Source organism: Lactuca saligna, chromosome 7 (genome assembly GCF_052625555.1).
Source record: "Lactuca saligna cultivar CGN05327 chromosome 7, ASM5262555v1, whole genome shotgun sequence".
Taxonomy (NCBI): domain Eukaryota; kingdom Viridiplantae; phylum Streptophyta; class Magnoliopsida; order Asterales; family Asteraceae; genus Lactuca; species Lactuca saligna.
The window spans coordinates 55143786-55287964 of record NC_136423.1 but is presented as its reverse complement, the minus strand read 5'-3'; positions in this window follow the sequence as shown (position 1 = coordinate 55287964).

Genomic DNA, 144179 nt, shown 5'->3' with positions numbered 1-144179 from the left:
CAATTGGACTATCATGGGCTTAGAACTCTAATTGGGCTCTAATTGGACCCACATCTATTTATTTCAACATTGTGAGCCATGTTGGACCTAGAATGAAACAAATTAATGACTATGAACCATAATTAACCTAATTTGACCCTAACAAGTCATAAAAATCACATTTAAATTTATTTGGACCAAAAATCACTCAACTTAACCATGAAAATTGGGATTAAGTATTTAAGGCCCAAACACCCTCATTTCCTCCATTATTCTCGGCCCAAAAGCTCAAGCCCAAGAAGAGGGTTGACCTTAGTGTGCCACCTCCTTATTGTCTTGTGGATCTCCATGCAAATCCATTCCATGTATCCATGCACATCACTTCATGTCTATATCTCCCTCTCTCTTCTTGAACTCGGCCGAGAGCAACACCACACACACACAAAACACTCACAAACTCTCTCTAAAATTCACTCAAGGCTTCTTCTTCTTCTCCATCCAAAATCTCGAAATTTAGGAAGCATTCAAGGAAGTTCTTCCACAAAATCATCATCTAAGGTAAGGTTTTTGCTTGGATCTATGACTTGTATTCCTTATTCATCAAAAATCTCTTCCTAATCCATGCAAAAATCATGATCTTGCACTCTAGAAACCCCATAAACTCGAAAATTTCATCAAGGAGTGCAAAGGCCAAAAATCACTTCATTTCTTCCATTCTTTCTTCAAAAACCGAATCAACATCCAAGGTGAGTTTCATATCCCCTTATTTTCGGTTTTTATGAGTTTTTGTGGGGGAGAATACAAGAAAAAGTGTAGATCCATCATTATGTGTATGTTGTGGTTGATTTCTATGCTTATGTGTATGTTTTGTATGATTTTGATGATAGATTTAGTATGAAATGCTAAAAACCGAGACTTATATCCTATTATGGCATGAAATATACTACTTCATTGCAAAGTATACTAAGAAAATGGCTAAATAGCTTGACAACACTTAACTTGGGCTAAAAACTCATTTTTTTTGACATAAAATGTTGAAAATACAAAGTTAAAGGGCCTAAAGTGAAATATTTCGAAATCTGATGGGTAAGATGAGTCAAAACAGTTTACACAATGTATTTTCTGAAAATATACTATTTAGAGGGTTAAAAATATAAATTCCAAGCTTATTGGGCTAAATATGACATTTTCGGCCCCATAAGGCCCAATATGCGAAATTCTCTAAATTGGAGGACCAAAACTGCATTTTTCTATAAAACAGTGGACTATAAGTGTTCCATATGCTTTTCAAAGGTTTAAAATGCTTTTCAAATTTAAAAGGGACCAAAGTTGTAAAAATTTTCCAAATTGGGTCAAAAATGTAAAAGTTGCGAAAAAGAGGGGCTATAACCGAGAAAACTGAAGTTTCAAGGGCTTAAACTGTTTTCTATGATAAATATGCTTGAAAATACTTATTTCAATAATTTTTGGTATAAAAATGTCAAGAAAATTGATTTAAGGACCAAACCGGAAAGTTTTTAAATAAAAGGGGTGAAAAGGGTAAATTCTACAATTAAGGAGGGGCTGAAAACAGAAAATCTTCAAGGCTAGTTAATACATGCAATTTGACCAATTGATGGTACCATGCTTGTCGACGAAATACAATACACTACAATACCAAAAGTCGTTGTTAAACGAATTGGTTCGGTCTCGAGCCAATAAAAATCCAAAACCACTAACACGACGACGTTACGACATTTCGATTCATAACTAATAACGATGGAGAATTCACTATACATACGAGTGTGCGCAGACGTCTATGCACCATCTTTGGGCCCCAAAAGTGTAAAATCTTGTTCGTTGAGCCTAGCTAGCCCAATGACCTGATCTTAAGGCCCGAAGATCTCTCTCTCTTACGAAGTGTTGGGTTTTACCGATCCGACATAACGTAACAGGACTTTCAATGGAAAACGTGCTGCTGGTCCCCAAGGGTCCTTCAGTGCTGCTAGTAAAGTCGGTAACTCACGATTGCGGGTTGGGCTTCGGGCCCTTCGCAATTGCATTTGTCCTGAACGACGCGGGGAAATACCGAGGGTTTCGCACCTTCTCTCCTTCCCTCCGGTCGTGGGACTACACAAGTCCGGGAGGATCGAGTTGTGTGAAGAATTACGAGTGGCACCTAAGGGATCGCTTGTAAGGTTGTCGATTGGATGTTTTCATTAACGTACGTCACAACGCTTCACCACCCATTGTATTCTCAATGCCTCCGGAACTCAACGATTTCCCTCTAACGAAACGAAACAAGGGTATACAAACTAAGTAATACAAAGTGATAGGAAAACGTCGGGTTTTCCTAGGGTTTTCAACAATCACAAATTATGAATTACCGGTCGAATTTTTCACAACTCTTACGCTTACATCTATAGAATTCAAACATGCATACTCATGGATCAACACATATTTTTACACTATTCTATTATTAGAAAATATCGGATTTTCTGATGGGTTTCAAACATTACATTGGATTTCAAACACTACTTATGAACTCACCAACATTTCGTATGTTGACGTTTTTCAAAATACTTGTATTCTCAGGTAACAGATAAGGTGACAGATGATTTATACTCTATGATGTTTGCTGTGGTTTAAGTGATGTTGAACAGTTATTTTGAGAATGTAACGTTTGAACAATGTAACGAATGTAAACACTATCGGTTGTACTATTCCAAATGTTGGTGATGTTTTATGTTATGTTTCATGTATATGCATTGTGATGGTATTCAATGAGTCACGATAGCCCTCGGACGTTTCCGCCGTCTGGTTCGGGGGTGTGACAGGTTGGTATCAGAGCATTGTTTATAGTGAACTAGCATATCTAACCACACACGGATATGCAACTATAAACCAAAAAGAGGGACTAACATAACTCTGAACAAAACAAGTAAATAAAATACGCTTGCTTGTATTAGGAATAAGAACATAACGCCGAATCAAACACAATAATGCTGGTGTCTCGGTTAAATTGGGACTGTTCTTAGTAATACCAAGGAGTGAATATAGCCTGATCAACTACATTCTCTCCAAAGTAAAACTAATACACGTCTCGATGAGATCGGGATAGCTAGGGAACCTAAAACTATACCCATCTACCACAAAAACGAGAACGCCTACTTGATCTATGTGATAATTGTAGCACCCTAGGAATGACGTTAGCATAAATTACACACTCTCGCAGACCGCATGGCTGGTTTTCATCACCCCGGAGATCCCTACTTCCCTAACCAGGGGAACAACGGATGGTTAGAGGAGGAGCCCGAGGAAGAGCCTGAGGAGGAGCCTGAGGAAGACCTCGAAGAGGAATCTGACGGGGAACCAGAGGCCGAAGTTGAGGGCGAACCTGCCGAATCAGAGGAAGATGAAGGAAGCCTCGAGGAGGATGCTGATGATAGTGACAGGGGTGATTCGGATGCGGAGTCCGAAGTCATCAACCCCCCTTATCCGATCAGGGTGCCTGCCTATCGAGTAGGCCCCACTGGTCCTACACCTCCCTGGGGTATTGACCTTTGGAGATGGAGCAGACAGCAGGGACAGCGACCCCCGTACGGCATGTCACGCGAGTTCTTTGACCTGAGAGACGGAGGGCCGGCTGATCGAGCCCTTCCAGTCATGGTGAAACGGTTACGGAATACGGGCGATCTTGCCCAGGACACTGCGGATCAGGTGCACCAGTTGAGGACTAGGGTCGAGCGTGCGGAGCAGGAGACACGTGACGTCCTTTGAGAGTTTCACATGAGGCAGGTTCGGTGGGAGTCTCGACTCCGGGATGCGGAACGCTTGGTGGCTCGTCTTCAGGGAGCATCCACATCCTCAGCACCACCTTCGGACGCAGCTCATCGCAGTTAGGAATAGACTTATCATAGTAGTTCGTTAGGAAATATGCTATGTACTCCGACTCTATGTTTAAGTGACTACACTACTCATAGAGTCGTTATGCTGTCGAACTAGTATCACCCATGTATGCTCCTATGAGCAAAATTTTCATGTATCAAATTCGGATAATATTAGTAAATTTCTATGTGTTTTATTACGATATTATAAATTGCTATGTGTTGAGATATTATTGATTGGTAAATGGTAGTAGTGTTTGAGTTCGTACTATGCACCTAGTCAGTAGGATCACGACCTCACCGAAACCACATACCCTCAACATCTTTCCGTTTTGTCACAGAAAGATGCCTCTCCGACCTACTCGCGGAAACCCAGGACCAACCCCACCTGAAGTTGACTCAGCCGCCTTCCAGGCAGCTGTATCTGCAGCAGTCACTGCAGCGATTGCGCAAATTCAACAAGGGAACAATGGAGGAGTCAATGGGCAAGGAGCCGGAAGTTCAAACAATGGAATGAATCAAGGATCCACCAAGGCATGTACCTACAAGGACTTCACAAACGCCAAACCACGAACTTTTAATGGCACTGGGGGAGTGATCACTCTGAAGCGATGGATCGAAAAAGTGGAGTCGGTATTCGAGATATGCGACTGCCCTGAGCACATGAAGGTGAAGTTCGCAGCCTGCACTTTTGCGGATCAAGCACTCACCTGGTGGAACGGACATGTAGAATCCATGACACTCCCTGTAGCCAACTCTATGCCGTGGACGGAGATGAAAGAAATGTTAATGGCAGAGTACTGCCCACGAGGCAAAATACAGAAGATGGAACAAGAGCTATGGAACCTCACTGTGCAGAACGCGAATATCGATGCCTACATATCGAGATTTAGCGAACTATCTCTGCTGTGCCCGGGTATGATCACCTCGGAAGGAAAGAAGATTGAGCGATTCATCTGGGGACTCACATCACCAATTCAAGGGAATGTGATAGCTGCAAACCCCGAAACATTTGACAGTGCAAAGAGACTGGCAAAAAGGTTGTACGACCATAATAACAAAAAGGGAGAAAAGCCAGTGGAGGCTGAGAAGAAGAAGGAAGGAGATGACAAGAGGGGAAAGAACAATAAGAGGAAGGGGCGCCAGGGCCCCGACACCTCCAAGAAACAGCAGACAGTGGTGGTTAATGCCGTTACCACATCGGCTCCAGCCGCACCACATGCTCCAAACTCAACCACTTCAAATACTTCCAAACCTTATTCCGGTAATCTTCCCAAATGCAACAAGTGCGGTTTCCATCACTATGGAGAATGCAAGGATTTTCAGTGCACCAGCTGCAACCGAAGGGGTCACACTGCAAAGTACTGCAAGGCTTACCCTCCCCCTAACCAAAATCAGGGAATCAACAACAACAACCCTCGCAACAACAACAACGCCCATGCCAGCGGCAACAGCGCAGGGCCTAGCTACACCTGCTACGGATGCGGGAAGACTGGACACGTCCGCCGAGACTGTCCCAACAACAACAATTTAAGAAATGGAGGAACAGGAAGGATGCTGACCATGGGTCAGGGGGAAGCTATTCAGGATCCCTCTGTTGTTACCGGTACGTTTCTCTTAAACCACGCTTATGCATGCATCTTATTTGACTCTGGAGCGGAGCGAAGTTTCGTAAGCAATAAATTTAAGCACTTATTAAAACAACTTCCCCAAAAGCTAAATGAAGCCTATACGGTGGAAATGGCCAATGGGAGAACCAAATCCACTGGGGAAATCTACACCGGATGTACCCTAACTCTTAATCAACACGTCTTCCGAATAGACCTAATGCCAGTATCAATTAGGAGTTTTGACGTGATCATCGGTATGGACTGGTTAAGCCCCCACCATGCCGAAATTATGTGTCATGAGAAGGTCGTCCGTCTTCGTCTTCCAAATCACGAAACCCTAGTGGTCTACGGAGACAAACCTAGCATGAACCTTCGCCTCGTTTCGTGTGTCAAGGCACAAAAATATCTACAAAGGAACAATCTGGCGTTCCTGGCTCATGTGGTGGACAAAACCAAGGAGGAGATTAACGTTCGAGACATTCCCGTAGTATGTGAATTTCCGGATGTATTTCCTGAAGATCTTCCGGGAGTGCCCCCAGAGAGACAGGTTGAATTTCGAATTGACCTTATCCCAGGAGCAACTCCTCTTGCTAAATCACCCTATTGGTTGGCTCCTGCCGAGATGCAGGAATTATCCAGCCAACTCAGCAAACTTTTGGAAAAGGGATTTATTCGACCTAGTTACTCGCCATGGGGAGCTCCGGTACTCTTTGTCAAAAAGAAAGACAGATCTTTTAGAATGTGTATCGATTACAGGGAGTTAAACAAACTCACAATCAAGAACCGCTACCCACTCCCACGAATCGATGACCTATTTGACCAGCTCCAAGGGGCTAGTTATTTTTCTAAAATAGATTTACGGTCCGGGTACCACCAACTCAAAGTCCGGGAAGAGGATATTCCAAAAACCGCTTTCCGAACTCGTTACGGACATTATGAATTTGTCGTAATGCCCTTCGGTCTAACGAATGCCCCTGCCGCATTTATGGACCTAATGAATCGAATCTGCTGACCATTTCTTGACAACTTTGTCATTGTTTTTATCGATGACATCCTCGTCTATTCTCGAAGCAAGGAAGAGCATGACCAACATCTCCGACAAGTCTTAGAAACTCTACGGTCAGAAAAACTTTACGCCAAACTCTCCAAGTGTGAGTTCTGGCTGCGGAGCGTGAATTTCCTAGGTCATGTGGTCAGCCAAGATGGAATTCATGTGGATCCCTCTAAGGTTAAAGCTGTAGAAGGTTGGGCAATCCTGACAACGCCCACGGAAATTCGTCAATTCTTGGGATTAGCAGGCTACTATAGGAGATTCATTCAAAACTTCTCTAAGATCGCCAAGCCACTTACCTCGCTTACGCAAAAGGGCGTACCATTCAAATGGACAGACAAACAAGAAATCGCATTTCGAACCTTGAAGCAAGCTCTCTGTAGCGCACCTGTACTATCTCTGCCTGAAGGAACGGAAGACTTTGTAGTCTACTGCGACGCATCAAATCAGGGTTTAGGTTGCGTTCTCATGCAACGTGGGAGAGTGATAGCCTATGCATCCCACCAGCTAAAAACGCATGAAGTAAACTACACAACCCATGACCTAGAGTTGGGAGTTGTAGTCTTTGCCCTAAAAATTTGGAGGCATTACCTTTACGGTACAAAGTGCACCGTCTTCACAGATCACAAGGGCCACCAACACATCTTAAACCAGAAGGAGTTAAACATGAGGCAACGAAGATGGGTTGAGTTGTTAAACGATTATGAGTGCGAGATCAAGTACCACCCAGGCAAGGCCAACGTGGTAGCTGATGCATTAAGTCGGAAGGAGTACTCTAACCGCCGTACGAAAACTCTCTCGATAACCATTCAATCTCATCTGGCCACTCAAATCGCATCGGTCCAGACGGAGGCCATGAAAACGGAAAATAGAGCTAGCGAGGCGTTGCGCGGGATGGAAAAGAACCTAGAAACAAGGGAGAATGGGGTATACTACTTCAAGAACCGTATTTGGGTCCCTAAACTTGGAGGGTTTAGAGATGTTGTCATGAAGGAAGCCCACAAGACGCGATACTCCATTCACCCCGGTTCTGATAAGATGTATCTGGATATTAAACAACACTATTGGTGGCCTAACATGAAGGCGGAAATCGCGACCTACGTCAGCAAGTGCCTTACATGCGCCAAAGTAAAGGTGGAATACCAAAAACCTTCAGGATTGTTGCAGCAACCGGAAATTCCTGAGTGGAAATGGGAGGGGATTTCTATGGATTTCGTTACCAAGCTACCCAAGACGTCGGGCGGACTGGATACCATATGGGTAATAATCGATCGACTAACGAAATCTGCCTATTTCCTGCCAATCAAGGAATCTTACAAGATGGAGAGACTGACGCGATTGTACCTACGAGAAATCGTGAGACTCCATGGAGTGCCAAAATCTATTATCTCGGATAGGGATAGTAGGTTCATGTCCCGATTTTGGCAATCACTCCATAAGGCAATGGGAACAAACCTCGATATGAGCACCGCTTATCATCCACAAACGGATGGTCAAAGCGAGCGAACTATCCAAACGCTCGAAGATATGCTCCGTGCATGCGTGATAGACTTTGGAAAGTCTTGGGATACCCACCTACCCTTAATAGAGTTCTCATACAACAATAGTTACCATTCGAGCATCAAGGTGGCTCCTTTCGAAGCACTTTACGGGCGTAAATGTAGATCACCGTTATGTTGGGCTGAAGTAGGTGACACCCAGCTAGCAAAAATGCATGCGTCGGACAAAACACTAACGGGACCGGAGATCATCCGTGAAACCACGGAAAAGATCGTTCAAATCAGAGCTCGATTGCAAGCATTGCGTGACCGACAAAAGAGCTACGCTGAAAAACGACGAAAGCCCTTAGAATTTCAGGTCGGTGATCGAGTACTGTTAAAAGTCTCGCCCTGGAAGGGGGTTATACGTTTCGGAAAACGGGGAAAGCTGAACCCGCGATACATTGGACCTTTCGAAATCATCGCTCGAATTGGCCCAGTAGCATACAGACTGCAACTACCCGCAGAGCTAAACGGTGTACACCCCGTGTTTCACGTATCTAATCTGAAGAAGTGTCTCTCAGATGAAACACTCGTCACTCCTCTTGACGAAATCGAAATCAATGAGAAACTCCTGTTCGTTGAAGAACCAATCGAAATCATGGACAGGGAGGTAAAGCGTACTAAGCAGAGTCGCATCCCGATCGTGAAAGTACGGTGGAACGCAAAGCGTGGGCCAGAATTCACTTGGGAGCGCGAAGACCAAATGAAGCAAAAGTACCCTCACCTATTCTAGTTTTCTCAAATCTAGCATTCAAACAGAATTTCGGGACGAAATTCCCTCTAACGGGGGGATGATGTCACAACTAGAAATTCTATGTCTTGTAATCACTATATTCAATCAAATGTTGAAATCAAAAACTCAAAAACAAGTATGATGTTTACTCAATGGGAAGCTAAACCCCAATTCACTACAACAAACAATTGGAAAACCCTAGAAGTTCTTGTTAAGTCTATTTTGGACTAGAACTTCCTTATTGGATCCAAATGGACCAATAAGCTTCCAATTGGACTATCATGGGCTTAGAACTCTAATTGGGCTCTAATTGGACCCACATCTATTTATTTCAACATTGTGAGCCATGTTGGACCTAGAATGAAACAAATTAATGACTATGAACCATAATTAACCTAATTTGACCCTAACAAGTCATAAAAATCACATTTAAATTTATTTGGACCAAAAATCACTCAACTTAACCATGAAAATTGGGCTTAAGTATTTAAGGCCCAAACACCCTCATTTCCTCCATTATTCTCGGCCCAAAAGCTCAAGCCCAAGAAGAGGGTTGACCTTAGTGTGCCACCTCCTTATTGTCTTGTGGATCTCCATGCAAATCCATTCCATGTATCCATGCACATCACTTCATGTCTATATCTCCCTCTCTCTTCTTGAACTCGGCCGAGAGCAACACCACACACACACAAAACACTCACAAACTCTCTCTAAAATTCACTCAAGGCTTCTTCTTCTTCTCCATCCAAAATCTCGAAATTTAGGAAGCATTCAAGGAAGTTCTTCCACAAAATCATCATCTAAGGTAAGGTTTTTGCTTGGATCTATGACTTGTATTCCTTATTTATCAAAAATCTCTTCCTAATCCATGCAAAAATCATGATCTTGCACTCTAGAAACCCCATAAACTCGAAATTTCATCAAGGAGTGCAAAGGCCAAAAATACTTCATTTCTTCCATTCTTTCTTCAAAAACCGAATCAACATCCAAGGTGAGTTTCATATCCCCTTATTTTCGGTTTTTATGAGTTTTTGTGGGGGAGAATACAAGAAAAAGTGTAGATCCATCATTATGTGTATGTTGTGGTTGATTTCTATGCTTATGTGTATGTTTTGTATGATTTTGATGATAGATTTAGTATGAAATGCTAAAAACCGAGACTTATATCCTATTATGGCATGAAATATACTACTTCATTGCAAAATATACTAAGAAAATGGCTAAATAGCTTGACAACACTTAACTTGGGCTAAAAACTCATTTTTTTTGACATAAAATGTTGAAAATACAAAGTTAAAGGGCCTAAAGTGAAATATTTCGAAATCTGATGGGTAAGATGAGTCAAAACAGTTTACACAATGTATTTTCTGAAAATATACTATTTAGAGGGTTAAAAACATAAATTCCAAGCTTATTGGGCTAAATATGACATTTTCGGCCCCATAAGGCCCAATATGCGAAATTCTCTAAATTGGAGGACCAAAACTGCATTTTTCTGTAAAACAGTGGACTATAAGTGTTCCATATGCTTTTCAAAGGTTTAAAATGCTTTTCAAATTTAAAAGGGACCAAAGTTGTAAAATTTTTCCAAATTGGGTCAAAATGTAAAAGTTGCGAAAAAGAGGGGCTATAACCGAGAAAACTGAAGTTTCAAGGGCTTAAACTGTTTTCTATGATAAATATGCTGGAAAATACTTATTTCAATAATTTTTGGTATAAAAATGTCAAGAAAATTGATTTAAGGACCAAACCGGAAAGTTTTTAAATAAAAGGGGTGAAAAGGGTAAATTCTACAATTAAGGAGGGGCTGAAAACAGAAAATCTTCAAGGCTAGTTAATACATGCAATTTGACCAATTGATGGTACCACACTTGTCGACGAAATACAATACACTACAATACCAAAAGTCGTTGTTAAACGAATTGGTTCGGTCTCGAGCCAATAAAAATCCAAAACCACTAACACGACGACGTTACGACATTTCGATTCATAACTAATAACGATGGAGAATTCACTATACATACGAGTGTGCGCAGACGTCTATGCACCATCTTTGGGCCCCAAAAGTGTAAAATCTTGTTCGTTGAGCCTAGCTAGCCCAATGACCTGATCTTAAGGCCCGAAGATCTCTCTCTCTTACGAAGTGTTGGGTTTTACCGATCCGACATAACGTAACAGGACTTTCAATGGCAAACGTGTTGCTGGTCCCCAAGGGTCCTTCAGTGCTGCTAGTAAAGTCGGTAACTCACGATTGCGGGTTGGGCTTCGGGCCCTTCGCAATTGCATTTGTCCTGAACGACGCGGGGAAATACCGAGGGTTTCGCACCTTCTCTCCTTCCCTCCGGTCGTGGGACTACACAAGTCCGGGAGGATCGAGTTGTGTGAAGAATTACGAGTGGCACCTAAGGGATCGCTTGTAAGGTTGTCGATTGGATGTTTTCATTAACGTACGTCACAACGCTTCACCACCCATTGTATCCTCAATGCCTCCGGAACTCAACGATTTCCCTCTAACGAAACGAAACAAGGGTATACAAACTAAGTAATACAAAGTGATAGGAAAACGTCGGGTTTTCCTAGGGTTTTCAACAATCACAAATTATGAATTACTGGTCGAATTTTTCACAACTCTTACGCTTACATCTATAGAATTCAAACATGCATACTCATGGATCAACACATATTTTTACACTATTCTATTATTAGAAAATATCAGATTTTTTGATGGGTTTCAAACATTACATTGGATTTCAAACACTACTTATGAACTCACCAACATTTCGTATGTTGACGTTTTTCAAAATACTTGTATTCTCAGGTAACAGATAAGGTGACGGATAATTTATACTCTATGATGTTTGCTGTGGTTTAAGTGATGTTGAACAGTTATTTTGAGAATGTAACGTTTGAACAATGTAACGAATGTAAACACTATCGGTTGTACTATTCCAAATGTTGGTGATGTTTTATGTTATGTTTCATGTATATGCATTGTGATGGTATTCAATGAGTCACGATAGCCCTCGGACGTTTCCGCCGTCTGGTTCGGGGGTGTGACATCAACGCTGGTCAACAGTCAACGGTCAACTTTGACCGGACTCGGCGAGTACCCAGGCAACTCGGCGAGTCTGGGCGTGTACACCAATTTCCCTGGAATCCTCCCTTTACACGTCGAGCATTCCCTCAACTCGACGAGTTCCACCTGGCACGAGTTGTGGGGCCACCACGACTCAACTCGCCGAGTCTCAAGAACAACTCGGCGAGTCCAGTTAGACTCAGTCCACCTGTCCATTCTGACTCCCCCTTGACTCACTGAGTCCACCTTTCCCAACTCGGCGAGGCCACTCACAGTGTGGTCGGGCAACATTCATGCTACTCGCCGAGTCTGTTCTTCGGACTCGGCGAGTCCATGCCATGCACTGACTCAATCTTGCTCTAAAGGTCAGATCCAGTTCATTAATCCATAGATCCAGTCCCTCCAAGCTCATTTAGCACGTAAAGTTACAATCTTGATGCACATACAACCTCTATATGACCATATATGATGTTTATGACTCAAATACTACAACACAAGGTCAAAGACTCTATTGTCACTCATAAAGCTTGATGAGTGAGGCTCTCTGGACCTCTATGGATCCAGATCCATGGCCTCAACTCAAAGAGGGAACCAATGGGCATCAAATCATCCCATAAATGACCACCACAAGCCCTAAATTGCATCATGCTTCACTAAACAGAAAATGGTCCGAGATAATACCTCTAGAGTGATGATCTAAGCTCCAAATCCACGAAATAGCAACCTCCTTTGCTTCCTCTTGCCTAGGGTCTCCTTCTTCTTGCTAAATAACACACACAAGATCAAGAATGGCTCCTTTCTCTTCACAATTAGCTCAAGAACACAAGGGTCACTCACTGAGGGTTGGGTGAGCACAAATGACGGCCATAAGGCCCTTTAAATAGGCCTCAAACCCGGAGATTTAGGGTTTCATTACACAGCGCAGACTCGCTGAGTCCATATCCTGGACTCGCCGAGGCCAGGCGCGCACCAATGTTCAATTCCGCGTCTCTACTCGGCGAGTTTGAGCTCCAACTCGCCGAGTCCCTCTCACAATATGACAAAATTAGATTTACAAGATACCTGGTAAAATCCGGATGTTACAACTCTCCCCCACTAGAACTAGACTTCGCCCTCGAAGTCTCGCTCTAAAATAGCTCTGGATGATGCTCCCGCATCATACCCTCCGGCTCCCAGGTCATTTCTGATCCCTTCCAATGTTGCCACTGTACCAATACCAGAGGTACCTCCTTGTTCCTCAAAATCTTGATCTTCCGATCCCTAATAGCCACTGGTCTCTCAGCATAATTCAGGCTTGCATCTACCTGAATATCCTCTAATGGAACCACTGCCGACTCGTCGGCTATACATTTCCTCAACTGCGATACATGAAAAGTGTTGTGAACCTGCCCCAACTCTGCTGGTAACTCCAGCCGATAGGCTGCCCGGCCTACCCTTTCGATCACGCGAAACGGACCTATAAACCGGGGCCCCAATTTGCCCCTCTTCCTGAACCGGATCACTCCTTTCCAAGGAGAAACCTTCAGGAGAACAAAGTCGCCGACCTGAAATTCCAGCTCGGACCGGCGTCTATCCGCGTAACTCTTTTGTCGGCTCTGAGCGGTCAATAACCTCTGTCTGACCAGCTGTATCTGCTCTGTCGTCTGATTCACGATCTCTGTACTGCCCATTACCCTTTGCCCAACCTCTCCCCAACATATGGGAGTCCGACACCTCCTACCATACAACAGCTCAAAGGGCGGCATACCGATGCTCGAATGATGGCTGTTATTGTAGGAAAACTCCGCCAAAGGCAAATACGTATCCCAACTACCCCCAAAGTCCAATACACATGCCCGAAGCATGTCCTCAAGTGTCTGAATCGTCTGCTCACTCTGGCTGTCGGTCTGGGGGTGGTATGCGGTACTAAAATGCAGCTTAGTACCCAACTCCTCATGAAATTTCTTCCAGAAGCGGGAAGTGAAACGCACATCACGGTCTGAAACGATCGAGATCGGCACCCCATGCCGAGATACAACCTCCCTCACATAAATCTCCGCCAACTTCTCCGCCGAAGAACTCTCACTGATGGCAAGAAAGTGAGTGCTCTTCGTCAACCTATCCACAATCACCCAAATTGCATCGACTCCTCTGGCAGTCCTCGGCAATTTGGTGATGAAATCCCTAGTGATCTGTTCCCACTTCCATTCGGGAACCTCCAATGGCTGCAACTTGCCATGCGGTCTCTGGTGTTCGGCCTTTACCCTTCGACAGGTCAAACACCTCTCGACAAACCATGCGACATCCCTCTTCATACAAGGCTACCAATACTCCTTCCTTAGGTCCAAATACATCTTTGTAGCCCCGGGATGGATCGAAAATTTCGATCTATGAGCCTCCTCCATCAATGTAGTACGTGTACCGCCTACAAACGGTACCCAGATCCGGCCCTGATAAGTCATAAGGCCTCGACCATCCGATACGAACTCCGAAACCAACCCAACGACCCGCTCTCTCTTCTGCATCTCCGGACGCACAGCCTCGGCCTGTGCCCCACGAATGGCGTCCAGAACTGGAGCTATCACAGTCAGTCGCAAACATACATTTCGCAGCGGAGCACTCTCCGCCCTGCGACTCAATGCGTCGGCTACCACATTAGCCTTGCCCGGGTGGTACAAAATCTCGCAATCATAATCCTTGACCACATCTAACCACCTTCTTTGCCGCATGTTTAGGTTAGGCTGATCCATCAGGTACTTCAAGCTCTTATGGTCCGTGTAAATCGTACAACGAACCCCATACAAGTAGTGCCGCCAAATCTTGAGGGCGAACACCACTGCCCCCAACTCCAGATCATGTGTGGGGTACCTCATCTCGTGAGGCTTCAACTGCCTCGATGCATATGCTATCACATGTCCCTTCTGCATCAGTACCGCTCCCAGTCCTAAAATCGATGCATCACAGAATACCACAAAACCCTCCATCCCTTCCGGAAGAGCTAATATCGGAGCTTCACACAACCTCTGGCGAAGCGTCTCAAAGGAGGTCTGCTGCTCGGGACCCCATAGAAATGTAACACCCTTCCGGGTCAATCTGGTGAGTGGAACCGCAATCTTGGAGAAATCCCAACTAGGGTTGACCACACTATAACAAGTCAATCTAGGTCAACGCTGGTCAACGGTCAACTTTGACCGGACTCGGCGAGTACCCAGGCGACTCGGCGAGTCTGGGCGTGTACACCAATTTCCCTGGAATCCTCTCTTGACACGTCGAGCATTCCCTCAACTCGATGAGTTCCACCTGGCACGAGTTGTGGGGCCACCACGACTCAACTCGCCGAGTCTCAAGAACAACTCGGCGAGTCCAGTTAGACTCAGTCCACCTGTCCATTCTGACTCCCCCTTGACTCACTGAGTCCACCTTTCCCAACTCGGCGAGGCCACTCACAGTGTGGTCGGGCAACATTCATGCTACTCGCCGAGTCTGTTCTTCGGACTCGGCGAGTCCATGCCATGCACTGACTCAATCTTGCTCTAAAGGTCAGATCCAGTTCATTAATCCATAGATCCAGTCCCTCCAAGCTCATTTAGCACGTAAAGTTACAATCTTGATGCACATACAACCTCTATATGACCATATATGATGTTTATGACTCAAATACTACAACACAAGGTCAAAGACTCTATTGTCACTCATAAAGCTTGATGAGTGAGGCTCTCTGGACCTCTATGGATCCAGATCCATGGCCTCAACTCAAAGAGGGAACCAATGGGCATCAAATCATCCCATAAATGACCACCACAAGCCCTAAATTGCATCATGCTTCACTAAACAGAAAATGGTCCGAGATAATACCTCTAGAGTGATGATCTAAGCTCCAAATCCACGAAATAGCAACCTCCTTTGCTTCCTCTTGCCTAGGGTCTCCTTCTTCTTGCTAAATAACACACACAAGATCAAGAATGGCTCATTTCTCTTCACAATTAGCTCAAGAACACAAGGGTCACTCACTGAGGGTTGGGTGAGCACAAATGACGGCCATAAGGCCCTTTAAATAGGCCTCAAACCCGGAGATTTAGGGTTTCATTACACAGCGCAGACTCGCCGAGTCCATATCCTGGACTCGCCGAGTCCAGGCGCGCACCAATGTTCAATTCCGCATCTCTACTCGGCGAGTCTGAGCTCCAACTCGCCGAGTCCCTCTCACAATATGACAAAATTAGATTTACAAGATACCTGGTAAAATACGGATGTTACAGAAATAAAGGTGTATACAAAAACCTTATTGGTAGAGGTTCGAAAGGAGATCTGTAAAGGAGCACGATGATGTTCAATTGATTGGGTGGAAAGGATTAACGGGCGACTAGTATTTATGATCACTCAACTGGACAAAAAACAAACATTTGAAGACGAAATGCAAGGTTAGTAACTACTAATTTTTTCCTTTTTGTTGCAACAACAAAAGGCGACTACATGATATGGGAGTCATTATAAAGTTACACCTGTAAAACTATAAAAGTTACTTTTATTTGGTGAATGACATAGCTAATGATCACTGTTGATTAATAACATCTCCCTATCTAATAAACAAAACAACTCTACGTGTCCATAGAAAAGAGCTGAATTTTTACAAAGTTAAATACCTATTATACCCCTTCTTTGTTTCAGCTACATATCAAAACATATACTACGCCCTGTTTTTCTTCTAATTACTCGGTTATAACAGCTCTGCGTATTAACTCCAAAATTCATTACATTCCTGTTTCGTAGCATCTTATTATGGTATCCGATCTTTTATATAAAGTATGCTATCAATGCTATCAATTGCATTCAATGGAAATCGTATTCCAGTCAATATATATTTCAAACTATTATATCAATCGTTTCTTTGGTAAATTGTGTTTCCAACGTTTTCAATCATTGCGCTCAAGAATCATCAACTTAATCATAGATGAAAATCGTCCACTCAATCTCAGACGAAAATCGTCCACCACTCAATCGCATAAAAGAGTCGTTCGGTAAGTTTATTAAAAGCCTACTTTCAGATTGTTTGTTTATTATTTGAATTTTTTTTTTTTTTTTTGTTAATTTAATTTAATTTTAATTTCTGTGTTGTTTTTTACACATTAGTTTATGCTTCTCAATGTATATGCGTGTGATAATCATAATTGAAAATTGTTTCTGCTTCTTAATGACTTGTTTTTTACACATCGGTTTGAGATTGAGTTTATTCCATTTGACATCCATGATCATTGATCTATCGTATAAACAGAAAAAAAATATCCTCATTGTTACCCCTGAAGTGAATAATAAAAGAGTTTATGAATGGAATTTTTTTATTTTTTGTAGAATTTTCAAACCTCATAACAACTTAGGTATTTACTGTAAAGAAAGTAATTTAATCGTTGTTACTTCTGATTTTTCATGCATATCCATTCTATCCACTGGATCAACTGGTGGAGGGCATTTTTGTCCTTTGTTTTCTCTTTGTAGTGTATATACATGTACGCCCAAGAAGATGATATTAAGAACCTATCTAGCCCTTAAAAACCCATACATACTCTTTTAAAACTTCATTATTTTTTTTGGATGTTCTTCTGATACCAAAGAAGATAACAGTTAACATGGACAACTGCCATTTTCTGTCAATCTTATCCACTTTTGGAGTCTATGAGTATATACTCTTAATTTGTTATTTTTTTGAACTTAAATAAGTTGAGCAATCTTACATCTTCGGGTAACATTGTTTTCAATTTAATGAATGGATATTTAACTATCACCATCTGTATGGTTTAAACACAAAAAAATGCAAATCCAAACTGAAAAAAAAACCACAAAAAAACAAAAATAAATGTCCCAGCAGAACCCCCCCCCCCCCCCCCCAAAAAAAAAAAAGGAACCAAACAAAAGGAAAATTGTACTTTTCAATTTGGTGTTGCTTTTATTTAGAAACAAAAAAAAAAAAAAAACTCTGCCTGATTTTTATTAATTCAATGTTTATTTTGTGTTAACCCATGTCATGTACAATCATATTATACAGTTTTTTAATTCTAAATTCGATATATGTTTTTGTGGAACCAAACAGTATCAAACAGAAGGAAAATTGTACTTTTCAATTTGGTGTTGCTTTTATTTAGGAAAAAAAAAAAAAAAAACTCTACCTGATTTTTATTAATTCAATGTTTATTTTGTGTTAACCCATGTCATGTACAATCATACTATACAATTTTTTAATTCTAAATTCGATATATGTTTTTGTGGTTATATATTAGCATTTATGTACAATCAATATCAGCATACTTTCGTTTTCTGTGCTTGCTAAGTTTATAGGCGAAATCTATCATGCTGTTGCTACTTATTTTTATATTGGTAAAATACCTTTTTTACCCTTTATTTATATTTGATCAATATGAAATATACTCCAATATCGATTTTCTGCATTCTTTAACTATGAAGTAAATCAAATTGGACTAATATACCCCCACCCCTACATGCATTCTTTAACAAACGTTACAATTAATAGCAACATACTTTCATTTTCTCTTTTTAGACACTACATTACAAAAATAAATGGTATGTGCAAATGACGAAAACGCCCCCACCAAACTTATAGAAGATAACTTTACAAAGCTTGTGTTGTTTTTTCCAATCGGTTTCTGCTTCTCAATGTGTATGCGTGTGTTAATCATAATCAAATTTTATTTTTTCTTCTTAAAGTGTATGCGTGTTTGTGATCCTTCTCTAACTCCTCCAGTTAGCTGTTAAGTTGCTCATGTACAATGCTCTTGAAGTCATTGATAAGTCATCTCATACATTCATTTAGTTGCTTTACAAAAGGTGGATACCTAACTAATTATCAGATGTATGCATTCATAGCTCCACGAACTAGCAGAAACATATTGCAAGTACTCTTTCTCTAACACAAACTGATGCTGTAAGAAAATCATTTAACTACACATAAGGTTTGAAAAGGTTTTACACCCTGATCAATGGTTTGTGGGTGGTGATAAATCCCATCTTACTGTTGGGTTTTAGCCATAAGAACTTTCCTATGTGCGCATGCAAAACCCTATTGCTTGGATCTAGGCTTTCTAATAAACATGCTTTTGAATCCAAGACTTCTAATGGCTAATTAGGTTAAACAACAATATTAAAACAGATCTAGAATCATACCTTTGAATCCCTTGTTGATCTTGTTTGTCTTGGAGCTTCTAGAGTCACAATTGTCACTCCTCTAATGGCTTACAAACACCAATAGCAAGCAAGATGATTTAGGAGAGAGGAGAGGGGAGGAATTCGACCAGAGGTTCCTTGCTTTAGGTTGTGTGTCGAATTCCCTCACCCATAGGGTCTATTTATACTTGAAGACTCCTTAAGGGTTTCACCCTAAACCCTAATTGGATAATCTTCTCTTAAGGCTATCCAAATCCATTCCATAGATAACCCTATGGACGATTTTGAGCTATCCTAAAGCTCTTAGAATCCATCCAAGGTCCATCCTAATGGATTTACAGTCTAAAGTCTAACTATCAAACAATTGACAGTTTACACCCTCTTATTTAATTAATCTCTTTAAGTCACCAAATTAATACCAATTAATTTATGACTTATATTAATCAAATAGCTAAATATTATTCCTTATAATATTTACTCTCTCTTAATAAATCATCCTTCAAGTTGCTATGGTGAAGGCAACCCAAAAGGACCATGCACCACCGAATATAGTTATAGCCTTAGACACTATTCCAACAGTCTCCCACTTGGATAAGTCTAGTAACTATACAAGTACAATACGGTTTGCAATCGTAGCTCTCAAAGACGCTGTCAACTCTGATCTAATCAATCTTGTCCTTTAGATAAGGGATCGTACAGTCCTCTGTTAGATATCATGCTGACAATCCTATGGAATGGTTAGTCTAGCATTTAGATTTCTCGATCTTCGATTTATTTGACATAGAACTTAATCGAACACATCAATTCAGTTCTGACCGGGCCCGACACATAAGTCAAATCAAATCATCGAGTGGCCAAGATATCTCTTCTATCCTCTTAGGATAAAATTTACAGATAAACTTCGACTTATATGCATTTACTTATTCATTAACCAACTATACACAACAATGCGTTTTATAACATCAAGTTACTGATGCGTTTTCGCATTATCAATGCACAATCAATTAACAAATAATAAACCATATATCTAGGTTTTAAGACCATATGATATTATCGTCTTGCGATCACCTTTTATATCGTATTCCATAAAGTGATTCCAGCAAGCGCGGGTTTATTCCAATGCTCAAAACCAGTTCATAAGCACTCATGAACGTTGCAGCAACCCTTGCTATGTCTAACACCATTTAGACATTCTACACACCAATTCATGACAATCTTCATTCATATCTACTCCCAACATATGAACGATTGTGGACCATTTGAATAATTCGATTATTCCTAATAAACTCAATTATTCTGGAAGTCAAAACATGCAAAGTGAAACAATAGTTAAACAACTAACATGTGATAGTAACTTTACACATAAATAAAAATTCTTTATTTAATCATCAAATGTCAATTACATTTATCTATTATACGTTTCTAATACTATCTAATCTATGCTAATATCATCCTTCAGCCCAATACTCCTAGCATGCTGCAAGTGCTTAACCCTACTCAGTCCCTTCGTAAGCGGATCTGCTGGGTTATCTTCTGATGATATCCTCTTCACTACGAGTTGTCCTTCTTCTACACGATGTCTAATGAAGTGATATTTTCTGTCGATATGTCGAGATCTACCATGATCCCTCGGTTCCTTGGTCAAGGCAACCGCACCTTCGTTATCACAGAAAATCTCCATGGGCTCCTTTATGGCCGGCACAACTCCAAGATCACCGATGAAGTTCTTAAGCCATATTGCCTCCTTCGACGCTTCGCTCGCTGCGATGTACTCTGATTCATACGTTGAATCAGCTACGGTTTCTTGCTTGGAACTTTTCCATGTCACTGCTCCTCCATTTAGGGTAAAGACCCAGCCCGACTGCGAACGGTAGTTGTCCCTGTCGGTTTGAAAGCTGGCGTCACTATACCCTCGCACCTTTAAGTCATCACTCCCTCCAAGGACTAAGAACCATTCTTTCGTCCTCCGAAGGTACTTAAGGATGTTCTTCACCGCAATCCAATGTGCTTTGCCAGGGTTCCCTTGATATCTGCTAACCATGCTCAAAGCGAAGGCTACATCAGGACGAGTACAAGTCATAGCGTACATGATTTAGCCAACTACGGAAGCGTATGGTACTCGGCTCATTTCTGCTATCTCAGCTTCGGTACTCGAACTTTGAGTCTTACTCAACTTGGCATTTCCTTGTATCGGTAGTTCTCCCTTCTTTGAGTTTTCCATACTAAAACGTTTTAGTACCTTTTCCAAGTAAGTATTCTGACTAAGTCCAATTAGTCTCTTACTTCTTTCTCTTACTATCCTTATTCCCAAAATGAGCCTCTCTGAGGTCCTTCATAGCGAAGCACTTCCCGAGCCAGGACTTAACCTCCTGCAGAGTCGGGATGTCGTTTCCTATGAGTAATATGTCATCGACATATAGAACGAGGAAGCTTACTACACTCCCACTGGCTTTGACATATACACAAGATTCGTCTTCGCTTCGTACAAATCCAAACTCTTTGACTTTCTCATCGAAGCAAAGATTCCATCTGCGAGACGCTTGCTTAAGTCCATAAATAGACTTCTCAAGCTTACACACTCTATTCGGATGCTTCGGATCCACAAACCCCTCTGGCTGAGCCATGTAAACATCCTCAGCCAACTTTCCGTTAAGGAAAGCGGTCTTGACATCCATTTGCCAAATCTCATAATCATGAAATGCGGCAATTGCTAGCATCACTCTAATAGATTTAATCTTCGCAACTGGTGAGAAGGTCTTATCATAGTCAACTCCGGGAGTTTGAGTAAAGCCCTTCGCGACCAATCGCGCCTTATATGTGTGTACGTTCCCATCCACGTCGGTCTTCTTCTTGAAGATCCACTTGCACCCTACGGTCTTACGTTCGGGCACGTAATCAACCAAATTCCAAACTTGGTTATCGTACATGGATTGGATCTCGCTATCCATCGCCTCTTTCCATTTCGCAGACTCCGGGCCTGCCATGGCTTCCTTATAGCTATTAGGTTCATCAAGATTTACTAGTGTACCATCACTAATATACGTGTCCCCTTCGGTAGTAATATGAAAACCATAAAACTGGGGATGAACTCTAACTCTATCGGAACGTCTAAGAGGTAAGGATTCGTCAATCGGTTCAACCGGAGTTTCCTCCTCGGGTTGAATGCCAGCGGTAGAGGTTCCTTCATCTATCAATTCTTGAATCTCTTCAAGTTCGATTTGCCTCCCACTGTCTCCTTGGCTTATGAGTTCTCGCTCTCGGAAAACTCCTCTCCTCGCAACAAAGATAACATTATCTTTCGGTCTATAGAAGAGATATCCAAAGGAAGTTTGCGGGTAGCCGATGAAAATACATCGCTCACTTTGAGGTTCAAGCTTGTCGTGAGTATCTCGTCTTACGAAAGCCTCGCAACCCCAAACCTTGATATGTGCCAACGAGGGAGCTTTCCCCGTCCACATCTCGTGAGGTGTTTTGGCAACCTTCTTAGTAGGGACTCGGTTAAGGATATGGGCGGCAGTCTCTAAGGCATACCCCCAAAAGAAGATAGGTAGTGAAGCACGACTCATCATAGAGCGAACCATATCCAATAAGGTTCGATTACGCCTTTCTGCCACACCATGCAACTACGGTGTCCTAGGAGGCGTCAATTGCAAAACTATTCCACACTCCTTGAGATAATAGTGGAATTCAAGACTTAGGTACTCTCCTCCTCGATCGGATCGAAGCATCTTGATTTTCCTGCCCAATTGATTCTCCACTTCATTCTTGAACTCTTTGAACTTTTCAAAGGTTTCTGACTTTTGCTTGATTAAATAGATATACCCATATCTACTATAATCATCGGTAAAAGTCACATAGAAGCGGTTCCCATCCTTCGTGGTTGATCTAAAAGGTCCACATACATCGGTATGTATTAGGTCTAATAGTCCCTCACCCCTTTCACAAGTACTCGTGAAGGGTGACTTAGTCATCTTTCCAAGTAAACAAGACTCGCATGTGTCATCTTCCCTAAGGTCGAATGACTCCAACACTCCATCCTTTTGGAGTTGGGCTATGCGTTTCTTGTTGACATGTCCAAGACGACAATGCCACAAGGATGCTTTATCCATACTAGTGGAAGAATCAATATTCAAAACATCATTTCCTAAGTTATCAACAATCATAACAGTTTCATATATTCCATTACATGGTATAGCTTCAAAGTAAAAGACACCATTTAGATAAGCCAAAATAGAACCATTCTCATTATTAAAAGAAAATCTAAATCCTTGTCTATATAAACCATGAAATGAAATGATGTTTCTAGCCATTTCTGGCGAATAGCAACAATTGTTCAAATCTAAAACTAAACTATTCTTAAGCACTAAAGAATACACTCCAATCTTGGTCACAGGCGACGATCTTCTGTTCCCCATGATTAGATTGATCCTTCCTTGCTCCACATCCCTACTTCTTCTTAGTCCCTGCACATTAGAACAAATGTGATAACCACAACCGGTATCAAGAACCCAAGAAATAGCATGATTAGAATCGTTAGATTTGATTGCATATATACCTGCGAAAGATGGCTTTATCTTTCCTTCCTTGATGGCTTGCAGGTAATCCGGGCAGCTTCTCTTCCAATGTCCTATCTTATGGCAGTGGTGGCACTCTGCCTCCTTCGGGTTAGAGCAGGGCTTAGAGGGATCAACTTTGGTCCCACTAGAAGAGGAACCATCTCGGGCTTTCACCTTTCGATAGTTATTTGAAGAAGCTTTCCTCTTCTTTCCCTTCCCTTGACCAATAGCCAAGACAGGAGCAGCGGATGGATTGGGAGTTGGTGCAACAGACTTGTCCTTGAAATTGCTCTCAGCAACCCTCAAGAGACCTTGGAGTTTACTTAGAGTGACCTCCTCTTTGTTCATGTGGTAGGTCATCCTAAATTGATTGTACATCGGAGGCAAAGAGTGAAGCACCATGTCGATCGCCAAGTCTTCGCCGAAGTCAACATTTAACTTGCGAAGGCGGTCGACATACCTTTGCATCTTTTGCAAGTGCACGGTAAGAGATTCTCCATGACCCATCTTGGCGGAAATCATGTTAGTGAAGATCTCGTAACGCTCTTGTCTCGCGTTTTGGTGGTACCTCTCCAACAAGTCTTGATGCATCTCGTATGGATACATGTCCTCGTAGGACTTTTGGAATTCGGAGTTCATGGTGGCGATCATGATGCAATGTACTTTCGTTGCATCTCGCTCATGAGTTTCAAAGGCAGTGATTTCGGCGGGAGTAGCAACTTTGGGGTTGATTTTCTCGAGCTTCTCGTCGAGGACATACTCTTTATCCTCATAGCGAGCAATGGTGCGAATGTATCTTATCCATTCGCCAAAGTTCGTTCCATCGAAGGTGACCTTTTGGCAAAGGCTCATCAACGTGAAAGAACTAGCAGCAACGTTGTTTGCGTTTGACATCTATAGAAAGGACAAAGATTGATTAGAATACGAATCCCTAATTATCACCCAATAAGAAAAATTAGGGCCAGGATCCAACAATAACATTTACATACTAGAAAAGGGATGCTGTAATCCAACATGCAAATAAATTGAAGGTAAGTGAATGACGATTCACTAATTCTCCATCACAAAACTTAAACTTTTAGTCCTAAGTGTTTTTGAGAATTCCTAGGTTCGGATGAGATTCATTGAACTATTCAATGGCATGTTTAAATCTCGATATGCCCCTCTTGTTTGTGACTGGGATGCTGAGGATCACAAAGCGGGTGTGAATTACCATGCAAATTCACATGGTGCCTTCATTGTAACGATCACCTATTCGATGTGCCGGTAAACCACACACGCTCCATCGAACTATGATAAACAATGAATCACCCTTTGCCACCTTCGCTTAGAACCAATTAGTGTACCGGTAAACCACACACGCTCCACTAACTTCTTAGCAAGGTGCAAAGTGTAATTTCATGGGATTGCATCAATTCACTTTTCCTAAAGTAACTAAGATTGGGAAATTTTAAAAGGAAAGTTTAGTTACTTCGTATTTCTTATCATACTTTTAATGCGAGGATGAGGTTGCCCTATCCTACCCGTTCGGCTAACGACCCTCCACCAATCAAGCAAGCGGTGGGTGTGAGTGTACACCCATTAAGCGCCATTTTATAGGCCGCAACCTTATACCCACCTTATAGATCGGCTTCGTGAATGAGGCCTACTAGCGGTAAGACTAGCATTTAGTTATACATATATATATTATTCTAGTAATATCATATAAGTATAGGGTTGCATTTTAAACTTTTCAAAATCTAGGGTTTGAAATTTAAGTTGTCTAAATTAAAACTTTTAATCACAAATATAAATTTCAAAAATTTAGGGTAGGTTTTAAACATTTAAAACATGAAGGATCAAATAACAAATAATTCCAATTAACAATTAATATTCTAATTATCTTTATTTGATTTATCTTGATTTCTTTGAAGATAATTACCAAAATAATTAATTATTATCATATAAGGAAATTAAATATTTTATTGGATGATAAATATCTTTAATTAGATCAAGATAATAGTCATATTTATCAAAAAATCGGATTTACATTGATCTAATATGATTAAGGTAAGTTTCCATAAGATAATTATGAAAAAATCCCGAATCTGGCCATTCCTGACGCCTGGACTCGCCGAGTGCACAAGGGGACTCGCCGAGTCAGGCCTACTCGCCGAGTCCACCTTGGAACTCGACGAGTCAGTGACTCAAAACCCAAAAAATCGAATTTGGCAGGTTTGTTTCAGTTATTCAAGCAATAATTTAAAGAAAACCAATCTAAACTCTGATACCACTGTTGGGTTTTAGCCATAAGAACTTTCCTATGTGCGCATGCAAAACCCTATTGCTTGGATCTAGGCTTTCTAATAAACATGCTTTTGAATCCAAGACTTCTAATGGCTAATTAGGTTAAACAACAATATTAAAACAGATCTAGAATCATACCTTTGAATCCCTTGTTGATCTTGTTTGTCTTGGAGCTTCTAGAGTCACAATTGTCACTCCTCTAATGGCTTACAAACACCAATAGCAAGCAAGATGATTTAGGAGAGAGGAGAGGGGAGGAATTCGACCAGAGGTTCCTTGCTTTAGGTTGTGTGTCGAATTCCCTCACCCATAGGGTCTATTTATACTTGTAGACTCCTTAAGGGTTTCACCCTAAACCCTAATTGGATAATCTTCTCTTAAGGCTATCCAAATCCATTCCATAGATAACCCTATGGACGATTTTGAGCTATCCTAAAGCTCTTAGAATCCATCCAAGGTCCATCCTAATGGATTTACAGTCTAAAGTCTAACTATCAAACAATTGATAGTTTACAGCCTCTTATTTAATTAATCTCTTTAAGTCACCAAATTAATACCAATTAATTTATGACTTATATTAATCAAATAGCTAAATATTATTCCTTATAATATTTACTCTCTCTTAATAAATCATCCTTCAAGTTGCTATGGTGAAGGCAACCCAAAAGGACCATGCACCACCGAATATAGTTATAGCCTTAGACACTATTCCAACACTTACATGCAAGTGTCTATCTGGTGTGTTACAATATCTATCTCATATGATCTTTGTTCATGAAACTAATTTCTGTTTATAATTTTTGTGTGTACTTTTCTGTTATAATGACAATGGCAGATAGAAACATCACTTTGATTAAGGACTTGGACAAAATGAAGGATGATTACACACTAAAAGTGTCTATCATCCGGCTGTGGAGATCACTTTCAGATGGCAACCGCACTATTGTCAAATCAATTGAGATGATACTCATGGATGAAATGGTAAAATCTACTATTCCAATAGCATTAAAATATCACTTTTTAACAGTATATAATATTCTTACCCTATGTGAATAGTGTACAAAAATTCGAGCAAGTGTGTATCCAAGAGATTTTCAAAGTTTTGAGTCCAAACTGAAAGAAATGAGGTTGTTTACATCCGGTCCCCCACTATCGCTCCTAACAAATACACTTTTAAAATAAGTGATGTAACCTCGAAGTTAAATTTGCACTCAAGAACAACTGTTAATGAGTGTCTACATTTTCAATCCAAAACAACATATGGCTTCTCTTGTGTTTCTTTTGAAACAATAATCTCTGCAACAGCTACCTCTAATGACTCAATCGGTAATCTTTTCCCCTTCTAATGTAACGCCCCATTCTTAAAGTACTTATTTATGAGTCCCTGGGATTTAAGAGGAAGGGTATTCTGGTCCTTTTATGGGAAATGGGTTCCATCCAAGAATGTTTCGGACCAGGGTATGTATCTAGAAGCATAGGGCTTCTCGCCACCTCTTCGTGGATATAAAGTTCATCGAAAACGGAGCTAGAATGAGGGAGTTATGACACTTTGAAGATTTTGGCATTTATGGACCTTAATGGAAAGGGTTGTCAATGTGAGTCATGCATGCATGACACACGCGTGGGTACGCCCAGCGTAGGCTGGGTTACACCCAGCGTAATTAGTAAATGGATGCGAGTGCAAGGTTAAGTACGCCCAATGTACTCTCAAAATCCCAAAACCCTAATTTTAAGGGCAACCACTATATAAGGAACATAAAAGTTTCCTCCTCCGCCTCCATAGACTCTCTCTTACCCTCAGAAACCCTAGATATCCGTCTTACCTCCATTGTTGGGTGTGTTTGGCCTTGGAAAGCTTGTTTTGGCAAAAGAGAGGCTAGAAGAAGAAAGGGGAAGTTGTCAAAGAAGGAGTTGAGTGGCTAGAGCTTATAGATCTGGAAAGACATCATCCTTTGGAGCATATCTGAGGTATAAAGCTTCTTGCTTGACATTTATATTGAATAGATCTATGTGTTGTGAGGTATTGACACCATTCTTGTCCCAAAAGTCCTCATCTTGATGCATGTTTCGAGTTGATCGAGATTATCTTTCCTTCCAGACCTTAGGAGAGGTGTTGAGTGAGAAAAATGAGGTCCCAAGGGTTGTGGTTGTTCCATGTGTAAGATGAGTAGGTCTTAATGGATTGAGACCTTGGATTAAGAGCTTTATGGATGTCCCAAGTAATAATGTTTGAGACTTTATGAATCTTAGGCATATTTGGCCTAAGGATATGATGTTTGGGCTTAAGAGCTTAAGCTATTAAGAAGTTATGTGGACTTGTTGAGCAGCGAGGTTACGCCCCGCGTAACTAAGGAGTATGCCCCGCATAGCGGGTCAGTGCCCCGATCCCCAATTATGAATCAACGTTGTACACCTGGTGGTTGTCGAGGCCAACACAAATAATAACCCTAAATATTACACACTAAAATAGTGTATAGTGGTAAAGGGATCGAATCCACGGAGACTGGTTCAATTTGATAACTCTATGAAAAATCTCTTTGTAAAATACTTGGAATATGACAATAAATTAAAAATGGGGGTTTTGATGTTTTGAAATACTTGAAACAAACTAGAATTAACTATGATTTAAATAGACAATTGCAACAAAAATAAGAATTTGATGTAAAATTAATAAGGGAAAGATGGTTGACTTAAGGTTTCCTCACTTTGACTTTTGGTGAACATATCATTAGAATTCAATGGTGCAATACTTGTTTTAAATCCTCAATTTGGCTATAGTAATCCAAGGAGCTTGAGATTACCTAGACTTTTCTTAATTGTTGAAATGGCTAGAGAAGCTCATAACAATTTCCTTAGTCAAAGTCACTAATTCCAAATAGCATGTAATTAGTGAAAGTCAACTAGCATTAAGAACCAAAAAAGTCACCAAATCCAAGAGGGGTCAAATGCTTTCACCACCATGTTGGAGGAAATGTTTTTATGATTGTGTGAAGCAAAAACAACACAAAAATCATTTGTTGCTTGCTAATTTGAGGATCCTTTACTTAATCAAGAAATTAGCCAACTAATCACCACAAACACATTTAAACTCATGAACTAAAACATACAAGTAATGATAAGATGTTAAAACACAAAACATTCCCATAAAGATTCAAGAACATGTTCATGGATTCTTCAACATTCAACAAAAGTTCAAAGGATTAACCAAAAGTCAACCAAGATTTGCTTAGCCAAGCATGGCTAAACAAAGTTAGAGAATTTTGTACCAAACATTAGGCAAGAATCAAGAGGTAAAAATATGATGTTCTTCAAGGGTTCTTGGCCTTCAAAAGTCTTCAAAACTCCAGAGAGAATCTCCAAAAATCGGATGTCTAAAAGTATGCAAAAGATGGGCACCAACCTTCCTCAAATAGCTTCAAAGAAGAATTTCCGAAACTGCCCCTGCAGGAGGTTGCGCGACCCGCGTGCTCTTGCGCGGGTGGGTTGCGCGGGTGGTCCCTGGATGTAGCATCTTTGAGGTTTTGGGCCTCCATAGCTTAGCCCACTTGGCCCAGATCGAATCCAATCACCTCCTAGCCCATTTTCTTCAAGTTTTTCTTCATTTTAAGCCCAATTTGACCTCTCTAAATCCTCCAAAGCTCGTGAATTCGCCCGATTAATAATTTACGTACGCTTGAATATTCCCCTGCATCTTGCAAATTTAAAGTTTATTTCTCTCCAAGTCTTCAAATAATCATCAAGATCACTCCATGCATCATCGCCACTACCCATCAAGCCCAACGTCATTTTTGTCTACCAAATCTCATCGCCTCCTATACGTCCCGAACACTCCCGCTCCGCTAGACCCGAAAACCTACAATTATGCTCACAAGATTCGAGAGTACCCGAAATAGTCATAAAATAACAAAAAGGAAAATATGCATGGAAATTATCTAAATTATGAATGAAATATGCTAAAATAAACTATAAAAAGAAGTAATTAAAATGAAGCTATCAACACCGAACGTACCAAGGAGGGTACGCCCAACGTACTCCCTCTGTTGGGTTTTCATTTTGGGCCTAAGGAGTTTGGGCTATTATTGGGCTATTGGATTTTGGCATGTATTTGGACATTGTGGATGGAGTATTGTGGACTCACTAATTATTATGGACCTTGGATCTAGGCCCATTTGGTGAGGTGGACCCAATTTATTAAATTGGGCCAATATTGGGCTTTGCTTCGGACTTTTGGTCTTTGGGCCATTAGTGGGCTTGAGAGGTTATCCAATGTTGGGCCTTTCATATTTTGATTGTGGGCCTTAGTTGTGGGCCGGATTGAGTTAAGGGTAAATTGGTCAATTTACCCTTGGAAGGGTATTGTGTTTGACCTAATGATTATTTTTGCTATGTTGGCTACTTCGGGATTTTCGATGAGTCGGTGATTAGGGAATCTGCTTCTTCAGTTCAGAGTTTCGGTAGTGGCAAGGTGAGTTATCTTCACTATATCAACAGGGTCTAAGGCACCAAGGCCGGACCTTTATCGGATTGTGATTCGGGTATCGTTGTTATGTTATTGCTTTGCTATGTTTGCATCCTGGTAGTTAGGGTGATATTATGTTAGAGGCCGGTTAGGTCGGTATCCTGGTTAGGAAAAGGTTATGTTATGTGATCTGTTAGATCGGCTTGATTGAATGTGAATTGTTATATGATTGAATGTTTATGTGCGCATGGTTGTATGATTGGGGTTGGGTTGAGGCGGGTCCTGCTTTGTGCTGTAGGCCAACATACCCAGGGAGGACCAGTTGTCCCGAAGGCCCAGCGAGCGGTCCGGATAGGCTGAAGGCCCCAAGAGGGCAGACCAGACGTGCCGAGGCTCGGAGAGTGGACCAGGCCGACTGAAGGCCCGGTGCGGGCGGCCCAGTCATACTGTAGACTCGGAGAGTGGACCAGGTGGATTGAAGGCCCGGTGCGGGCGGACCAATCACACTGCAGACTCGATGTATTTGGCTAGACTCGGAGGGTGGACCAGGTGGACTGTTGGCCAGTGCGGTGGACCAGTCACACAGTAGACCCGAAGTGCATGGCTGTTCTGTGTTCTGATATGATATGGCATGTTTTGCGTGTATGGTATATGTGGTTGGTATTTTGGGGGTATCTCACTAAGCTTTCGGGCTTACAGTTGTGGTTTTATGTTTTTTAGGTTCTTCAGGAAACCGTGGCAAGGTAAACGCGTGATCGTAACGCTCCTCATGATTATGTTTGATGATGTGGTTCTGGGAAAACTCTGATAATAATTGTATTGAAAACCTTTTTGTAATAACATTATGAAAATGGGTTGTTTTTGAAAAGTAAAAATTTTGTTGAAATTTTGCGGTCGTTACAAGTTGGTATCAGAGCCTTGGTTTGAGTGAATTGGAGGAACATTCGTGTGAATCCAGTCTCAAATCAGGGAGAGTTTTTAAAAGAGAATATAAAATGGTTTTCAAAATGAGTAAAAGGAGTACGCGGAGGTACGATCAGCCGGAGCCAGTAAGTAACCCCAAAATACCATACATGATATTTGTTTTCGATCTTTGGTAGAACAGCATGCTAGTACTAGGCTAGGGATCTTTAGGATTTCATGATAATGTTGCCTGTTTTATGATGCCTGCTAGCCTAGGGATTTTTTTTTCTGTGGGAGATTTCCAGTGTTCCTCTAGGAGTGAGGGTTGAGTTCTTGTTATGTTTGTTTTTCGCTAGGGTGTTGTGGTGATAATTGATATAAATATGGGTAGGTGTGGAAGGTAGTATGGGCCCGTACTACTGAAAGCACAAGACCCATACGCGTATCAAATAAGCCACAACCTCTAGGGTTGGTTTGGGTGTTGGTTCCCGAGATAATGGCAAGTATCTGAGATCTTGTGGTGTTTTTCAGTATGGTGGTTACGTGACATGCTGGGAGCGGATCTGGGTCGGGATCGGGTGCAGGAGAGGGAGGTCAGGGCGGGTCAATACTGCCCGAGGTTATTGGACAGATGAGCACAGGCGAGTTTGACGCTAGGATCCGTGAGATCCTGCACGATGAGGTTGCTACATTGTTCCGGGATGAGTTGCCGGAACTGTTCGGGTCGATCAAGACCGCTATAATTGAGTATTTCAATGAGCGTTATGCAGCTCTCACAGAGACGGCTTCCGCGGCGGCTACATCGGCTGTATCAGCAGCAGGGGGAGGAGCCGGTCGAGGTTTTCAGTATCGAGACTTCGATAATACGAAGCCTCCTACCTTCGATGGGGTGTAGGACCCAATTGTTTCTATGAGATGGTTGTCGGACGTGGAGGGGTGTTTCTTCACGTATTCATGCCCTACCGATCAGAGGGTGAGGTGTGCTCTGAACCTGTTGAGGCTCGGGGCGAAGGATTGGTGGAGATTGATCACGGGGTCATATTCGGATGCACAGAGAGCTACGGTTTCATGGGATCAGTTCCGGGAGATGTTCAGCACTCGTTATGTTCTGCGGGTTGAGAAGGAGAGATTAGCTCAGGAGTTCCTGGAACTGAAGCAGGATTCGGAGTCGGTGACGGAGATCACCAGGATGTCCACTGAGAGGGCGATGTTTTACCCTGAGTTCGCTTCGAAGCAGGCTCAGATGTCCCGATATCTGAGTATGCTCAAGAGGGATATCAGGCAGTTTGTGTCTACGCAGAGGTGAGAGACCTTGTTGGAGTTGCAGGAGGCCGCCAAGCGGCGTGAGGTGGAGATTGAGTTGCAGTTGTGAGAGTTAAGGCAGGCTCCGGTGCAGTTGCAGCCTGCGCTGAAACGGTCCAAGACTGTTGATTCTAGATTAGGAGATCAGAGCAGTCACATTTGTGGGAAGTGTGGGAAGGGTCACACCGGAGTTTGTAGGTCCGGTGGTGCATGCCGCAAGTGTGGAAAGGAGGGGCACTATACGAGGGGTTGTCGGCAGGCAGCCCCGGGTCGGGATTTGAGGATTTGTTATCATTGTCATCAGGTTGGGCACTTGAGGGTCAACTGTCCACAGCTTGCTGCAGGACCGGTGCAGGCTCTAGCAACAGCTACATTGAGGATCACGGGTGGAAGTCAGGGTGGAGCGGAGCCCCCAAGGGCTCAGTGTCGTGCTTTTCAGCTTATAGCAGAGGAGGTCAGGGCACTGCCGGATGCATCTGCGGGTATGTTTCTTTCTTGATGTCTTGATATTTTATAATTATTGTGGAGTATTGTTTATCAGCTAGTCTCGTTGTGTGGATTTCAGTATTGTATTCGTTGATTTTTGAGGGTTATGGTATGGTTATGGGTTTAGTGTTGGGAATTTCGTTGGTTATCATTCATGAGGGTTATTAGTGGAAATATGGCGTTTGGTCTGAATGTCGGGTAGCATCTACAGTCTGAGGAGTGGTTAGCTAAAGATCAAGTTTCTTTCGAGCCCGGGATGATCAGTGTTGATATGTGATTTTGTAAAGGTTGCTCGTGCTAGTGGGAATCAGTTCGCGTGTAAGTGTTTGTGGTGTATAGGGTTGTTGAGGGAGGTCGGTGATGGCGACTGGTGGTTTATGGTCGGTGCTCTAAGTGGGGGAGAATTGGAGAATTCTCCGGAAGATCGATGAACACGAGAGGTTGTTTAGCTGTTTGAGATTCAGCCGTATTTCTATCAGCCAACGGCGTAGGCCGGTATGAGCTAGTGGCAAGCGTGCGAGGCGGGATACAGACCAAGGGTGATTGATTATGGAAGGCCTGGGATCAGGCCGAGACTGAGTATGTAGGATGGAGGTAAAGTTCGGAACCCCTAGAGGGCTAGAACAGTATGCATGGGAGAAGTTTCCCGAAGGATTAACTCGTAACGTTGATTGCTAGTTGAGCGGTCCAGATAGACTGAAGGCCGGTAGGCATACCAGTCAGGCCGAAGGCTCGGAGAACGGTCCAGCCAGGCTGAAGGCCCTGGAGGGCAGTCCAGATCTGCTAAAGGTTATGAGAGTGGTCCAAGATTGGCTGAAGGCCTTGTAAGGCGGTCCAGTCATGCTGAAGACTCTGCATGTGTCGTTAGATAGTTACGAGGAAATGGTTTGAGTATGTCACGATATGTTAGCGTTAGAAGGTTTGGCCCCGGGTATTGATCATGGTGGGTGGAAGGTCGAGCATGGAGTTGAGAGTCCTTGCGAGCGGATCCAGATCATGTGTGGTGCATAGGATAGCGGTTATACTATAAGAGAATGGTGTAGTATTGAGTGAGCACCGTGGCACTTGTGGAAGTGTCGAGGCAGCCAAGTGGATTTCCTTGGTAAGGGAAAGGAAAGGAATGTAGCTCCGAGAGGGAGTGTAAGTTCACGGAAGTGAAAACAGTAGTGTAGAGTTATGATTGGGGTGTTCCAATCATGGTTGATGAGCAGTGTGTCAGCGGCTGTGGTATCGAATCACATCCGGGTTGAATGTTTGCTGAGGCTCGGAAGGAATGCAGGGATGGAATCTTGGATTTCAAGTCCGATTTTGTAACGCCCGTAGATCAGGGCTAGTCAATTTAGAGACAATAAGCGTCAAAAATGACTTTTTGATAGAATATTATTTAGGATGAATAATCCTAAGTAAGTTGTAGTATATGTTACAAGGTTTCCGTGCATATAAAGAACGCGAAAATCCGAGTTATAACGAAGAAGTTATGACTTGTTAAAGTTTCGCGACAGAACCGACACAACGCTGAATGATGTAAAAAGTGAATTTACGTTCGAGTGATATTTAGCCTTAGCGATCTAAACGAGAATTGAAGATCTCATTGTTAGTAGCGAAACGACGAAAAGTTAGGCAAGAACGGACGTCGGACGAAGAAGTTATGAATTTATAACGAAATTTTCTGTCCCGACCTATTAAAAATAAATAATAAATATAAAATTCAAAATTAGCCAACGGAGTCTAAACAAAAGTCGAAGAGCGTAGTCTTACCTACGCGTGGATATAAAGAACGTCGAAAACGGAGTTTGTATGAAGAAGATATGAATTTTCGAAGTTTATTAATTAATTAATAATTAAATTTAATTATTAAATCCCGGTATTATCCGAAGGCGAGTCATCGGACTCATCTGAAGTACGCCCCGCGTACAGCGAAGCATGACGACCTTCGCACTCGAGTTCTTCGGATGACGTATGCAGTGATGAATTCGGACGCGTACGCCCCGCGTACTCCGAGGCTCCAGCCTCCTATAAATAGGATGCGAGGGCAGCCGGTTCTTTTGTTCATTTTCTCTCTTCTCTCTCCCATTTTACATCGAATTGCGTGCCAGAAATACCCCGAAGCCCCGGTATTATTCTCGAGCCCCGAAGCAAGTCCCGAGAAGTGCGGTTCCCGAGCCGAAGCTCTGCCCGCGAGAAGTTCGATTTTTGTGGAGATCTTGCAGGTCTACCGAAGAATACTACTTCTGCAAGTCATAGTGCTGTCCGATCATCTTCTGATCAAGTGAGTGTATACTACCTTTCATAAACACGATAATAATAAAAGTATGGTTTGAGTGTATTAAGTTTATTGTTGTTTATATGTGTGAGTGTGTAGTTACTTTCTTCTAACACATAAATATGACGTATATGCTATGAAATACGTGATACGTGTTTATATGTTATTTGTCTATTTGAGATGGGCATGAAAATTGGAGTTTTATACAGGTGTTAAATGATTTAAACTGTGTAAGTATTTATATCTACAAAATTGTTGGGTAGAACATAGGTAGATGGAATAGTCGGTGACTATGGAGTTAGCGCCTATTGTATAAACCTTGGCGACGATATCTTCTTGCCTATTTAATGAACCTTGGCGACTATGGAGTTAGCGCACGTTGAGTAAACTTTGGCGACTATGGAGTTAGCGCTTGTTGAGTAAGCCTTGGCGACTATGGAGTTAGCGCTTGTTAAGTGAACTTTGGTGACTATGGAGTTAGCGCCAGATAACTATGGATTTAGTACTTGATAAATAAGCTTTGGCAGCAATGGATTTCGTGCCAAATTCCTTACAAATAAATGAATGAAGGATAGTTGGTTCTTAGGGTAAAACCTTAAGAAGATAATGGGGATGGGTAATTGGGTTGATTGTTTGCTGATTACATATAATAATTATATTATTGTGGGTTGAAAACCCTATATGCTCACCAGGCTCCCAAGCCTGACCCACGCAGTTTTCTTTTCATTACAGGTAATAGCACAAGGGTATAAGTTGGTGGACTTGACGAGATATTTTCGATTATAGATCAGTAATTAAATAACTATTGTAAGGTCTATTTTATATTGTTTATGCTTTTGGTCTGTAAAGAACATGACATCCCGAGTTTTTATTATTGAATGAAAATACATTCTTTTCGAGAAATGTTTTGATAAATGGTTATCATATTTTATTTTGGGAACAAATTCTGGAACCGTTTTTTTTAAACGATCACTCTGATTTATAAAAAAAAGGGGGCATAAACAAATCGGTCTTTTCTGGCCGTGAAATTGGGGATGTCACAGTTGGTATCAGAGCATTAGTTTAAGCGATCTAGGAATATGGATTTATTTCTAGACTTAAACTTAGAATGGTAAGCAATGATTGTGAGTTGAGTGTCCATTATATTTTAGGTAGTACACCTAAATTGACACAGGCACTATTTTATTTTAGGAAAATTGCCTAAAATGCTATTATGTGCTAATTGTTATATGTTTGCCATATATGATGTTAATTGTTCGGATCTATGGTCTGTTGCCGACCGGATCTGGAAACCTTATGTGTTTAGGATTCTAAGCGTGCGTCTACGATATTAGAACTAACATGTAAACGTTTCAGAGTGATAAGGATGATTTGAATATCTATCGTGACTAAGGATCTAATTTCACCTTATTCGGTGTATAGATCAAAAATGGCGAGAACAAGGAGTGGAGTTGGAAATGCTGATGAAAACAGGAATCAAATACCAGTAATTGAACAAATACATGTTGTAGCAGCAGTGCCTGAACCAATGACAATGGCCAGAGTTCAAGTGATGATCCAGGAAATGTTGAATAATCAGATGAAAGAAACCAGACGCTTGATCAGGCAGAATCGCGAGGAATTGTTAATTCAAGTTGAAGAGCCCAAAGTAAATGAAGGGCAGTCTGAAGGAGGAAACTACAGTGGGACCGTTGGTCAAGCCAACCCACCAATAGTTCGCCAAAACAACCAGGATAGAGGAAATGATGGACGTGGATGCAAGTACAAGGATTTCATGGCATCCAAACCACCATGTCTTTCTGGGAGTCCGACACCGGTGCAAGTCATGGACTCGATCTCCGAAATGGAGACAATGTATGAAAGTTGCGAGTGTAGCAACAGACAGAAGACCGCTCTTGCAATCCCTCTGTTAAAATCTGGAGTATTGAGCTGGTGGAAGTTACTGGTTGGTTCGATGCCCAAGGGGGAAGCTAGCAAGATGTCTTGGGAAGAATTCGTGGTGCAACTGAAATTGCAATACTGCTATGAGCAAGATCTTCTAGAAATCAACAATGAGTTCCAGAATCTGAAGAAAGGAAAATTGAGTGTTACTGAATACGCTACGAGCTTTACGGAGAAGATGAAGCTTATTCTACACCTAATTCCAACTGAGCTTTCCAAGGTCAACAAGTTTGCCAATGGATTACCAGCGGACTTTGGTCCGATAGTCAAACAAGCAACCACTCTGAAAGCTGCCATCTGGGCAGCCAAGAGTGTTGACACCCAACTAAAAGAAAAGGGTCTGGAAAGAGCTGAAGTTGGAGAGAAAAGGAAGCGTGAAGGATCTTCAATAATCGACAAAGAAAGTAAATTCTCGAAATCTGGGGGAAGAGATGAAGCTAAGTGGTGTGAGAAGTGTAAGAAGAAACACTTCGGGAAATGTAGCGAGGAGATGACTTGCTACAAATGTGGGAAGACAGGGCACTACGCCAACAAGTGCGTATCTATCAAGAAAGTGTGCTATAGGTGTAACGAAGAAGGTCATATTTCTAAAGACTGCCCATAGAAAAACACGCCTCCACAGCCAAGGGCATTTAACATGTTCCTCAACGAAGCAGAAAAGGATGGGAGGATTAAAAGATGAAGACTTCATATTAATATATAAAGTCTTTATCAGGAAGCATATCCTACTAGAGGCATAGTATAGGGTGAACTTGAACTTTTGTGTAATAGTTTCAAGATTTAATATAAACCCTGGTTTTGTTATCTGATGCATTGAATGATTATATGATTTATGTATGGTGACTTGGTTAACTGCGAGACAATACTTGGGACGAGTATGAGTAGGTGTGAATGGTAGTAGAGATCTATACTACCGGAAGCATAGGACTCACGCTTGGATCAGAAGAAGTTACATGGTTATCAAGAAGCTAGTAATTGATTTTGTTTTATTCAAGTTTGTCATTTCCCTTGTTTCGGTAATGACTAGTAGGATGATGGTTATTCCGACCCTAGTGGTCATATTAATTGAGTCCGACCACGATGTGAGGTCATCGGGGCACGACCCATCGGTTAGTTACAATAGATAAATGAATGTATTTATCCTTAGAAGAAGAAGGAGTCCACAACAAGGATTTATTTTGTAACTTAAAGATGTCGATCTAAAGTCCAACGTAGTACGAAGAGCAGATGCAGGGTTGAGCATCAAGGTTATTACTTAGAATGGAGAGATAACTTATGGAGTCAGTATACAAATCCTATTTCGTTGATGATTCTGGGACATAATCATCCTAAGGAGGAGATAATTGTAACGCCCATAGATCAGGGCTAGTCAATTTAGAGACAATAAGCATCAAAAATGAATTTTTGATAGAAGATTATTTAGGATGAATAATCCTAACTAAGTTGTAGTATATGTTACAAGGTTTCCGTGCATATAAAGAACGCCAAAATCCGAGTTATAACGAAGAAGTTATGACTTGTTAAAGTTTCACGACAGAACCAGCACAACGCTGAATGACGTAAAAAGTGAATTTACGTTAGAGTGATATTTAGCCTTAGCGATCTAAACGAGAATCGAAGATCTCGTTGTTAGTAGCGAAACAACGAAAAGTTAGGCAAAAACGGACGTCGGACGAAGAAGTTATGAATTTATAACGAAATTTTCTGTCCCGACCTATTAAAAATAAATAATAAAAATAAAATTCAAAATTAGCCAACGGAGTCTAAATGAAAGTCGAAGAGCGTAGTCTCACCTACGCGTGGATATAAAGAACGTCGAAAACGGAGTTCGTATGAAGAAGATATGAATTTTCGAAGTTTATTAATTATTTAATAATTAAATTTAATTATTAAATCCCGGTATTATCCGAAGGCGAGTCATCGGACTCATCCGAAGTACGCCCCGCGTACAGCGAAGCATGACGACCTTCGCACTCGAGTTCTTCGAATGACGCATGCAGTGACGAATTCGGACGCGTACGCCCCGCGTACTCCGAGGCTCCAGCCTCCTATAAATAGGATGCGAGGGCAGCCGGTTCTTTTGTTCATTTTCTCTATTCTCTCTCCCGTTTTACATCGAATTGCGTGCCAGAAATATCCCAAAGCCCCGGTATTATTCTCGAGCCCCGAAGCAAGTCCCGAGAAGTGCGGTTCCCGAGCCGAAGCTCTGCCCGCGAGAAGTTCGATTTTTGTGGAAATCTTCTAGGTCTACCGAAGAATACTACTTCTGCAAGTCGTAGTGCTGTCCGATCATCTTCTGATCAAGTGAGTGTATACTACCTTTCATAAACACGATAATAATACAAGTATGGTTTGAGTGTATTAAGTTTATTGTTGTTTATATGTGTGAGTGTGTAGTTACTTTCTTCTAACACATAAATATGACGTATTTACTATGAAATACGTGCTATGTGTTTATATGTTATTTGTCTATTTGAGATGGGCATGGAAATTGGAGTTTTATACAGGTGTTAAATGATTTAAACTGTGTAAGTATTTATATCTACAAAATTGTTGGGTAGAACATAGGTAGATGGAATAGTTGGTGACTATGGAGTTAGCGCCTATTGTATAAACCTTGGCGACAATGTGATTTCGTGCCTATTTAATGAACCTTGGCGACTATGGAGTTAGCGCACGTTGAGTAAACTTTGGCGACTATGGAGTTAGCGCTTGTTGAGTAAGCCTTGGCGACTATGGAGTTAGCGCTTGTTAAGTGAACTTTGGTGACTATGGAGTTAGCGCCAGATAACTATGGATTTAGTACTTGATAAATAAGCTTTGGCAGCAATGGAATTCGTGCCAAATTCCTTACGAATAAATGAATGAAGGATAGTTGGTTCTTAGGGTAAAACCTTAAGAAGATAATGGGGATGGGTAATTGGGTTGATTGTTTGCTGATTACATATAATAATTATATTATTGTGGATTGAAAACCCTATATGCTCACTAGGCTCCCAAGCCTAACCCACTCAGTTTTCTTTTCATTACAGGTAATGGCACAAGGGTATAAGTTGGTGGACTTGACGAGAGATTTTGGATTATAGATCAGTAATTAAATAACTATTGTAAGGTCTATTTTATATTGTTTATGCTTTTGGTCTGTAACGAACATGACATCCCGAGTTTTTATTATTTAATGAAAATACATTCTTTTCGAGAAATGTTTTGATAAATGGTTATCATATTTTATTTTGAGGACAAATTCCGCAACTGTTTTCTTTAAACGATCACTCTGATTTATAAAAAAAAAGTGGCATAAACAAATCGGTCTTTTCTGGCCGTGAAATTGGGGATGTCACAGATTTTGATTTAGGTGGCGGAAATTCATCGTGGGGGATGTTTGGGGGATTTGTCAGTGTATCGGGTTTTCCCAACCTGAAGATGCTAGAGCCAGTTCAGCGTGGGTATGAGATTGCGGTTGAGAACTCATGGGAGTTGCTCTGAGGCTGAAGAAGGTGTCATCCTGTCAGCATGGATTTTGTCTAGCTCGTATGAGTTGAGCGATTGTTGTGTTTTGGAGCGAGTGATGTATCATGGGGCGGTACTCAGTTAATAAGTGTGGTTATCAGAGGATGAGGCTGGTGGCTGGCTTGAAGTGGTGGTCAGAACACCGCAAGAAAGAAAAAGTTGGGTTTCGGGTTTCGATGGTTGTGTCTTGAGGAACCTAGTCTGGTGAATGCCAGGTGGTGCATTGCGGGGGTAGTTCTGGATTCGAGTTGCCGCAGGCTTCGAGGGCGAAGCCTAATTTAAGTGGGGGAGAATTGTAATGCCCCGTTCTTAAAATACTTATTTATGAGTCCCCGGGATTTAAGAGGAAGGGTATTTTGGTCCTTTTATGGGAAATAGGTTTCATCCGAGAAGGTTTCGAACCAGGGTATGTATCAAGAAGCGTAGGGCTTCTCGCCACCTCTTCGTGGATATAAAGTTCATTGAAAATGAAGCTAGAATTAGGGAGTTATGACACTTTGAAGATTTTGGCATTTATGGTGCTTAATGGAAAAGGTTGTCAATGTGAGTCATGCATGCATGAGTCACACGTGGGTATGCCCAGCATAGGTTGGGTTACGCCCATCGTAATGAGTAAATGGACCCGAGTGCAAGGTCGAGTACACCCAACGTACTAGAGGTGCGCCCAGCGTACTCTTAGAATCCCAAAACCCTAATTTTAAGGGCAACCACTATATAAGGAACATAAAGGTTTCCTCCTCAGCCTCCATAGACTCTCTCTTACCCTCAGAAACCCTAGATATCTGTCTTACCTCCATTGTTGGGTGAGTTTGGCCTTGGAAAGCTTGTTTTGGCAAAAGAGAGGCTAGAAGAAGAAAGGGGAAGTTGTCAAAGAAGGAGTTGAGTGGCTGGAGCTTATAGATCTGGAAAGACATCATCCTTTGGAGCCTATCTGAGGTATAAGGCTTCTTGCTTGACATTTATATTGAATAGATCTATGTGTTGTGAGGTATTCACACCATTCTTGTCCCAAAAGTCCTCATCTTGATGCATGTTTCGAGTTGGTCGAGATTATCTGTCCTTTCAGACCTTAGGAGAGATCTTGAGTGAGAAAAATGAGGTCCCAAGGGTTGTGGTTGTTCCATGTGTGAGATGAGTAGGTCTTAATGGATTAAGACCTTGGATTAAGAGCTTTATGGACGTCCCAAGTAATAAAGTTTGAGACTTTATGAATCCTAGGCATATTTGGCCTAAGGATCTGAAGTTTGGGCTTAAGAGCTTAAGCCATTAAGAAGTTATGTGGACTTATTGACTAGCGAGGTTACGCCCTGCGTAGCGGGTCAGCGCCCCGATTGCCAATTGCGAATCAGCGTTCTACGCCCAACGTACCAAGGAGGGTACGCCCAGCGTACTCCCTCTGTTGGGTTTTCATTTTGGGCCTAAGGAGTTTGGGCTGTTATTGGGCTATTGGATTTTGGCGCGTGTCTGGACATTGTGGATGGAGTATTTTGGACTCACTAATTATTATGGACCTTGGATCTAGACCCATTTGGTGAGGTGGGCCCAATTTAGTAAAGTGGGCCAATATTGGGCTTTGCTTCGGACTTTTGGTCTTTGGGCCATTAGTGGGCTTGAGAGCTTATCCAGTGTTGGGCCTTTCATATTTTGATTTTGGGCCTTAGTTGTGGGACGGATTGAGGTAAGGGTAAATTGGTCAATTTACCCTTGGAAGGGTATTGTGTTTGACCTAATGATTATGTTTGCTATGTTGGCTACTTCGGGATTTTCGATGAGTCGGTGATTAGGGAATCTGCTTCTTCAGTTCAGAGTTTCGGTAGTGGCAAGGTGAGTTATCTTCACTATATCAACAGGGTCTAAGGCACCAAGGCCGGCCCTTTATTAGATTGCGATTCGGGTATCGTTGTTATGTTATTGCTTTGCTATATTTGCATCCTGGTAGTTAGGGTGGTATTATGTTAGAGGCAGGTTAGGTCGGTATCCTGGTTAGGAAAAGGTTATGTTGTGTGATCTGTTAGATCAGCTTGATTGAATGTGAATTGTTATATGATTGAATGTTTATGTGCGCATGGTTGTATGATTGGGGTTGGGTTGAGGCGGGTCCTGCTTTGTGCTGTAGGCCAACATACCCAGGGCGGACCGGTTGTCCCGAAGGCCCAGCGAGCAGTCCGGATAGGCTGAAGGCCCCAAGAGGGCGGACCAGACGTGCTGCGGCTCGGAGAGTGGACCAGGCCTACTGAAGGCCCGGTGTGGGCGGATCAGTCATACTGTAGACTCAGAGAGTGGACCAGGTGGATTGAAGACCCGGTGCGGGCGGACTAATCACACTGCAGACTCGATGTATTTGGCTAGACTCGGAGGGTGGATGAGGTGGACTGTTGGCCAGTGCGGCGAACCAGTCACACAATAGACCCAAAGTGCATGGTTGTTCTGTGTTCTGATATGATATAGCATGTTGTGCGTGTATGGTATATGTGGTTGGTATTTTGGGGGTATCTCACTAAGCTTTCGGGCTTACAGTTGTGGTTTTATGTTTTTCAGGTTCTTCAGGAGACCGTGGCAAGGCAAAGGCGTGATCGTACCGCTCCTCATGATTATGTTTTATGATCTGGTTCTGGGAAAACTCTGAGAATAATTGTATTGAAAACCTTTTTGTAGTAACATTATGAAAATGGGTTGTTTTCAAGAAGTTAAAATTTTGTTGAAATTTTGCGGTCATTACATCTAGATTGTATATTATATTTAATTCTTTAATTTTACATCATTTTGACATATTGTATTATGATTTTGTAGATATTATTGGTGAAGTTGTTTCATTAGGAAAGCTTGATTCGCGTGATGTCAGCAAATCTCTACATAGGCTACCTTTACAAATCAGAAACTTAGAGTAACCAAAACTTTTCTTATATTATATCTTATATAACATTCATTAGTTTACAACTTGCATGTGTTATTTTAGTATTATATATATATATATATATATATATATATATATATATATATATATATATATATATATATATATATATATATATATATATATATTCATTTAACCATTGTTATTTTTGTAGAGGTTTGCACGTTAACATGACATTGTTTGGGGATATTGCATACGAATTGATTTCTTATCTTGAAGCTCATAAACAAGTTGGTCGTGTGATTGTCCTTTTGCAGTTTGCAAAAATTAATGTCTATAACAGTACGTTTTTTATACAAAGCAACCATGTTTTAGTCTTTTATATTACTCATTCTTTTGGCTATTTTATTTTGTTTCATCAGGAACACCTTCTGTTAACAGTTATTTTGAACAAACACGGATGTTCATAAATGCTAATCTTCCTAAAATTGTTACCTTCACAGATAAGTAACAAACTATTTTAATAATTCATCGTTTTTTTGTTTCTTTTTAATAATTTTACTAATTTTATTTTTAATCTCCTAAATTAAAAACAGCTTGGTTGGATTATGAGGACTTCAAAAACCTTCTTCTTCTTTGACTGTTGATAGCTCTCAATCATATTCGGAGTCTGATGACTTTTTGAATAATTACAAAGTTAAAAATGTTGCCGATTTGATAGAACCACAAGAGGTATGTGAATATTTTAGCTGTCTTGACGTGATATTGTTTTCTATTTGACAAATAATCTAATTGTATTGTTTTTAAGATCCTTTTGATATTTTTTATTTTTTAGGGCGGCCAATATAACATTGTTGGGACCATTTATGGTATTCGTCAAGATATTGATTGGTATTATGATGCGTGTACAAACTGTGGAAAGAAAGTTGAAACAAGAGATGTGTTCAGCGGTCCAGATAGTGGTGATTCAAGTGTGATTGTAAAATGCTATGGTGATAATTGTATAAATAAGAAGATCTCTTCTGTTCCAAGGTTTTTTTACATTTAAGAAAATATTACATGAACGACTTAACTACATTATTAAATATTAAACATATTTAATATTTTATTTATGTGGGAATGTTTTATAGGTATAAAATACATATACGTGTGCAAGATAATTCTGGAACAATCACTCTGACTCTCTTTGATAGAGATGCTTATAGACTCATCAAAAAACGTGCATGTGATCTTATAGAGAAAATCAAACATGTATAATATAATTACAATATTTGTTTTATTAATTGCTGTTACTTTTTTTGATTTTCTTTATATTAATGTGCTTTTAACCATAACTATATTATATAACACATTTATTCCAGGCTGGGGATAATCCAAGGTAGTATCCTTATGACCTCAAATGTCTGGAGCATAAAAAGATGGTTTTTAAGATAAATGTTAATAGTTTTAATGTTTCCAATAACTACAATCGGTTTGGGATACTTGGCTATACGGTTGATAGTAACGTTATAGATGCTTTGGAAAAAAAGTTAGCTGTCGAGGTATTCATAGATTATTTTTATTTCTTTTTTTAATATTACTTTTTTATGATCCATACTTTTCTTTAATGATCTTCACTAATTAATTGTAAATCTCTATCGATTGAGAGCTATGTCCCACAAATTATATAAATATTAAAATTTTTGAATCAAGCGGGTAGTCCTGCAAATGCTGATGATACAGAAATTGCATCTCATGAAGCATCTCACGAAACGAAGTCCTTAAAGGTTATATTATAAATCTACATTATTTACTTTTATATAGCCTATTTTAAAAAGTATTTTTTGTTAATATTTTAGTACTAAATCTACTTACAACATTTTGTTTTAAGGATGCGATCTCACAAATAGGTGATACTTTGACCCCTTCAATGCCTGAAAAATTTGAAGCTACAAGTCTGTTCAAGTACAATTCCCTAACAATGGTAAAAAAACGAAACGTTGGAGATACCATGGATGTTGATGAGTATGATAATGTGAATTCGTCCACCAAGGTCCCTTGATTGAATTCAAAGTTGATGGCAACACAGGTCTATTAATACCAAAGATTGAAAAGTAATTTCAAATTGTCCTTTTTGAATCAACAATGTTCTTGAATTTGTTTTTTTTGGTTTCTCTTTCACAGTATTGCTCTTTGTGGTGTCTACTATTCAAACACTGATACTTCTTGCTTTATTTTCACTGCTATTCTCTATCTTTATACGATTATGCTTTTAGGGTTATCATTGCAATTAGATTAATCTTCTTTTAATATATGTGTGACATATATGTATGTCTATTTATGGTGTAAAAGAATGAAACAAATATGTTTTTAATGAGTCTTATTAGCAATATACTAATTATTTAATGATGGTGGTGTGTGGCATATATGTACGTCTATTTATGGTGTAAAAGAATGAACCAAATATGTTTTTAAAGAGTCTTATTAGCAATATACTAATTATTTAATGATGGTGGTGTTGACAAGGATTAATTCGTTTCAAGCATATACACATAAGGATATTATATGCAACTAAATTACATGACCTGTATTTACAATCATGATACTAACAAGGTATATTTTTAGTTATCGGTAAGGATGTATTAATTTTAAGCTCATAAATAATTTTTTTTGATGAAATTAAAGTGATATTAAAGTGACAAGATAGATAAAGAACAGACCTGTCGAATGTTTTGTGGGCAACAATGGAGTTTCCATCAAAGACACATCCAACAAAATGCCCACGAGTAGCAAGCAACATAACTCTAAACATAACTCTAAAACGGGTGGGATATAGCTACATGGATCACATTCAACATTCTCTCAGTCATTTCCTTCACTGTAACACAAGGGGTAATATCGTCCTTTGTAAACCCATGTAAATCATGTTCAAACATAATTTTCTCAGTCGCCAAGAAGCAAGCACTTCCAGAATGAAATCGTTTCTCCATTGGATAATGGCATAAAAATCTTATGTTTCATACTTCCCAACAATCCCTAAGTTGAATCACTGAGGCTGTCAAATTCTCTGTTTTCTTCATTTTCTAAACATGATATGCTTTGATATATCATAATCTGTAACTATGGTATTCGAAGTCAATTCATCAAAATCATCCTCCCTAACAGTATCCTTTCCACCAATGCTTAACTTTATCTGAAATAATAAACATTATACATCATAATCCTAATAAATGAATCCTTTTCTGCCACGTGTCACTACACTTTGCATTTCATATGAAAGTTAAATTACCTTCTTACCCCCAATAATATCTAATTTCATTGACCAATAAAAATTCATTTAAATTAGGAACTAATAAAGAAGTAAATTGTAAATTGCCATATATAAATTGATATCCCTTAACGTCAGCTGCTGGTTTAAATTCATATTTCAAATTTGAAATTTTTTATCAATATTTCCAGAAATTATCTTTAATATATAAAACAATAATATACTTACCCATTTTATTTAGTCGCTATCTATTATATTCAATTCAATGAAATTCAATAACCATATACTAGTCATCAGAGAAATCGTCTCCTATGTATCAAAAATATTATTCTCCAGTTTTTTTTGATTTTATTGTTTTGTATTTGTGTGTCTATATGTTTTTGTGTCATTGTGGTTGGTTGTTTGTTTCTATTGTTTTTTGTTACTGTCGCTGTTCTTTTTTTTCCTTCACCACATAAATATTCTACATCACAAAAAACAGTTACCTTATTACCTTATGATTCCTAATTTCCAACTAATTCTTTATTTGTTGACTTCTCGAAAAAGAGTTTTCATGGTAGAAACCCACAAAATAATATTTATAAATAATTTTGGGTACTTTTCGAAATAGAGTTCCCAACTTCAAATTTGATATTTTATGTGTATTATTTTTTGACCAATTATTCATTAACAATTAAACATATAATCATAATAAAACTTATAACAACTCTAGGAATGTTGATCGGCATTTTTTTATTGCACAAATTGCTATTTTTTACACTTCAAATAATATTTATTATATTGGTGGTGCTGAAGACAATAAAAAATTTAAAGAACTATATTTGAACAACATAAAATCTAATAAAATGTCTGCAACATCAAACAATCAAAGTTCATTTACACACGTCTTTATATACATGTAGTTTTGTTACCTTACCTCATTTTTCGGATTTAAAATTTCATTTTAGTACCATGTATGATTGTCGTTCTTATTTTGACTTTTTCAAAATTTATTTTTCTATGTACACTATCATCATTTTCTTATTAATCATCATTCAAATAACATTTATTACAATTTTGAACCATTTGATATAGAGATTGTATATAAAGATATTGTATCAAAAGAAGCATTTATAAATCTATCATTTTTTATTATTATCTAAGTTATTCTAATTTGTTATCGTTAACATATCAAATTTTATAAAAATATTAATATTTGCAAATATATGATTAATGATTACTTTTGTGTATAAATAAGTTTTTAAATATTCATAAACAATTTGTAGAATTTTTTTTATATAATATTGTTTTTATTATTAGTAGAACACATTTTATTCATCATTTGAATTTGTAATTTATTTTATTGTGTTCATATAAGTTTCTTATATTATCTTAATTTTTTATTTGCATATAACAATGTTGTTTTCATGATTCGATGTGTTTGCTTCTTCTTTATTTTTTTTCTTTAGTCTTATTCAGTTTTATATTCATTATACACAATTATCATTTTTTTTATTAACCTACAGATAAAAAAACATTGCTCGTACCTTTAAACCATTTTACATATTAATTTGAATTAACCATTGAAGTTACCGAGAAAACATTATTTAATTCATTTTAAAATATCAATATTCTTTTACTTTATCTCCCGTAGGTTCCACGGGTTGTAACCTAGTATATAATGATTACATAATTTGATGTAGGTTGAACTAAAGTTGTCAGAAAAAGATGTAAAATGTATGTGCGATCACTTCAATCGGATGGGACTTTTGTGCATGCATGTTTGCGCACTTTCGAAGAATAATCATGTTAATGAGATACCTAATCAGTTCGTTATGAGAAGATAGATAAGGGATATAATTGCAACACATTTTCTTCTAAACAAAAATGGATATGTGATGATAGAGAACGAGACATTTAAACTCCTAACTGAAGCGTATTTTAACATGTAGTATTGTATGGAGAGAATTAAACGTAATAAGGAGAAATTGTTATCGTTTGTGGAGGCAACTCGAACAATGAGGCATCTGTTGGATCAAGAAATATTTATTGTAGATGGTTCAAATCAAAATGAAAAAGGATCGGTATAACATTTTGGAGTTACTATTCTAGAGCATATAAACATACATGTTCCAAATGAGATACGAAATAAAGGTAGCCGTACCAAAAAAGGAGAAAGCGACTTCGTCTTTGAAAAGTGGGTCACAAAAATGCTCAGGCTAGAATTTATATGTTAATCATAATTGGAGGACATGCAATAAACGAATTAAGCAAGATAATGAAAAGGGTACCGTGGAGATTTGAGTTTAAAGTATTGGTTAAATATGGTTATTTTTTTATTTTTTATTTATGGTAGTATTTATTGTTAGTGTTTGTGTTATGAATAAAAGTGGTTTGCATGACTAGTGTTTTATTAACGAGCAAAAGTAAATGATAATGGATTTGTTAAAATTGTTTGTTGTAGTAGTGATTCGATTTATATTATAATGAATTTATTGATAAGTGTGTATACTTGTTTAAAAAAACCGGTTGATAGCACATGAATTACTGGTGTCACTCCCCGAAATCGAAGGCGGAAACGTTCCGGGGCGGAGGACGTCATGAATATCGCAACCAATGTACATAGAAATCATAGTAAACACAAAATATTACATTACATATGAATAATTATATTTGTTTGAAAGCAAAGTGTTACAAATGTTATACATATATCATATGAACAAAAGTTAAGACGAGTCTTCTGTACGCTCCGTCTTCTCCAAAAGATCGCGGGTACCTGTCTAATATGAACCTGAGAATACAAGCAGTTTGAAAATCAGCATAAAGCTGGTGAGTTCATAAGAGTTTTGTTTTCTGAAAATGTACAAGTTTCCTTTGGTTTTCCGAAAAAGTTTGTTATCCAAGAAAATCCCATATTTTATTATATGTAAAGTTTAGTTAACTGTTTTGTTACACGATTATGGTTATGTACAATTTTTATCCCAGGATAAACCCTTATTTTCCTAAAAGTAAGTTTAGTTATTTAATCCCAATGTAATGTACAATTTTCTATCATAATTGTTATATTAGTTAGGTATTCTGATATCCTAGTTATGTTACACTCGAATGTATCTAGAGGCGTGCTTTTGTATTTGTATTCCTATTCTTATTCATATTCATATTCGTATTCATATTTATATTTGTATTCGTATTTATATTTGTATTCGTATTCGTATTCGAATTCGCATTCGTATTCGTATTTGTATTCATATTCGTATTCGTATTCCTATTCCTATTTTTATTCCTATTCCTATTTGTATTCGTATTCATATTCGTATTCGTATTCGTATTCCTAATCCTATTCCTATTCCTATTTGTATTTGTACTCGTATTCGCATTCGCATTCGTATTCGTATTCGTATTCGTATTATTACTTTTGTATTTGTTCTGTTCCTAGTTGTACTTTCGTATTCGTTCTGTTACTAGCTGTATTTTCGTATTCGTTCTGTTCCTAGTTGTATTTTCGTATTCGTTATGTTCCTAGCTATACTTTCATATTCGTTCTGTTCCTAGCTGTATTTTCGTATTCGTTCTGTTCCTAGATGTACTTTCGTATTCGCTCTATTCCTAGTTGTAGTTTCGTATTCGCTTTGTTCCTAGTTTTACTTTCGTATTTGTATTCGTATTAATCCTGATTGATGATTAGTATGAATTATTCATAAATTAAGAAATATAACACTGATTATAACACTTTATAAAAGAATTTACATTTAGTCTGAAAGTTTACTCTACAATTCGAACCATTGGTTAATACAATTTTTGATAATAAAAGCATACAGTTTATGAAACATTTGAATTTGAAAGTAATATGTTTAAGTACAAGATTTTCTTGTACTTTTGCTTGTATCCCCCCCTGAAAGCATTTGAGAAACACGGAAAAAGGGTAGGGGTATAAACTTACCGGTCGAGAAGCGTGTCGGTTTGGGTAATGTGTTTACTCTTCAAGAGTAAACTCCTTATGGAGTTTTCGGCCCTAAGACCAAATCCACATGAGTTCACAGCCGTGAACTGATGATTGAGGGGTTTTATGGTGCTAAATGGTCAAATATCACTTGGGAAAAGTTGCTAGGATTTAATCGAAGGCATAGGAAGGAGTTAAACCACCAAAGGAACCATCAAAGGGAGTTTACGACCCTAAACTAGGAGTTTACGGCCGTAAGCTCCTATACCTTCGTTCTATTAATGATTTGGTGGTCCTAGGTCATTTACAAGTGTTTCTAGCTAAATCTACAAGCCATGGAATGAGTTTAAGGCACCATTTGACTAAGTTATAGGAGTTTACGGCCCAGGAACCCATACTTGGGGGGTCACAGTTGTAAGCTCCTATGGGGGTGGTTTTTCATTAAGTTTAAGGCCTCTAACTCGTTTGTGGTTGCTTCTAGACTTTAATCCAAGGCTTAGGAGGTGTGTAAGTGGCAATTTAACACCTTAGAAGGAGTTTATTACCCATGAATGGGTGTTTATGGCCCAAGCATGTTCTTGGGCAGTAAACTCATGTTTAATCCTCTAAAAATGAGTTTAAGGTGTTCTAAGTCCATTTCAATAATTCCTTAAGCCATATCTAAGTTCCAAAGGTGGTTTGGAAGGGTTTTAAGGCTAAAAAACCCCACTTATATGTGTTCACGGCCCAAGAATGTTCCAGGGCCATAAAGACATGCTTATGGTCCTAAATCATGATTTGAACACTAAATTGAAGGTTAAAGATGCTAATCTAAGAGTTAGGGTAGTTACCTTGATGATTTGGAGCCTTAATTTGATGATTTTAGACTTAGAGTTTGGATTTGAGGAGAGAGGTTAGAGAGAGAGTGAAAAAGCTTCAAATGAGGCTTAATCAACTTTATATATGGTTCGGGTTTGGGACACGGTGGAGTTCTACCCGATACCGACGTTAAACGGGGCTTTTGGTCGCACCTGATTAAGTTGTCGTAACCTGATATGGTTGAAACTAAAATTTATCTAATTATCATATTGGGGTGTTTTCTTGAGTTTTTAATGGGTTTGGATACTAATTAAGTCATAATAGAAGTCTCAAAATAAATGACTTAATTTTAAAAATGTAAACGGAAATGATTTGAAAAAGACGAATTTTATAGACGGAAACGGGTTACGGCGATGGAACGAACTTCGGGTTGTCACAACTGGTTGCACTATAAAGTTGAAAATCACTTGTGAATACCTATATATTACAACTTACATGGTATCCATATTCTTGATTTAACATTGTACAACTTGACATAGAAAGTAAACCATATGAAAAAAAGTAATTATGCTATGATTAGAATAATATCAAACATGTGAAAACTCATAAGTATTCAAACCATACTCCTTAATTAACAAAAGAAATTGTAAATATTCAAAAGCATAAGATAATATGTTTTGTACTTGTTGCGATAATGAAAGAGCAGGATGTTTGGAAACATAAAGAAGCTAAACATGCTAAAACAGAGCAAAATAAGTTGCTAAGCTTTAAGTTTGTTAACCAAATTCCTTCAATCTTGTGAATGGTTGTTCCAACCTCAGCCAAAATACATTTTCGCTGGACAACATGATGCTTTTTGAGTGCATCTGAGTCTTTAGGATTATGTGTTTCATAGTGTTGTGCTCGTTGGTCAGGATTTTGAATAGATATTTCACCCTCAATCATGGCAATAGTTGTTTCTGTGCAAAAGACTTCGCCTTTACTCAGGGGCAGGATTTATGAATAAGGGGGGCTGACAGTCTCACATCATAATAATATATTTAAAATATAATGTTATACCTGGATAAAGTAATATGTCTAAAATTTTCAAAGAAAAAATCACAAAGAATTAAAAACTTGTCTATATTAACCACAATCTTCCACAGTTTTCAACTAACTATAAGCATCTATAAGCATTGACTCATATTCATCCATTAACCTGCAACTATTCAAATAATTAGTTAGAACACATATACATATGGTTCGCTTTAGAAAATTAGAATGACAAAATTGCAAAAATGGTCCCTATGGTATGCAAAAATTTGGGGTTTTAGTTTGAACCTCGACTTTTTTGGATCGGTGGTCCTTATGAGCTGGTTTGCTTGTAGTTTTGGTCCCTCAGAAAACTAAAAAGACTAAAATACCCTTGAGGTATTTCTTTTTCATTTTTCTTTCATTTTTTTTTATCTATTTTTATAATAAAAAATTAAGAAAACTCTCTCTCTCTCCCTCTCTCTCTCTCTCTCCCTCTCCTAATCGACCCTCTCAAGTAAACCACTGAAGACTCAATTTTTTCGACGATCTCACCCTCGAATAATCCATCATCATCGATGATTCTTCCTTCCCCCTGGCCACATGACTGCCGTCTACTTCCTCCTCCCGTACCATCTTTCATCACTGTTGTTACCCGTAGATCACCATCTCTCATTGGAAATCTCATACTGGGTTAATACTCGAAATAAGTGTGTCTGTGTGTGTGTTCATCCTGTAAACTCATCTTCTGCTTCTTCTTTATGGTTATCCCATCAACCACATGAACTCATAACATCTGATACAAGGAACATCAATGATAAATTGTTGGTTGGATGCAAGATTAACAACCTTGAAGATTGTTTGATTTATTACCTACCCAAAACCCTACGCTTCATCCCCAAATTCTAATCTCTTCGAATTAGATTTGGTCCAAAATGATTATGCCGGATTATCTGTATGTAATGCGATGAAATCGTGGGTTTTACCTCCCTTGCATAGTCATCTTCGTTGTGAAGGGTAGAGAGGAAGAACAGTAATCGGAAATTCTTAAAGCCAGTTGTCACCGGTGGAACATGAAATCTGTGAGAATGTGGATTGCGAATCCCAGATCAGTGTTTGGGGTGTCAAATGTTCACATGAAATAGTGGAGAAGAAATAGGAAAGAAAACGAAGAAGGTCTACAGAGGAGTTCGTCTCTGTAAGTGGTTGGGAACGCACCCGTCTTCTTCCTTACGAACATCATCAATAGTTTAAAATAACTATATATAAATGATTGTATTGTTACCTTTAAAATAAAAAAAACAGTGTTTGATGTTTTAAATAATCATAATGATAAAAATTAAAACGTTAAGAAAATAAATTTTAAAAATTAATTAACAATAACAAAAACTATAAATAACATTAAACCATATATTATATTTAATTTTATTCATGTGTAAGTCGCGGGTAGATGTCACTCCCACGATTGAGATTATGCAGTTATAATAGATGTATATATCATCATATAATTCAAAATAATTAATACATTATGTCAATTTAATATACAAATTATTATATCAAATCTAATAACGTTATTTCTATATTTAAAAAAACATATATCTGTAAAGACTTCAACTATATAGGTGTTTCTACGCAACCCGGGGTCATTTGCCTAGTATACTTATAATGGAAACATTTTTCCTTTCGCCACATTCATTTGAAACTCTCATGACTTTTCAATTTCTTTCTAATAATGATTGTAAGTTTGTTAATAAGATTAAATAAATATCAAACCTAAAGTGTAATCATATATAAACAAATTTTCATTATTAAAAGAGTATATTTACTTATACTTATAAAGTTATATTTTTTTTTTTAACTTTTAACATATTATACTTAATTTATTAGTTTTAATGTATTGTTGGATGTAAACCATTATCATTTTAAAGCTACAACATTTGAACAATTTGTATAAAATAATTCAATTATAAATTTTAGTATAACATTACAGGATCAACTTAAATTTAAATTTTATTTTAACTTAAGCAACCCAAATAATATTTTGTAAATAGTTAAAAGTGATAAATTGTAGTGTTTTTCTACGAATGATTATAAGTTGGTTAATAAAGTTAAATAAATATCAAGCTTAAAGTGTAATCGTAAATAAACTAAATTTCAATATTAAAATAATATATTTACTTCTGCTTATAAAGTTTTTTTTTTTTTTTTTTTTTTTTTTTTTTTTTTTTTTTTTTTAAACTTTTAACATATTATACTTCATTATATTTAATATGTTGTTGGATGTAAAGTATTATCAGTTTAAAGCTACAGATTTTAAACAATTTGGACAATAATACTTAAGGGTGTCAACCTAAATATAGATTTCAGTTTTACTTAAAAAACCCAATGAATATTTTGTGGATAGTTAAAAGTGGTAAATTGTAGTGTTAAATGTAAAACTAAATTATAATCTCAATTTAAGTAAGCTATTTCCTAAATGTATTTTTATAATCGTTAAAAGTTTTCAAACAAGGAGCTTAAAATAGCTTACAATAACAATAGTTAAAAATAATTTGATATAATAGATTATATTGTTTCCTTTAAAATCAAAAAACAATGTCTGATATTTTAAATAATTATAATGATATAAATTAAAACGTAAAACAAATAAATTTTAAAATATTAATTAACAATGACAACAACTATAAATGACATTAAATCATATATTATATTTAATTTTGTTCATGAGTAACTCGCAAGTAGAAGTCATTCGAACGGTTGAGATTATGTAGTTATAATAGATGTATATATTATCATATAATTCAAAATAATCAATATATTATATAAATTTAGTATACGAATTATTATATCAAATTTAATAACAATGTTATTGTTATATTTAAAAAACATATATTTGTAAAGATTTCAATTATAGGTGATTATGCGCAATGCGCCGGCATTCCCCTAGTATTTTATATATTATAGCATATTTTTAAATAATAGATTAATTATGCTTAAGTTGAACATTGAAAAATCATGAAGATTTCAAATGTATAATATAATTGGAAAAATATTTCCTTTAGAATTGGAGTGGCAATGGCATCTCACATCATATTTTTTATGGACATATAAACATAGCATAATGCTAATGAGCGTTTGTGTGTTGTTTGATTTTGAAAAAAAGAAACAAAAAATCAACTCTCATCAGATCTCTCTCTCTCTCTCTCTCTCTCTCTCTCTCTCTCTCTCTCTCTCTCTCTCTCTCTCTCTCTCTCTCTGTGTGTGTGTGTGTGGAAAACGAGCATTTCATGTACTTTCTTAGTGCATGTTAAGGGGCGAGTTCAAGACATGCTAAGAGGTTGACGACCCTCTTAACGAGATCCAGTTCTTGCAGTCTTATAGTATAACATGGTATGATATTAGTATATGATATAATATGATATGATAGATTTAACATAATATTTAAATTAATAAATACGTGTATTATAATAATCATTTTAAAAATGTATCAATAGGATATTGCTTTATATTTAATAACATATTTTCAATTCATAGATTAATTATATTAAATTCAAAATCGAAAAGTAATAGGTGTTTTAAATGTTTTCTTTCTACTATACAATGATATGCTACAAAAATTTATTAAGTCGCTACTTAACATCACCCTCCTCCAAACACATATTCGTTAATGTTATATATTGTCTCGTTCAAAAAATATTTGTTTGAGTAAATTACACGAATGGTTCCTATGGTTTAGGGTAATTTGCACGTTTGGTTCCTAACTTATTTGTTTAACTTGAAAGGTCCCTACTGTTTATTTTTCTTACACGCTTGGTCCCTATCTTACCTAAAAAGATTATTTTGCCATTGATTTTTTAATTTATTTAAATAAACACACTCCCAACCCCACTCCACTCACCTTACCCTACCTATCCCATCATCTTTCCCTAATCAAATAATAGTGTTTTTAGGTAAAACAAGGACCAAGCGCGTAACAAAAACAAATAGAAGGGACCAAACAAGTAACAAAAACAAACAGTAAGGATCTTCCGAGTTAAAAAAGTAAGTTAGGGATCAAACGTGCAAATTAATCCAAACCATAGAGACCATTCGTGTAATTTACTCTATTTGTTTTAAGAAATAAGAAGCACGAAATTTTGGTTTGTATACCATCTATTTCACAGAGTTTGTATTCATACACATCATTTTCGCTAGACGACATATACGAACCGTTCAATAGAACGCTTAATATTTTAAATCAATTATTACTTTGTCAACAAGTGAAATCATCTTATGTGGGGTAGGTCTTTTTACAACCAATATTAGGTCAACTATCTTTTTATTACTTAATAATGTATTAAAATAGAATAAAGTTGCAATAACTAATGGAGACATGTTTTTTAGTTTGTCTTTTAATTATTGCAATAATTCAATAAAAAAGTTAATGAGAGAATCTTACCTACAAAAAGTGTTTTCAAATTATTGAAAGCTATAATGTGAAAAAAGAAAATGAAGCCGATTGAAAAGTAGAACAATAATATTTACCAACTGGTTTTAGGTCTAATCACGTTGAGCGGTTTGCTAGTTTGGATCGACACAGTAATAGAACGAAACCAAAGTTGGCACTTGTTGATTTAGTTATGGTGTGTAAATTCTATTTATCAAATTGGATACATTTTAGATTTGAAAAAAAGTTCTAGGCTCGGTTAGATCGAATTCGAAACCTTAGTTAGATCTGTATAATGTATTTGGTCCAATTTAGTTTGAGACGTAACCGATTCATTTTGGTAAAATTTAGGACAAATGTCATAAAAGTCCCAAGTTTTATATATATATATTTGGGAAAAACTATGGCTTTGGCCACAACTTTTATACAGAGTTATTAGCTAACCCATTTAACCAGTTTTATAGTAAACTCTGATATCTTTCTTGTAAAATTAATCCATATGGTTAACTTTGTCATCTAATATCGCCAACCCCATCCAGGTCTCCGACAGTCACCGCCACAACCACTTGCAACTTCAAAATCGACCCCCCTAAACCATCACTAAACTATGAATTTTGGCTTCCACTGTGTTTTCCCCACCCTCTTGACCATGGCCCAGCCAACACCGTCGTCACTAGATCCATCGGAGAGTCTCGCTGCCGAAAACTCACCCTCACCGAAAAACAACTATTATAGCCTCCACTACCCTTCCATTCTCCAAATCGCTATCACCTTTCTACTTTTCTTCCCACTGCGGACAAACTCATGCCCTCAATTTCAACCTCTTGTTGCCGAAAAGTCTCGACGAAAAATCTCAAAATCATTTTTAACATTCCTGTCAAAGACCTATGGTGTAACTTAAAAACTTATTGGACATGTGGTATAATTTTTTGCAAACTATCGGGATCAATTTTGCAAGAAAGATAACATAGGTAATCATTAAACTGGATAAGTGAGTTTGAGTGATAACTCTACCTAAAAGTTGTGGCCAAAGCCAACAAAAAAAATGTTAGAGCTTTTGATACACATCTAAAACTTGGGACTTTTATGGTATTTGTCATAAAATTTATGATTCCTTTTTTTTTCGTTCTTTTTGGACTTGACGAAATACCTGTTGTATCAATAAAAGTCTACAACTTTTCAAACTAAAATGTACATTTTTCTAACAATATTAGTGTATTATTTATAAACTAAAGATAAAAATACATAAATGGTCTATGTGGTTTTTTAAATTCGTATGTTTCGTTCCTAACTTTTTCTTTACGAAGATTGTCCTTGTTGTTTTAATTTCTTGTGTGGTTACCCCTCTCCCTTCTTCTATCACCCTTCACTAGACTACTACTACTACCTTTCCTACCTTATCTTCTTATCGGAATGGCAAACAATCAATCATCATGATTGAGAGCTAGATACATAATCTTGGAATTATGTGATATTATAAACTTGGTTTGCTTAAATGAGTAATCCTGTGCCCTAATTTACATTTATTGTTGTCATGGGCACGCCAACACTATTAACCCAAAAAAAACGAGAAACCTCATTTAATCTCTTAGGGTTTGCGAATTTATCAATCTGTTCAAAAGGTTCAAATCTACAAAGTTATAAACGTATATCTTCCAAATAAAATTAGGACAATCAACTCCAATAGAACCTAATAGACTTAACATTAGAACAGAACAACAATTCTTCGATGCACATAATCTAATGACTGTCTCGGATTATCAATTGTTTAAAGGATGTTCTGACCCAGGTCTGCTGTAATATCCCATTTCTAGGGCTAGACATTTTATTTTAAATTAAATAAATAAAAAAGATAAAAATAAAATAAAATAATAAAAATAATAAATAAGGATATATTGTTAATTAGAAGGGAATATTGAAGTAAGATATTTGGTTAACTATATCCATTAATAAAAAGGGTTAGATGTAACAACTTAATAAAAGATAGGTTTGACTAAGTGAGTTAAGCATATTAAGTGAATATGATTCAAATGTCATAGAGTGTGGTGGAGAAGGACCGTGACTAAAACAATTTTATAACTGGATAGAAGATAGGGAAATGGTACCAAATAATTAGGCCATATCATGACTGGCTAAATATTACAAAGATCCATAGTAGTGGGGTATACAAAGGAGGTGTTCTCCCCAAATTGGGAGAAGTGACTTCCAGAGGAGGGAAAATCCATTGATAGCGATTTCAAGTTTGACTGAAGTGTTATACTCTATTTTGGTGGAGAATCAATCTAAGATGTAAAATATAAGACTCAACATAAAGTTTGGAATGTATTGTTTAGGAGGCCTAAGAACTCATGGTCTAATACAATATTGTGATGTCCTCATCTGATTTTTCATTCTCAGGTGGGTCATCTGTGCGACTATCTATCAGATCTCTGACTACATATGACTTGATGAACTGATAGAAATGATTGTGTTTGTATCACATGACTGATAGTAAAGACTGTGGTTAGATCACAACACTGATAGGGAGGACTGTGATTGGATCACAACATTGATAATGAAGATTGGGGTTGGATCACAAAGATGATAGGAAAGACTATGTTAGATAATAACACTAATAAGGAAGATTGTGGTTGGATCACAGGACCGACAATAAAGATTATGGTTAGATCGAAAGAATTGTATGTAAGACCAAGGTTTGGTCTCTGGCTATGGACTAAGGGTTGGGCCTGTTATGCATGATATATGTATGTAGATAGGAGATTTTATTACTCGGTGCTAGAGCCAAGATCTAATGTGTAGCACCGGGTTCCTGGTATGTATTTCATTCAAGTATTTTTCACAATTTGGACTGAGACTCGGCAAGTTGATGGCCCAACTCGTCGAGTAGTAGCGACTAGGACCTGGGGGTTAAGTAGCGGACTCGTCGAGTCAGCGGCATGACTCGATGAGTAGACCATGGCTGGACAAAACCCTAATCTAAGGGTTTGCACCCTATTTAAACGTCTTATTTAGCCTCCTTCGTCACTTATGCTCTCAGAAACCCCTCACATAAAACCCTAATCATCCTTGTTAAAGATCTAAGGCATTTTTGGTGATTCTTAGTGGTTTTGTGGTGGCAAGAAGGAAGGAAAAGCTTGAGAAACCAAGAGGTTGGCCAGAGGAGTCAAACTTGTGCATCATCTATAGTTCTTGGAAGGTATAAAGTCGACACTTTGCCTCCTCTTGTACTAGATCCCTTTCTAGGGATATTTAGGGCTTTTATGAGCCATTCTTGGTGACCAACCATGATTGCAAGCATGGTAGGGGTTAAGGTTTCAGATCCAGGCTTATTAAGGGGCTAGAAGGAAGAAAGGGACTGCCTTTGCACCCATGGAAAGCCCCATGCAACTCAAGAGCTTCTTTTAGGGTCTTTTTAGCTCATAATCCAATGCATGCACGTAAAGTTCGTAACTTTACATGCTAGATCGGTCTTAGGAGACTAGATATATCATCTGGACAAGTGTTGTACATCATAAATCGAGAAATGAGACTTGGACAACCTTGACTCGGCGAGTTGTTCTTGGAACTCGACGAGTCCGCGACTTGACTCCCTCTTTCGTGTTAGGGCTCAAAGGAACCCAGTGAGTGTTAAAATGGTCTTGGAAGGGTCCGAGGGAGTGACCCAATGCATTGGAATTAGCCATAGACCTGGGCTTCATAGGAATCGAAGAGTCCAAGGCAATATCCCAACTTTTGAAGATGAACTCGACGAGTTGTTCTTGAAACTTGGCGGGTCAAGGATAGGACTTGGTTGTAGGATGAGGGTGAACTCGATGAGTTGTTCATACAAGTCGGAAACTAGGATGAAGGTTCATTCGAAGTTGTTTAGAAGTGGAACTCATCGAGTCATTGCTAAACTCAACGAGTAGAAGCGTGAAGAATGACAGATTAAGGGTAGGGACTCGACGAGCTTGAGGCCCAACTCGGCGAGTCAGGTCAACTGGAGGTTGACTTTGACTTCGACTTGGTCAGGGGTAAAGTAGTAATTTTACCCTAAGAATAGTTATCAGTGTCTGACTAAGTGTTATCGGAATCATCGCTGGAGGATAACCGGAGCAGCAGTCGGACATCTGTTGATCAACTTTTCATCAGTCAGCCTTACGAGGTGAGTTACCTTCCAGTAGGGGTGGGTCTACGACACCAATGCTGGCCCACCAGTAGGTGATTATGGTTGAGATGGTTATCTTTGTGATAATTGTCTGGTTGCTATATCTGTGTTGAGTATGTGCTAGTAGTAGTAGGGCGCGCTAACCCTAGTTACCGGTTAAAAGATACCGAAGGCGTGGACAAAACCCACGCATGTATAGTAGTATGAATATGATATGTCATTATGTGACTCTGTATGCTTATCTATGTTATCATGAAACCAATATGTTTATGAAATTTATTATGTGATAGGGATAGGGGTGAAATAGTCCCCATATACCGGTTGAACGATACCGAAGGGGAGGTTAGTTCCCGGGTACTGGTTTAAAGATGACGAAGGGCAGAGTAGCTCCTGGATACCAGTTGAAAGATACCGAAGGGAAGGGTAGTTCTCGGATACTAGTTGAAAGATACCGAAGCGTAGGGTAGTTCCTGGCTACCGGTTGAAAGATACCGAAGGGGAGGGTAGCTCCCGGTTACCGTTTGAAAGATATCAAAGGGGAGGGTAGCTCTCGGATACCAGTAGAAAGATACTGATGATTATGTGCTATGGGTATGATGGGGGTACTCACTAAGCTTTGTGCTTATATTTTCAGTTTTGATTTCAGGTACCTCTTCGTCTAAGGGGAGGGAGCTGGCGGTGTAGGAGCGCATCACACACACATGCTTTCCGCGTGGAGTTTCCTGGGAATGTACTATGCTTTATTTTACTTTTGACAATATGGTTTTTATGGTGACATGTTTTGGATTATTGATATATTGGTTGTGACATTAGATATCATCACGAATGTTTTTATACCGATGGTTTTATGTTATAATTTATTTAAAAACGAAATTTTTGGCCTTAAATTTTGGGATCTTACAAGTTGGTGTCAGAGCCCTAGTTTGAGAGATTCGGACACACCCTCGGTGGTGTCTGGACTCAAACCATGGGGCAAAAGGATTTTTTTTCAAAGAAATGATTATCTAAATCTAAGAAAAAGAGTTTGAGAAAGAAAAAGGTGTGTGGTGCGTACGACCGGCCGAGCTCAAGTAAGTCTTCCCCAAGATACCCATACTTGTTATGTTATGTTATATGATATATGTTTCTGAGAACTGCATGATAGATTAGGGCTAAGGATCTAGGAGGATGCCTTTTATGCCTGATATATCTTTCTAAGAACTGCATGCTAGATTAGGGCTGAGGATCTAGGAAGGAAGCCTCACATGCTTGTTGTATGAGCTGCATGCTAGGACTACCTAGTTAGAAATAGGATGGCCTGGTTAGGTAATTCTTGATATGGTTACTCGATGCATGAATGCTGCTTGCTTTGTGCTATAGGGGTCATGGCTAACTTTAACTAACTCATGAGCGGATATGTAACAGTATCTGCAAGCTAGTTAGGGGAGGATGGTAGGGACTCCTGGTGCAGCTGATGGTAGAGAGTAGGTCGGAGAGTACCCTAGGAAAGCCTAGGATGAGAATAGTTGGAAATAGATATTGGTTAAGGGACTTGGTGAAGTCGAAGCTATCCTTGAGGAAAGTACGGATAGATGTGGAAGGTAGTATGGGCCCGTACTACTGGAAGCAGAGGATCCGTACTCGAGTCAAGGAGGGCCAAGATGGAACCAGTGATCTTGGATAATGTGTCAGACCTTTCAGGGTATGTTTTGATCCTGACATTTGTGTGTTATTTTCAGTATGGTGGTCACACGACATGGAGCAGGAGGCTTAGTATTTGGGTCAGGATTGGGATCGGGCTTGGCCATGGGATTCGAGCAGGTTGATGATTGGTTACGCGAGTTCATCGCGTCTGAGATTACAAGAGGCATCGTTGAGGCAACCCTGGTCATTTTCGGGTCGATCAAGGAAGGGATCATCGAGATGATGTAGGATCGCCTCCGAGCATTCAGGAGTGATTTGGCATTTGGCCAGGCGAGTACGTGCACACTGTCCTTCAAGGACTTCAGAGGGAGCGGTGCATCGGATTTCCACGGGGTGAAGGACCACATTGCTACCAGGAGATGGATCGCAAACATTGAGTCTGCGTAGTTGACAAGCTTCTGCCCGGAAGGGTCGAAGGTCCGCTTTGCGACGAGATGTTTGAGAGAATAAGCTAGAGATTGGTGGGAGTCGGTTGGTGACTCATTTGGAGCCCCGGCCGTCGAGGCTATGACCTGGTCAGACTTTGTGACCAGATTCAGGGCGGAGTTCGCGCCAACTATAGAGCTTCAGCAGTTGGCCAGGGAGTTTTTGGACATGAGGCAGACTACGGAGACTGTGGCGGAGATCACCGCCAAGTTCTGGGAGAGTGCTCTTTTGGTGCCCCAGTATGCAGGACATGAGGATATGAGGAGGACCGCTATAACGACATGTTAAGAGCCGACATCCGGGAGCATGTCAGCTTCCCGGCTTGCCCGACCTTGGATTCTATGATTGCTAGGGCAGGGGAGAGGGAGATCGATTTGGAGGACCTCAGGAAGAGGAAGCCGAGACTAGGCAGGTTATAGGGGTTTTGGGGAAGAAACCCAAGGGATTCGACTCTAGGTTGAAGGGCCAGCAAGGCTGGGACCGCTATGGAAAATGCGGCCGGTCACACGAGGGAGCTTGTCGCACTGGGTCGGGATCCAGCTGATATAAGTGCGGAAAGGCTGGGTATTTTGGCAGGGATTGTATTGCCCCCATCCTCATAGTGCAGATGACAGACCTGATTTGCTTTCATTGCAATCAGAGGGGCCACAAGAAGGCCAATTACCCTAGATTGACAGCAGCGACATCAGCAGCACCAACAGCGATGCCGACCCCAGCAGCAACACGGGTTATGGATGGCCGAAAGGCCAATGTGGAGGCTCGAGTGGTGTGGAGCCGAGCATTTCAGTTGACAGTCGGGGAGGCACGCGTTGCACTCGATGTGGTGATGGGTACGGTTTCTTCTCTTATTCCTATATGTTATGTCGTTGTGATTTGATATGTTATGTGTATGATCTGTTTAGGATCGTTCCATGTGAACGGTATCCCGGTTCAAGTGTTGTTTGATTCGGGTGCTACCGGATCATTTGTTTATCTTGCGCTTAGCAAGAAGTTTCCTGAGTCTTCGGACACGCTGGACTGCCCTCTAGAGGTCGAGATTTTAGACGACCGGTCAGTGCGAGCATTAGAGGTCTATTGGGATTGTTTATTGAGGCTATTCGAGGAACGTTACCTAGTAGACTTAGTTCACATATCTTTGTGAGGGAACAAGGTTATTACTGGTATGGATTGGCTAAGCCCCAATGGGGAAGTGATCGACTGCACGCAACAGTTGGTGCGGATCAGGACCCCAAAGGGGGGGGGGGGTGGAGAGCTGGTGATCCAGGGAGAGACGCCACAGCGATGATTTATGTTCAGCAGTGAGAGCGAGGCGCTACTTTCAGCAGGGTTGCAAAGGATTTGTCGCCTATGTTACGGATACCCGGGAGGCGGGTAAGGAGAGGGTGGGAAATGTTCCCGTAGTGCGAGAGTTTGTAGATGTATTCCCTGAGGAGTTGCCTTGGATACCTCTGGAGAGGCAGTTGGAGTACAGGATCGACGTCGTCCCTGGTGCGGATCCGATAACGAAGCCACCATATCAGTTGGCTCCTCCTGAGATGTAGGAGTTGACTACACAGCTGCAGGAGCTATTAGATAAGGGATTCATCAGACGAAGCAGTTCACTCTGGGGAGCCCCGATTCTATTTGTGAAGAAGAAGGACGGGTCGCATCGGATGTGTATAGATTACCGGGAGCTGAATAAGGTAAAGGTGAAGAACCGTTACCCACTCCCGAGGATTGATGACCTCTCTGACCAACTACAGGGAGCGTCTTGGTTCTCCAAGATTGATCTGCATTCAGGATATCATCAGATGAGGGTTAGAGAGGAGGATGTGCAGAAGACTGCATTCCGGACACGCTATGGCCACTATGAGTTCGTGGTGATGCCTTTCGGGCTCACCAATGCTCCTGCCGCATTCATGGATCTCATGAACTGCATGTGCAGACCAATGTTGGATAGGTTTGTGATAGTTTTCATCTATGACATCTTGGTTTATTCTAAGATGCGAAAGAAGCATGAGGAGCATTTGCGAGAGGTTTTGGATACCTTAAGGAGGGAGAACTTGTATCCTAAGTTCTCAAAAGGTGAGTTTTGGTTGCGTGAGGTGCAGTTTATTGGGCACCTTGTCAATCAGGACGGGATTTCAGTGGATCCGGCCAAGGTGGAGGCCATGATGAGGTGGGAGGTCCCGAGGTCTCCATCTAAGATTCGGAGCTTCCTGGGCTGGCAGGCTACTATCGGATATTCATTCAGGACTTCTCCAGGATAGTCGTACCTCTGACCAAGCTGATAAGGAAAGTCTTGGTCTTTCGCTGGAGGCCTGAGCAGCAGGTTGTGTTTGAGACATTGAGACAGAGATTGTGTGAGACGCCAATCTTAGCCCTACCGGAGGGCAAGGAGGATTTTGTAGTGTACTGCGATGCGTCCATATCAGGTTTGGGCACGTTATTGATGCAGAGAGGGAATGTTATTTCTTCCACTTCGAGGCAGCTGAAGCCTCACGGGGCGAACTACCCAACGCACGATTTGGAGCTGGGAGCAGTTGTTTTTTCCCTCAAGATTTGGTGTCATTACCTCTATGGGGTTCGTTGTACCATTTACACGGACTACAAGAGCCTAAGGTATATCATTGACGAGCCGAATCTGAACAGGAGGAAACATCGTTGGTTAGATGTGGTGAAGGATTATGATTATGCGATCCTTTACCACCCGGGGAAGGCCAATGTGGTGGCCGATGTGCTTAGCCGCAAGGCAACGCCGATTAGAGATATCTACACGCGGATGACCGTGGTGACTCCACTGTTGGAGGAGATCTGAGAGGGCCAACAGGAGGCTATGAAGGAGGAACACCAGAAGACCGAGCTTATTGTGGGTCAGGTTTCTTCCTTCGTCTATAATAGCCGAGGGCTGTTAACCCTCCACCGTAGGGTATCTGTCCCCTATCATGGAGGGGTGCGTCAAATATGGATGGAAGAGGCGCACAAATCCAGATTTTCTATCCATCCTGGGGCGATGAAGATGTATAGGGATCTTCGTCTTGATTATTGGTAGGCCTTCATGAAGCGGGACGTAGCATGGTATGTGGAGCGGTGCTTGACCTGTAGGAAGGTCAAGGCCGAACATCAGAGGCCACACGACAAGATGCAGCTATTGGATATTCCCATGTGGAAATGGGAAGATATCACCATGGACTTCATCACTAAACTTCCTAGGACCGCGTGGGGAGTGGATTCCATATGGGTTATTGTGGATCGGTTGACCAAAAGCGCCCATTTTATACCAATCCAGGAGAGTATATCGGCCGAAAAGCTGGCCGACATCTACATTCGGGAGGTGGTAGCGCGACATGGGGTGCCAGTATCAGTGATTTCTTATAGCGACGTAGGGTTTACTTCCAGGTTTTGGAAGAAATTCCACTACGAGTTGGGTACTCGCCTCCACTTTACCACCGCTTTTCATCCGCAGACGGATTGTCAAAGCGAGCGAACCATCTAGACTCTGGAGGATATAGTGCGGGAATGTGTGCTAGACTTCGGTGGTAGCTAGGATACTTACCTCCCATCGGCTGAATTCTCCTACAACAACAACTACCACGTGAGTGTCGATCGACCTCCCTTTGAGATGTTGTATGAGAGGAAGTGTAGGACCTTGATATGTTGGGGTGAGGTTGGCTAGAGGGTTATGGGGAGCACCGAAGTGGTGCTCAAGACGACATAGAGGATCCAGCAGGTTAGGAGCAGGCTCTAGACTGCACATAGTTGGCAGAAAACCTACGCTGACAAGCACCATTCAGACCGGGAATTCTAGGTTGGGGATGTGGTTCTCCTAAAGGTGTCGCCTTGGAAAGGCGTCATTCGATTCAGGAAGTGGGGCAAGCTGGGCCCCAGGTACATTGTACCCTTCAGGGTTATAACCCGGGTGGTCAGTGTGGCATATTGGCTGGATTTGCTAGCCGAACTCAGTCAGATCCAGAACACCTTTCACGTCTCCTAGCTGCGGAAGTGCTTGGTGGACGACTCGGCGGTGGTGCCCGTAGAGGATATTCAGGTTGATGACAGTCTGAACTACATTGAACGGCCCATGGCGATCCTTGACCGGAAGTCGAAGGATCTGAGGAACAAGAAGCTCGAGCTGGTGAAGGTGCAATGGCAGCACCGAAAGGGCTCGGAGTGGACGCGGGAGCTGGTATATGAGATGAGGGAGCATTATCCGGAGCTTTTCCAGTATCGAGCAGCAGACTTCGAGGACGAAGTCTAAAATAAGTGGGGGAGATTCGTAGCACCCGGTTCCTGGTATATATTTAATTAAGTATTTTTTCACAATTTGGACTGCGACTTGGCGAGTTGATGGCCCAACTTGTCGAGTAGTAGCGACTTGGACCCAGGGGTTAAGTGGCGGACACGTCGAGTCGACGGCATGACTCGACGAGTAGACCCTGGTTGGATAAAACCCAAATCCAATGGTTTACACCCTATTTAAACCTCTTATTTATCCTCCCTCGTCCCTTATGCTCTCAGAACCCCCTCACATCAAACCCTAATCGTCCTTGTTAAAGATCTAAGGCATTTTTGGTAATTCTTAGTGGTTTTGTGGTGGCAAAAAGGACGGAAAAGCTTGAGAAACCAAGAGGTTGGCTAGAGGAGTCAAACCTGTGCATCAGCTATAGTTCTTGGAAGGTATAAAGTCGACCACTTGCTCCTTCTTGTATTAGATCCCTTTCTAGGGAGATTTAAGGCTTTTACGAGCCATTCTTGGAGATCAGAGATGATTGATAGCATGGTGGGGGTTAAGGTTTCAGATCCAGGCTCATTAATGGGTTACAAGGCAAAAAGGGATTGTCTTTGCACCCATGGAAAGCCCCATGCTACTCAAGAGCTTCTTTTAGGGTCTTTTATTGATGGTATGTTATACTATGAGCTTAAACACTTGGACGTCTTAAATCTATTTTTAGATATAGTAAGTTTTGTATAATATATGTACATATATATATATATATATATATATATATATATATATAGAGAGAGAGAGAGAGAGAGAGCTGGAGTTAGAGAACCAACAACAGAAGAGGAGTCAAGATCAGGTTCATGCATCTGCAACAATAGTCAAGAAGGCTCGGGTTGTAGTTCTTTGGTAAGCAGATTGAAAGATTTGTGGTATTTGCGGGAGGTGCGGTCGGATGCTTTATGGCATTTATCATGCACCTATTTCTGAATTGTTGGGCTGAAGATTATTTTGAAGATTGCGTCTTTTGGGCTCGATAGTATAAGTTACTTTGCATTCCGGTTTGGGCCTGTCCAACCGAGAACCTTTTATGTTTTGTATATAAGTTTATGCTTGCATGCTTATTAGGTTAACGATTTTAGAGATTAACGACATAGCGTTTCATCTAGAGTATAACAGGTTTCTTTAATCGTTCTTGTAACCTACCAATCCTCTACAGTTGATGTTCTTAATCGAGCTCTTCTGAGGATTTTGTTTAATCATTCGACACGTTTGATTCCATCTTGACTTGTTCTTATTATTGCGTTCATACAGTTTTATATTTACATACTTGTTCAAGATCTAATCGATCTTTGTAGATTAAAGGTTGGTTTAATCGCATCAATTGGTATCAGAGCAGGAGGCTGTGTAATTGATACACATCTTTTCTGTGAAAAAGATTTCCATTAGGGTTTTTCAGCAATTATCAATATTTATTGAGCCGTCATCTCTTTATTGACGTATCTTGATATTTATTGTTTTGCCCTAATCTGCTTTATTACAAGTCTGATCTTTGAACAGGTTTTTACGATCATAATGGACGCGACGCAATCAAACCCTATTAATATTTCCAACAGCATCGGTTCGACGACAAAGATTCCAATCTTATACACCCATGACTATGAAGTATGGGCGCATCACTTTGAAGACTACGTGATTGGATCGGAGGATAATGGGTACCTCATATGGGAAGCCATCATCAATGGACCGTTTTCTCATTTTGCAACGTCCAGAATTATTAAGACTCAAAAGGAGTACAATGATCTGCTAAAGGACGTGAAGGATATTGCACAAGATGAAAAGGACAAATTCCAGTGCAATATTAAGGCGTTAAGATTGATCAGATTCGCCCTTCAGTCCGACACATTCAGGTTGGTCAACTCATGCACGACGGCAAAGGAAGTTTGGGATAGACTTCGTGAACTGTATTCTACAGACGAGGATCTTGAACATTCTATTCAAACTTTGCTTTTATCTGAGTTTGGAGAATTTAGGCAAGGGGCTGAAGAAACGGTGACCCAGACGTTTGATCGCTTCAGTCATCTTCTCAGCAAGATGATCAAACATGATATTGAAAGGAAGCTTATCGAACAGAAGGTTACTTTCTTGAATGGACTGAGGTCTGAATGGAGAGCAGTGGTTTCCACAGTCAAAGCCCATGAGCAGTTTAAATCATACTCTTTGGCGAAACTGGTGGGTATTCTCAAGTCCCAAGAGAAGATTGTGTTGCAAGAAAAGAACATCGTTTCTAGTCTTGGTTCGTTGGCCCTCCTATCTAAAAGTAAAGCTGTGATGGAGGATGAAGACCTCAACTTGGAGGAATATGACCTCACGTCTGAGGATTATGCCATGATGGTGTCCAATCCCAAGAGGTTCATAAAGAAGAGATTCCCCAGTAACAAAAACCGAAACTGGCAGGGGAGTTACAGCTCTGAAAAAGTGAACAATGAACCGATGGCTGAGGAGCCCAAGAAGGAACCGAAGGTGGATGGCGATTCCGGAGTAAGCTGCTTCTACTGTGGTGGGAAAAACCACTATGCTAAGGACTGTGTCCTTAAGAAGATGGCTGAAAAGGATGATGGAAATGATGAGGAAGCCGTGTTACAGAAAAGATTGGACGAGTTGAGAAAGAAGAAGTCTACCGCTAACCCTTCTATTAATGCTCTCATTGTGCAGGGTTCGGTTAATGATGACGAGTTCGGTAGCACGGAAGTTTGGTCTACCGACTCAGAAGACGATGAAGTGAGGAAGCCTACCCATGGAAAGGCTTATGTGGCTAAGGAGGAAAGTAGTGGAGGAAGATGCTTCATTGTGACTGACATATCCCAAATGAGGGGATACAACACCGATGGAGGAAGCGATAGACCGAAGGTACAGGAGGACATGTGCTTTACGGCCAAACCACTCAGCCAGCAGTTCAATGAGCTCTATGAACTGATAAAGAAGGTACAATCTGTTTTTATTTCATCCAAAGTACCACCATCCTCATATGAGAAAGAACTAAAAAATGTTAATACAAGAATTTCTCATCTAGATAGTAGCTTAACTCAAACTCGAGTCACCAATTCTAACCTAACTGATCAATTAAGCAGGGTGGCATCGAAGAGTGAGGAGCGGAGAATGTGGATCGAGTTAAAGGAGTCGGAATTAGTTAGAGTTAAAGACGAAAACATTTATTTGCAAAGAGACAATTTAAAATTGTTAAAACAGCGGAATGTTTTTTGTTTAATTGCTAAACGTTTGTATTCTAATATTACTCAGATTCACTTGGATTGTGAAATAGGCCATAAGATCCATCGCATGATTTTGCCCTTCCTAGAGTTTAAGGAGGATGAAATCGATGCCGAAGCCTACAATTGTGAGAGTGTGATGTCGTCTTATGATGTCAATCCGACCTACATGTATGGACCGGACAAAATTGAGTCCTTCATTAAATCTAAGGACCACAAGGACATGCTTAAAAACATTTTGGATGAAAATGACAGACTTAAACTGAGAACCGAAACCATGCAAAAATTTGACTCTTTAAACGCCAACGTAAGCTCAGAAAACAAAATTGATGTTGAAAATGCATCTGAGCTTAATGAGGACGAAAACATGAGTGAAATTTCTATAGAGGACACGGTTGACTGCTCAGAATTTGTTAAAAATGAACCTGAAAACCACAAGAATCTTATTTCTGAAAATTCAGTGGAGTTCGCTCGATTGTCCCATCAAAAGTCCCCAATATTAGTTGAGAAAGCAGTTGTGTATCAAAAGGTTAGGACCACTCCGAATCAAGTATACAAGGTGACAGGAGTAACCGAACATCAAACAGCTGAACTCACAGCTATTGTAAACGAAGACAATGTTGATGGCTGCGATGAGTACTTCTGGGGAGCTCCAATAGATAATGCAAACGAAACCGTTGGCTTATCTGAAAGAACCTCCTGGATGAGTAAAGGAAGATACATACCTGAACCCTTGAATAAGCCGGACAATTTCGATGAGCCAAGCACCAGTGGTACGAAAGATATTCCTCAGGAGGATGATCGTTCGGCAAAAGAAGATACTCCCTCTGCTCCTTCGGCTCAAAGTAAAACTCCTGCAGTTCAAAAGGAACCAGCCAAGGAGACACCGAAAACGAAAGCGAATGTTCATCATCAACCTAAACAGATGAGGAATAGGAAGAGAGAAAGGAACCATAGATACAGGAAGAACCTTTATGAAAGGAAACAATTCTGGCATTCCCAAAATGCATACTTCTCACACCAAGACAAGAATCTGAAGTATGAAAACAATCCTGTAGGAAAGCCTGAAAGTCACAACAACCGAAAGCCAAGGTTCGGTTCACAAGAAAATATCAACCGAATGCAAAGGTTCGGTTCTGAAAAAGACTCCAACCGAAACCAAAGGTTCGGTTCCAAGGACAGCTCAAACCGAACGCAAAGGTTCGGTTCTGAAGTCAAAAGAAAACAAGACTCTAAGATCGGTCCCCCCAACGATCAAAAGCAAAAGGGTCATCTAGAGTCTCCAGCCAGGAAGTCCTCTCAATACAAACAAACCCTCTCATTCTAACTCTTCTCGTTCTTCTAACTCTTCTACTTCCACCGATTCATCTCCATCTTGCTCTAAAGCTAATTCCCGTTTTTCTCAAAAATCTCATTCGTCAGCTGAACAAAAGGGAAAACAGAAGGTCAATGAATCCCAACTAGAGTCCAAACCGAGCACACCCAATCCTAACAAAATAAAAGTTTTTACCATTAAAAGGAAAGATGAAACAACTCTTATAAAACGAACATATCTAGTTGACATCTCTCTTACTGTTCCCGTTCCCATGAAAAGCTCACGTGGACCCAAGAAACTTTGGGTTCCTAAATCTGCCTAATTTTTGCAGGTTATAAGTGACGAGCAGTTCGACAAAGAATGGTACATCGATAGTGGCTGCTCACGTCACATGACAGGGAGGAAAGAGGAGCTTAGGGAATACAGATCTCTTGCAAATGGTGGCAACGTCAAGTTTGGAAATAATTCTTTCGGCACCATAAAGGGATACGGGATGATAACAAATGGGGACTTTACTATAAGGAAGGTGGCTTATGTGGAAGGACTCCAACACAACCTCATTAGTGTATCTCAGCTTGTTGGAGGTACAGGTCTCAAAGTCTCATTCGATGATGAAGGTTCTGAAATCATAGAGAAAAGGACAAAGAAAGTGATTCTCAAGTCAGAGCGAAAGGGTGAAATGTTTCCCCTAAACCTTAAACCCATCAAAGGAAACCCAACTATATGCTTGTTATCAAAAGCTCAATCCGACGAAAGCTGGTTGTGGCACCGAAGGCTCTCTCATCTCAATTTTAAAGATATCAACCGACTTGTCACTGGAGGTCATGTTAGGGGTCTTCCATTGCTCAAGTTCGACAGAGATCATTTGTGTGTTGCATGCGAAATGGGGAAGCAGAGTCGTCAAAGTCACCCATCTATAATCAACACAAAAGTTATTGAACAACTCGAATTACTTCATATCGATTTGTGTGGTCCTTCATTTATCGAAAGCATCGGTGGTAGCAAGTATATTCTTGTTATTATTGATGACTTTTCACGATTTACATGGGTATTCTTTCTAAAGCTTAAATCTGAAGCGACTCAAAAGCTGAAAGTGTTTATCAAGAAAATTGAAGTACAGCTCAAGAAGGTTGTTCGCAACATCAGGAGCGACAATGGTCTTGAATTCAAGAACAGGGAGTTTGAAGAGTTTCTTGCAGAAAAGGGAATTAGTCACAATTTCTCAGCTCCCTACACACCACAACAGAACGGAAGAGTCGAAAGACGAAACCGATCTTTGTGTGAAGCTGCCCGAACTATGCTAAGTTTCGCTTCCTTACCTCTTTATTTTTGGGCTGATGCTATTTCGGCTGCTTGTTTTACACAGAACAGGTCCTATCTCAACAAGCGATTCACGCTCACACCATATGAGATACTAAACAACAGAAAGCCCAATGTGAAATTTTTCCATGTGTTCGGCTCAAGGTGTTTCATCTTTAACTCTAAAGAACACCGCAACAAGTTTGATGTCAAAGCCGACGAGGGAATTTTTCTGGGTTATTCGCTCACATCCAAGGCATACAGGGTCCTAAACAAGCGTTCGAGAAGGATTGAAGAGACATACTATGTGACCTTTGACGATAGCTATGTCAAGAAGCTACAGGCCAAAGAAGACACCGCTGGGGAAATCTTTCCTCTAACTGGCCAGGTCACAGTCTCGGTCGCCAATTTATACGACAAATTTCTAGAGCTCTTTGACGAACCGGAGAAAGCTTCACTCTCCGAAGCAGGTGCAGTAGACAACAAAGTTGATAATATGAAGCAGATTGTCAAAGATGCTGCAAGAAAAATGCAGGAAGGAGAATCGACCACTAATGACTCTCCATCCAACAACGCTTCAGTCGAGGGGGAGCCAAGCTCACAAGTCCAGGGGGAGACAAATTCTACAACATCAACCGAAGATACCTCTCCAACCGAAGGTGCTTCAACGCCTGGAAGCTCAGCACCACAAGAAACACCTGAACCTCATGTTTCTCAAAGCTCATCAATTGAGGGGGAACATAATGATATGACGCTCGATTACGACAGCCAATCTGAGCCAGAAGAAATGATTAATGCTGAACTAGACCCGACCTTTGATGCGAATTACCCTCCTCTTGTCAAATGGACCAGAGATCATCCTATCTCTCAAGTAGTTGGTGATGTATCTGAAAAGGTTCTGACCCGATCACAACTGAAGGCAAAACATACATCCTTATTTTCAAAGGTTGAGTTTTGTATGTTTAACTCATTCGTATCAAAAGTTGAACCGAAGACAGTTAACACTGCCCTAGATCACTCTGATTGGGTTCAAGCAATGCAAGACGAACTGAACGAATTTGAAAGGAACAAAGTCTGGCGCCTCATTCCAACTCCTCCAGATGCTTCAGTTGTTGGTCTCAAATGGGTTTTTAGGAACAAAATGGACAAGGAAGGTAATGTTATCAGGAACAAGGCTCGTCTGGTGGTAAAGGGATACTGTCAGGAGGAAGGGATAGACTATGAAGAGACTTTCGCTCCAGTAGCTAGGCTAGAATCTGTTAGAATATTTCTGGCTTATGCTGCTCACAAAAACTTTGAGGTTTTCCAAATGGACGTCAAGTGTGCATTTCTCAATGGTGAACTCGAAGAAACTGTGTATGTGGAGCAACCTCCTAGGTTCGTGAACGAAAAGCATCCAAATCATTGCTATATTCTGGATAAAGCTGTGTACGGCCTCAAACAAGCTCCGAGAGCCTGGTATGAAACGCTTACAAATTTTTTAAAGATGTCTAAATTTAAACAAGGTTCGGTTGACCCAACCTTCTTTCGCAAAAAGGAAGGTAACCACCTTATGATAGTTCAAATTTATGTCGATGACATCATCTTTGGCTCCACGAATCCCATCTTAACAGCTGAATTCAAAAAGCTGATGGAGACTAAGTTTGAAATGAGCTCAATGGGTCCTATTAACTTTTTCCTTGGTTTAAACATAAGACAAGGACCCGAAGGCATCTTTATTAATCAGGAAGCTTACACGAAGACTCTCCTAGCAAAGTTTGGCATGATGGGAGACTCAAAAGTCAAAGTCCCAATGGCATTCGGCACCAAACTTACCCCATCTCTAGATAAACCGGCTGTCGATATCACGCTCTATCGTCAAATGATAGGCTCACTGATGTATCTAACTGCTAGCAGACCTGATATCATGTTTTCTGTGTGTTATTATGCTCGATTTCAGGCAAACCCACGCGAACCTCACATGCTTGAAGTGAAGAACATCTTACGCTATCTCAAACGAACCACCTCCTTAGGTCTATGGTATCCATCCAACTCAGGCTTCTTCGTTCAAGCCTATTCTGATGCTGACCTTGGAGGATGTTGAATCGACCGTAAAAGCACAACTGGTGGCTGTCAATTCCTTGACGGGAAGTTGGTCAGCTGGCAATCCAAGAAACAAACGTGTGTATCATTGTCTACTGCCGAAGCGGAATACATTGCCGCTGCATCCTGCACATCTCAAGTGATTTGGATCCAGAGTCAACTTCGAGACTATGGACTCAATATGAAGAAGATCCCACTATATTGTGACTCTGAAAGTGCAATTAGGATCTGTCATAACCCAGTGCAACACTCTAAAACCAAACACATAGCACTGAGGTATCACTTCATCAAAGATCACGTGGAAGATGGAAACGTCGAAGTTCACTTCGTAAGAACCACTGATCAACTGGCTGACGTCTTTACCAAAGCTCTTCCTGAAGCATCATTCAATAAAATATTGCAAGGGCTAGGTATGATGGAATCAGAGTTAGTACCTCACACTACCTCTCAACCTCAAACGTAAGAAGCGAAACCAACCGAACGTTCGGGTTCGGTTCAACTATCTGACTCGCTCATTACTTCAAAGGTAGTCTTTCTCTGTTGTATATTTCTTGTACAATTTTATTTTTCCTTGTGTTAAATTTTTTTCCTTGTATGTCTAAATTCCTTGGTTTCTCAAAATTTCTTCAAAACCGAAACCTACCGAAGGTTCGGGTTAGGTTTTTCAAAATTTTGTTGAACCGAAACCAACCAAAGGTTCGGGTTTGGTTTTTCAAAATTTTCCTAAACCAAAACCAACCGAAGGTTCGGGTTCGGTTTTTCAAAATTTTCTTGAACCGAAACCAACCGAACGTTCGGGTTCAGTTTTTCATATTCTTTCCAAAGTTTTTTTTTTTTTTTTTTTTTTTTTTTTTTTTTTTTTTTTTTGTAAGTTTTATTCTTTTTCTTTTCTTTTTACTTATTTTTTTTAATCTCAAAAACTCCAAAAATATATTTTTTTTTAATTTCTTGTGTGTTCGTGTTCGTTTATGGTGATAAATTTGATGAATTACCTAAGTGTCCCTAGAAGCATGCTGCTGTATGTGTCTCAAGCCTCATAAGATTTTGAATAATGGCCTTCATGACCTGGTATACACAAACCTTGTCTTCCCAATAAGGCTAACTCATTTATTCTAATCGTGAGCTACCTCACTCTTTTCTCACATGAGTTAAGAGTTTCCAGCTTGGTCCTTATTTTCGCAGCAGAGGTACTACGTTCTCTTACACCATCTCCATTTTACTTCTCCACTACACTCGTTCCATCATAGTAACCCTTGAGACTCTCAGAAATTACCGCTGAGGTTTATGGTTACACAACATCTGTGTTTATGATCTTAGTCTCGTGTCACTACGAGCTGCGTGAAACCCAAAATTCAACACCTAATGAATTGACGAATGTACCCTACTAAAATCTCAAATTCTATTTTGTGTGATTCCTATGAAATTGTTAAACACCATAACATTTCTTCCCTTGGGATCCAGTTTTTAATTTTCTTCTGAGATTTTATATTTTTACAAGCCACCCTTATTTAGTCTAATTAAAAGAAGCCTTTCAACATTTCTTAATAAATGTTTGATTGTAATTTAACGGGAATCCACACTTAAACCTTAAGGTCTCTCTTGTCCTGTGGCATTAAATGCGCGTGTGGAAATGGTAACGACTTTTCTCTATGAAACGGCGCTAGTTGGGCGGCGTGATCCTAGGAACCTGACACTCTCTCTCCTACGTGATCATCGCACGCCTCAACTGTCATCCATCTATCACTCAAGAACCCGGTTCATATTTCCATACGAGATTTGAAACAATTTTTCTCTCTCCTCTCACCCACTATAAAAAGCCCTCTTCACCACCTTTTCCCTCTTTACTGCCTCCAAAATTTCCAAAGAGCAAATACTCCCAAACAGTTTCCTGTTCATCCTCTTCTTCATACCTGCATAAATGGATGACTCATCTTCCGTTCATGCTACCTCACAAATCCTTCCCATCCGCCCACAACAATGTCTGGTCATTGATCTTAACCCACTGGCGTACGACTCCTATATGTCGCCGGTCATAGAATGTTTGAAGTATTCCCAACTTGCTCCGGCTCTCTCAAGAATTGAATCTGTGTCAATGGTGGCCCTATCGTAGGTTTACGCGACTGCCTACTACGACAAGGCCGTTGACCGGGTGTTTTTCGAGCTTGCAGAACACAAGACCTCAGTCTCTCGCCAACGCTTCTGCACCTTGCTAGGGTTTGCTGTTGACCCTTTAAGAGTTCATCTGGAGTCGATTCAGATTGGTCATCTGTATAACATGTTTTACAACATGGGATACACATAGGTTCTCACCTCTGTCGCTAAGTTTAAAAAGTCTTGCCTGCCGCCACAGTGGAATGGCCTATTTACAGTCCTTTTCAAGGGCTTGTCGGAAAGGAGCTCAGGATCTGACGGTGCAAGTCGTCTCTTCCTGTCAATAATGTACGGGGTTTACAACGGGATTAACCTGGACTATGGGTTTGTCCTATGGCAACAGCTTATCCAGAGCCTCTCCTCATCATCCCGACACTCTGAGGTGTCGTTGGCCCGGTTCTGGATCTTGATTACACGATGGGCCATGGATAAATTTGATGTTCCTACTGCTAACGGTGCATCGATGTCTTCTGTCGGTATGTTCCATACCAAGAAGATCATCGTCTCAGATGCATCGAAATTTTCCTTCATTGGCTCCATCCCGAAGTCAATGTATGGCGACGTGCCATCTGACAGCAGGTTAATTCGGAAGATCAAGGAGCTTAGGCCATCTGGTCCAAGGGAACTGACATCGGATATGCTTAGGTCGATTCACGATGCAAACAAACCGGTGAGCAGGGGCAAAAAGGCAGAAAAAGGGAAGCATGCGTCCAAAGCTCCAAAGGGACCTTCTCCCAAAAAGAGGAAACAACCGAAGGCTGCACAATCCCCACAGCCGAAGAGGAGGAAGACTCAACAGAAGCGAAAGCTTGTAATTCCCTCTTCTTCGAGTGACTCTGAGGGTGAGAGTTCGGGCTCTGACGGCTCTCAAGGAGACGAATCTCCTCAACGAGGCAACACACCACCTCGGTCCCCTACCCCAGATATGGAACTTCACAATTCCCGAGTTCCTTCACCTCCACCAATCTTTACCACTGCAACCGAAACACCACCAGTAACCGACCTACCTCCTGTAACCGAACCACCACAAACCGAAACCCATACAACCGAAACTACCCATACTCAACCACCACCCAAAATTATACCAACACCCACTCAACCTGATCCTACCAAACCCACAACACCCCCAACTTCACCACCCCCTTCATCTCCTGAAAATGCCTCTGGTGGCGAAAACCCTTACCTTGGTGGTGAACACATGATCTTTGATTCGGTCTACTATAGTCCGTTTCAAGTTCAAAGTGACGAGGAGGATGATGCTCCAGTGACAAAGAAGCATCTCAAAGAGCTTAACGAGAAGGTTGACCTACTTCTCGCCTCCTCTTCCAACCAGCAGTCCTCTCTTTCTGAAGCTGCCCTTCATAAAATTGTTGATGTCTTTTCCAGGGCTCAACATGATTCGGTGGCCTCAGCAACTGCTGCGATTGATGCCTCCACCAGAGCCTGTGAGGCTGCGACCGAAAAAGTCGATAAACTATTCTCCGACGCTTCTGTCCTGCTGAAGTCCTTGCAGGAAAGCGCCCATGCCACCAAGACATCTTTGGAACCAATTGTTCAGCAATTGGCCAACTTTGTCTCAATGGAGTTGACTTCGTTCGCTACTCTTCGCAAACCTAAGCGACGACAACTCAGCACTTCGTGCCTCCATCGATGCTCGCCTCGCTAAGCTACAAGAGGATCTTGCAGCTGAGCATTCTTTGATGGACGTTCTAGAGGCCAAATCAACCGCCCTCGAAGTCAAGAGCACACAACTCTCCAACTCCCAACAACAACTGGACGATCTTCGATCCGAAAGGGAGGTGATCAAAACGTGTGTTTCGGATGTCCACGCCGCATTATCCAACATCCTGGAAGCACACGATCCCATTCTAAACTTTTCGGTGAGGCGTACCCTCGCTGAAAAACTCTCTCCGGCCATCGATCTTCTCAACAAAATCGAAGGACTACCGAGTTTCGTGTCCATTCCGAAACAAGGGGGAGATGAGAAGACTGGATCGAAACCACCTCCTTCCTCTAAAGCTACTCACACGACCGAACCTCCTCCGGCTGGTCAAGCTTTGGGTTCGGGTGTGAAGAACAAAGGCAAAAACTTAGCTGAGGAAGAAGATGAAGAAGGAGACAAGGAGACCATTGCTGACATATTAAAAAGAAAGAACAGTCGTAAGGTTGACGATGATGCCAGTCGTGTGGCGCGAGAGGCTGAAGAAGCCGAACACAAACAAAAGGAAGCCCACGATCTCCTTGAAAGCCGGAAGACTCTCTTCCCCGCCTGGACCAGGGAGCATTTGATTAAAGAGGCCATAGAAACTCCTAGCATTTTATGGCTCGAGCCGGTTATCTCGTTCGACTGCAACGTCTTCTCAAACATTTTTGAAGTCCCTCACCCGAATGCTGAGCTTGACAGGGAGCTCATTGACTTTTATCTGGCGGCTGCTCGTCCTCAATTCCTCACTTGGAGCGCCCAGAAGATTGTAAACGTTCGGGTGCTGAAACCTTATACCGAAGGTCGTTTTATAAACGTTCGGTTCAAGTTGATTCGGGGATCTGCAAGAACTGCTCATATTATCTCCCTGGCAGATCTACCAAATCTAAATCCTCATGATTGGATTGTCCTGTATAATATCCTTTTGACTAATGAAGCCGAATATGGTCCCATTCTAGACCATGTCAAAAGGATGTTAGCCTGCTACATCATGGAGGTTGCCCTAATGGATCAGGAGGTCGCCACAGTCTTCAAGAAGAAACCAAAGATTGCTCCTGTGGGATCGGCCAGTGATCTCAACCAAATGCAATTGGGCAGGATCGACCCAAGACGCAACTCGGTTATGTTCACTAGAGCGGAAGGACAGAAATGTCTCTTCGCTTTAGCTGACAAGCACCTTTACACCACAACGTTTTTGGAGCATGTGTTATTCATTATCAAACGGTGTAAAGAGAACACGGCTGATGACATCAAGTACTTCAATGATATGATCAATTGGTACATCCAGTTTAGACAGACCATTCTCTCCATCACCAAATGTCTGTTTAGCACCGTGAAGAAGAAGGTACCTGCTTCAGCTGCTGGCCCAAGTAACTAGTGAAGATCTCGCTCCAAATTGACGCAAAGGGGGAGATTGTTGGGCTGAAGATTATTTTGAAGATTGCGTCTTTTGGGCTCGATAGTATAAGTTACTTTGCATTCCGGTTTGGGCCTGTCCAACCGAGAACCTTTTATGTTTTGTATATAAGTTTACGCTTGCATGCTTATTAGGTTAACGATTTTAGAGATTAACGACATAGCGTTTCATCTAGAGTATAACAGGTTTCTTTAATCGTTCTTGTAACCTACCAATCCTCTACAGTTGATGTTCTTAATCGAGCTCTTCTGAGGATTTTGTTTAATCATTCGACACGTTTGATTCCATCTTGACTTGTTCTTATTATTGCGTTCATACAGTTTTATATTTACATACTTGTTCAAGATCTAATCGATCTTTGTAGATTAAAGGTTGGTTTAATCGCATCATGAATGTTTTAGGTGAGGCCAGAAGGGTCACTACCGTTGGAATAATAGTTAGAGGGAGTCGACAAAGGTATGTTTCTTTTGCTGTTAGCTAGCTGATGCTAAGGCCGATTTCCCTTTGAGATCTAATGGTGTGATCTTGGATGTGATACTTTTGGCTTGGTAGCTATTGGATGGGCAGCATGGGATAGGTGGGTTCCCAAGAGCCATGGTTTGAGTTAGGGGTTTCCTTCAGTTCAGTTCGACGCCGCATTCATTAGTGTTATCAGAATCTCTTTGTCTTGTTTGTTTTGTTGTTTTAGTTGTAATATTGGATAATATATTGAAGGATATTGTATTAATCAAACTTGGTTTTAATGTTAAGGTTATGTATGGATAGTTGTTGTTGTAAGAAACTTTATGGATTTTATTGTTAAGGGTTGTAGTTATATCGGAACTTCGGAGTTTGTTTGAAGAATTCAAATTCCTTATGTTTGGTAATTTCAGGTGTGGTTGTTCGAAACGAAGTGATGAAATTATTTGATTGACTTAGAAATTCGAGAGGTTATGGAGTTACAAGAGTTTAGCTAATTCCAAGTAAGGGAGAATCGCTTCTTCACATGGTAATATTTCCTAGTGCAGGTCATCCCGAAACTTCATATTCAAGGGTATGATGATATTTGGTTTTGATTGTTGTCCGATTTGAAGCTTATGCAAGGAATGATGTTTGATAGTTCGATGTGATCATGGATTCAAATAGTGAGGATGACATGTTAACTCGTCCGAAGGTTTGAAGCATCAACAATAACATAATTTTGGGTTAGTGCCTAGGTTCAAGTTGAGGGTTGTGTGAGGGTCTCTCTATTTGTTCTTATCTGATGAAGGATTTAGGGTTTGAAACATGACCCTAACATCTGATGGGTTCCAGTAGACTAGGGAGTCAATCTCGTATTAACTTTGATTTCCATCTTGTAGGTTGTTTGTCACACCCACGACCAGCGGCGAAAACGTCGGACAATGCGAACGAGGGGAGATTGGGTAGAGACGTATAGGTATATAAAGAACATAACACAAAGATTTATCACAAAAATTTATTTTATTTATTATAAATTATTTTGGGGTAACATTGTTTTACAAACACGTTTCCCAAACAAGACTAACGACGACAAACAGACGATACTAAACTCCAGCATCTTCCTTGCAGATTTCCTCCTTCTTGATATGACTATCCTCATCCTCAACACAACTATCCGCCACACTCATCTCCCTGAGAATACATGTAATTTTTGAAAATGTCAACATAATGTTGGAGAGTGCACATGTTTTTAGAGTTTTTGGCTATTATTTGGTTGTATTAGTTTAAGAAGCCTTTTTCTTTAAGAAAAATCTTTCCTAAAGTATTTTATCAACCATATCTTACTATCTTTTAGGATATTTAAAAATCCTTTTTTTTAATCTTTTTAGGATATATAACGATCATATCTCATTATCTTATTATGATATATTTATTATTCCTAATTTACTATCTTTGTAGGATATCTAATGATCCTAATATATTTTATCTACTTTTCTAAGGTGTCTCTAATGGTAGTATGAAATCTAAGGGGATATAATGTATTACCAGGAGCGCCCATAATCGAGACTATTTTACTAATAATTATTCCCCGGCCACAACGCTTCATCGGACGTCGAATAGTGAATAATAAGAAAGTTATCCTATCGGGATTGTAGCTAGTAATCGTTGGTGGGGGTTTTCAGAACCCATATAGATCTATACATATCTTTCTAACTCTCGCAAGATTAATGATTACAGTTATCTTGGGAATACCAAATTTAATCAAGACCTTTGGATGAATTAACAGCTCACCAACGCAATTGTTGGATAAGGTGTCTAAGTCCATAACTATTTTTGGTATGTACTTGACCCAACCCGGCATGGTCCATTTGGGTTGCATGGCACCGTGCAATTGGATAGACTAAATGAGAGAAATAACACTTGGAGATTATTAATATATTATAAGTTCTAATATATTAATAATATTATTTGATTAGTTTGATCAAGAATTAATTTAGAATTAATTATGTGATCAAAAGGTAACTAATTAAATATATGGGTTGATTATGTAAATCATCCATATCTTGTATAGTGGGCTAAGAGGCTCCATGGATCATCAAGTTGGGTTCCACCCATAGGATGCTCCATGGGAGTTACAAACCCATGGGTCATGGAAATGAAGAGTCATGACACATTAGGGTTTAACCCTAGATGTGTCAACACTATATAAGAAACATATTCTCCACCAAAATCGGCTACACTAAGAAACAAGAGGGCTTGGCTGATTTTTGAGAAGTGTGTGTTCTCTCATAAGTTCTTCCAAGAGCATTTGGTGTTGTGTGAAGCATTTGAGGCATCACACTTGGGGTGCTAGGCTCACAAGGTTTCAAGGAACACAAACAACAACAAGGTAAGTTATTCTATCTATACTTTAAGATAAAATTGTTCCCCATGTATGCTAGATAGGAATATAACCTTGGAATTCAACTTTGCATGATAATTAGACAAACATAGATCCAAGGTTATTAGGGTTGCATGTACACTTAGGAAGTGTTAGAATGCTCAAAACCCATCAGTGGTATCAGAGCCTAGGCTTGTTTGCTTTTTATTTGTGCCTAAAAGTTGAAAAAAAAGTCGAAAATCTTACTGTCTTCGAGTGGACTCGTCGAGTCTATAGGGGGGACTCGGCAAGTTCACGTGTATCTTCAACCAACTCGGCGAGTAAATTCATGCACTTGGCGAGTAGGATCGACTGATTGCAGAATTTCGATTTTAGTTGCTGGAAATGGACTAGAAACATTACCCTAAACTGTTTTGGTACTTGAAAACTTGTTTTGATGGTGTAATGTTCTTTCTAATTCATTCACAACAACTAGTTATCAAAATTACAAAGTTTTAAATGTAATTTTTGATTGTGTTCATATTCATGTTCTTGTTCTTATGATGTTTTAGATGATCATAGGAATTATTTGTAACCTATGTGGTAGATTAATTCTTGATCATAATGTGTTTTAATGGAGTCCATAACTTGTCCTCAAGTTATGGAAAACCAAGAGTCACACTTGAATTAAAAACCATTAAAACAAACACAAGAGTTAGAAAAATGAAGAGTCTTCATTTTATTACTCTATTAAACTCATAAGTTACAAGAAATGAAAAGTTTTGAAAGTTACAAAACTTGCCCTCAATCCAACCCTTATACTTATATTATGAAGAGTCTTCATTTTATTACTCTATCCAACCCCTAGAATTTTAAAAGTTAAAATTCAACCCTTATACTTATATTATGATGATTTATTAATTATATATATGTATAAGAATAAAGTCGTCTTACCGCTAGTACGCCTCATTCACGAAGCCGGTCTATAAGGTGGGTATAAGGTTGTTGCCTATAAAATGGTGACTTAATGGGTGTCTACTCTCACCTACCGCTTGCTTGACTGGTGGAGGGTCGTTAGCCGAACGGGTAAGACAAGGACTTATAAACTCTCATTCAAAGTATGATGAATATTATAAAGTAAGTAAATGTTTTATTAAATTCCCAAACTTGGTTACTTTAGGAAAATGTGAATAAGGTGCTAATCCATGAAATTACACTTTACACTTTGTCTAAGTCGTTGGTGGAGCGTGTGTGGTTAACCGGCACACTAACTTGGACTTAACAAGGTAGGTAAAGGGTGACTTAAGGTTTATTATAGTATCGGTGGAGCGTGTGTGGTTTACCGGCACATCGATTGAGTGATAAACTTTAAGGGTACCAAGTGATTTGCATGGTTACTTCACACCTCGTTTTGTGATCCTCGGTATCCCAGTCACAAAACTTGGAGGGCACTCTCGAGATTGAAACATGCCTTTGAAAAGTTCATTGAATCTCAAAGAATCTAGGAATTTCTAAAAACCAATAAAAACCTAATATCTAATATTTCGGTTTTCGTGGTGGAAATTGGTGAATCGTCATTCACCTACCTTTCAAATATGGTATCACTTAGATTACGGCATACCTCTTCTAAGTTATATTATATTGTGATTGGATCCTAGCCTTAATATTACATTTGGGTGTTTTATTAAGGACTCTCTTAAATCTATACTAAACTTGTTCTCCTCTTTCAGATGTCTTCAAATAATGCTTCTGGCTCGAATCCTAATGGCTCCTTTACTCTTATGAGTTTGTGCGGGAAAGTCACCTTTGATGGATCCAACTTCAATGAATGGATCAGAAACATCAGGATGATTACCCGCTACGAGGACAAAGAATATGTCCTTGACAAGGAGCTTAAGGAGATTGATGAGACCACTGCAACTCCTCAGGAGATCGCTGACTTTCAGGCACATGAAAGGGATGCTACGAAAGTAGCATGCATCATGATGGCCACAATGACAGCAAAACTCCAAAAGTCCTATGAGGATTTATACCCTTATGAAATGCACCAAGATTTGATGGAAAGATACCATCAAAGTGCACGACAAGAGAGGTACGAAATCATCTGCTCCATGATAACAACCATGATGAAGGACGGGGATTCCGTCACGAGCCACATGTAGAAAATGCAAAGGTATGTGGATCGATTGCTGAAACTTAATGTGAACCTCCCTGAGGAGCTAGCAATATATATAATTTTGCGCTCCTTACCATCGTGCTATGATCAATTCCGCATGACATATCACATGAATAAGGAAGAGGTCACTCTTAGCAAACTTCAGGGACTTCTCAAGACTGCAGAAACAGGTCTTAAGGGGAAGTCGGTTGCTATCACTCCTACTCCAAACTCAACTCCAGTTTTGGCAATCGGGAAAAGTCGAGGGAGGAAGAGAAATAGATCTTCTAAGGGTACCAAGGCTCGGACCCTTGATGGCTCTTCTTCAGTGGAACCAAGAAAGGTTTCATTACTCCTTCTTCTGACCCAAAAGAGGCTGAATGCTTCTATTGCCATGAGAAAGCTCATTGGAAGCGGAACTGCCCAAAGTACCAGCAGGATGTGAAGGATGGGAAAGTCAAACCCAACCATGCAGGTATTTACACTATCATTTCTAATAACTCACCCCATTCGAAATCTTGGGTCCTTGATACCGGTTGTGGTATTCATATTTGTTGTGACTTGCAGGGACTAAGAAGAAGTGAGAATGTGGAGCAAGGAAGAATAAACTTGATCATGGGGAATAGGAAAGCTTCACCTGTCACCAAGATTGGAGTTTATACTTTATCGCTAAGTAGTGGGTTTAGTTTAGATTTGAATAAGTGTTGTTACTCGCTAGGAATGGCAAGAAATATTATTTCCTTTCATGCTTTGTACAAACAAGGGTTTACCTTTTTGTTTAATAATGAAGTTGGTTCTATTGATGCTTTCTTTAATAATGTTCTTTATTTTAAAGCATTACCTTGTGATGGTGTGTATGAAGCTGTGACTGTTGTAGATAACTTAGGAAATAATGTTTTGTGTATTGATTCTACTAATAATAATAACTTGGATAAAGCATCATTATGGCATTATCGTCTTGGACATATAAGCAAGAAACGCATAGGCCAACTCCAAAAGGATGGAGTCTTGGAGTCGTTTGACCTAAAGTCAGATGATAGTTGCGAATCATGCTTACTAGGAAAAATGACAAAGTCACCCTTCACAGGCTCGTGTGAAAGAGGTGAAGGTTTGTTGGACCTTATACACACGGATGTGCGTGGACCATTTAAACATGCCTCAAGGGATGCTAATCGTTATTATTTGACTTTTACTGATGATTACAGTAGATATGGATATGTCTACTTAATCAAGCATAAGTCAGAGACTTTCGAGAAGTTTAAGGAATTTAAACAGGAAGTCGAGAATCAATTGGGCAGGAACATTAAGATGCTTCGATTCGATCGAGGTGGTGAGTATCTTAGTTCAGAGTTCCTCGACTATCTAAGGGAATGTGGGATTGTCTCACAATTGACACCTCCCAGGACACCACAGTTGAATGGTGTGGCTAAGAGGCGTAATCGAACCTTGTTGGACATGGTTCGTTCCATGATGAGTCGGGTTTTGCTACCAATCTCATTCTGGGGGTATGCCTTAGAGACTGCCGCCCATATCCTTAATCTAGTCCCTATAAAGAAAGTTGCTAAAACTCCTCACGAGATGTGGACTGGTAAAGTACCTAAACTAGACCACATCAAGATTTGGGGTTGCGAGGCTTTCGTGAGATGCGAGACTCATGATAAGCTCGAACCTCGAAGCGAGAGGTGTATTTTCATCGGCTACCCACAACAATCCTTTGGTTACCTCTTCTACAGACCTAGTGACAATGTGGTCTTTGTAGCAAGAAGAGGAGTCTTTCGAGAAAGAGAGTTTATAAGCCAAGGAGACAGTGGAGGCAAATTGATCTTGAAGAAATTCAAGAGTCAAGTGGTGATGGAACTTCAAACTCTAGCCCTCAACTTGAGGAGGAAACTCCTGTTGAGCCAATTGACGAATCTGTACCTCTAAGGCGTTCCACGAGAGTTAGGAGTGCACCTGAGCTTTACTATGGATTCCATATTACTGCAGAAGGTGAGACACTTATTAGTGATGGAACACTAGTAAGTCAAGATGACCCTAACAGCTACGAGGAAGCCATGGCAGGCCCCGAGTCTGCTAAATGGAAAGAGGCTATGGATAGCGAGATACAATCCATGTATGACAATCAAGTTTGGAACTTGGTTGAGAATGTACCAGGTCGAAAGACTGTAGGGTGCAAATGGGTCTTCAAGAAGAAGACCGACATGGATGGTAAAGTACACACTTATAAGGCTAGACTGGTTGCAAAGGGCTTCTCTCAGATTCCTGGAGTGGATTATGATGAGACCTTTTCTCCGGTAGCCAAGATTAAGTCTATTCGGGTTCTGTTAGCCATAGCCGCATTTCATGACTATGAAATTTGGCAAATGGATGTCAAAACCGCTTTCCTTAATGGAAAGTTGGCTGAAGATGTTTACATGAGTCAGCCAAAGGGTTTTGTCAGCAACAAGTACCCCAATAAAGTGTGTAAGCTTGAGAAATCCATTTATGGGTTAAAGCAAGCACCTCGCAGATGGAATCTTTGCTTTGATGAAAAGGTCAAGGAATTTGGCTTTTCTAGGAGTGAAGATGAATCTTGTGTGTATGTCAAGGCTAGTGGGAGTATAGTTAGCTTCTTGGTATTGTATGTGGATGACATACTACTCATAGGAAACGACATTCCAACCCTGCAGGAAGTAAAGTCCTGGCTTGGAAAGTGTTTCGCTATGAAGGATCTTGGTGAAGCTGCCTATATTTTAGGGATAAGGATCTTGAGAGATCGGAGTAAAAGACTAATTGGACTTAGTCAAAGTACCTACTTGGATAAGGTGCTGAAGAGATTCAGAATGCAAGACTCCAAGAAAGGAGAGTTGCCCATCCAGAGTAACGCCAAACTGAGTAAGACACAAAGCCCTAGCACTGAGGCTGAGATAGAACAAATGAGTCGAGTACCTTATGCTTCGGCTGTAGGATCGATCATGTATGCTATGACATGTACTCGACCTGATGTAGCTTTTGCCCTGAGCATGGTTAGTAGGTTTCAGGGGAACCCTGGCAAGGCACACTGGACTGCGGTAAAGAATATTCTCAATTACCTACGAAGGACTAAGGACTGGGTCCTTACCCTCGGTGGGAGTGATGACTTGAGAGTTGTAGGGTATAATGATGCTAGCTTCCAGACTGACAGGGATAATTTCCGCTCTCAGTCGGGCTGGGTCTTTACCCTAAATGGAGGAGCAATTTCTTGGAAGAGTTCCAAGCAAGAGACAGTGGCAGATTCTACTTGTGAATCAGAGTATATTGCAGCTAGTGAGGCGGTAAAGGAGGCGTTATGGCTGAGGAACTTCATTGGAGACCTTGGAGTTGTACCAGCCATTAAAGAGCCAATGGAAATTTTCTGTGATAGTGAAAGTGCTGTTGCCTTAGACAAGGAACCAAGGATCACGGGAGATCCAAACATATCGACAAAAAATACCATTTCATCAGACATAGGATCGAAGAAGGACTCCTCGTGGCAAAGAGGGTATCATCAGATGAGAATCCGGCAGATCCCCTCACGAAGGGACTGACTCGGGTTAAGCATCTCCAGCATGCTCGGAGCATAGGGCTGAAGGATGATATTAGATTTAGTAGTTAGATAACCTCGAAATTTGTAAAGTGTAATTGGCATTAGATGATGAATAAAAGGTATTTTATTTATGAGTAAAGTGTTGCTATCTCTTGTCGATCGTTTACTATATTTTTTGCATGTTTTGGCTTCAAGAATAATTTTTGTTTGGTATAACATATTATTCAAACCTCCACAGTCGGTCATATGTCGGAAGTAGGTATGAATCAAGACTGTCATGTTTGGTTGTAGAGGTCTTGGACAAGGCTACAACAATCATGAGTGCTCATAAGTTCTGAGCATTGGACTCAACCCACGCTCACTGGAATCACTTCATGGAATTCTATCTCGAGTGATCGTGAGACGGTAATATCGTATAAGTCTTCAAACCTAGAGATATGATTTGTTACTTACAAGTTGGTTATGCATTGACTGTACGAAAAACACATTGGTAACTCGATGTTATAAATCGCGCTCTTGTGTATAATTCAATGAGTGGTAGAACAAACATATGAGTCGAAGTTTATCTGTTCCTTCTTGGATTAGAAGCTGATATCTGGGCCCCTCGATGATTTTGTTTTGACCTATGTACCGGGCTTGGTCTGAACTAAGTTGATGTGTTCAATGAAGTTCTTTGTCAAACAAATCGGAAATCGAGAAACAAACTGTTGGACAACGAGTAAGATATTGTTCCATGTATTTGTCCGACTGATATCTAGAACAGAGGATTATATGATCACTTATCTTAAATGGCGTACCATCATCTTCTCAGTTCCGAGAAACCTTGTAAAGAGCTACGATTGCCGATCGGTTCCTGAAGTCATACTTGCAGTAATAGTTATTAGACTTATCCAAGTGGGAGACTGTTGGATAAGGTGTCTAAGTCCATAACTATTTCTGGTATGTACTTGACCCGACCCGGCATGGTCCATTTGGGTTGCATGGCACCGTGCAATTGGATAGACTAAATGAGAGAAATAACACTTGGAGATTATTAATATATTATAAGTTCTAATATATTAATAATATTATTTGATTAGTTTGATCAAGAATTAATTTAGAATTAATTATGTGATCAAAAGATAACTAATTAAATATATGAGTTGATTATGTAAATCATCCATATCTTGTATAGTGGGCTAAGAGGCTCCATGGATCATCAAGTTGGGTTCCACCCATAGGATGCTCCATGGATGCTCCATGGGAGTTACAAACCCATGGGTCATGGAAATGAAGAGTCATGACACATTAGGGTTTAACCCTAGATGTGTCAACACTATATAAGAAACATATTCTCCACCAATATCGGCTACACTAAGAAACAAGAGGGCTTGGCCGATTTTTGAGAAGTGTGTGTTCTCTCATAAGTTCTTCCAAGAGCATTTGGTGTTGTGTGAAGCATTTGAGGCATCACACTTGGGGTGCTAGGCTCACAAGGTTTCAAGGAACACAAACAACAACAAGGTAAGTTATTCTATCTATACTTTAAGATAAAATTGTTCCCCATGTATGCTAGATAGGAATATAACCTTGGAATTCAACTTTGCATGATAATTAGACAAACATAGATCCAAGGTTATTAGGGTTGCATGTACACTTAGGAAGTGTTAGAATGCTCAAAACCCATCAGCAATAACCTTAGATATTTATCAATTCTCATTTATCTTTTATCTGTTATCTTAATCTTTCCTAGGGATTTTCTATAACTATCACAATATAAATCTTTTATCTTATATTTGATAATTATAACCTCTAATCTCATAATTTTGTATGTATATATATATATATATATATATATATATATATATATATATATATATATATATATATATATATATATATATTCTATTTTGTGATCCATATCTATATACCCTAATTATGGTTATTTGAAAACATGATATTTGGCAGAGTAACAACTAAGTACGGTGCATAACCCTAAATATAACTAATATAACTTCTAGGTACTATGTTATCCTAGGGATTTGGCCGTTATGAAATCTAGGTATTATCTTCTATTAGACTATTGGACATCATATCTCTTAGGTATCTAAAGCTACATTATCCTAGGCATAGTATCTAAAGCTACATTATCATAAGGCTTTAAGCATTATAAAATGATTTGATATTTATAACTATAAATATATTTTGATAAACCATTTGGTAGCATGTATTCCCCCCGTTAAATGTTTAAAATAGTGAAAATAGGGGTCGTGTACACACCTTAGTCGCGGGAGACCTTTGATGTAGGGTTGAATCAGACTCGAGACTTTGAGAATTGCTCCAAATGGCAGTTACTTCGAGATTGACAGAGAGAATTCTGAGGGTGTGTTGAATTGTAATGACACAAACCTCTATCTAAAGTTGAGTTTTGGAGGTGTGCGTCAAAAAAATATTTGTGCGCACCGCGCATGACAATCGTGGTTCCATCCGGAAGTTGCCATGTGTCGCTCCCCCACTCAGCCATGTCTCTCGCAATCTAATCAACTCTGGTGTCAGGTGTACGATGTGCGGAGACACGCACCTGACGCACATGAAAATATTTTGTAATAATCATAATTTCTTCATGCAAGCTCCGATCTAAGCCCTCTCTATATCTATGTGATGATCTCAATGGGTACTACAACTCTCCTTTAGGTTGTTTTGGCTAGTTTTGACTTTCATTTTCCTGCCTAACGGGGTTAAAAATAAATTATTTACAAAAATCATATCTCTCTCATATGGACCCCATTTTCGTTAAAACTTTTCCTAAATTTTATATCTCGAGGATTACTACGAAAGTCCTTTTTTTTCTTTTCTTTTTTTACTTTTAGTCAAAACTCAACCAATCCATATCTCTTTCCCTTGGATTCATATTTTTACGAATATTATATCCTTGAGATCACGTTAACGAATACTATCCGAATATGTTAGCTAGCTTAGAAAATGTTACAACTTTTTGGACATTAAAATTTTAGCCTAATGGACGTTTTTAGCAAATAAATGTAATGGCACATTTGATTCTTATTATCTCAAAAATCAAATATTACAATACTAAGCTATTACACCTATTTTTCTACTCTTTCCTAATGGCGATCAGTGATGGAAACCACTTGGTTGCGACATTGTTTGAAAGACCATGGTTGAATCATGGTAGGAAAGACTGCAGCTTGGCTGTAAAAACGATAGTTATTGTAAGGCTATTGTTGGATCATATCAATCACATATGGAAGACCATGGTTGGATCATGACATTTTTAGGTTGTAATAGTGAGAGTGACTATAAAACTGTAGTTGGATCATAACATTCACATATGGAATACCATGGTTGGATCATGATAGGAAAGACTGTAGTTGGGCTGTAGTAGCAAGGGTGAATGTAAGACTATGGTTGGATCATGAAATTCACATAATTGAATCAGACATGTTATTATTTTTTTACGCATAACTCTGTTTAGAGTTAAGGATTGTTAGGATTGTGTTGATGTATATTCTAGGTTAAACTTTACCTGTTGGGCTTTGTTGGGGTTCACTGTGCATCCGTGAGTGCATGAGTCGATTTCAACAGTTAGTTGTGGAATTCATTCTTCAGTCTATCCGTTAGATGGATCATGATTGGTAAAGACTTCGATTAGACCGAACCTGTGATTTTCCAAATCGGCAAGGTTAACTTAAAGGATAGGTTTGTCCTCCAAAAGTTCTTGGGTACAACCTTAGAACCCCCAAGATTAAAGCAAGAGTTAATTTCCATCAAGGTTGCTTAGATGCAATGCTTTGGCTGCCGTATCATCATTAAATTAGATGTGTGGGTTGTGATCAGCATTGTTGAGGTTCGGGTGCCTCTGTTTGTTTGGAAGTTAGACATGATTTCGTGGTCCCCAGACATGAGTTTGAGTATTGTCCCCATGTTGTTGCAATCATGAATTCGACCTTTTGGAGGATTAAGCTAAACTTTGGTTTTGCACTTGGTTTCGGGGATCTTGTTGTTGGTGATTGCCGATTTTGCTACTCTGGGTGGCTTTCGCTTATAGTGGGAAGTATACTTGGAAGAACCCACAAGGTGTGTGGAGGGTGTGTAAGGAGTTATTGGTAAGGGTGATTTCGAGGACAAAATCTAATTTAGGTGAGGGATAGTTGTAACACCCATTTTCGAAGAATGGATCAATGGATGGAATAAGGGAGTCAAAGGCATGGTTTTTAAGGAAAACAATGTGCCACAATGTGGTGCATAAAATGCCACGATGTGGCATGCAAAATGAAGAACGAGTGTTTGGGTAGGCATCACAACGTAGAAAGGGAATGGCCACTGTGGGAACAAGTATTGTATGGAAATTTTTTGAAAACTCAAAGCTTGAGTTAACTAATGACAATGGTTTCTAATAATAATGATTCTAGTCAAATATGGATAAACTAGTTAAGCCTGAAAAAGATAACTTCAACAAATTGCACAAGATAAGATAAATTAAACTATGAATAGTATCAAGATTAACAACAAGAAGAATGTTAGAGAGAATGGTTAATTGGGTATTTCTTTAATTGATAAGATTGAAATTTCAACTGTTACAATGGTTTAAGGTTGACACACCTTTTATAGGAAAATGAGTCACAAAAGACAAATACAAAAAGAGTGCATGGACTGGAGATCAACAATCTGACATCGCCGTTGTTGTTGATCTTATCGGATGTACTATACATGAGACAACTAACATAAAACAAAAGAAGTACCAGTTTACTAATAATTAACATTTTATTACATTGAAATACATAACTTTGGAAGCCATATCAATATTCAGTATCATCTCGGAAATGGTGATTAGCAAGGATTGTACTTTTGGATTGCCAGGGGAAACTTGTTTTGCACCAACAATCTCCTCCTAAGTGATTTTGGCAATCAATGAGCTTTTACACTTGATCTATGAAAAAAAATAGATAGTCATTTTGCAGCCAATTTCTCACTTCTATCTACAACTTAAGTCGTTTGATCAATTGCTCCTTCACTTGCTCGGAACATTCAGACATGGCTGTCTTGGTGATTATCTTCTTAAGTGCATTGGTGTGAACCAATTGGTTTTTCCAAGCTCGAAAGAAATATTTTCCTCTTGTTAATATAGCCAAGTTCTTGTTCTGAAACTAAACCTTCATTTAGTAAGTCGATTTCTTCCGGTGAGGTGTCAATTGATTAAAGGAGCTTGTCAGTTTATAGTAGAGGAGAAAACTTGACATCTGGTTGTCTGAACTCGACAATGTAGTCCTTTAGAAATTTCAATGTTGCATTGAAGTCTCCAATGTTTATTTCACTATCATGTTTATCCTTAAGATGGGATGCAACTATAAGGACATCGTTCAGATTGATTTTTTTGAAAAATAGCATTCGAGGTTGTAAGCCTTTTCCAAGAGTTCTGATAGATGTAATAGTTTTGGAGGAGGCATTTTTGTCCGAATTTTCTCTAACTTTCATTCCATATCCACTGAATTGAGTGATTCACCTTTTAGACCACACTAGATTTTCAGGAAGGGCATTGGTGGTGTATAAGGTATTCAACCTCTCACTTTCGTGTTTGGATGGTGGTCTCTAGATCATTGTTCGGATGGAGTGGAGGAAACTTGATGGATAATCTATCATCTGGAGACCATGGCAGCTCAAGTTGACCAGCATCTGAGATCGGAAGATCATAGCTCAATTAAGGCACCATGTGTTGCTCATGCAAGATCGTATTAGGCAACAGTGGAGAAATTATGAGGAAAAGATTAGGATAATCCTTTTGATCGTATAATATTAGACTATCTTCTATTGATTGCTTGATCTGATCGTGTGGCTAGCCCTCTTACTTTTTAGAAAACTTCATCAAGCTAATTGGATCAAATGAGATTCCATTTCCTTGTTATTCACTGGGTGCTTTAGGAAAGACTTGGATGAATGGTTAAGCAGCAGGAGTCACAAATACCTTAGAAGCTGGTATGATCAATTCTGGTGTTGGGATACTGTCATCGTTTCTGATTCTGGAACCCTAATCAGTCTCAAAGATTATTGGAAGGGGAATTGAGGGAGTATTTTGTTGGCCATCTTCATAATTCATTGAAACGAATCAACAAGGTTGGAAGGCTATGCATGAAAAGATCATTTTCTTCATCTCTTCACTAGAAAAGATTTTTTCAAATGACGGTCGCTCTTTTTTGGTTGGAAGAGAAAACACTACTTTTTTTAGGTTTCCTATCACCTTCACTTTCTTTTTCATTTTCTTTTTCTTCTTTAGCTTCTCGTTTTTCACCAGTTACTAGTAAACCATCTTCATCTTCATCTGTAAACTAATATCTGAGATTGAACTCCGAGCTTGGTTTTCACCCTGGCATCATCATTTTCGCCCCCTCTTGCAGGGGAAGGCCCTGCTTTCGATTCAAGTAACGCAACAGAATTCAAATCACCAATCTTTTCGAACACACGATGTAAGCTTACATTGATCTATTTGGAGAGTTTGTCATTTGTATCATCAATCGGAGCTTGAGCCTTGAGAGTTTCAAGGATTTCTTTTGTGACAAGAAGGAATTCCTCGAACTTGTAATTCAGAATGTCTAAAAAGTGTTGGGTAGACCATATCACTTTGATGAGTACTTGTTGCATAATCAAATTCATCCTTTCATTTCCTTGGATTTCCTTTTCAAGACGTTGAATTTGCTTTTCATGACGGACGTGTGTTTGCATGATGAGTTTGTTTGTAGCAGCCACCAAATCAGCATGAACTTTAACATATTGTCCATTGTTTCAATGTGAGCATCCACATTTTATGGGTATCGATGGTTGAATTCTTCAAGAGTGTGTTTGAGATGCAAGGAGATGAGTTGATCCAGTTGTTGCTCTTATTCTTGAATTCTTCAATAACTCATTGGAAGATTTAGTGTTCGAACAGGATTCACTCTTGGATTGCTCTTCACCATCTTCTAAATCTTCAAAACCTTTTTCATCATCACCATCATTGTTAGTATCATTATCATCAACTCCGAGAATCATATCCTTTGATGATGATTGAAAGTCAAGATCTATCTGTGGTTTGGAGGAAGAGGCTTGAAGGAATTGAAATTGATTTATTAAAGGAAGAAGACTTGAAGTAATAACTTAAGTGTTTGCGAAATCAATTTGCACATCAGCACCATCACAATCACGGCAAGGAGGATCATCCAAAACTAGATTGGTAACATGAACTTCTCCTATCGTAGCTTTATTGGTCTGAGGAGCCTCATCCGAAATAGGCATTGATTTGGGCTCATCTACTTTCCAAATCATCACATCATTGTCGGTCGATGGATCATCTGTGTTATCCGAAACATCATCGATTGACTGTTTTTGAGATGCAGGTAGAAGAGCATCAAGTTTGGAGTCGGTGGGACACATCATAGTGATTTTGCTTCGAAGTGATCGATTTCGCATTCCAAGAATGAAATACTCAAGTGGAGGAGGTTTGGCGCCTCTTGGATTTCATTTCAATATGGCCTACTTTCTTGGTTTGAGTCTCACCTTCTAATAGTTGAGCATCCGAGATTTGGGTAGGAGCTAGTAAGTCAACTGGTTCCCAAATTTCGATATGTTTTAGTTTTTAAGGAGAGCCAGAAGGGAGGACATCCAACATGTGTTTTGGCGGATGTCAGATGGGACCAATATTGGTTTGACTAGGTAAGCGATATGATTTAACAAGTTTGAAAGTGTAATATACGTCTGGTGGATCTGACGTTAATGGAACATCCGTGCCTCTACCAAGTAGATTTGTTTTAATGTAGGCGCCCAAAATCTAGGACTAGAGATTTCATTTGTTTTCCGACGAGTTGAAAATTTCCAAAAATCTTTCCATAGCACTTTTGGAAGATCGATAACATTTGATCGCCCGATAAAGATGTTGTAGATGACATACAACCAATCCTTGCTCATGGTGTTAGATCCACCATTTTTTTTTCTGAAAAACCCTTCATGAGTATGTGCATCAATATCTTCTATATCTTAGGAACAATAGATTTATTGATCTCCTTTGATTTGTAAGTCCCTTTGAACCCAATTTGGTTAAAAAAAACCCTCGAAACTCGTATTCCATAAGTTTAACAATACGAAAACATTTTGGATTTTTGGAAACCCCAATGGCTCTAAGGAAAATTTCTTTAGTCATAGGAACAAACTTGTCTTCAGTGAGCTTGCATTCAAGGACATCATTATCAATTTTGATTCGCTTAAAAGCTTTGAAAAGAATACACAGTGGGAAGTTAGGGCTTGGAACTTTGGTTAACAGAACTGCTATGGGATGGCAGGAGATGAATTCCACCATGAGATGAAGGTACTCATTGTAATCGTTGGGATCAAGAGAGAATAGTTGTGTTGTGTCCTTCAGAATGGGTTCAAAGGAAGAAGACGATGTAGATCCTTTAGAGGGTCTCTTCTTCAAAGGGGACTTAGTAGTCTTGGACACCATTATTGAATGCTTTGAGGGAGAGTGAAGAACATAAAGAACACAAAGTATAAAGAAATGGTTCTAAGCCAAGAAAGAGATAAACATATGAAGAAGGAACGTTTCTGGTCGGGTCAAATGAATCAATAACGACACCCCAACCCAAAACGAGTTGGATTAAATGTCGGGTGCTCAAATACCCCTTAAATTGACCGTTAGACCATAAATATGGGATGTCTGTTTGTTCAAAAAGGATAATTATCGATTCAACTCAGAAAAATACTAAGTTGTTTATTGATAATTGTGCCAAAGAAAGTTTATTAAAGTTTTAATGATAATCATTTATCCGTTGCAGAAAAATTATTGACATTTCATTAACAGAAATAAATGAGAATTTTTAAAAAGGATTTATTCATTTATTAGATTGGTATAATGAATTTTGAAAGATGGAAGACATAAGACACTTATGAGAATCGGAAAATCAATCAATAATGTTTGATATGGATCTAAGAAGTGTCACATTCTTCAATAATGGATATCAGAAACATAAGTTACGTAGAAGATCATATTCTAATAGTTTGAAAGATATATGAGAGGTTACGAGACCCAAAGGTTTAGAAATTAGAAGAGCAGAGAGAAACTAGATCACATTACCATTTCAAATTTGAATTATGAGATAATTTTAACATGTAGATGCTTGAATGTGAAAATTCGGATCTTCAACAAAGTATTTCTCTAGATCTCTAACAAAACAGATACCAGACTGAATTTGTTTGAAAAGACAACAATTTGAAAAGCTTAAAACTGGAGGAAAAGGTTAGACAAAAAGACATATAGTGATCCTTTATTTTTCGAGTAGAAACAATTATAAGGTGAAAAGTGTTTAATTTGGAATTATTTGGCTTTTCGATGTTTCCATCAGATAGTAAAACTTCTTGGAAGAATTGAGGATCAGGCATCGTCATTCCCATTTTTCTTTATCAAAAACTAAATTTAGTCTCATCCAATGCCTTAGTAAAGTCATCAATGGTCTCATCATCAGATGGAACAAAATAAGTTCAATGTTATAGCTTAAAACATGATCTTTAAAGAAATGGTGTCGAATATGGATGTGTTTGGTCATGGAATGTTGGATCAGATTATGAGAAAGCATGATAGCACTTTGAGAATCTTAGTGGATCGAAATCCGTTTGAATCAGAAACCATACTCTAACAGCTGAGACTTCATCCATATAACTTGAGAGGTCCAACTTGCAACAACAATGTATTCTACTTCGGCCGTTGAAAGTGCTATACAGTTCTGCTTCTTGGACGACCAACTAACCAGTCTTCCTCCTAGAAATTGACATCCACCGTATGTGCTTTTTTGATCAAGTTGAAGTCCACCATAATTTCAGTCCGAATAGTCTTGCAACAAAAAGATTTCATTTGTAAGGTACCAAATTCTGAAGTTCTTGGTACTTTTTAGATATCGTAAAATTTGTTTTATTGCCAAGATATGATACTTTTTCGGATTAACTTGGAGCCTAGCACATATTCATGTTGAGAACACGTTGTCTGGGTGACTTTTAGTGAGGTATAGCAACGATTCGATCATTCCCATAGACTTATTATGATCAACAACTTCCCCAGATGGGTCAGAAAATATCTTGTGTCTGAAGCCCGTTGGCAATTTTGTAGAGGCACAAGAGTCCATTGAATATTTCTTCAGATGGTTGGAAATGTACTTTTCTTGTTGAATAAATACTCCTTTATTGGTCTGTTTAAGTTTGAATCTGAGGAAGAAATCTAACTCACGATTCATTCTCATCTGGAATCGGCTAACAATCAGTTTGGAAAAGTCAGCAACCATCGTAAGCTCGGTTGATCCAAAGATGATGTTATCAACATATATTTGAACTAGAATGAGATGTTCTCCATTTGTTCTTCGAAACATGATCTTATCAAGAACTCCTCTTTAAAAACTAAAATGCTTCAGAAAACAAGTGAGAGTCTTATACCAAGTGCGAGGAGCTTGCATCAGGCTATACACAACTTTCTAGAGTTTTTAGCAGTCGTTTGGATAAGTCATATTCATAAAACGAGGAGGATATTGAAGATAAACTTCATTTTCAAGTTCACCCTTAAAGAAGGCACTTTTGACGCCTATTTGATAAACTTTTAGGCCTTGTGAGTAACATATGCAAGAAAGATTCGGATGACTTCAAGACGAGCAACCAGTGAAAAGGTCTCATCATAGTCTAGAACTTCAATCCGAGTGAAACCTTTGGAGACTAATATCACTTTATTTCTGATAATCACTCATGCGTTGTCAAGTTTGTTTCAGAAGACCCAACTAGTTCTAACAATTGGGTGATCCTAAGGAGGAGGGAGAAGAGTCCACACTTGGTTTCAGTTAACCTCTACTAACTCTTCTTGGATGGTTGTACTCCAATCAGAATATTTTAGGAATTCTTTAATGGATTTAGGTTCAACCATTGATATGAATGCTTAGAAGTGACACTCAATTTGAATATTGGCAGCATAGCAAGTTTGAATTTCGGCGTACAAATTTTCGATCACTTGATTTGGTGGATGATCCTTTGTCCTTATATGCAATCTCAGAAGTTCTTGTGCAACAGATGACCCGACCTCGAAAATGGGGTTGAGTTTCTCCCCCTAAACAATTTGTATTTGAGGATGATGCTCCACCTGAACTTCGAAAATAGATATACCAGGATTATCATCGTTTGTAAAGTCAAAGAAATTAGCATCGTCGTCATTGTTGTTCGGAATAGGATCAATTTCAGCAAATTGATTTGTTGCATCTTGGAAACCATTAGCATTTGATTCGAGTATTGGAATAGCTTCCTTCCCTTGAGGCATAGAAGTATATGCATTCTCCCCATTAATCTGAGATGAGAGTATTTCAGAATCCAATAGAGGAAAAGTTGGGGTTGGACTCGATATGTTTTGAGAAACAGGAGGATTTGAAAATGAGGATGGTCTTGATCGAGATTCCGAGTCAAGTGCAGTTTCTAGTGGTTTGAACAGACTTTCAAAATCAGCTTCATGGATCACTTGAGAATTTTTATACCCAAGAGGTGGAGCATCAGACTCCACGATATGAGTTGGCTCTGAGTTCTGAAAAAATTGTCATTAAAATTTATATCAAAGCTTTCTTCAATCTTACTGGCCCAGTGGTTAAGAACCCGATAAGCCATTGATTTCGATGAGTATCCCAAAAATATGGCTTCATTGGATTTCAATTGAATGTTTCTGAGTTAATCGCTATTATTCTTGATGAAGCATTTGCATCCAAACATGTGTAGGAATGAGATATATGGCTTCCGACCATTCATTGCTTCATACAGTATCATGTTGATTTTTCAGTTGATAATGCTCCAATTTGAAGTAAAGCATGCCATGGAGATTGCTTTAGCCCAAACATAAAGTGGTACATTTGCGAAGTTCAACATCGAACGAGAGTCTTCAAGCAGAGTGTGGTTTCTTCGTTCAACAACATCATTTTGTTATGGAGTGTAGGGAATAGAATGGTTATGTGTCAATGCCTTTTCAATTAAGAACTTTTTAATTGTACCATTAGTGAGCTTGGATCCATTTTCACTTCAAACTCTTCGACCGAGTAACTTTGTCAGAACTTCAATCCCTTTGATGATGTTGATAAGCTCGGAAGCTGTTTAAACTTCAATCTTAAAAGAAAAAACCCATGTAAATGTTGTATAGTCATCAATAATCACAAGAATGTACTTATTTTGATGTAATATTTTAATGGCAGATGGACCACACAAATTGATATGAAAAAGTCCAAGTGGTTCAGAAATAGATTTTTTGATTAGAACTGGACGACCTTCTTGGATTGCTTCCCATATTCACACACAATGCAGAGATAATCGGTTTCAAAATTGAGTAGTGGCAAAACTCAGATAATTTCTCCAGAAAGCAAATCACTCATGTATTGCAAATTCAGATGAACCAGTCTCCGATGCCATAGCCAGCTGACATCAAGAGCTGCCTTTGTCAAGAGGCACATCTGATGCTTTCTAACAATCATATTGACAGCTATAGGATACATATTTTTATTCGGTCTAATTTGATGATACATTCTTTCCAATCATTTGTGATGACTTAACTATTCTTCTTACAGAACTCAACTCTCCGATTTGCATTAGCGAGATGGGCTACACTTATCAGGTTGTGCTTGAGATCAACCACATAAGCAATATTGGAGACAAAGAAGTTGATGTTGTTCAAGTTGCCATAACCTTGAATTTGAGAAGTTGAATTGCTTTCATATGTCACATAACCATCATTTGGAATTAACTTAAGATCTCGCAAAAAATCCTTCTACAATATTGTATCTTGTTCAAAGCACAAAAATCCTGCAAAATTTGTGAGTTTTGGAGTTTCTAGGATTTGAGTTAGATGTAAGGACTTTAGCATGGGATTTAGGCTTGGGTTAGAATTTCTAAAAAGTTAGGATCTTAGATTGGTTTTTTTTAGACTCTTTTGGGAAGATGCAGAAAGTCAACGCCCTTTCATTGATCCAAAAAGCATACTCCACTTTTGGTTGCTTAGACTCAACATTCTTTAGAAGGCCAATTTTCTGAGATGGTTCAGGAAAAGATATTTTTTGAGATTTATTTGAGATGACATTTCTTTTAACTTTCTATTCAAACTTCGGAATTAAAACTTTTCAAGAATTCCTTACAAAAGCGTTTTGTGTATTCTTTCCCTTATTCATTACTCTTGTAGGCACATTTGATTTTGGAAGTTATGGTTTAAAAAATTTTCCATCCGAGGAAGAAGTGCGTATTCGAGAAAATATTTTCTGAGGAGAGTAACTCTTCTAGGGTGGGGTCTCAACATTAACAGATTTTACATAATGGTTTACTGAGGTATCATGAGTATCTGAGTTAATATGAACAAATGGTCTCATATGAGTTCTAGCAGGCACAAATGTATTATGATTCCTAGTAGTAAGATAGACAACTTTTTGAGACACAATTTTATTGGATTTTTCAAGGAATATAAAGCATTATCTTGACCTAGTTTCCTTTTCAAGAGCTTTTCTTAGCTCAGTCTTCGGATGAACCATGTCCTTCTTGTTCAGCCAAGGCTTCTTCTTAGAGTAATATGTTAACTTAGAAGACTGTTCGATAGATTGATTGTTGAAAAATGGCTTAATCAGAACTAAGGTAGACTTTGAAACAACTCTATAGTTTGGAACAGAGGAATCAGACGAAGAGTTCGGATCACATATGATTGCTTCATTTACATAACTGTCAAGGGATGCCAAAAATGAGTTATCATTTTCGTTAGGCCTATCCAAGTCACGTCCTTAAGTTTCAGGAATAATTTCCTCAATAACAAAAATGTTTGGAAGACCAAAGTTCAGAAAATAAACTCTAGTGCCCCTTATGCAACGTGGAATTTGCTAATCTTGATTTAGGTTTAAGGATATCAACAGCAGAATTAGGATGGAATCGGGACATGTATCAGTCATTTGTTTGAACTTAGGAATCAAGTTTTGATATACTTATCAAGTCTTATTAAGGGATGAGAATGGTGAGACATAAGTATCCGAATAAATTATGATCCAGAATGTCTCCCATAAATGTCAGATTTTAATGTTCCTTCAGGGGATGAGTAACAGGTTTTACAAAATCGCTTCCGAGACCAAGACCTTCGGACCATGGAAGATGGAAATTATGACTCATTCGTCCATTCGATTCAATCATGTCAAAGGAATTATGCGGACAATCAATCTTAGCATTAAGATGCATAGTATCATGAACTAGAAGATTTATTTCACAAACAGAAATGACACATTTGTCATTTAGGATGATACATTGATCCCTAACTATTACAAGTTCATGTTCTAAGGACTCTATCTTAAGCTCGCGATATTCAAAACATAATCTAAGTCTAGTTACTTACTGTCCAATTTCTCACTCACATCTACGGTAGACTCATAGGCTTTAAGGATCACTGTCATATATGATTCGATTTCAATTATATAAGGTTCACAAACAGATATATCAAAATTACTTTTAGTAATCATAGATTTTACCCACGTGATGATGCATCTGCTTGGTGGATCATTCGTTTCCTTGTAATAGTATTTTTTTAGAATCCCCATCTTCATCTTTAGATCCAGATGGTTAGTATCCTTCATCACATTCTATAGTTTATCTAGCCACAAAATGAATTTTTTTCCAGATTGTCCTTCACCCCCATTACCAGATGACCAGTATCCAACAACATTCTGTGAAACTATAGTGACAAATGCTTTTTCACTTTCTGCTAGCTCATAAGCTGATTCATTCACTTTTCGTTTCGGAGGAATATCAGTCAAGCAGTATTTTGTATACTAGTTTCTGAGACCAAACTTGTGACATAAAATCTTGGGTTTGGTTGAAGTTGAAAACTATTGAGGTTCCAGGGTACGATTCATAAGGTTAGGTTGATAAACTCGTGGATTTTGAGTAGGTTTGGGGTAGGCTACAAATTGTTTTGGTGAGGAGCTTGAAATCTATTCGGAGGAGGTTTTTGATTGTTGTTACATGGTCTCCTGTATTTCATTGATAGTAAAGCAAACTCTTGTTGGAAAGGAAGTTCGACATCTGCAGCTTCTAGATCAAAGTTTTCTGCATATGGGAATTTCAGAATAGGTAGAATAGGTTGAACAGGTGAAACAGATTGAGCATGTGCAGCAAATTTGAAAGGATATGGGACAGCTGGGTCCGGAAGAAGTAGATTGACCGTACTAATGAGAGAAATAGGACCTCCAGAGAGTTTTCTTCAGGTTTGAGAGACATTGGACTAGTGACCTTGTAGTTCGTCAAACAACTGATAGAGCTTCAATTTCTTCCGAGATCCATTACACTGAAGATAAGACTTGACATTGTCCCGTCCTTTTCTAAGACTATTGATGAACTTCATATTGTACTCAAGAGGATTTCGGAGAACACCATGTGCAGTCATGTTGTTGACCACTATTTTGTAACGATTTGATGTAGAGGCAACCAATTCACCAAGAGTGGTAGTAAAATATCAAACTTGTTTAGCACAGATGTCAGACGCTTGTATTTCATGTTTTCTAAACCTTCAAACAGTCCTTGAAGCGTGTCCCATATCTCATTTGCAGATTTTCACAACTTGATGTGCTCAGAGAGATGGTGGAACACCAAACATCGTTTTAGAAAACACTATTTGATCAACATGGAGCTTCTCGATGTCGTTGGTTTCTAGAGGTATAGGACATAGTTGATCTTGACCAATGAGACTTGCAACATCTTTAACCATTTTCCTAACAAGGACATGAGGACCTTCTTTCATAGATCTCCATATTTCTTCATGGTTTTCATTTCCATCTAAAAATATCTCCATTCTAACTTCCCAATGATTATACTCTTCGGCAACTAGCAATGGGGCTCTCGAAGGACAACCGATGCTATTTGTGATTTGCTTTGAATCCATTTGTTGAAATTGATTAGAGAATCAATTGTTATGGAATAAGGATCGGGCGGACAAGGTTTGAAAACTCAAACCCTAAGTTAAATAATGACAATGGTTACAAATAATAATGATTCTAATCAAGTTTGGATAAACTAGTCAAGCCTGGAGAGCATGACTTCAACAAATTGCTCAAGATAAGATAAAGTAGAGTATGAACAGTATCAATAATAAGATCAAAAAGAATGTTAGAGAAAATGATCGACTGGATATTTCTTTGATTGATAAGAGTGACAAAAGACAAATACGAAAAGATTGCATGGACAAGAGACTAACAACATGACACCACCATTGCTATTGATCCTGTTAGTTGAACTATACAAAAGACAACTAACATAAAACAAAACAATAGTAGTCCAATAATACTTAGCAACCTATTACATCGCAAATACATAACGTCGGAAACCAGATCAATCTCATAAACATTCACTTCAGCAACATCTCGGAAATGGTGATTAGCTCGAATTGTACTTTCGGATTTCCAAAGGATCACTTTTTTTCACCAACAACCACGACTTACCTGGTGCTGTAGCCAAAGACCAACGATTTTTATTTTTTTCTCCATATTTAAGCACCTTATGTTCAAGTTAGGGCATCCTTTTCAGCCTCCAACCTCTCAATTTCTAAAATCCTATCCTCTTCAAGTGTTCTTGGCCATTTGAAGAGTTGTTTCTCATATTTTGGTATAGAGCTTGAAGACCAAGTGTCTTGCAAAGTGTTTTGATGAAGAGATCAAATGTAGATCTAGCAAAAGGACTTCATTCCTAGCCTATTGTGAGTAAAAAGCTTCCTATTGAAAATTAGTTTGTTAGATCTTGTAGTTTGAACACGTATGTCCCATTTTGGTCCTTGTAGGTTTGTTCTTCTAAATTCAATGAACTCTAGAACCTCTGGAGCTTATTTTATCACCTCATAATCTTGTTGGATAGGGAAAGTTTTCAGCTTGATCTTGCAAAATCATTAATCATATAAAAATAATGGCTAAAACTAATTCAGACTTATCCGATGTAGCCTAAAGGAAAGTTGTAGTACTCGTTGAGAACTACGTGTGAAAAAAAGAACGTAAAAAATAGAGCTCGTATGAAGAAGTTAATGAATTTATAAGCATTTTGCACCCCGTGCGGTGCGTGCCATGTGTGCAACTCTAGACGATGAAAGCGCGAACCACAGAGAGACTAACACATGGAACAAAATGGATGGGGGTGTCACCTTAAAATCCATGATGTGCACCCCTTTTTCATGCCTTACACCACAAAATCAGTTGTAAATAGGAGGCCAAACCTCATTCATTCTTCCACACCTCTTCTTTCATTCTCTCTCGGTTTCTTTCGGCTTTAGCCCATTTTATCTTACTTTAATCCTTCGGCGAAGCCCTGCAATCTTTAAAGTACTAATAGCTAGCAAGTAGAAGCTTTGCTAGTGCAATTTTTGGACATTTGTCCAAGAAATCTATGTAAGTTAATCTACACTCTCATTCTTTCAATGTAACTTATATTTATAGTCATAGACACTATTATGAACCAGTAAATAATATTTATCAGTAACTCCATGTCGTTATACTGATTGATCTACTTACGAAAGAGGGGTCTAGAATGGTCACATTTCCTTGGTTATTGGATTTATGAAAAGCTATTATGCCAAAATGATCCTTCCTCCCAACTATCCTTCATGGCTGATCTTTAGTTGATAGATCTTGATGTAGATATTGAGATTAGTCAAGAATGTAGATTATAATTATTATAGTCAATGACATTACAAAACTAAAATAAGACTTAGTGTTATACATTTAGGTCATTTAAAGTGCTAGGGTGAGGTTTTGTCGAAATTCCGTGGCATCCAATTTTATCAAGTGAGTGCATAGTCTCTTTCATGAACATGATTTTAATACAAGTATTAATTAAAGTAATAAATATATGTTAGAAAGTTTATGTGCGACATATATGCTTATTTTCTAGTTTAAGTGATATATTCAAGGATATATAACATGCGAACCATATATGGTTCTATATATAATAAAAAGGTATATCTCTATTTTCACATGATGATTATAATATAAAAATCATTAGCGAAATAGACAAAAGTGTATTGGGACTTAAAATACACTATATATACATATATATATATATATATATATATACACACACACACACACACATACACATACACTCAGATGTGATAGTGTTATTTAGATAGAGTTAGTATTAGATACACTAAGCAAAATTTTGTTCCTTGACATTTTCATTTGTAAATGTACGGTAGCTCTATATGGGAGTACAATATAGTATTTCCCTTGGGATAACCAGATATGCTGACTCCCAACTACACAATTGTAATGGTATGTATGCATATTCTTGGATAACCATATATGGTAGGTCCTGATCAGACAACTATAATGGTATGTCTACATAAATGGTATATCAGGCAGGATAATCCTTCTTGATAATTGTAGACAAGGATCTGTGAGGATCGATTGGGTGCGGGTGGGATTCGGTATGAGGGTATGTAGATATCCAAATCAGATGCACATTTATATTTTTTGGTAATAATTGGTTTTACAATGTTATATATATATATATATATATATATATATATATATATATACATATATATACATATATATGTGTATATATACACACACACACACACATACATATATATATATATATATATATATAATGAAATATAATATAACATAATAAAACATTGTAGGATTGAAATCCCTATGTACTCACCAGGTTTCCTAACCTTACCCATTTAATTTCTTTATAGCACAGGTAATTATTTATGGATAATGATGCATGTATCTGTTGAGAGATTCCAGGAGATGTAGACCGTTAGTGTAATAAAATATAGTAAGTCTACGTTTATGCTTTTGTTTATGTATTGACGATGACATCCCGAGTTTTATAAATAAAACACATTTCTTCGAAAATGTTTTAATAATATGATTATCATGATTTTGGAACAAATTCCACAAAATAAATCTTTTTAAAACAATATTCTGATTTGAAAAGAATAAACAATTATTCTTATAACCGTAGAAATGGGGATGTTACATGATAGAGTTGTTGTGCTTCTCCGATTATTCAGTTCAAGTGAGTTTCTCACTATGCCACATATCCCATTGTATATCCTTTTCATGTTAGGATGGAGGCGTTGTTAGAGCACAAGTATGTTAGTGGTTGAGATAACTCCTTTGTATATATGTGTAGTACAGAACACGTAGTGTCATCGTATCCTAGACTCGTAGAGTTTTCGATGTTTATCATATGGTACTGTAAGGGGTTATGTTTGGTTAGGGTAACTATTGTTGACCATTTATTAGGATTATGTATGATTGACCAATAAAGGACTTAATTGAGAAGTGGTCACTAACAGGGTAACTAGGGAAGACTAGTTGATAAGGGTATGGACATACTAGTATTTGCTATGTGCTTATGTTACATATTTAAGTGATAGTGATAGCTTTGGTTCTATGTAGTTTAGCTTGGATAGCCTGAGAACTCTTGGTCTAATACATGATTGTGATGTGCTTGTCTGATTGTTCGTACTCAAGTGGGTTATATGTTTGACTATTTATCTGATCCTTGACTACATATAACTTTAGGAACTGATAGGAAAGATTGTGGTTGGATCATAACACTGATAGGAAAGATTATCGTTGGATCATAACACTAACAGGGAAGATTATGGTTGGATCACAACACTGATAGGGAAGAATTTGGTGAGATCACAATAATGATTGGGAAGACTATGATTTTATCAAAAAAACTGATAGGGAAGATTGTGGTTGGATCACAACACTGATAGGAAAGACTATGGTTATATTACAACAATTATATATAAGATTAAGGTTTAGTCCTGGCAATGAAGTCATGGTTGGTCCTATATACTCCTTACGGTTGGACTCGTTACGCATGATATATATTTGTGCATAGGAGATTTGATTACTCGATGCTAGAGTTGAGATCTTGTGTTGATGTATTGCATGTATGATGGAATATGTGGTATATTGGAGAACTCACTAAGCTTTATGCTTATTGTTGTGGACTAAACATGTTGCAGGTCATTCGTAAGAAGATCTCAACGGGAGTATACATACGCATCGAAGATGTTTGTATCCACATTTTTGTAAACCCAACTCTAATATGTATGGTTTTAATCAAATTGATGTTACATAATGTTTTTTTTTTTAAAAATGTTATAATTGCTTTTTATATTTAAAAATTGAAAAATATCTTTGTAACTTGAGTGACGTTACAAGGTGTACCCTAAAATTATCATTTACTATTTATAAATACGCATTTGTTTACACTTCCACTAACAATCCAATACAACTGTTCAAGTAGTTATCATCAGGATCGATTTAAAATAAATCTAAAATAGAATGATTCGAGCCAAGTATCACAATCTCTCTTCTTCAATTCTATACTTCATAAATAAATTTACCTACAAAGCACACATCATTAAAAATAATAAGCTACAAAGAGCTTAGTGTGTAATCCTTAAAAATGTACACATAATAACCATGATATAAGAATACACCACTCATCGGTGTATAGGTTATCAAGACTCATTTATCAAACAAATATTTACAATCTAACCATTTAGTTTAATAACAATAGTGATGGGCTTATAATTACTTAAGGTGCGATTAGAATCTCACACAACACTCATTCTCGTTCTCATTCTTTGCTTTCTATATATTTATTATGATTTTCTCTTTATACTCTCTCTCTCTCTCTCTCTGTGTGTATATATATATATATATATATATATATATAGACACATACACACATTCTCTTATTCTCTAAACGCATTTTCAACACTAATTCTCCTTCTTTCCCTTTACTCTCTCTATGTCAATCTCTATACGTATACTATATATCTCTCTGTATCTCTTTCACTATATTTTCCTCTCCACATCACTATCTCTCTCTCATTGTCTGCAATTTTATCTACATCTCTCTTTCTATCTTGTCATCTCTATCTTCATTCATCTCTCATTTTCTAGATCTATATCTCCATCTCTCTTTTTATCTCTACATATCTATCTTCATCCGTCTTTATTTCTCAGCATCTCTATCTCTATATCAATCTTTATTTCTATCTCTAAATCTCTATCCCTATCCCTCTCTCCTTCTCTGCCTCTTTATCATACAACTATAGTAACTCATTAACCTGTATAACAATACTCGACTATTTATCTTTGTAATTATCCCTCCTTAACTCATATAGGAATATATAACTACATGTCTCAATCATAGTAGTTTATTAATGCATACTTTAATAATCTATTTTATATTTCTAATGTACTCATTATAAATATTATACTATGTTGTGTATCTCAATCATACTTATCTATATACTCAAATTGTAATACCATACTATAATTCTCAATAATCATATTTATTGACTCATATAGCTCATACTATTAATAAATAAAAAATTAGATATTATACTCAACTCTGGATACGAACAATAATTGTCACATTTATATTTCATTAATCTACAGAGAGGTGAGCTTGCTCGGCTGCTTAGTTAGTGAAGGTTAACGGTAATTATGGCCTCCACCTCAACGCTGCTTTCCAGTTCATCGCTTGTCCAACCTTATTTGGAAAATACGTCAAGTTCATTAGAACTTGTCTAGTCTGATCACTTATAGCCACCATTATGATCAATTAACAGATTACGAACTAGACTTGGTAACTATTTATCACTCAATCCAGTTACATGTTCAAAACAATTCTCTAACAATTTTACCTTGTAAGTCGTCAACCATATCGATAAATCTTATTAAATTTAGGTATTTAACCCATAATGACTCGATTAAAATTTAACAAATCATCAGGTTTGTAATATCACCATATCACGAAATCCCGTAACACATATTCGGGTCTAACAACCCTTTACAAAATATCACATAACTGTAATTACGTAATAACTAGATATAAGGTACCTCAATGAATCCCGTAACTCAGCCTTGTGCCTCTCATACAACTGTATAACTCCTCTGTTAAAATCTCCAAACAACGCTTTCTGAACGGCTACCAACTTCTTCAAAGATTGCCACGTGACACTCTCTGGTTGACTTGTGTCCCAATGACTCACCACATATCACGTTGTGGTAAGCGTACCACCACATTGTGGTGATAAAATTTGAACATTGACTTGACTTCTGTTTACTTTTTTTAAAATAGCAACATACTTTCATCTGAACTTCAAACAACCATAAATTTCTCATACAGACTCCATTTTTAACAAGCTTTATATCCATCGAACCGTATCTGAGTGTAATATCATTTCTTTTCACAGTTTCCTAGTTCAGGTTAACTCGGTTTTTGATACAACACAATAAGTACAAGAACCTACATATCGCGTCACTAAATTATCATCAATTCACTATTTTAAGTTCAGTCCAAATCCTATTTGTTAGGGCGAAGATCCTCAAACCTATTCAACATCCCGGATCTTTAAGAACTTTAAGGATCCCGGACATATCTTAGGATCATAACCATAATTATTATTATTATTCTTATTATTATTTCCTAAAAATTCTAATGGATATATTTCTAGCTTTTTCTCTTATGTTTAAAATTAGTCAACATAAGACCCATTCTCAACGAAGAAACGTTTCAATCAGGTAGAAGTCCCGGGAATACCAAGTCAAACCAACATGTTCATTTTTATTCGAGAGGATCCTTGGAATATCAAACTTATTGTTACTTAGACTAGACTATAAGTACACATGTATTTTGCACAAAACACACACATAGACTCACTGCAATACTTATACTCGTTTTCTTAGCTTCATTTTTGTAATTAATCTTTTAATCAATAAAATTAATCAATGAAGGTGATCATTTTCACCTCCCAAGGTTTTGTGCGGAAATCCTAGCATTGATCAAGGGATTTCCTTGGAAATTACTTTTGCAATCTTGTTCTATTCTTGCTAATCACTTTACCAGTAACACCACAAACTCTCATTCAATTTGGTTAGTATTCACTCAGTTGATTTTTGACCAAAACAATTTGGTGCCCACCGTGGGGCCTTGTTGTCTATAACTCTCAAAAATCATGTTTACACAACCAACCTTATCTTATTCCTCTATTCCCTTTATTCCTTCGAAAAATCTTCCACCTCCTCTAAATTGTCCCTTGTTCAGAAGAAGACTTTCAATGTAACGAAGAAGAACACTCATCTGGTTTCTCCAGGATCCCTGGGATCCCAGGATCCTCTCGCCTAAATCTCAAATAATGAACTCTTCACCATGATGAAGATATTGACACAACAGGTGACTCAGCAACATGAAGATAATAGGTCTCTGCTTAAGGAAGTGGAAAGGATAAGGGCAGAGATCTGTAAACCTCAAGAGGTGACACATTCAATCTTACAATCGAGGATCCTGAATTTTGACAACGCAGGATCCCAAGGGAAAGATCTGAAATCGAAAGCTACAACATCCGTTGTTACCCTAATAGGAAAAGCAACCCCAAGCATCCAAACTCCTATGGCCCAGGATCTTGATGAGACCTTTAATTCTCCTAATAAAATAAATACATGTAACTTCTTTAATAGTAATTCTATCAATACTAACTTTATGGATAACGATGAATAAATAAGTCCAATTATGTCCAAAGAACTCCAACAGCTAAGACATATGATCTCAAGCTTACCAGGGGTGGTCCAACCTATACTGGAAGCATCCCCCCAATCATAGGATCTCAAGTTTTATCCTTGTAATAGTCGATACTAAAGTTCCTAAGTGCTTCCAAACTTCTAGCATGAAGCCTTACGATAGAATCACGAATCATGAAGAACATATCGCACAATACAGTGAGAGAATGGAGATCATTCCCATTCTGCCACACTTGGAAGAAGCCTGCTTATGCAAAGGCTTCAGATCGGCCATTATAGAATTAGCCTTAAAATGGCTTCTTAAAGTTATTACATGATCAGCCTTAAAAATGCCTCATGCCATCCCGCTACATTGCAGGACCCCACATTCTCAATATCCTCTGCCAACTTAATCTTTGCCTCCCAAATAACCTCGACGACACTCCTTCTAGCCTTAATAATTACCTCTTTAACGTCTTCTTTATGCTCTTCTTGTTTCTCCACCTTCTCCTTTACTAATTGATCCATCCCCTGTAAATTCTTCCTGTTGGTTGCTTCTTGTTCCTTTAAATCTTGATCTTCCCAAAAGAGATCAACTTCTTTAACGCCTCTAGATTCTGTAGGTGCAAAACCTTAAATGACTTCCTCTTCTGGGGTCCTGAGGTATTAACAATCAAATCTAAGGGAGTTTTCTTCAGAAGGAGAAAAAATGTGGTCTTTTCTTTCTTGACCACCAGTTGGTCACTGGACATGGAAAAATCAATAATGGCAAGGGTAAATCAAGCACCAGAATGTGTAGAATTCAATCCTAAACATGGAAAAAGAATTTAACTAGTTTAGGATCCCTCATAGAAAATGAAATAAAGTTACGGATCCTTACCTGTTGACATGGGGATAATAACAGCTGAACTCTCTTGATTACTAGGTTGATCAAGCTTGAATGATCTCTCGATCTAAGTCATAGAAAAGTAACTCTCAATCCTACTTTCAGTATCTTTCGCAGGATGGATGAACTCTTCAAACTTGAAAGCTGCATAAAATAAAACAAAATAAGAAGTGTGAATTTCATGATACTTAGTATAAAAAACATGAAGCCCTACCCTTTTTAACCCAAGACTTTGATAAAAGATTTCCTTCAGGGATGGAGTCGCGTCTCATACAAAGTACATTCCTTTGCAAGTGTCATCATTATGCTTGGACTTCATAGTGAGGGGTGACTTATCAATTTTGAATTTAAGTAACAAATGAGATTTCTCTAAGGTAAAAAGATCGTAGAAATGAGGTAACTCGTTTAAACCAATATAAAGACCCATGGAGCGGTTCATTCGATTGATCCATTAAAGGATCCTCCAAAACGATTGCATGGCATGAATGTGCAAAAATTTTGTATCTCAATGAACTCGGAAACGATTCCAGGAAAAGTGTAAGAAAGGCCTAGCGAGAAAGTTTATTCGGAAAACATCATCAGAAACAACGATGATGCTTGTTGGAGAGCAAGTTGCTTTCTAGCCCATGACTAAAGATGGAAAAAATTAAGGAGAAAAGGAACAGGGAAGGTACCTTCGATGATATAGCATCTGGAAGGGAGCTAAAAGAATAAGGCAGAATCAAAAATCTGAATGCCCTATTTATACGAGAATCACAAAATGGAATATGGATGATTTAGCAGATAATTATGCCTATTTCAACGGCTAGAATTCAATCCGTTGGGATTCAAGTTTCCCTATTTATTGAACCTTCAAAATCCTTACTCTTCTTTTTTATTTAAATTATACCTTTTAAATATTTAGAAAATTAATTGAAATATTTTGCAGGTATAATTTGGGGGCAATTGTTAGGGCCAAGATCATGAACCCTATTCAGGATCCCGGATCTTCAAGAACTTTTAGGATCCCTAACATATCTCAGGACCCTGACCATTATTATTATTATTATTATTATTATTATTATTATTATTATTATTATTATTATTATTATTATTATTATTTTTGTTGTTGTTGTTGTTGTTGTTGTTGTTGTTGTTGTTATTATTATTATTATTATTATTATTTCCTAACATTTCTAACATATATATTTCTAGTCTTTTATTCACATGTGCAAAACTAGTCAAGATAAGCCTCATTCTCAAAGAAGAAATGTTTCAGTCAAGCGGAATACCTAGGAATACCAAGTCAAACCAACGTGTTCATTTTTATTCAAGAGGATCTCGGGAATATCAGACTTATTGTTACGTAGACTAGACTATAAATACACACGTATTTCGCATAAAACACATACATAGACTCACTGCAATACTTGTACTAGTTTACTTACCTTCATTTTCGCAATCCTTCATTCGATAAATAAAGTTAATCAAAGGCAGGTGATCATTATCACCTCCCAAGGTTTTGTTTTGGAGATCCTAACAAGGATCAAAGTCTTTCCTTGTAAGTTACTTATGCAATTTTGTTCTAATTTCGATAATTGCTTTACCAACCAAACCACTGTAACATCCCATATTTCAAGGAAAAATTTTCATTTTTATTCATTAAATAATATCAAAGTATTTATTACATTATGCGGAAACATGATGGCAAATGCACGTATGTACATGCTAGCCTTTACCTTCACATGAGTGAATGAATTTCCTGAAAACATTTATAACAACTCGGTAAGCACTAGGCTTAATGAGTTTCCCCAATATACTATATACCATAATATACATACATGCATACAAATAATATGTGTATTTTAGACTTACGACCTTCACACCTTTTTGTCTTTAACATGGGTCTACGTGTACTTACGACCTACATGTCATTTTGTTAACACACGTAAATGTGCACTTACAACCTACATGTTATTCTGTTAACACATGGGCCTATAGGCTCCCAACCTCTTTGTTGTTCCACCATCACCCCTAACTAATTCAAAATAAGATATAAGTATATCAACAATTACACACATAAATGTTACATATTCGGCTCTATAGGAATGTAGAAATATGTATTATTGGCTTTGAATTACTAGTTCCTATATCCTAACGTACATGGATATGTACTGGAATACATAATATAGTGAGACGAAATCACCTGTACAAGGCAAGTGACTAAAAGTTAGGGCATCGCTTCCTCTTCACACTTCACCATGACCTAAATGCATAATACTAAGTCTTAGCCTAGTTTTATAATCCTAGCGACTATACAAATACTTTAGATTCCTTAAAAATCCTGATGTCTACATCAAGATATATCAAATAAGGAATAACCAGGTATGATCATATCAGAGGTAGGGTCCGTTTGATATACATAGTATACTGTTTGAAAATCCCACTTTAAATAGCTAACTAAATCCAGCATAAACATTACTCTTGTATGTAGATCAATCGATATAACTGTTGGATGAGGTGTCTAAGTCCATAACTTATTTGGTATATACTTGACCCGACCGGCATGGTCCATTTGGGTTGCATCTCATCCAAACTATTATGGATAATTTTATGAGAGTTATACAAATATGTTTATTAATATATTATGAGTTATAATATATTAATATGAAGTTACATTATTTAATTAGTTTTAGTCTTAAATTAATTATGAATTAATTTAGAGATTAAAAGAAAGACTAATTAGATTATGGGCTATTTGTTTTATATAGTATGGGCTAATACTCATTTGTTAATGGGCTAGGCTTATGTGGAAGTCCATGGATGATCCATGGAGCTGTTAACCCATGGATCCTTGGAAAAGGAAAAGACATGGGTTATTAGGGTTTCACCCTAACCATGCATACTATATAAGCATGCTTATGGAGCATGAAATGGAGCCTAAGAGAAAACTAGTGAACTAGTGTGTGTGTGTGTGCATGTGTGTGGCCGAAAATACAAGAGTGTGTATACTCTCTCAAAGTTTTCCAAGAGTTTGTGGTGTTTGTGATTCCATTTGAGGCATTCACACTATTGGTGCTTGGCCCTCAAACTCCTTAGAACCAAACTCACCAAAAGGTATGTAATCTATTCTAACTCTTTTTATGTTGAAATGTTCCCCATGCCATTTTAGATAGGTTATAAACCTTGGAAAATTATTATTTTGCATGTATTTAGACAAACATAGATCCAAGGTTTATTAGGGTTGCATGCACACTTAGGAAGTGTTAGATTGCTCAAAACCCAACAGTGGTATCAGAGCCTAGGCTTGCTTGTTTGATACTTGATGCAAAATAGTGAAAAAAAGTCGAAATCGTTGCTGTCAGCATGGTGGACTCGCCGAGTCCATTGGGGGGACTCGACGAGTCCAAGGCAAACTTCAACCTACTCAGCGAGTAAGTTCATGCACTCGACGAGTAGGATCGAAAGAATGCAGTTCCTCGACTTTTGCTGTTGGAAATGGACTAGAAACATTACCCTAAATTGTTTTGGTGTTATAAAAGTTATTTTAGTTGGTGTAATGGTTGTTCTAATCCATTTACAATAGCATATATCAAAATTCCATGATTTTATGTGTTCATATAATTCTTGAATTTTTGATGATCATGTTCATGTTCTTATGAATTTAGAAAATGATAGGAATTATTTGCTGAATTGTTTAGAATTAATTCTTGATCATTTATGTGTTTTAATGGGATTCATAATTTGTCCTCAAGTTATGGATTACCAAAGGTCACTTTTATTTAACACACACTTAAAACACATAAGTTACATGAAAATGAAGAGTCTTCATTTTTATGAACCTTTAATTCATAAGTTATGAAATGAAGAGTTTTGCAAAGTTACAAAACTTGCCCTCAAGTTTTGGAATTTGTACAGTTTCACACACTTTAATAAACTTTAATTCCAAACCTTAGAGTTTTAATAGTTAAACTTCAACCCTTATACTATTTATAACATTAATGGTTAATTATTATATATATATATATGTATAAGAATAAGTCGTTTTACCGTTAGTAGGCCTCATTCACGAAGCCGGTCTATAAGGTGGGTATAAGGTTGTTGCCTATAAAATGGCGACTTAATGGGTGTATACTCTCACCCACCGCTTGCTTGATCGGTGGAGGGTCGTTAGCCGAACGGGTAGAACAATGACTTTAAATCCTCATTAAAAGTATAATGAATATTATAAAATAACTAAACTCTTTTAATTCCCAATATTAGTTATTTTAGGAAAATGTGAACATGGTGCTAATCCATGGAATTCACACTTTGTACCTTACCAAGTCGTTGGTGGAGCGTGTGTGGTTAACCAGCACACTAACTAGGACTAGTAAGGATCACGAAGGGTGACTTAATGTTTTTCATAGATCAATGGAGTGTGTGTGGTTAACCGGCACATTGATTAGGTGATAACATTAAGGGTACCAAGTGAATTAGCATGGTTATTCACACCTTGTTTTGTGATCCTCGGCATCCCAGTCACAAAACTTGAAGGGCACAATCGAGATTGAAACATGCCATTGAAAAGTTCAATGAATCTCAAAGGAATCTAGGAATTTCAAATCCAATTAAAACCTAATAAATCATTTTGTTTTCATGGTGGAAATTAGTGAATCGTCATTCACCTACCTTTCAAATATATTATTACTTAGATTACGGCATCCCTCTTCTAAATGTAATATATTGTGATTGGATCCTAGCCTTAATATTACATTTGGGTGTCTTATTAAGGATCATATATATCTAATCTAAACTTACTCTTTTTCAGATGTCTTCCAACTCTAATGCTTCAGGCTCTAACCCAACTGGTTCTTTCTCTCTCATGAATCTTTGTGGGAGGGTCATCTTTGATGGTTCCAACTTCATGGATTGGATTAGGAACATCAGGATGGTTACTCGTTACGAGGACAAGGAATATGTCCTCGATAAGGAGTTAAAAGAACTTGATGAGTCTACTGCTACTCCTGAGGAGATCGCTGAATTCAGGACTCATGAGAGAGATGCTACTAAGGTGGCATGTATCATGATGGCCACGATGACAGCCGAGCTCCAAAAGTCATATGAAGATTTCTACCCTTTTGAGATGCACCAAGACCTGATGGAAAGGTACCATCAGAGTGCTCGTCAGGAGCGGTATGAAATAATCTCCTCCATAATAACTACCCGCATGAAGGACGGTGAATCCGTCACGGGCCACATGCAAAAGATGTAAAGGTATGTGGACCGTTTGCTGAAGCTGAATGTTAACATCCCCGAGGAGTTGGCAATTGACATCATTTTGCACTCTTTTCCTTCTTGTTATGATCATTTTCGAATGACATATCATATGAACAAGGAGGAAGTTACCCTCAGCAAGCTTCAAGGACTCTTGAAGACCGCGGAATCCGGTCTTAAGGGTAAAGCGGTTGTTACCTCTACTACTCCTACTCCAACATCTACCCCTGTTTTAGCTATTGGGCAAGGCAAAGGGAAGAAGAGGAAGCACCCTTCGAAGGGTACCAAGGGAAAGTCTCTTGAAGGCTCCTCATCAAAGACCAAGAGCGGTTATGTCACTCCTTCTGCCATTCCCAAGGATGCTGAATGCTTTTATTGCCATGAAAAGGCACACTGGAAGCGAAACTGCCCTAAGTACTTGCAGGATCTAAAGGATGGGAAAGTGAAACCCACCTATGCAGGTATTTACACTATATTGTCTAATTACTCAACATACTCTAACTCTTGGGTGCTTGATACAAGATGTGGTATTCACATATGTTCTGATTTGCAGGGCCTAAGAAGAAGTGAGGATGTGGAGCACGGAAAGATAAACTTAATCATGGGGAATAGGAAGGCTTCACCTGTTTCTAGGATTGGAGTTTATACTTTGTTGCTTAATAATGGGTTAAAATTAGATTTGAATAAATGTGTGTACTCGTCTGAAATGGCGAGGAATATTATTTCTTTTCATGTTTTGTACAAACAAGGTTTTACCTTTTCGTTTGATAATGAATGTGGTGGTATTAATGCTTTCTTTAAAAATGTGTTTTATTTTAAAGCGTTACCTTGTGATGGTGTGTATGAAACTGTGTCGATTGTAGACAACTTAGGAAATAATGTGTTGTATATTGATTCTTCTACTAGCCTAGATAAAGCATCATTGTGGCATTGTCGTCTTGGACATGTAAACAAGAAACGCATAGGCCAACTCCAACAGAATGGAGTCTTGGAATCATTTGACCTTAAATCGGATGATAATTGTGAATCTTGTCTACTTGGAAAAATGACAAAATCACCCTTCACTGGAACTTGTGAGAGGGGTGAGGGTTTGTTGGACCTAATACATACTGATGTATGTGGGCCATTCAAAACCGCCACAAGGGATGCTAATCGGTATTATGTGACTTTTATTGATGATTTTAGTAGATATTGGTATGTCTACTTAATCAAACATAAGTCAGAAACCTTTGAAAGGTTTAAGGAATTCAAACAGGAAGTAGAAAATCAATTGGGCAGGAACATTAAAATGCTTCGATCCGATCGAGGTGGTGAGTATCTTAGTACCGAGTTCCTTGACTATCTTAAGGAGTGTGGGATTGTCTCACAATTGACTCCTCCAAGGACACCATAGCTGAATGGTGTGGCTGAGAGGCGTAATCGAACTTTGTTGTACATGGTTCGCTCTATGATGAGTCGAGTTTCGTTACCAATCTCTTTTTGGGGGTATGCGTTAGAGACTGCCGCCCATATCCTTAATCTAGTCCCTACAAAGAAGGTTACCAAAACACCTCATGAGATGTGGACTGGGAAGGTTCCCAATTTGGACCACATCAAAATTTGGGTTGCGAAGCTTTCGTGAGGCGTGAAACTCATGATAAGCTTGAACCCCAAAGCGAAAGGTGTATTTTTATAAGCCAAGGAGACAGTGGGAGGCAGATTGATCTTGAAGAAATTCAAGAATCAATTGGTGAAGGAACCTCAGACACTAGCAAACAACCTGAGGAGGAAACACCAGTTGATCCAGCTGACGAGTCTGTACCTCCAAGGCGTTCCACACGGGTTAGGAACACACCTTCGTTTTATTATGGTTTTCATATTACTACGGAAGGTGATACGTTTATTAGTGATAGTACATTGGTAAATTTGGATGAACCTAGCAGTGTTAAGGAAGCCATGGCAGGCCCGGAGTCTGCTAAATGGAAGGAGGCTATGGACAGCGAGATACAGTCCATGTATGAAAATCAAGTTTGGAACTTGGTTGACAATGTACCAGGACGTAAAACAGTCGGGTGCAAATGGATCTTCAAGAAGAAGACAGACATGGAAGGAAAAGTGCATACTTATAAGGCTCGACTGGTTGCGAAGGGTTTTACTCAAACTCAAGGTATTGATTATGATGAAACCTTCTCGCCGGTAGCAAAGATTAAGTCTATTAGGATTATGTTAGCCATTGCAACATTTCATGATTATGAAATATGGCAAATGGATGTCAAAACCGCTTTCCTTAATGGAAAGTTGGCTGAGGATGTGTACATGAATCAGCCAGAGGGTTTTATCAGTGCAGAGTACCCTAATAGAGTATGCAAGCTTGAGAAATCCATTTATGGATTAAAACAAGCATCTCGTAGCTGGAATCTTTGTTTTGATGAGAAGGTAAAAGAGTTTGGATTCTCGAGAAGCGAAGATGAGTCTTGCGTGTATGTCAGAGCTAGTGGGAGTATAGTTAGCTTCTTGGTACTGTATGTGGATGACATACTACTCATAGGAAATGACATCCCAACCTTGCAGGAGGTTAAGTCCTGGCTTGGGAAGTGCTTTGCTATGAAGGACCTAGGGGAGGCTACCTATATCCTAGGGATAAGGATATTAAGAGAAAGGAGTAGAAGACTAATTGGACTTAGTTAGAGTATCTACTTGGATAAGGTGTTGAAAAGGTTCAACATGGAGAATTCCAAGAAAGGAGATTTACCGATCCAAAGCAATACCAAACTGAGTAAGACTCAGAGTCCGAGTACAGAGGCAAAGATAGCTGAGATGAGCCAATTACCGTATGCTTCCGCAGTTGGCTCAATCATGTATGCTATGACTTGTACTCGTCCTGATGTGGCATTTGCTTTGAGCATGGTCAGCAGGTTTCAGGGGAACCCTAGCAAGGCTCATTGGACCGCGGTAAAGAACATTCTCAAGTACCTGCGGAGGACTAAGGATTGGGTCCTTACCCTTGGTGGCAGTGATGACTTGAAAGTATTAGTGTATAGTGATGCTGGTTTTCAGACTGATAGGGATAATTTCCACTCTCAGTCGGGCTGGATCTTTACCTTAAATGGAGGGGCAATTTCTTAGAAGAGTTCCAAGTAGGAGACGGTGGCTGATTCGACTTGTGAATCAGAGTATATAGCAGCGAGTGAAGCAGCAAAGGAGGCAATATAGCTAAAGAACTTCATCGGAGACCTTGGAGTTGTACCAGCTATTAAGGAACCTATAGAGATTTTCTGTGACAACAATAGTGCGGTTACCTTAGCCAAGGAACCCAGAGATCATGGCAGATCCCGACACATTGACATAAAATATCACTTCATAAGACACAATATTGAAGAAGGACTCCTTGTGACAAGGAGGATATCGTCGGATGAGAATCCTGCAGATCCCCTTACGAAGGGACTGACGAGGGTTAAGCATTTTCAGCATGCGAGACGCATCGAGCTGAGGGACGATATTAGTTTTACAGATTAGATAGATTTTCTGAAACTTGTAAAATGTAATCGACGTTTGATGATGAATAAAATTTGTGATTTATTTATGAGTAAAGTGTTACTATCATTGTCAATTATTTACTATTGTTTCAGTTTTGCATGTTTTGACTTTCAGAATAATTAATTTATTCAAACCTCCACAATTGATCATACGTCGGAAGTAGGTATGAATCAAGATTGTCATGAATTGGGTTTGTAGATGACTTAAAGGTGTTTAGACATGGAACTGGTTGCTGCAACATTCATGAGTACTCATAAGTTATGAGTATTGGTATAAACCCACGCTCACTTGTATCACTTCATGGAATTTATCTCGAGTGATCGTGAGACGATAACATCATATAAATCTTTAAACCTAGAGATATGAGTTGTTACCTATGAGTTGGTTGTGCATTGATTGCACGTAAACGCATCAGTAACTTGATGTTATAAGACGTGCCTTTGTGTACAATTCAAAAAGAAGTAGAACAAGCATATCAGTCGAAGTTTATCTGTTCCTTCTAGAAATAGAAGCGATATCTGGGCCCCTTGATGATTTTGTGTTGACCCATGTACCAGGCCTGGTCAGAACTAAACCGATGTGTTCAGTGAAGTTCTTCGTCAAACAAATCGGAAAATCGAGAAACAACTGCTAGACAATAAGCAAGACATAGTTCCATGTGTTTGTCCGACTGATATCATGAGAACAGAGGATTATGTGATCACTTATCTAAAATGGCACTTCATAGTTCGACAGAGTCTTCATTGTTCGAGGGAGTTTTTGAGAGCTACGATTGCTGGTTGGTTCCTGAAGTTATAGGCAAATATAGTTATTAGACTTATCCAAGTGGGAGTCTGTTGGATAAGGTGTCTAAGTCCATAACTTATTTGGTATATACTTGACCCGACCAGCATGGTCCATTTGAGTTGCATCTCATCCAAACTATTATGGATAATTTTATGAGAGTTATACACATATGTTTATTAATATATTATGAGTTATAATATATTAATATGAAGTTACGTTATTTAATCAGTTTTAGTCTTAAATTAATTATGAATTAATTTAGAGATTAAAAGAAAGACTAATTAGATTATGCGTTATTTGTTTTATATAGTATGGGCTAATACTCATTTGTTGATGGGTTAGGCTTATGTGGAAGTCCATGGATGATCCATGGAGCTTTTAACCCATGGATCCTTGGAAAAGGAAAAGACATGGGTTATTAGGGTTTCACCCTAACCACGCATACTATATAAGCATGCTTATGGAGCATGAAATGGAGCCTAAGAGAAAACTAGTGAACTAGTGTGTGTGTGCATGTGTGTGGCCAAAAATACAAGAGTGTGTATACTCTCTCAAAGTTTTCCAAGAGTTTGTGGTGTTTTTGATTCCATTTGAGGCATTCACACTATTGGTACTTGGCCCTCAATGTAACGACCCAATTTTTATGTCCGAAAATTTCATTTTTAAAATATTACTTTAGAAAACATTAATAAATAAAAACATTGTTTGATCACACCATAACACATCGCAATCATGTTCTAAAAGGTCAAACCATACATCCCATCAAAATATCAGAGTACAATCCCAGTGAATCTCGTAAATGCGGAAACCGAAGAGTGTGTGTACGACGTGCCGCTACCGCGCCGGCTCCTTCCCCTTCGGTGCAGAGGTACCTGAAAAAAAAACTGTAAACGTAAGCACAAAGCTTAGTGAGTTCCCCCAACGTACCATATACCACACAAACACATAACATACGTACTGCCAGGCTATTCTGGGGTGCCTGACTACCCGGTACGGCCATTCTGGGGTGCCGACCTACCCATACGGCCATTCTGGGGTGCCGTCTTACCCGTGTCAAGCCATTCTGGGGTGCTGACTACCCATCGGTCCTAACAACCGATCCTCGGGGACTGGTCCCCTCCTGCTACCTCTATCGCATAACATAATAGATCAACATACAAGCATGCCATCACATACAGTCAGATAATTCTAGGGTGTCTGACTACCCAGCGGTCCTAACAACCGAACTCTACTACTATTGCATATAACGTATCATGATAGCATGTAACATAACAGGTAATAGCAAACCTAGATGATATCACAAAGACAATCATCTATCATACATCTCCTACTGGTGGGCCGGCAGTGTGGCCTTAGACCCACCACTACTGGAAGGTAACTCACCTCAAAGTAGCTGCTGAACTGATCGGGAACTAACTGACTGCTGCTGCTCCGGGAGTCCTTCGGCTGCAATTCCCACAACATACTCAATCAAACACTGCTAAACTGTCCTTTAGGTAAAATGACCATTTTACCCTTGGTCTAGCTCTAAGCCAATGCCAGAGTCAACTTTCAGTTGACCCGACTCGCCGAGTGGATCACCACTCGCCGAGTCCCTAGCAAACCATTGTCCTGGGTCCCTGGTTCTACTCGTCGAGTCGGGCTATGACTCGACGAGTTCACCTTCTAACTGTCATTCAACTCCTTCATCCTACTCGCCGAGTTGTATGAACAACTCGTCGAGTTCATCTTCATCCGAAGAACACTTTATGCTAAGACTCGCCGAGTTGTATGAACAACTCGCCGAGTCTGTTCTTGATCTATGAAGATTGCCTTGGACTCGCCGAGTCAGGGCATTGACTCGCCGAGTCCTAACATGGGTGAGTTCAGCTCCCAACTCACCGAGTCACCCCCTGTGACTCACGGCTCGACTCGACACATCATGAAGGGACCAAATCGGTGACTCGCGACCAGACTCGCCGAGTCACCTATACGACTCGCCGAGTCGTCGCCATGCATCCACCAAATACACAGATTTACTCGATTTTAGTCCATGCCATTCATAGATCTGGGCTTCTAGGACACAAATCACACGTAAAGTTTCCAACTTTACGTGTGGATATTCACTAATGTGGATTTTAGGGTGCAAAATGCCTCAAAAGGGTAGATCTAGGATGAACAAGCCACATGGGGCCATAAAGCTAACAGATCTGAGCTCCTGGAGCTTAATCTTGCCTAGATCTAAAGGTTAATCCACTTATTACGAGACATTAAGCACAAACAAGCTTGAAGAATTGCTCAAGGGTGTCCCAAATGAAATCCTAAGCATAGAAACAGGGGAAAAACGAGATATACCTCAAGGAAAATGTTGAAATGACACAAAGATGGCTGATCTCCTTCTCCTCTTCTTGATCTACTCCTCTTTCTCCTCAAAACCTTCAAGAACACACCAAGAACACTTCAATCTCTCAAGGAAACAAGGGAAAACGATGTTGGGGGAGTTCTGGGGGTGAATGGGGACGAGTTGGGGCGGAATGAGGGTTTAAATAGGGTGCAAACCCTTGAAACTTAGGGTTTCATCCAGCAGCGGTGACTCGCCGAGTCCAAGATATGGACTCGCCGAGTCGCCCACTTAAACGTATCCTGAGTCTCGTCCCTACTCGGCGAGTCGGACCTTATGACTCGCCGAGTCCACGGCTAAATTAGGGCTATGCTCAAATAAATTCACATACCGGAAACCAGGTGCTACAAATCTCCCCCACTTATTTTAGACTTCGTCCTCGAAGTCTGCTGCCCGGTCCTGAAACAGCTCGGGGTAATGCTCCATCATCTCGTCCATCGGTTCCCAAGTCCATTCCGAACCCTTGCGGTGCTGCCATTGCACCTTTACTAGTTCCACCCTCTTGTTTCTCAACGTCTTGGTCTTTCTGTCTAGTATTGCGACTGGGCGCTCAATGTAATTCAAGCTGTCATCAACCTAAATATCCTCCAACGGTACTACTGCTGAATCGTCCATCAGGCACTTCCGCAGCTGCAAAACATGGAAGGTGCTGTGGATCTGACTGAGCTCAGCTGGCAGATCCAGCCTATACGCCACCTTGCCCACCCAGGCTGCAACCCTGAACGGCCCGATGAATCTTGGGCCCAACTTGCCCCGCTTCCTGAATCGAATGACACCTTTCCAAGGCAACACTTTCAGGAGGACCATATCCCCGACTTGGAACTCCAAGTCGGATCGACGTCTATCGGCGTAGCTTTTCTGCCAACTCTGTGCAGTCTGAAGTCTGCTCCGAACTTGCTGGATCCTCTCGGTCGTCTCTAGCACCACCTCGGTGCTTCCCATGACTCTCTGGCCAACCTCCCCCCAACATATCGGGGTTCTGCACTTCCGCCCATACAACATCTCGAACGGGGGTCGGTCAATACTCGCATGATAGCTGTTTTTGTAGGAGAACTCAGCCAAAGGAAGATAGGTATCCCAGCTACCACCGAAATCCAGCACACACGCCCGCAACATGTCCTCCAGAGTCTGGATGGTCCACTCACTCTGACCATCTGTCTGCGGGTGAAAGGCGGTGCTGAAATGCAGATGAGTGCCCAACTCGTCATGAAATTTCTTCCAGAATCTGGAAGTAAAACGCACATCCCTGTCCGAGATTACCGATACTGGCACCCCATGCCGTGCCACAATCTCCCTGATATAGATGTCGGCCAATTTTTCGGCCGATATGCTCTCCTAAATCGGAATAAAGTGAGCACTCTTGGTCAATCTATCCACGATGACCCAAATCGAATCCACTCCCCGTGCGGTCCTGGGAAGCTTTGTGATAAAATCCATCGTGATATCTTCCCATTTCCACAGTGGAATGTCCAACGGCTGCATCTTGCCATGCGGTCTCTGATGTTCGGCCTTGACCTTCCTGCAGGTCAAACACCGCTCGACGTACCATGCCACATCCCGCTTCATGCAAGGCCACCAATAATCCGGACGAAGATCCCTATACATCTTCGTTGCCCCGGGATGAATAGAAAATCGGGACTTGTGCGCCTCCTCCATCAAAATCTGACGCACGCCACCGTGATACGGCACCCACACCCTACGGTGTAATGTCAAAAGCCCTCTGCCATCATAATCAAAGGAGGAAACCTGACCCACCACACGCTCGCTCTTCCGATGCTCCTCCTTGATAGCCTCCTGTTGAGCCTCCCGAATCTGCTCCAACAGGGGAGTCACCACAGTCATCCTCAAATAGACGTCCCTGATCGGCACCGTCTTGCGGCTAAGCACATCGGCCACCACATTGGCCTTCCCCGGGTGGTAAATGATCTCGCAATCATAATCCTTCACCATGTCCAACCACCGCCGCTGCCTCATATTCAGATTCGGCTGGTCCATGAGGTACCTCAAACTCTTGTGGTCCGTGTAGATGGTACACCGAACCCCGTAGAGGTAATGCCGCCAAATCTTGAGGACAAAGACCACCGCCCCCAACTCCAAATCGCGCGTCGGGTAATTTGCCTCGTGAGGCTTGAGCTGCCGCGAAGCGTAGGCAATGACATGCCCCCTCTGCATCAGAACTGCACCCAACCCTGAAATGGACGCATCGCAGTAAACCACAAAATCCTCTACGCCCTCAGGCAGGGCTAGGATTGGTGCCTCACACAATTTCTGTCTCAGCATCTCAAACGCAGCCTGCTGCTCGGGTCCCCACCGAAAGACCACAGCTTTCTTCGTCAATCGTGTCAGGGGTACGGCTATCTTGGTGAAATCTTGGATAAATCTCCGATAGTAGCCCGCTAATCCCAGGAAGCTCCGAATCTCGGATGGAGACTTCGGGACCTCCCATCTCATCATGGCCTTGACCTTGGTCGGATCAACCAGAATCCCGTTCTGGTTGACGAGGTGTCCAAGAAATTGCACCTCTCGCAACCAAAACTCACACTTGGAGAACTTGGCATACAAGCTCTCCCTCCTCAGGGTCTCCAATACCTCCCTCAGATGCTCCTCGTGTTCCTCCCGAGTCTTGGAATAGACCAAGATATCATCGATAAAGACTATCACAGACCGATCCAGCATCGGTCTACACACGCGGTTCATGAGGTCCATGAACGCGGCAGGAGCATTGGTGAGCCCAAACGGCATCACCACGAACTCGTAATGACCATAGCGCGTCCGAAACGCAGTCTTCTGCATATCCTCCTCCCTGACCCTCATCTGATGATACCCCGAACGCAAGTCAATCTTGGAGAACCAAGATGCTCTCTGAAGTTGGTCAAATAGGTCGTCAATCCTTGGAAGCGGGTATCGGTTCTTCACCGTTACCTTGTTCAGCTCCCGATAATCTATACACATCCGATGCGACCCGTCCTTCTTTCTTACAAACAGAATCGGGGCTCCCTAGGGTGAACTGCTCGGCCGAATAAATCCCTTGTCCAGCAGCTCCCGCAGCTGCGTAGACAACTCCTGCATCTCGGGAGGAGCCAACCGATATGGTGCTTTGGCTATCGGAGCCGCACCGGGAATGAGGTCAATCCTGAACTCCACCTGTCACTCCGGAGGTATCCCAGGTAATTCCTCTGAGAAAACATCAGAAAAATCTCGAACCACCGAGACCTCACTCACGGTCGCCTTACCCGCCTCCTGGGTATCCATCACATACGCGACATAACCCGCGCATCCTTGCTGAAGGTAGCGCCTAGCCCTCGCTGCTGAACATACAGTGGGTCCACACTGCGGCCGCTCTCCATGAATCACTAATTCTCCCCCGCTTGGGGTCCTGACTCGCACTAGCTGCTGCGCGCAATCTATCACTGCCCCATTAGGGCTCAACCAATCCATACCAATAATCACCTTGTTCCCACACAATGGAATGGGAATCAAGTCTACCAGGTAACGCTCCTCAAACAGTCGCAGAACACAATCTCGAAACACCGTCGATGCTTGCACCGATCGATCGTCAGCAATCTCTACCTCTAACGGGCAATCTAACTCGCCAGAAGTCTCATGAAATCTCTTGCTAAGAGCAAGAGAAACGAACGATCGGGATGCACCCGAGTCGAACAATACCTGAACCGGGATGCCGTTCACATGGAACGATCCTAATACACATGTATACACACGGAGCACATATCAATATCATAACAACGTAAAATAAAAGATAGAAGGAAGGAATCATACCCGTCACCACATCGGGCGCGGCGCGTGCCTCCTCGGCAGTCAACTGAAATGCCCGACTCCTCACCACTGGAGCCTCTGCCTTGCCCTGACGGCCATCCGTGATCCGCAGGGTCGCTGGAGCTGGCGCCTTCACTGGCGCTGAAACTGTCAACATGGGGCAATTGGCCTTCTTGTGGCCCCTCTGGTTGCAGTGGAAGCACAGCAACTCCGATGTCTGAATAACTGTCGCAGGAGCAGTGCAATCCCTGCTGATATGCCCAAACTTGCCGCACTTGTAGCAGCCTGACGATCCCATCTTGCACGCCCCCTCGTGCGGCCTGCCGCACCTCCTGCAGCGACTCGGTCCCGACTGGCCTTTCGGCCTCCCATCTAATCCCTTGGGCTTCTTCCCCGAAGCCCCTGCTGCCTGACCGTCCTCAAGTTTCTGTTTCCGGATGTGCTCCAAATCTATCTCTCTCTCCCTAGCCCTGGCAATCATAGAGTCCAGGGTAGGGCAAGCCGAAAAGCTAACATGCTCCCGAATGTCAGCTCGTAGCATATCATGGTAACGAGTCCTCCTCATATCCTCGTCACCTGCGTACTGGGGCACCAATAAAGCCCTCTCCCGAAACTTGGCGGTGATCTCCGCCACGGTCTCTGTCGTCTGCCTCATGTCTAGAAACTCTTTGGCCAGCTGCTGAAGCTCGACCGTTGGCGCAAACTCTGCCCTGAACCTAGCCACGAAGTCCGACCAGGTCATTGCCTCGATAGCCGAGGCTCCCAACGAGTCACCCACTGACTCCCACCAATCCCGGGCTCGGTCCCGTAAACACCCTGCTGCGTACCTCACCTTCGACCCCTCGGGGCAGAAGCTGGTCAACTGGGCGGACTCAATATCCGCAATCCATCGCCTGGCGACAATGGGGTCCTTCACCCCATGGAAATCCGGCGCACCACTGCCCCTGAAGTCCTTGAAGGATAGTGTGCGAGATCCTGACTGGCTAGAGGCCAAGTCGCTCCTGAATGCCCGTAGGCGATCCTCCATCAACTCCACGATCCCTTCCTTGATCGACCCAAAGATGATGGGGGTCGACTCAAGGATGCCCCTAGTGATCTCCGACGTGATGAACTCACGTAGCCTCTCATCAATCGGCTCGGTGCCTGATCCCGAACCTGACCCCTCTCCTGACCCGCCATCTGTCGGTCTCGGTCGAAGTACCACCATTCTGCAAAACATCGTAATAATCATTAGTGGTACTGCTACTTTCTGAGGGATCTCAACTACTTACAGGTTCCTTGGTTTCATCTTGGCCTTCCTCGGCTTGGGTACGGATCCTCTGCTTTCAGTAGTACGGGCCCATACTACCTTCCACATCTATCCGTACCTTCTCCAAGGAATTCCTTGACTCCACCAGCTCCCCTTTACTACTGCTACTCTCTGTTATTCTCATCCTAGGCTTGCCTTAGGGAAAACTCAAGTTCAACACGACTGGTCCTCAGCTGCTGTAGATCTCCTCATAATGCCAGTTAGCCACCACCTAAACACCATCACATGTGATGAGGATTAGATAATCCTTCAAGTAAAAGATCCGTCCCTACAACGGTTGGACTCAAACAAGAGCTGCGCAATAGGGCCAGTTCCAATACTTTGGGATTATTCAACCCTGATTACACGTGGTGTGACGTGTTTACCTAGTGGCTAACCCCCATTACTCAGAATCCCACCAAGCACGAAGCAAGCAGCATTCGGATAAGGGAAAAACAGACTCAAGCCAAAACTATTCTTATAACAAGAAACGACACTTAACATAGGATGCTAAGCTCATACTATCAGGCATAACCTAAACAGGCTATCCTACTGTTGTCTACTCAATTCTAGCATGCAATATTCCTAAAGCTGTAACACATAAGTAGGCACATAAGGTATCACTCCTAGATCCTTAGCCTATTCTAGCATACAGTTCTACGTAAGCTGATAAACATAACATAAACTTGTATGGGTACTATGGGGAATACTTACTTGAGCTCGGCCGGTCGCGCACGTCACACACTTTGCTCTTTTTTTATGACTCTTTTCCGGGTTTTAAAGAACAATTTCTTTTGGAAAATCTTTCAATCCCTCGATTTGAGTCCAAACACTCCCGAAGGCGTGTCCGAATCCCTCAAACCAGGGCTCTGATACCAACTTGTAACGACCCAATTTTTATGTCCGAAAATTTCATTTTTAAAATATTACTTTAGAAAACATTAATAAATAAAAACATTGTTTGATCACACCATAACACATCGCAATCATGTTCTAAAAGGTCAAACCATACATCCCATCAAAATATCAGAGTACAATCCCAGTGAATCTCGTAAATGCGGAAACCGAAGAGTGTGTGTACGACGTGCCGCTACCGCGCCGGCTCCTTCCCCTTCGGTGCAGAGGTACCTGAAAACAAAACTGTAAACGTAAGCACAAAGCTTAGTGAGTTCCCCCAACGTACCACATACCACACAAACACATAACATACGTACTGCTAGGTTATTCTGGGGTGCCTGACTACCCGGTACGGCCATTCTGGGGTGTCGACCTACCCATACGGCCATTCTGGGGTGCCGTCTTACCCGTGTCAAGCCATTCTGGGGTGCTGACTACCCATGTCAAGCCATTCTGGGGTGCTGACTACCCATCGGTCCTAACAACCGATCCTCGGGGACTGGTCCCCTCCCGCTACCTCTATCGCATAACATAATAGATCAACATACAAGCATGCCATCACATACAGTCAGATAATTCTGGGGTGTCTGACTACCCAGCGGTCCTAACAACCGAACTCTACTACTATTGCATATAACGTATCATGATAGCATGTAACATAACAGGTAATAGCAAACCTAGATGATATCACAAAGACAATCATCTATCATACATCTCCTACTGGTGGGCCGGCAGTGTGGCCTTAGACCCACCACTACTGGAAGGTAACTCACCTCAAAGTAGCTGCTGAACTGATCGGGAACTAACTAACTGCTGCTGCTCCGGGAGTCCTTCGGCTGCAATTCCCACAACATACTCAATCAAACACTACTAATCTGTCCTTTAGGTAAAATGACCATTTTACCCCTGGTCTAGCTCTAAGCCAATGCCATAGTCAACTTTCAGTTGACCCGACTCGCCGAGTGGATCACCACTCGCCGAGTCCCTAGCAAACCATTGTCCTGGGTCCCTGGTTCTACTCGTCGAGTCGGGCTATGACTCGACGAGTTCACCTTCTAACTGTCATTCAACTCCTTCATCCTACTCGCCGAGTTGTATGAACAACTCGTCGAGTTCATCTTCATCCGAAGAACACTTTATGCTAAGACTCGCCGAGTTGTATGAACAACTCGCCGAGTCTGTTCTTGATCTATGAAGATTGCCTTGGACTCGCCGAGTCAGGGCATTGACTCGCCGAGTCCTAACATGGGTGAGTTCAGCTCCCAACTCACCGAGTCACCCCCTGTGACTCACGGCTCGACTCGACACATCATGAAGGGACCAAATCGGTGACTCGCGACCAGACTCGCCGAGTCACCTATACGACTCACCGAGTCGTCGCCATGCATCCACCAAATACACAGATTTACTCGATTTCAGTCCATGCCATTCATAGATCTGGGCTTCTAGGACACAAATCACACGTAAAGTTTCCAACTTTACGTGTGGATATTCACTAATGTGGATTTTAGGGTGGAAAATGCCTCAAAAGGGTAGATCTAGGATGAACAAGCCACATGGGGCCATAAAGCTAACAGATTTGAGCTCCTGGAGCTTAATCTTGCCTAGATCTAAAGGTTAATCCACTTATTACGAGACATTAAGCACAAACAAGCTTGAAGAATTGCTCAAGGGTGTCCCAAATGAAATCCTAAGCATAGAAACAGGGGAAAAACGAGATATACCTCAAGGAAAATGTTGAAATGACACAAAGATGGCTGATCTCCTTCTCCTCTTCTTGATCTACTCCTCTTTCTCCTCAAAACCTTCAAGAACACACCAAGAACACTTCAATCTCTCAAGGAAACAAGGGAAAACGATGTTGGGGGAGTTCTGGGGGTGAATGGGGACGAGTTGGGGCGGAATGAGGGTTTAAATAGGGTGCAAACACTTGAAACTTAGGGTTTCATCCAGCAGCGGTGACTCGCCGAGTCCAAGATATGGACTCGCCGAGTCGCCCACTTAAACGTGTCCTGAGTCTCGTCCCTACTCGGCGAGCCGGACCTTATGACTCGCCGAGTCCAAGGCTAAATTAGGGCTATGCTCAAATAAAATTCACATACCGGAAACCAGGTGCTACACTCAAACTCCTTAGAACGAAACTCACCAAAAGGTATGTAATCTATTCTAACTCTTTTATGTTGAAATGTTCCCCATGCCATGTTAGATAGGTTATAAACCTTGGAAAATTATTATTTTGCATGTATTTAGACAAACATAGATCCAAGGTTTATTAGGGTTTCATGCACACTTAGGAAGTGTTAGATTGCTCAAAACCCAACAATAACGCGTTGGAATCATTGATAAATCTTAATTATAGGTTCATAATAAAGACCATGACTATAATTAAAAGTTGCACTTACATAAAACAAGTGTAGCTTGATTTAAAGTGTAATCTAGCGAGAACCGGGAATTATGTGGACAAAATTATGATCTAGGAGCTTCTATTCACCGGCTATTTGTCACCTTAGGGTTTGCCAAAGTAGCCGAAAACTCGGTAGTAATGGAGCTAAAAGTTAGAAAGTATTCTACAGAGAATCATAATAAAGGTATGCTGAAACAAAGGTTTTTATAGGCTGGAAATAGGTGCGCGCCGCACACTTGGTCGGGTGCATGCCTTGCATCTAGTCGATAGTTATGACGTGGAAAGAAATAAGGACAATTATCGAAATCTAGGTGGTGGTCGTGGTGCGGGTCTACGCACGTGAATTTCTATTTCCTTAAAAATTGCACAACTTCTCCATATGAACTCCGTTTTCAACGTTTATATCCATGCATAGTTATCGCAGAGATCTACAACTTTCGGTTAAACTCTGTCAGTTAATTTTGAATTTCTTTATAAAGTTATATTTTCACAAGCTTATACTGTTAAAGCCCGTGCAATAATCATAACCATCTCATACAGTATTAGTTCTTGACTGTCTTTATATCGATGGACTGGTTTTGACGAGATCTTCAACACTTGTTTAAATTGTTTTTCCATAAAAGTGATCGATCTTAAATTAAGTTTCTATGTCGCATACTAGTACACTGAAACTTTGAAAAATCATTACTTTCTCTTATGAAGTCAGATTTGGACGTTCTCTATATGCACGCTCTCAGTTGAATGACTACTATGACTTTCTTTTAGATCTCTTAGGCTAAAAAGTGATTTATCAAAATCTCACTTTTTTACGATACACAGAGTTGCGTCGGTTTACTCGTGAAACTTCGAAGAAGCATAACTTCTTCACATAAATTCGTGTTTACGTGTTCTATATATCTACGAAAATCATATCGACATTTCCTCCATTTATATGATGATTACTTGGGCTTAAGATTAATATATTTCTACTTTAAATTTTATAAACAAGAGTTTATATTGAATCCTATGGAACGGTAAAAATCGGGTGCTAAAACTCTCCCCTACTTACAAAGATTTCATCCCTAAAATCATGTTCCTATCGCACCTAGATGCGGATTCATTGAAATATAGTCAATGTTATTGCATTTATACGTCTTATAGAACTTCATTTTCTACCTTAGATGTACATATGAGCTCCTCGCTAAGTCTTCAAAACCTGGGAACTCGTTATTTGGTACTCTATGAATTAATATTTTACCATGAACGGTTACCTTCAGACATGAATTGTTGATTCATTCTATAGACTAGGAGCACTTTTTGACTTGTCTTAACGTGAGTAACTAGGGAAATTTCTCTATGAAGTCTTAGTGGAAATAAATTTGAAGAACGTGCCTTTATAAAAGGCTTACAACGTACTGTTTTGACTTCGTGTCCTATGATATTTTTCAACGACGTACCCTTAAACCCCTTACGATCCTAGATAAAATAGGAATAAATTAGGAATCTGCTTACGATCACGCCTTTGCTTTCCCATGATCCTCAGATTTCTCTATGAAGTCTTAGTGGAAATAAATTAGAGTTTCCCTAAGACGCAGTGACATAAAATAGGAATCTGCTTACGATCACGCCTTTGCTTTCCCATGATCCTCAGAAGTACTTAAAATAATAAAATAAAAAATGTAAGCCAAAGCTTAGTGAGTTTCCCAAAAGTACCAACAGACATACATATAAAAAATTTACTAGGCCAACAACTAAAAGACTGGATTACCCCTAAGCCCATAATATGAGTCTAGAATGCCCATAATATGAGTCTAGAATGCCTATCGGGCCCTCAGCTCATATCTGGATTGCTCCTGATCCCACACCATTAGTATGGCTTGTCCTTAGGCCCATAGCTTATGTCTGGATTGCTCTCGTGTTTGTTGGCTACCGCAGAAAGCAGTACAACCTCAACCCAACCATACTATGTAGACATATGCATAATAGAAAAATATATATACTAACAAATAGATAAGCATGCAGATATTAACATATCACTGCAACATAACAACATACTATAACAGGATACATAATCTGCTCGGATAGCTTTGGTGCCTTTGACACGCAAGTACAATGAGGAAAACTCACCTCTCAGTCGGAATGCAAGCTGAATAAATCCCTATTCTGTAAAATCAGCTCAACGATCACTTGACCAAAACCAAGGACCTAATCTCAATTAACAGCTCCAAATAGCCAAAATACCCTTGGTCAAAACCGGTAAAAATCTATAAAATCCACCGAGTCAACTCACGCCTCATATGCGGGGCATACTTTGGATAAATGCATGGCGTACTTGTCGTCCGAGGCATCAGGGCTCAACCTGTGTATGCATAGTGTACCATTTGGTATGCCTAGAGTATGCACATGTTTCCTTCTTAACCACTTAAGAGCTTAATACTTTGACTTTTCATGTTCAAATGTAGATCCAAGGCCAAAATACCACTGAGAGTCATAAAGTTTCCAACTTTATGACTTTGCAAACCCATTAAGTGCTTAATATAGACAATACCAACTTCTTAACACCTAAAGATCTTCTAGAGCATGCACATGGAAGATCTAAGTGCAACGCCCGCATTTTCGGGCTAGTCAATTTAGAGACAATAAGCGTCAAAAATGATTTTTTATAGAAGATTTTTTAGAATTAATAATTTTAACCAAGTTATAGTATATGTCTTAAGGATTCCGTACACATAAAGAACGTTGAAATCCAAGGTATAACGAAGAAGTTATGACATGTCGAAGTTTTGCGACGAAACCGGCACAACACTGTGTGACGTCAAAAACGGATTTGCAATAAAATACTTTTTAGCCTTAACAATTTAAAGGAAAGTCATCGTATACATTAAACCAAGAGCATGCATAAAAAGAACGTCCAAATCTGACTTCGTATGAGGAAGTTATGATTTTTCTAAGATTAACCTGGAGTTCAAATTATTAAATCAATCAATTTTTAGCAGACACAATCTAAACGAGAATTGAAGATCTCATCAATATCAGCTCAATGATATAAAGATAGATGAAAACGGACGCCGGATGACAAACTTATGAATTTGATGGACTTTACCTGTCTAAACCTGTTAAAATATAACTTTAACAATAAATTCAAAATTAATCGATGAAGTCTAAGCAAAAGTAGTAGATCACGCTGCCGCCTACGTGTGGGTATAAAAAACGTCACACACGGACCTCGTATGAAAAAGTTATGGATTTTAGAAGATAATTAGTTTTTGGAATAATCTACGAGTGACACATAGCCCAATCCTTACCATTGCTTCTTCCCCACGCCTTGCCACCAGATGGTGATACTTAACACTCAACACGATGAGTTGGAGGCTCAAAACTCACCGAGTTGGGCCTTTTCCTAGCCTATAAATATAGGAACAAATCTTCCATTTCCTTCAGACCTCACTCATTATTTCGGTTGGATTAGTGTCTAAGGCTGTAACTATATTTGGTAAGTACTTGACCCGGTTGTGCATGGTCCTTTTGGGTTGCCTTCACTATAGCAACTTGACAGGATGATTTGTAAAGAGAGAAGAGATATTATTGTTAATATATTATGGTACTAATATATTAAAGGAATAATAATATTATTTTATTAATATAAGTCGTATATTAATTAAGAATAAATTTGGTGACTTAAAGATATTAATTGAATAAAGGGGTATAAACTGTCAAATGTGTGATAGTTGTGTTTTGGGCTATGTATCCTTACGGATATAAGGGTGGACGGATTTTAGGGTTAGGAGACCTTAAAATCGTCCAAGCCTAATATCTAGGAGGATCTTGAATTGCTTAGGGCCTAAGTTATTCAATTAGGGTTAAAGGTGAAACCCTAGTGGCTCATAGTATAAATAGATCCCTTGGGTGAGGGAAATCGACACTCATGCTACGCAAGGAACCCTAGAGCCGATTTCTCACCCTCTCTCTCTCTCTCTCTCTCAAGATCATCCTCTTGCTAGTTGGTTTTTGTAAGCCATTAGAGGAGTGACAATTGTGACTCTAAGCTCCAAGAAGAAGAAGTAACAAGCAAGTAACTCAAGGTATTGTTCTAGATCCGATTTCATATGATTAGATTCAATTGTTTTCATTAGATATAGAATTCTAAGTCTTGGATACAATGCATGTTCAATTAGAGAAACCTACATCCAAGCATTATGGTTTGCATGTGCACATAGGAAAGTTCTTATGGCTCAAACCCATTAGTGGTATCAGAGCTTTGATTGATTTATATTGAATTGATGCATTGGTTGATTTCTTGTTTCTTGAAAAATTTGATTTTTGTGATTCTGCCTGATGAACTCGGCGAGTTCCACTGTGGACTCGGCGAGTAGCTCCAACTCGGCGAGTCCATAGAGGAACTCGGCGAGTTCGAGCGTCAGACGGAGGTAGTTTCGGGATTTCTTGCTGATTTACTTGAGGATACTTGCCTTAACTGTTTTGGTTAATTAAAATACGATTTTAATCATATATATGAGCATATTCTTGACCAAACAAAAGATAATTACCATTTAGTTGAATCATAATTTCCTTATATGATAATAATTGATTATTTGAATTGAATTGGTAAATTGTCTTGCAAGTAATATTGAATAAGATCAAATTGAGATAATCTAATTAGTTGACTTATATTATTTGCTATTTGATCCTTATGTTTTGAAAAGTTTAAAACTTGTTCTCAAGTTTTGAAATTTAAGTTTTGTGATTAAAAGTTTAATTTGAATAATTTAAATTTCAAACCCTAGAATTTTACAAGTTTAAAATTCAACACTATACTATTATATTATTAAGAGTTTAATATGTATATATATATATATATATATAAAATTTAAAATGCTAGTCTTACCGTTAGTAGGCCTCATTCACGAAGCCGGTGTATAAGGTGTGTATAAGGTTGCTGCCTATAAAATGGTGCTTAATGGGTGTACACTCACACCCACCGCTTGCTTGACTGGTGGAGGGTCGTTAGCCGAACGGGTAGGATAGGGCAAACCTCTCCTCATTAATAAGTATAACGAATCTATATAAAGTAACTAAACATGTTTCATTAAATTCCCAATCCTAGTTACTTTAGGAAAAGTGAATTGATGCAATCCCATTAAATTACACTTTGCACCCTTGCTAAGAAGTTAATGGAGCGTATATGATTAACCGGCACACTAATTGGTTCTAAACAAAGGTGGAAAAGGGTGATTATTTGTTTGTCATAGTTCGGTGGAGCATGTGTGGTTTACCGGCACATCGAAGAGGTGATTGTAAAAAAGAAGGCACCATGTAGATTTGCATGGTTATTCACACCCACTTTGTGATCCTCAGTATCACAGTCACAAACTAGAGGGGTTTATCGAGATTTAAACATGCCATTGAAAACTTCAATGAATCTCAAAGATATCTAGGAATTCTCAATACATTTGAAACTTATGCTTATGTTTTTCATGCTGAAGAATTAGTGAATCGTCATTCACTTACCTCCAAAATTATTTGCATGTTGGAACACGGCATCCCTTTTTTTAATGTGTAAATAATGTTGTTGGGACCTAGCCCTAAATTTTCATTTTGGATGTTAATTAGGTACTTAACTCTAATCAAATTTTGTTTCGTTTCTATTTGTAGATGTCTAACGTGAACAACGCTGCTGCTAGCTCATTCACGCTAATGAGCTTTTTTCAAAAATTGACTATCGATGGATCGAACTTTAGTGAATGGATAAGATACATTCGCACGATCGCGCGTTATCAGAACAAAGATTATGTTCTCGATGAGAAGCTCGAGAAGATGAATCCAGAAACTGCTACTCCTGAAGAAATAGCTGTCTTTGAGACCCATAAGCGTGATGCAATGAAAGTCCATTGCATCATGATAGCCACGATGAACTCCGAATTCCAAAAGTCCTATGAGGACCTGTATCCTTATGAGATGCATCTAGACTTGATGAAGAGATACCACCAAAGCGCGAGACAAGAGCGCTATGAGATCATAACGAATATGATCACTGCTAAAATGGGAAGTGGAGAGTCTCTAACCGTGCACTTGAAAAAGATGCAAAGGTATGTTGATCGTCTTCGCAAGTTGAATGTCAACTTTGGGGAAGATTTGGCTATCAACATTGTTCTTCACTCGTTTCCCTCATGCTACAACCAATTTAGGATGACGTACCACATGAACAAGGAAGAGGTCGCCCTAAGCAGACTCCAAGGGCTCCTAAGGATGGCTGAGAGCAACCTCAAGGACAAGTTTGTTGCACCAACTTCCAATCCACCCGCTGCTCCTGTTTTGGCTATTGGGCGGGGAAGGGGCAAGAAGAGGAAGGCTTATTTTAAGAACCACCGCAAGGGAAAGTCCCAAGAGGGTTCCACTTCTAGTGGGACCAAGGTTGATCCTGCTAAGCCAACCCAAACCCAAAGGAGGCAGAGTGCCAACATTGCCACAAAATAGGGCATTGGAAGAGAAGCTACCCGGAATATCTGCAACCCATCAAGGATGGAAAGATCAAGCCATCTTTCGTAGGTATTCACACAATTAAATCTAATAATTCATCTCATGCTATTTCTTGGGTTCTTGATACAGGGTGTGGTTAGCACATTTGTTCTGATTTGCAGGAACTAGGAAGAAATAGGGATGTAGAGCTTGGAAGAATAAATCTAATCATGGGGAACAGAAGATCGTCGCCTGTTACCAAAATTGGAGTGTATTTTTTAGTGCTTAGTATTGGATTGAATTTAGATTTAAATAATTGTTGCTACACGCCAGATATGGCAAGAAACATCATTTCTTTTCATGGTTTATTTAGACAAGGATTTAAATATTCGTTTAATAATGAGAATGGTTCGATTTATGCTTATCTAAATGGTGTTTTTTATTTTGAAGCAACGCCTTGTAATGGAATTTATGAAACTGTTATGGTTGTAGATAACCTAGGAAATGATGTGTTGTGTATGGATTCTTCCAATAGTATGGATAAAGCATCTGTGTGGCATTATCGTCTTGGACATATCAACAAGAAGCGCATAGCTAAACTCCAAAAGGATAGAGTTTTGGAGTCATTCGACCTTAGGGAAGATGACACGTGTGAATCTTGTTTACTTGGAAAGATGACCAAGTCACCCTTCACTGGCACTTGTGGGAGGGGTGAGGGTTTATTGGATCTCATACACACCGACGTGTGTGGGCTATTTAGATCCACCACAAAGGATGGGAACCGATTCTATGTGACTTTTACCGATGATGATAGTAGATATGGGTATATTTACTTAATCAAGAACAAGTCAGAGACGTTTGAAAAGTTCAAAGAGTTCAAGCATGAAGTGGAGAATAAATTGGGCAGGAAAATCAAGATGCTTCGATCCGATTGAGGAAGAGAGTACCTAAGTCTTGAATTCTGCGACTATCTCAAGGAATGTGGAATAGTTTCGCAATTGATGCCACCTAGGACACCACAATTGCATGGTGTGGCGGAAAGGCATAATCGAACCTTGTTAGACATGGTTTGTTCTATGATGAGTCGTGCTTCACTACCTATCTCATTTTGGGGGTATGCCTTAGAGACTACCGCCCATATCCTTAACCGAGTCCCTACAAAGAAGGTTGCCAAAACACCTCACGGGATGTGGAAAGGGAAAGCTCCCTCGTTGGCACATATCAAGGTTTGTGGTTGTGAAGTTTTCGTAAGACGAGAGACTCACGACAAGCACGAACCTCGTAGTGAGTGATGTATTTTCATCGACTACCCGCAGAAATCCTTTGGATATCTGTAACACCGTAAAATTCAAAACAAATTTTTTTAAATTTTTATAAAAACATAATTCCATCAATATTCATCAAACAACCATTTTAATTATCCAAAATAGGTCAATACAAAATCCCAAGATAAAACTCCGAGCGTGTGTGTGTACGGATCAAGCCGGCGCCTTCCCGCGATCGTCACTAGTACCTGAAACAATAACATCAACCACTGTAAGCACAAGGCTTAGTGAGTTCCCCAAAATACCACATATAACACATATTAGCCACTCGAGGCTATAACTCTGTGGGTCCGTGCACCCAACTCTGTGAACCCTCAGGTTCTAGCTCTGATAAACATGCACTACATAAATCACATAGAAATAATGCAGTACAACACATAACATACATAGCATTGAATACTCTGTCACATAACTCAGGTTACCTACTCAAGGTAATATAGTATAGTGAGAAGACTCACCTCGCGTATCTCGGTATCTCACGAATCCTGGAAATCCCTCGTGCTCAATCCTCCGAGCTCTAATCCTCCTATAACATTATATGCTTCTAATTAACACTTTGTATCTCTAAGGTTGACTATTTATAAGGAGTCAACACAGGTCAACTCTGGTCAACGGTCAACGGTCGACTCTGACCGGACTCGGCGAGTACCAAGGAGACTCGGCGAGTCTAGACATTTTTCACCACTCTCTGAAATCCTCTTACTACACGTCGAGTATCCCCCCTTTTACTCGACGAGTTTCACCTGAATGAATCGCGGGGCCATCCCGACTCAACTCGCCGAGTCTCAAGGACAACTCGGCGAGTCCAGGTTTGACTCAGTCCACTCGTCACCCCCTCCAACTCACCCTAACTCATTGAGTCTACCCATGACTCGATTTGGACTACTCGCAGAGCAGTCCCAAGGCAATCTTCAAGCTACTCGCCGAGTCGGATGAACAGACTCAGCGAGTCCATGCCATGCAACCACTCCAACTCGCTTCTAAGGTCAGATCTGCTTCCAAAAACTATAGATTTGGCCTCCCTTGACTGATTCATCACGTAAAGCTCCTATCTTGGTGCTCATAACACACCCTATAACTCAATAATGGCGTTTTTGACCCAAGGCATGAGGATTCCAATCCAAAGCCTTCATTGATCCCAAAAAGCTTTGGGTAAAGGGACTCTCTGGACCTCTAAGGGTCCAGATCTATGGTTCCATCCTCATAAGGGACCAAAAGGGCACCAAATCTAGCCATGAAAGTGTTCAACAAACCCTAAATCTAACTAAACAACAACAAACAAGAAGGTAATTCGGATTTATTACCACAAAATGATGCTCTGGACTCCTAACCCACAGAAATGACTCCTCCTTGCTTCCCCTTTGGCTAGCTCTTCTCTTCCTTGCAAAAATGGCACCTCCAAGGTCAATAATGGCCTCCTACTTAGCTTCAAGTGCTCACACACGATTAGAGTTTCACTCAAGGGGCTGGTGGGCACAAATGATGGCCATTAGGCCCTTTAAATAAGTCTCAAACCCGAGAATTTAGGGTTTCATTACTCAGCGCAGACTCGCCGAGTCCATATCCTGGACTCGCCGAGTCCAGGCGCGATCCTTCGTCCAAATCCGCGTCTCTACTCGACGAGTCTGAGCTCCAACTCGCCGAGTCCCCCTCACAAATCAACAAAATACAATTTACACGATACCTGATAAAAGTCCAGATGTTACAACTCTCCCCCACTAGAACTAGACTTCGCCCTCGAAGTCTCGCTCTAAAAACAGCTCCGGGTGCTGCTCCTGCATCATACGCTCTGGCTCCCAGGTCATCTCTGATCCCCTCCAATGTTGCCACTGAACCAACACCAGAGGTACCTCCTTGTTTCTCAAAACCTTTATCTTCTGATCCCTAATGGCCACTGGTCTCTCGGCATAATTCAGGCTTGCATCTACCTGAATATCCTCTAACGGAACCACTGCCGATTCATCGGCTATACACTTCCTCAACTGCGATACATGAAAAGTGTTGTGAATCTGCCCCATCTCTGCTGGTAACTCCAACTGATAGGCTACCCGGCCTACCCTTGCAATCACACGAAATGGACCTATAAACCGGGGCCCCAATTTGCCCCTCTTCCAGCTCGGACCGGCGTCTATCCGCATAACTCTTTTGTCGGCTCTGGGCGGTCAATAACCTCTGTCTAACCTGCTGTATCTGCTCTGTCGTCTGAATAACGATCTCTGTACTTCCCATTACCCTCTGCCCAACCTCTCCCCAACAAATGGGAGTCCGACACCTCCTACCATACAATAGCTCAAAGGGCGGCATACCGATGCTCAAATGATGGCTGTTATTGTAGGAAAACTCTGCCAAGGGTAAATACGTATCCCAACTACCCCCAAAATTCAATACACATGCTCGAAGCATGTCCTTGAGCGTCTGAATCGTCCGCTCACTCTGGCCGTCTGTTTGGGGGTGATATGCGGTACTAAAATGCATCTTAGTACCCAACTCCTCGTGAAATTTCTTCCAGAATCGGGA